Source organism: Mesoplodon mirus (genome assembly GCF_964341445.2).
Source record: "Mesoplodon mirus genome assembly, chromosome: 5".
NCBI lineage: Eukaryota > Metazoa > Chordata > Mammalia > Artiodactyla > Ziphiidae > Mesoplodon > Mesoplodon mirus.
In genome coordinates this window covers 184,608,058-184,745,943 of record NC_138980.1, presented here as the reverse complement: position 1 = coordinate 184,745,943, position 137,886 = coordinate 184,608,058, and the positions used below count along the sequence as shown (strand labels likewise).

Genomic DNA, 137,886 nt, shown 5'->3' with positions numbered 1-137,886 from the left:
TGTTTTGGGGTCCGTCTGCTTCTATCACACACACACACACCATCCCGCGGCCAAGAACAGCCTTGGCCCCCCCTTTCTCTGCTGCTCTGCACTCAGCTGGGCTGCCCTGAGCAGCACTCCTGGGTCACAGGCAAACCAGTCATCCTAACCTCAGTCTGGGGAGCCTGACTTCTACACAGAGCCTCACTCTGCACTTGGGGCTCAGAGGTCGGTCCCCCGGGCTCACCTGGAGTTTCAGGGAGCTCTCTGGGCCCATGGTCCTGAGGGGGGTCACACTTGAGCGCCTGGACCGTGGCAGCAGGAACCCCTTCCACTTCACTCTGCTGGAGCTGTGGGAAACAGAAGCAGCAGGGAGGCGGGGGTTGGCATGTGGGGGACACGGAAGGAGACCACGTGCAGTGTCTGAGGGCTGGAGAGGTGTGCGAGCATGTGCGTGCATGTGTGTGTGTGTGTGTGGTGTGAGATTCAAGTAAATGACTTGTTCCTTTTAATTTTTATTTTAAATTGTATTAAATGACACCAGATGAAAGTGATTGAGCTTGGAGGGTAAGGGTGCAATCTCCAAATGCTTACAACATAGGAAATGTTTTGTAAAAGTAGCTTTTTATTTAACACTCTCCCTGTTGCTGAGTAAGTGAATAAAGAGTAATTTACTTACTGTCAAGTTGTGAGTGTGTCCATTGTTACACGCTATTCTAAGATATCAGGCTCTCGTGGCCACACACAGTTTTGCCAGGGGACAGAGCATACGCTTTAACACGTGTGCTTGAAACTGGGTCGGGGCCTTTGTAAAGGGCCACTTCCTGCCCTTGAGGCAGGGAGGTGGGCAGTGGGCTGGCCCGTGTTCCTGGAAGGCGAACAGACTCAGCGCCCACTGGACTCAGGCCTGCGTCAGGAGGACACTATTGGAAACCATCGGAAGGGCGTCCTACATGTTCACAGAGAAATCAAACAAGCATGACTCGTATGTGTCCATTAGCTCAGGTGTAAGTTGTAAAGAAGGTGACAGGGAGAACTCAGGACTTTCCAGGCTGGGGGACAGCCGTGGGTGACAGTGTCAGAGAGTTACCTGAATAATTGTATTTTCTATTATGTCTTCCTTCAAATACCCCATCACAGATAAACCACCCTCCTCAGGAATCTGCGTTAAGAGGAGTATACAGCCCATTGTCAGGGAGAAAAGCTCACAGACTTACCCCACTGTGGATGAACTCAGGTTGGCATCCAGTTCCTGTGGGGGGAAAGGAGTAAATGATGATTCATCAAGTTAAAAAAGAAGCCCTCGACATGGAGCTTATCTTACACAAAATCAAGTCCATCATCAGTGGACTTTGAGTAAGGGTACCTCAGGGGCTCCCAGGTCCAGGGAAGGATCTCTGGTGGGTGGTACCCTACCCCCAGTCCTCGGGTTCTGGCCTGAATTGCATCCCCTCCATTTCTATGTTGAAGTCCTAGCCCCTCGTGACTTTGTGACTGCATTTGGAAATAGGGCCTTTAGAGCAGCAATTAATGTGGAATGAGGTCATTAGGGTGCATCCTAGTCCACTGTGCCTGGTCTCCTCACATGAGGAGGAGATTAGGATGAAGGCCGTGTGATGGCCAAGGAGAGATGCTCCAACCTTGACCACGCCCTGACTGCAGACTTCTAGCCTCCGGAATTGTAAGAAAATAAACGTGTAGTTTGGGCTGCCTGGCCTCTGCAGCCCAAGCAGAGAAATACACTGCCACACGTGCACGTGTTTTCACTCCTGTTTGGTGAGGACGGGAGTGGGGCGGCTGGGTCACATGCAAGCATGTATTTGGCTCCAGGTGCTGCTGGCCTGGCCTGTCATCCACATCTCACCCGCAGGGCACAGGCCTCCACCTCCTGCCTCTTCACTACTCTTGGTATCAGTGAACTTTTCGCTTACAGCCACGCTGGCGGGTGTGTGGTGATACCTTATTGCAGTTCTGATTTGTATTTCCTCGGTGTCTAGTGACACTGAGCCTCTTCTCAGGTGCTTATTCGCTGTCCATTGATCCCTTTTGGTAAAGAGTTTGTTCGAATCTAACCCTAACCCTAACCCTAACCCTAAGCTTTGATGATGTCCAATGTATCACTTTTTTTTCTTCCTTTTTTAACCTAAAAAATGAAATATTTCATGTATTTTTACTCAAAAATCATGCAACCGCAGATAACACTTTGGAAAATAGAAAAAGAAAACTAAAAGTTACCCAGAGTTCAATCATCCTAATGCATTTTCATGCATTTTCTGTCAATCTTTTTTTCCCTATTTATAGGATTTGGTTTTTGTTTTATACAGTTGCAAACATGCCATATATGTAATTTTATATACTGCTTTTCCCCACCTATTACATCAGAAGCATTCAACTTTATTATTTCATCTTCAAAGCCAGAATTTTCAATTGGCCCATCATCTGTCAGGACTGGATATTCATCCCATTTTACTTAATCATTCACCTGAATTTGGATTTTTAGATTATTTCAGATTTTTCATTATTGTAAACAATGTTATGGTGAACATCTTTGCAATAGAGCTTTGTCCACATTTACGATTGGATCTTCAAGTTAATGGTAAGAAACAGTTGCGTGCTCCCAAGTGTTGGGTACTGTGCTAGTGAAACATCTCTGCAGTCATCATCAATAAACTTAGAGGTCTGCACAGGAGTAGACATGCACAGGGCTCCCCGCCCAGGTAACCGGCAGAACTGGGTTGAACCCGGGAAGGCTTAGAGTCTATTTTCATTCTCAGGAGTGCAATTCCTGGGACCAAAAGTTTATTAATAGGTTTACCCAAAGGAAGACCTTCTAAAATAAACCTTATGATCTAACGTGCATCCTGGTGACTGTCCTTGGAATTTGCTGAGACTAGATCTCAAGGTTCTGTCTCTCACACACAAGGTGACGACGTGAGATGCGATCATCTCGCCAGGTACACGCATGCCACTGTTCTCTTTCATAGACAGTGCTTTTGGCATCGTATAAAAGAAAACTTTGCCTAACACAAGATCTAGATGCCCGTCTGGATGTAAGAATGGACGTAGGAACATTCCGTTAGAGTAGCAGCCCCAGAAACACTATAAATGTTTAAAACAAGCGAGTCAAACAGGCAACTCCTGCGCTGTGCGGTCCTCCCCCGGGTCCCTGAGCCTGGCCCCTGGCCCCGCGCCGTGCTTACCTGCAGCCCCGAGGAGCTCTCGCCTAGGTTGCTGATGGTGGAGTCCAGCTCTGTGAGCTTCATGCTGGTGGGACATACAGAAGGAAGAAAGGACACATATCAGCAAATGTGGACTTTTGGGGGCTCAGAATGGGCTGTGAGAGGCTGCGCGACCATACAAGGCTCAGAGAGAGAGCAGCTCTGCTGAGCCCTGGGGTCGGGCCTCTGACGCTGAGAGAGAACAAATGCCTCCTCTTTCAAGCCCCTTAGTTTGTGAGGATTCGTTGCACTAGACCTAAAACGAACACAAAAGCATCGTGTTGAATTAGCCACGTGGGCCCAGTGTAATCATCTGAGCCTCTAAAAACGGAGAACCCAGGAAGCATAATTCAGAGAGATTTGAACGTAAGAAGGACTTAAACTGCCATTGCTAACTTGCGATTCAGGGGGACGAGAAAAGGTGAGAAGTGAATTCTGTCACTGTCCCCAGTGGGCTTGGAAGTGGATTCTCCCCCAGAACCTCCAGGGATGAACGAAACCTGGGGGCACACGGTTGCTGTCTGTGGGGTGCAGAGAAGAGACCCAGTTTCACTCGACCAGGTTTCTGCCCCAAGGAAACCATGAGACAGCAAGTGTTGATGTGCGTCTTCACATGTAAGATCTTATTCCTTGTTCACATCCTCATCCCATCCATGTAACATTCCGTAACAGATAAACAGTCCAGAAGAAATACTCTTTAGAAGTTGGTACGACAACCGCTGCTAGAGTAAGAGACACTGTGTAAAGTCCTCCGTGAGGTTCTCCGTGGCAACTTGCCCACAGAACACCGTCACATCCACGGGCACGTATGGGGCGCATTTCTTCCCCTGGCAGGTGTCACGTGACTTACGTATTTCCCCTGGTCTCTGTGAACCGAGATCCGACCTGCTCTAACAGGGTCAGCCGTAGGGGTGAGGCTGGGAATGGCCATCAAAAGTGCAGATTTCCTCAACTGGATCCAAACGACTATGTTACCCTAGCAACATTTTCTGCCACACAAAAGACTACTGGTAATTTATTTCCCATCTCATCTCAACTTATTGTACATAAGTTACAATGTAACTTATATTGTACTTGTATCACATGTTACCCATCATTAACCCTTTCATTAAACAATGCTAGCTCCTTTTCCAGTTGGAGGAGGAGAGGCTGGATTGGAAAAGAAAAAGAATCAAGATGGTAAAGATGAATATGACACATGCCCAAGGTAGGAGAAAAAGTCTTGATTTTTTTCTTTTAACAGAATGAACTTCACAATACATGAGGCTCCTAAGGAATTGTATATGATCATTAGTTTATAAAATAAAACATTATGTATACAATGCACAGAAAAATTATTAGAAGGGAAGACTTAAAAGATACAAATCAAAATTCCAGCAGTAGTTATTGGCAGGTGGGGGACGCTGAGTGTCTTTTGTTTTTATACTGGGAATTTTGTATTTCCAAATTTCCTATAATAAATATGCATTGATTTGGAAATCTGAAAACAATTGTTCTGAGGTGAAAGTTTACCATCCTGGTTCCAGTTAAGTTTCTATCATTCTTACCAGAAAAGGATAAAAGAGAAACGTTCTCAGATTTTACTTAAAGGGTCATGGTTAGATGATGCTGTAAAGTGAAATTCATAATGACTTGGATTTACATGATAGTCTTGCCAGTCAGATTTCTCAGGAAGTCAATTTAGAAGAAAATTTCTTGGGTTGTTTGAAAGAGAATGATCTTTTTACACTAAATTGTATTTACTGGCTGACTGTTAGACTGAGCAAAAATCTAAGTAACTCTCAGCATCTGAGAAACTGCCTAGTGGTGCATTTCTTCTAAGCTCCCCTTTCCTGGTCCAGGGAACCTCTCAGCTCTGCTGGATGCAGGATGGAGGGAGAGTGACCCACAGGGGCACAGCCCCAGCACTCCCCATCCCCAGCTCCCAGCACGTCCCTCCAGAAGGGTGGGGGCTGCACTTCTGGCCCCTTTTCCACTGAGGAGAGATGAATCGAGGCTTCCCTGTGCTTCCACATGGAGCAGTGGTGCTGGGAAGAAGCATCCAATACCCGTGGTGGCCTTGTAAAAAGGGGAAATTTGTGCACAGAGACAGGCATAGAGGGAAGATGATGTGAAGAGACACAGGGAGAAGATCACCGTCTACAAGCCAAGGAGCCAGGCCTGGAACAGATCCCCCCACCCTCAGATCCCAACCCACCCTGCCAACACTTGATTTCAGACTTCCAGCCTCCAGAACAGTGAGACCTGTTTCTAATGTTTAAGCTGCTTGTTTTGTGGTATTTTGCTGTGGCAGCCCTAGTAAATGAAAACACCCACCATAACATTGCAAGTAAATTCCCTGTTTCTCCACCTTCTGTGAGAAGATGACTTTTCATGACTGCATACAATTTCATCACGGAGACAGCGTGTACTCTTAAAATGTGTTCTTACCCTGGATGATGACCTTTATAATGGGCCATGGTCTGCTTTTGTGATTCTGAAGGTGAAGAGGTCATGTGCGTGTGTGCAGTGCTCCTGGGGCAGAGTGTCACTTACCTTAGCATCTAACTGACTCAACAGCGACTCAACATGAGTCAGCCTGACTGTTGGGGGCTTAATTGAACCCTAACGTTAGTAGAGGCCGTCAAAGGGACATTCGGACTCAGCGGAGCCCATGTTCTCCCACTGGCACGGAAAGTAAAGAGCCTTGTCTTGTTTTTGTGTATTAGTTCAGAGAGTAGTTGTAAAGAAGGGCGAGAAGAATTACTGTAGTTTTTGCAAGTAAGATAAGTAAAAATGAGAGACATGAATGGCTATAATTGTTAGTAATCTTAGGTGAAACAATGTTAGCTTCCATTGTGTTACACATTATTTAAAAATATTCCATCACAGATGAATTATTTTTCGAAGTAATTTGAATTAAGAAGAGAATATAGCTATTTTTCAGATAGATACAACAACTCTACTAAGCATCTAACCTACCTCTGTACAGGTGAACTCAGGCTGGCAACTGGTTGCTGTGAGAATAAATAAAAATCAGTAAAATTGTAAAGGAAGAAATTGTCGATGTTGAGGTTATTTGTTCAGAAAATTCAAGTTTGTTATAGTTGATTTCAAGCAATGGTGTCTCAGGGGCTTCTGAGGCCTGGGAAAGGATCTCACTGGTGGGATAGTATCTTTCCTCCCGACCCATGTTACATGTACAGAGGTGGCTTCATTTCTCCTAGTCAGGAATGGGATTGCTGGGTCAAATGATAAGAATATATTTAAGTTTTAAAGAAACTGCCAAACTACTTTCCAAAGTGGTGTCACTTTAAATTCTCATTTTCCTTTCCACGTATTAAGACATCCAACTCCTCTACAGGTTCACCAACACTTGGTATTGTTAGCCTTTTTAATTTTAGCCATTCTGATTCATGTGTAGTGGGGTCTTATTTTAGTTTTAATTTTCATTCCCCTAATGCCTAATGATGTTGACCATCTTTTCGTGTGCATATTTGCCACCCATATATCCTTTTTGGGGCAGTTTGTTCAAGTCTTTTGCCCATTTAAAAAACTGGGTCACTTTTCTTATAATTGAGTTTTGAAAATTCTTTATATTCTGGATACAAGTATATGGTTTGGAAGTATTTATTCCAGTCTGTGACTTATATCTTTATTTTTGTAGCGGTGACTTTTGAAGGGCAAATATTTTAAATTTGGATGAAGTCCAATTTTTCATATTTTTCTTTAATAGTGCTTTGGTGTCATATTAAAGAAAACTTTGCCTAACTCAAGATCACAAAGATTTTATTCTGTTTTCTTCCTAAAGTGTTGTAGTTTAGCCCTGAAATTTAGGTCCAAGATTGATTTTGAGTTATTTTTTTGTATGCTGTGAAGTAGGACATTAAGTTCATTTTTTTTTTCCTTGTGGGTATCCAATTGTTCCAGTATCATTTACTGAAAATACATTTCTCCCCATTGAATTGCCTTGGCACATTTGTTTAAAATTCCATTTACCATAAATGTAAAGGTTTTATTTCTGGAGTTTCTATTCTGTTTCATTGATCTCTATGTCTATCCTTATGCTGGCAACCATACAGTAGCTTTGTGGTGAAATTTGAAGTCAGATTGTCTAAATCCTCCAATTTGGTTCTTCTTTTTCTGAATGATTTTGGCCACTCTAAGTCCTCCGAATTTCCACATACAGCTTGCTATTTCCTTAAAGAAAAAATCTTGCTGGGAATTCAATGGGGATCATGTAAGTTTGTAGATCAATTTGGGGGAAATTTTCTATCGTGACAATATTGAGTGTTCCAATCCATAAATATTGTAAATCTTTCCATTTATTTGGATTGTGTCTAATTTCTCTCAGCAATAGTTTGTAGCTTCACATATAAAGATTTTGGGGCTTGTTTCGTGATTTTATTATTTTTTGATTCTACTGTGAATGGAATAGTTTTCTTAATACCATTTTCAGACTTTTCACTGCCAGTATACGGAAATGTAATTCAGTTTTTAACATTGATTTTATATCCTACCACCTTGCTAAGCTATCTTATTATTTCTACTAGCTTTTCTGCAGATTTGTTAGATCATGTTTCCTACAAATAAACACCGTTTCATTTTCAAATCTATATGCCTTTAACTTATATTTCTTGCTTTACTGCACTGGCTGGAACTTTAGTAAAATGTCAAATAGAAGTTTGGAATGGACATTCTTGTCTTGCTCCCAATCTTAAGGGGAAAGCCTTCAGTATGAATTAAGTATGAATTAGTTGTAAGTTTCACCAGTGTTCTTTATCAGATTTAGGGTGTTTTCCCCCCTAGGTTGTGAAATTGTTTTATCATAACTAGATGTGTTACTAGCAAATGTTTTTTCTGATTGATTGATGTGCTTGTATGTTTACTGTATTTTATTTTATTAATATGTTTACTACATTAATACGTTTTCAGATGTTAAAGCCAACCTTGCATTTCTGGAATAAAGCTCACTTAGTCACAGTGTATAGTTCTGTATATATGTGACTGCATTTGGTTGGCTAAATTTTGTTAATGATATTTGCCTCTGTATTCATGAGTGATATTGGCTTATGATACTCTTTTTTTTTAATGATACTCTTTTTTGATGACATTATCTGGCTTTAGTATTATGTACTAGCCTCACAGAAATGAGTTGGGAAGTATTTCTTCCTCCTCTATTTTCTGGAAGTTTGTGCATAATTGATTTGGGTTTTTTTCCCCTTAAAATAACAGTTAGAATTCACCAATGAGGCCATTAGGGCCTAGGATTTTCTTTGTGGAGAATTTAAAATTACTAGTTCAGTGTCTTTACTTGTTATATGACCATTTGAATGTTCCATTTCTTCTTGAATTGGTTTTGGTAATTTGTACCAACTAAGTAGAATGGTAAATCCCTTTCTTAAGTAATAAAGCAATATTTCAACCTTAGAACACTTACAATTAAGTATAGAAAAGTTTAAGAGACCCAAACCCATAATGTTATATTTTTGCATTAGAAAGTCACCTGTGCATTGGTAATTTGGAATTTCATGTTCTTAAATGCCAAAGATAATGTGTTCTCCAGTGCAGGAGAGAGAAAGGTTTCAAATCTCAGAGTCTTAGAAGATCTGCCTGCTCTTAGGAGTTGAGCTTGGCCTCCTTCTCTCCTGTTGGCCACCAAATGGATATAATAATGTGTCCAGGAGAGTCTTAGTGAGATTTAACATAATGATCAATGACAAGTGTCCATCAGAGTGGTGACCACGTGGTCAGGACTGGCAGCAGGTGTCAAATGGGACTGTCTCAGGCAAACTGGAACATAGGGTCACCCTGGCTTTAACGACAGCAAAGGAAAACCCATGGACGCCTGCTCCTGGCTTGCAGTGAAGGTCACCTTTGGTGGTTGGGTCTGGGGTGGGTGGGCAGGATGACAGTTTCCACGAAGTTGCTTCCGAGCTTCTAGTAGAAGTTGCTAGCGCGAGCGCAAGCAAGGAAAAAGACTGCTGACAACTTCACTGCTGCTAAAGGTGGGTGCTGACCCTCTTGCTATTTCTAAATTATTACAAGGATCCACCTTCTCTGATGCCCTCCAGGCTTCGTGGTGAGATGAAGCTCCTCCACAGAGAAAATAAAGTCACCAGCAACCTTCAGAAATTGGCATAGTAGCAACGCCTGCTCACAAGTAGCCTACCAGAAACCCCTGGAGCATCTGACCTCTGGGAGGGCCTACAATGAGTCAGCCCTGCAGGCTTGATCCTGTGAAGTTATGGAAATGATATGGCACACTCACATCTCACACACACATCACACATGCATCACACTCACACACACACATCACAAACACATCACACACATCACACACACTTCACACACAGAACACACATGCATCACACACACACTCACACACACACACACAACACAAGCCTCACAGTTAAGAGTACCTCTGCCCCTCACTTTCTCTTCTGTTCCCCACCTACCTTTGTTCCCACGTAAGGGGCATCCCTGGGAACCACATAAATGCTTCAATTCATCAAACAAGCGATTCCAAATACTGCTCTGCCCTCATTCTTGGAGGGCCTGAGACCCACCTTCGGCTCTGACCCCCGTGGTGAGTCTCACGCTGGTGGCCGTGGGCTTACCTTTGATGACGAGGTGTCCTCTGGCTTTACGGTGGTGGAGCACAGACCCAGGTGCATGGAAGTTGGCAGGAAAGCCTTGGGCTTCTTTCTGCTAGGATGGGGCAGGCGGAGGGAACACTGAGGTCAGCGAGGAGGGAGCTGGCTGGGGGCAGGAGCGCACGCGGGGCGGGTAAGGCTGCAAAGCCTCACGCCAGCGTCAATGCTGCCGTTTCCTCCTTAGAGCAGCAGCCCTGGGAGGCCGTGTGAACGCTCGATGTAAAACAGCCTGCAGGGGCTGTGCATGTAAAGGACCATGGCTGCTTGCCAGTGGGATGCCAGGAAGACGGGCTTCGCCCCACTGAGCCCCCCCAGGACAACTGCACTTGCCAGTTTGTGAGCAGCAGCGGTGCAGGGGCTCTTTACAAGTGCACAGTGACGTGCCTCGGGGCCACAACATTGCCACTTTGTGGCACTTTCCCGCAGGGGCTCCAGGAAATGAATACGGGAGGCTTGTCTTTGATGCCCAGGTAGGTCAGTGTCATCACACGGACCTCCACAAACCGAGGAACATGGAAGGGGGAAGTTGGGGAGGTTTGAAGCATGAGGAGGACTCGGCCCCCCGCTACCGACTTAGAGATGGAGCGTGAGGACGGGACTGGCTCTGTCAACATTCCAGACCCACCTTCTGCAGAGGCCACTGCCCCAGGAGCCCTGGCGGCTCTGTGTGAAGTGCCAAGCAGAGACTGATGCGCCCGCAGGCGTGTGACTGCGGGAACCGAGAGTTCACACGTCGTCTTTGCCACTAAGCCTGTGGGGATTTGCTGTGTAGCAATGGGAACTGGCACAGGCCACGCCTCTAAAATCAGACAGGAAGTGTCTGCCTGTGTGTGGTCCTCTCCCCACTTTATTTTCATCCTAGCTGGTCAATTTCTATCAATATAATCTATTCTATTTACTGTTCCACGGCAGGCAAACAGTCCAGAACAGAAGAAACACTCCCAGTAAACTGGTCTGATAACTGCTACTAGAGACACACTTTACGAAGTCCCACAGTGTTTTCCACCAAAACACGCCTGTGAGACACTTCAGTGTCTTGTGATTTAAACATATTCCCAGGTTTCTAGGACCTACTCCAGCAAACTTTCCCCCAAATCGGGCTGTGTCTACTCGTCAACTGTTAGGTTGACTCCCAGGTCACCCCAGGAACATTTCTGCAGCAAAAAAAAGGTCATTGGTGTTTTATTGCCCATTGGGTCTGGAGGGCTTGTAAACTTGTATTTCGTTGCATCACACTTCTCCCACAATCAACCCTTTCAATAAAGGGATGCAAAAGTGAAGACTAGATTGAAAATAAAGAATAGTATTCCAAAAATGAGGAATACGGTACATTCCAAAGTTGGCATGATTTATATTCATAAAAATCATTATTTTTTCTGTTAACAATGTTCACAATATATGGAGTTTTTAAAAAAGACTTCTAAAGAGTTCTACAGTATGATTATAATTTTAGAAAAAAACCCATCATGTATACAATGCACACAAAAAGTATTTAAAAGGAAGACCTAAAAGATACTAATCAAAATGCCAGCAGTGGCACTTGGTGGAGGGGGGCAAGAAGGGATGTTCGTATTTACACTGGGAAGTTGTGCAGTTTCCAAATTTTCTATAATGCATATGCATTGATTAGGCAACCTGAAAAAAACCTAGGTTTTTGTCTTGTTTCGGTTTGGTTTTCGAGCTCAGCTCACCACGCTGATTCCAGGTACGCTTCAATCCTTCTTGCCAGAAAGAAATAAAAGAAAAAATATTCTTAGATTTTATTTAAAGGACCATAGACACTTGAAAGTGAAATTCAAAATGACTTAGGTTGTCACAATACTAGTACCAATCAGGTTTCTAATAAATTTAGAAACAAAAATAGTGGGCTATTTGAAAAGGAATGTTCTTTCACACTAAACTATATGCCCTGATTATTAAACTAAGCAAAAACCTGCAGCAATTCTCAGCTTTTGGGGAATTGACTAACGGTGCACTTCTCCTTTTCTGAGTCTCTCTGCCAGGTGAGCTGTGGCAAGGGAGACGTGAAGTCCCCCAGGACCCCTGGGCCAATCTTCCCTGCCAGGAACGCTGGAGCTTCCCCTGCAGGTTTCCGGGAAGAAGGAGCCCTACTACGGTGTGCCCGGCACTTCCAGCCCCTCGATTCCCCACCTCCCCACCCGCAGACTGGCTTCCTGGTCTGCTCCCCACACAGACGCTGAGCTGTGAAGGTGGGGAGGCAGGCTTTGTGCCTCCCACGTAAAGTGCACACCTAACGTAACTCCAGTTCAAACTCCAGGTTTCTTGGAACTGCACAAAATGATCTTCAAGTTTATATGGAAAAATAAATACAGGAAAGAATTGTCAAAAGTAATGAAAAGCAAAAATCTTAAGAGGGGCATTCACCTACTAGATGTTAAAAGGTAGCTAAATGAAGTCCTATCGTGAAAAGAGCACAGTGTCCTTAGTAGCCTCAGCAGAGGGACAGACTGGTGTCCAGAAGCAGACAAGCCCAGCGTCTGCGGACGCTCGGGGTATCAGGAAAACGGCCTTTCGATTGGATGAGGAAAAGTGGACCATTTAATTAATGAGGTGGCAACCAACAGTTATGCTGTAATAAAATAACCTCAGTAAATACAAAAATAAATAGAAGATGGTTTAGAAGCCAAATGTAAAGAAAGCAAGTAAAAATTACAAAAATATTAGGAAAGAATATGGAGGATGTTCCTTGGGCTAAGAAAGACTTTTTTTTTTTTTTTGCAGTACGCAGGCCTCTCCCGTTGCGGAGCACAGGCTCCGGACGCACAGGCTCAGCGGCCATGGCTCATGGGCCCAGCCGCTCCGTGGCATGTGGGATCCCCCCGGACCGGGGCACGAACCCGTGTCCCCTGCATCGGCAGGCGAACTCTCAACCACTGCGCCACCAGGGAAGCCCGTAAGAAAGACTTTTTAAAGCAAGCCAGTTAAGAGGAGAATATAGCTGCTCTAGGCAGATGACGACTTACCCCTGCACAGACGATCTCAGGTCGTTATCCAGCTCCTGTGGGAGATAAAGGAAAGTCATAAAATGAAAGCACGTTGTTGACACTTTCAGTTGATTTGCAGCAGTGGTACCTAAGAGTCCCCTGGGTCCTGGGAAGGGACCTCACGGGAGGGGAGGGGGGCACCCTCTCCCGCACCCTTACACATGTGTGCGCGTTTCCATTTCTCTTTGGCAAGAGACAGGGAGTGGGGTGACTGGGTCACTGAGACGTATATATTTCACTTTTTAAGAAAATGCCGAACCTCCTTGCAAAGTGATGTAGTTCCGCATCCCCACCGCCATCTACAGCCTCACCGACACTCGGGGCTGGTCTCTTTGATTATGGCCACTCTGATGGGCATGTGTGATGTCTCACTGTGGTTTTCATTTGTGTTTCCTTAACGATGAATTATGTTGACCATCTTTTCATGTGCTTATCTGCCACCCATAGATCCCCTTTGGTGCAGTGTGTTCAAATCTTTTGCCCATTTAAAAAGCTGGGTCGATTTTCTTATAATTGAGTTTTGAAATTTCTACACATTTTCTGGGTACAAGTCTATGATCTGCAAATAATCATTTGTGTCTGTGGCTTTTATTTTCATTTTCTTCATGCTGGCCTTTGAAGAGTGGATGTTAATTTTGCTGAGCAGCTGAAGAAATGGGCGGCCTGAACGGAGTCGGCCCTGCTGACTCAACCTTGGGGAGAGTGAGCTCGGAAATGACACAACACACACGTGCACACTACATGCCAAACTCACGCACAGGCACATACAGCCACACACACACACACCAACACAGAAGCGAAGGACTGTGCCTAAGTGGTCCTAGCTGCAAGGTGACCTTGGGTCTTGCCCCGGCCCTGCATGAACCTGGATGGTGAAGCAGAGAGACGTCCAGTACCTGTGACAACTCGTTTCCTTGTGGGGTCACATCTCTCTGCACTGCCGGGGGATTCGAGCTCTGTTCTTCTTCGTCCTGCTTTAGGTAATCATATGTGCTCAGCTTCTTGGCCCCTAGAAAGGAGGACGGAGGCAAGGGGCAGAGTCACCCTCCATGAGCTGCGCAGCGGCCCCGCCCTCTGTGTCCGGGGCGGTGGCGGCTGGTTCCCAGGCCACCCCAAGCCCGGCTGGCCTTGGGCCGCGGCCAGCAGCGGCCCACCAGCCCCGTCCCGGGCAGGGGAGCCATGGCCCTGCGTCCCTCACAGGCCCGTAAAGCCAAGGTGGACGGGGGAGTGCTGAGCCCAGCTCCGTGTTAATCAAGGTGAGATACCAGCTCCCACACGTGGCGGAAGGACCCCAGGTTGTTAGCAGAAACTCTCAAACACGTTTGCCAGTAGAAAAGCACTATTAACGAAAGCATGCTCTGTGCCCGTTTCACTCGTGTGCCTTCGCGGAGGGGCCAAGCTTTCCCTGAAAACTAACAAACGTGAGAGCAGAGGGTTGACCATCATTTCTGAAAAGCGAAAAGGGCCACCCACAGAAGCCTATTTGCCGCTTGAGGAGCAGACGGAGGGCCGCCTGCCCTCACAAGTCCTCACAAGGCCTCACAAGACCCGCTCGGCTGCTACCCCGCGGGGGCCCGAGGCTCAGAACCCCTTCCCCGTCCGCTTCCCTGAGGGTTCCTCCAAGGGCTTTTGCTTCGTTTGCCTTATCTTTCTTGATTAACTGCACACATTCCCTCAGAACCTGTGTCACACTTTGAGGATGTAAACTTGACCCTGTTTGTATTCTCGTGAAAATATTCATTCTTCCGTGTGGGTTTGCACAAACACCACCAAATCCAGACTGAGACACCCCTGCGTGCCTCCGGAGCTCACCCTCTTCTCAGCGCACTTCGCGTGAGGTGTGGCGATCGGACTGCAGTGATCAAGCAGAGGAGGGGACACGGACGCAGAGCCTCACACACCGCGTGGCCTGGGAGCTGTGGCCGGAGCCCGGCCTCACTGAGGAAGGGCCACCTGTGTCCACTCGCCTTGCAGGGCCCACCCGGCAGCTCGGGCCGCTGGAGGACCCTCTTCTTCCTCAGCATCTTCCATGGCGCTTTCTCTCCCACTTGCGGTGCCCGGCTCTCCCTTGGGCCTCCGGCCCGAGGGTTTCACTCCGATTGCACGCTGAGCACTCGCCACTGCGCTGAGCCTGGACTGAATTCCGACTCGCCACTGCGCTGAGTCTGACCCCGCAGAGACTGAGGGGTCGCGAGGATGTTAAGTAGATACGTTCCAGGGTACTCTTACTGTAACTACCAATAGCTAAATCCCAACGTTTTCCTGGAAATCCATTCTTGGAGGTTCAAAGACCCTAAAATAAACCCACTCGGTCCTGAGTCCCGCACGTCTCCCCCTGTACAGGCCTCCTGTGTGTCCTCATGCTCGGTGACGGTGGCACCACTAGCCCCTGGACACTCCTGTCCTTACATGTCCAGCCGGCCACCGAGTCCTGTGGGCTTGACTTCTCCAGGCCCCTCCTCACTCCTGCGGACTCACCGCGTCCCATCAGCTGCAGAAGTGCAGAGAGCAGCGCTTGGGCATGCTCCGCCTGGACAGACGCAGCGGCCCCCGACACGCACCCCGGCCCCGAGCCCAGGGCCCTGCTGGCCCCGCCGTGCACGCAGGAGCTGGGGGAGCCGTCCGGGGCTTCCAGGGCGGGTTCTGCCCTCGTCTCTGGCTCAGCAGGGCATGGCGGGCGCCGGAGCACCCGGCACGGCCACCACAGGCGCCTTGCCTTCCCTTTGGGGCCGCAGAGGTTGGTGACGGTCGTGACTTCCAAACAAAGGCTTCACAGGGTGCGGGACAGGCCTCCTCCCCTCATTTTAAAGGCAGATGGAGCCTGCCCCGGGCAGCTGCCGTGCGGACACGAGAAAACCACCGGTTCTCCCTCAAGCGAGTCTGGTTAGTGGAGACGCCATCGCTGAGTTCAGTGCTCTTCGTTGTTAGGGTTTCTGGTTGTTGCTCTTCTAAACCTCCCTGCTCTTTTCCACAGTGTCCTGTTCCTGCCTCATGGATTCTGTTCCTTTTTCCGTCTCTGAACACCGTCCTGACCACTTCCTGAACCTCCTTTATGTTTCCCGCAGGACTTGGAACAGAACTCAGCCCTCCTGCCCCTCGCGGGGTGTTTCTTCTCTTCCTGTGACTTGTCCTTTGTGCTCTGAGCTTGTTTCTGGCGGAGGCTGCCTGCCCGGGGACCCATGTGAACACAGGGGCGAAGGCTGGCCAACACGGGGCAGCCCAGGGGGCACGTACTCAAGTAGAGGTGGAACACGAGCAGCTGACCGACCAGCAGGAGGCTGGCGAGCTCAAGCAGCAGCATCAGCACCACGATGCCCAGGAAGACCGGGGCGCCCGTCCTCACAGGGAAAAGCGGAAGGAGCAGTAGCCACGTGTTCTGGTCGGAGACACCTGTGCCGGGGGGAGAGAGACGCGCATCCAGCTCCTGCTGACAAGGTCGCACCTCTCGTCAGGTGAGTACCTGGAGGCAGAGCTTGGCAGTGGGGGAGGGAACACCAGCCCGAGGGAGTGACTCCCCGCCCAGGTGAGCCCCTCCCTGCCCAGGTGAGCCCTTCCTCCTCGCCCAGGTGTGCTCTGCCTGGCCTAAGTACCCTTGCAGCCCCTCCTGACTGCGGTGGGTATATCACGATCCACTTTCTGGATCTGGAAGGTAAGGCTGGGAGAGGGTAACTAGGTGCCCAGGTCACAGAGCCTGACCCCGGCGTCCACTGCGCTGCCCCGCTGGGCCCTCCCCACTCTAACTAGAGCTGGAAGGTCAGAGCCCCCACCTGGGGCATTTCCAGGATACAGTCCTCTGTGACCCAAGGGGACCTGACACCACAGCCATGCGGCTTCCAACAATTAAGTGAAGAAAAACAGAGAAGGGTCATGTGCTGGCCAGTGAAGACCGAATTCCAGCTCAAGCGTCTTCACCCCACAACTCAGCCTGGACAGGTGCTCGACCCCGGGCTGCCCTACGTGGCCCCCCAGAAGGAAGGTGGCGGGAGGGGAGGCCCGGGCCCGGGCCCGGGCCCGGGGCAGTGCATACTCCCGTAGTGTGGGTCGGTGCGCAGCCTGGCGGGGTTGATGAAGTACTGGGTGAAGATGTACAGCAGCATGGCGACCACACACAGCAGTCCGGCCGACGCTGAGGCCACTGAGGCGAAGAAGTACCTGTGGGACGAGAGCCTGCTCGGGCGGCTGCACAGCCCGGGCCCTGGGAGCCAGCGGCACGCGCGCCGGGGCCCAGGGCAGTGTGCGCGACCCGGGGTCGCCCCTGCTGAGGGTGTGCCCCGGCCGCCGTCCCGCAGCCTGTCCCCCTCTGGCTCCCGACCTTTGGGCTTCTCTCTCCTGCTCTCGGGGTGACCGCACAGACCCACGGCCCCGGGGCCTCCCCTGCGGTTTCTGTTGCTCCACAACACGCACCTGAGATCTCACTCGGTCCTACAGGAGGGCCCTAACCCTAACACTAAGCACCCCAGCTCACAAGAGGGAGACGGAGGCTCAGACACGGGGCACGACTGGTCCAAGCCGGCCCCTCCCGGGTCCCCTTCTCCTGCTGGTTCAGACCCGGCTCCCTCCCAGCCACCACCAAGGGCACGGCCGGCCGGGGTGCTGATGCCAGCGCCAAGGAGCGGGGCCACACTGCCTTCGAAAAGCACACCCGTCAGGGCTGCGTGCTTCGGTTTTAGACCCAAATCACTGCTGCACTCTGCGCACAAAAGACCCCGAGAATGGTCTCCCCGTCCGAGCAAATAAACCCTGGGTGGCAATTCCTGGAATACGGTTCCACTAAAACGCCTTCCTTTAGTCTTTCTGCTGTAATACCTTTAACATTTTCAGTGTTAAACAGTGTCTGTGGTTCACCTGAAGTCGCCGTGAGGTCCTGCCCTGAGGTCCTCCCCCAATGCCCCAGATAACCCCGCACAGGCCAACCCTGTTGCGTGCCAGGCCCCCCCACCCCGCCGTCCTGCCGACCCTGCCCAGTGGACATGGGGAGGCGCCCGCCAGGAGAGCCCTCTCAGCCAGCTCTGTGCTTGGAGCCGCCGTCGGGACCTCCTGGCCCCCTCGGTGCTCTTCACGGCAGGGCCACACCCCTCACCCGTCCCCACGGCAGGTGGACCTTGAGGTGCTCGGCCAGTTAGGAGGCCCCTTAAGGAGGCTCGTCCCGGAGGAGGGGGAGCAAGCCGCGTGAGGGGTGAGTGCCACCCCAGGCCCCACGTCCCAGGCGGGGAGACCCCTCACCAGTAATTCCTGCTCCCCACGCAGTTGTTAAGCCATTTGCAGTGATGGTCGAAGCCTGAGACACACTTGTTGCAGGTGATACAATGTTTGGACTTCACATTCCTGGAAGGAAGGTCGGGAGGGGCCGCCCGTCAGAGCCCCTGTCTGCCTGCAGGGCCAACCTCACGCTGGGCGCCGTCACAAGGTACCAGGGCCTGAGGCCCGGAGGCTGAGTCAGATCCCTCCCGGCCCCTACTGACACCCTTGGGGCCCTGAGCAGCCCCGGGCTGGGATCCGGTCGGCGGCAGAGGCTTGTGTGAGACCCAAGGCCACAGCGCTCCTGCCCCGGCCTGGCGGGGGGCTGTGTGTCGGGGCCCCTGCTTCTCTGCAAAAGGGGCGGCGCCCGTCGGCTGCTGGGGACCAGGTGCTCCCGAGCCCAGCCCACCCCCGCGGGACGGCGCGGGGGTCCCCTCGCACGGCTGGGTACTCACACAGTGACCCTGCACAGGTGACAGTACTGCCTCTCGATGACATGTGCGTGTTTGGACCGGTCGAAGGTCGGCACAGACCGTGAGTAGTTCTTGAGGCGGACACTGGCTTCGGCCGGGTCGATGGAAACCACCACCAGGTGGGCCAAGATGTAGAAGAGCCAAATCCCGCCGGTCACCTGGGGGTTGTCAAGGACAGCTCGGCCTGGGCGGCACGCGCGAGGGGCCCACTCCGGGTGGCCGGGTGGCCAGGCCCCAGGCAGCCACGGGAGCCTGTGCCTGGCCGGGAATGGGAGCGGCCCCTCTGGCTCCTGCGCGCCCAGCAGAACCCGCCCGAGTCCTTTGCCCCTGAGGGACAGAGCAGGGCCCGCCGGAGGCCGTGGCCCTGCGACCCAAGCGGAGCTTCGCTGGGACAGCGGGAGAGGCCCGTGTGTGTCCGCGGGCACCGAGCCTGGCGCCGAAGCCAGGCTGTGGAGGTCCTTGGGGCAGGGAGGCCACACTGAGCGCACATGCCATCAGGAGAAGGAGGGAGGGAGGGAGGGAGGGTTCCAGTACCCCCAGTGAGCCTCTGTGGTGAGTGGGCCGGGGCTGTCTGTCTGTCTGTCTCTGTCTCTCGCTGTCTCCCCCAAGCCCAGGACCCCCCCAGGCCCACTCCAGCTCCCACGCCCTCCAGGGCTCCCAGGGTAAAATCAATTCCTCAGATCCCACCCTCTCCACCTCCTCTTCAGGAACTGACACACGGTCCCCATGGAAACCAAACAGAAGGGGAGGAAGTGTCGGCCTGGCCTCCCCATCAGCCCTGCCCTGCTTCCCAGGATGGGTCTGAGCTGGGAGGGTTCGGGTTCACAGGTCCAGCTCCTGCGAGGGCGGCCTGGGCGTGGTGCGGAGACGCCTCTCTCCGCCCGCCCACAGGGTCTCGTGGCAAAGCCGCATGTGCACAGGGTCTACGGTGCCTGTACAGAGGCCCACCGGCAGTGCAGACTCTGAGCAAAGAGGCCCCTCTTCTGGGGTCCTTCTCAGGCTGCACCGCGTTGGGGGTCCAGGGCCTGCTGGCCCTGCCTGTAATGCTCAGCCGCAGTGGAGCCGCCCTGGGGCTCTGGGGCTTGTGCTCACAGGCGCGGTCCTGCCTGGACCAAGCATCCCTGCTGCACGGTGAGCCTCAGTGGGGAGCTGGTCTGGCCAAAGCTGCTTGGCCTCCCTTGTCCTCCAGCCTCCAGTGCAGACCCAGGGCCCTGGGTGCCAGGCGTGGGGCACCAGAGGCCCGGCCCAGCCAGGGGGCACAGAGACCACGGTGAGGGCGAGAGAGCCGAGGACCAGCCAGGCCAGGGGACCGACACAGGGAACGGGACTGACCAGATCCCGCAGTGACACCCTTCCTGTGGCCTGGACCTCCCTGCCCCTGCTGTCCAGCAGACGGAGCCACGCTCCTGGGCAGGGTGTGGGGCAGTGGGCAGGTGGTCAGCGGCCAGCCTGCACTGTCCCATCTGGAGATGCCAGCAAGGTCCGGGCACGCTGGTGCCCCTACGCCCGCGTCCCGAGGCCTGAGGCACAGCTGACACAGCACTGTTTGTGTGGTTGCTGTGGCAACGGGAGCGTGTCCTGAGCGCAGGACACAGGCGGGGGCACAGCCCGGGACAGGAGATGTGGCAGGAAGTCGCGCTGCGGCCCAGGTGCGGCCCTGCTCTGCGGAGCTAGAGTAGGCCGGTCCCCATCAGACGGCGGGGGGCGGGGCCGGGAGGGTGGACAGGAGGGCAGCTGGGAGGCTGGAGCCCAGTGTGGCCCAAGGGCTCTGTCCACACGTCCACACTCGGCTCCACACGAGACCGCCGCCAGGGAGGGCGGGGGGACAGCAGCCCACGCTCAGACCCTCAGCCTCACGGGGGAGGTGCCCGGGGGCCCAACCCAAGCCTGACAGGCAGCCCTGCAGAGCCCCTAAACCTGCAGGTGCCCGGGGGTTCCCGAGACCCCGATGCGGTGGGCCAAGCTGCCACGGCCCCTCAGACGTCACACGTCTGCCACAGGTACGCGCGTGGGCCCACCTGCCTGCCCGCGTCTGCGTTTGCCAGAGACGACCCGGCCACTCCCGCTGTCGGTCACACACTCAGTGGCCGTCACCGAGCCCCCAGAATAGAAGGTGCCACAGGCGGGGTGTCGCGCCCTCAAGCTGCCAGCTTTCACTTTCGATGTAATTTTATCTCAGGAGCGTCTTAGGTTCAAGTAAATAATAAAAAGAACCCGGTCTGCCTTCTCACTTCCCCTGCAAAGCAGGGCCCCGAGCTGTTCTGAGGACGCGGCGGTCCCCTAGCAACTATCTTTGTTCAGTAAACAAACAGCACCGGGCGCCAGCCCAGGATGCCCGCCCTGTCACACGGCCGCCTCGCCGGTCCTGCAGCGGGAGGGCGCGGCCCCCGCGGAGCTGCCCTACCGCTGCCTGGGTCCCAGAGGAGCCCCACCCCGCCCAGTGCTTTCCGCAGGCCAAGGGCGGCCAGGCTTCCGCACGGTGACCCCCACGCTGCACGTGCAGCCTTGCTGACGCTTCCCTGTCTCCACCGGGCCCACGGAATGCCACCCGGCTTCCTGAAATCCCGCGGCCCTGACCCGGGACACTGCTCTCCCTGCTCCTGGGTCGCTGCAGGCGCCGAGTGACGCTGGCGCGCCCTAGTGGCCAGAGCATGGCGCCCAAGTGCAGCTGCCTGGGCCTGAGGAACATCGCTGGGGCAGTGGCGGGTCTGGGGGGCAGGAAACTGGACCAGAAAACATGTCCTGAAGGCCGTCTGAGCTCTGAACAGCCAGGGACGCCATCCTGCATCCACCGCTTGGGACAGGCAGGAGGGGGCCACACAGACTGGGTGCTGAGCCACCCAGAGGCAAGAGGCCCACCAGGGGGCCAGGACTCTGGGAAGAAATGGCCGTCCACGTGGGACGGGGTGCACTTGACCCCGGGGCTCCTTGCTGTGCACAAAGCAGGTAAGCACTCACAGTGGCTACTGGACAAAGCACACAGGACACTCAAAAAGGCTCCAAGGGCCAAAACTCAGCTAAGTTTTGGGCCGAAAGAGAATGAAGATACAGCATCATAGCCAGCACATAAGCAAAGACCCACAGGTGAGGCTGAACTGTGTCCCCAAAAGATGTTGAAGTCCTAACCCCAGGAACTGTGAATGATTTTACTTGAAAATGGGGTCTTTGCAGATGATCAAGTTGAGATGAGGTCCTCATGGTGGGTCCTGATCTCATAGGACTGGGGTCCTTATAAGAGGAGAAGATCAGGACTCAGACACGCACAGCGGGACAACCCTGTGAGGACGCAGAGGTGGTGGCATCTAAAGCCAAGGGATGCCTGAGGCCACCGGAGCTGGGACAGGTCCTGGGAACTTCAGAGGGAGCACGGCCCTGCCAAACCAGTTGGACCTCTGGCCTCCATCTTTGTGCCTCCGTGCCTCTGTGCGTGTGGCAGAGTGGGTGCCCATATGTGTGGCTGGTTTGTGACTTGTGCATTGTATGTATATTTGTGTGTTTGTAGGTCTGTGTGTGCTTGCACCTAGGGGGGAAATTATAGCTTCAGATACGACAAAAAGAAAAAAGGTCTAAAATCAATGGCCTAAGTTTCCACCTTAAGAAGGTAGAAAAAACAGAACTTCCCTGGTGGTCCAGTGGGTAAGACTCTGCGTTTGATCCCTGGTCGGAGAGCTAGATCCCGCATGCCGCAACTAAGAGTTCACTTGTTGCAACTAAAAGCTCCCACGTGCCACAGTGAAGATCCCACGTGCCACAGCAAAGACCTGGCACAGCCAAAATAAATAAATAAATGGATAAAGATAAATCTTAAAAGAAAAAAAGAAGGTAGAAAAAGAGGAAATTAAAGCCACAATACATTGAAAATAAATAGTAAAAATAAAAGCAGAAATTCAAAAAAATAAAACAGGGAAAATCAGTAAGTCCAAAAGCTGACTCTCTGAATAATTGATAAAAGCAATAAACCCTAGGAAGACTGATCAGCAGTGGCATCACGGCAGATCTTACAGATAACAGGAAATAGTGCAAATAATTTTATTCCAAGAAATTTGACAATTTAGACAAAATACTAAAATGTCTTGAAAAACATGACTTGCCAAAACAGACAGAAGATGAAACAGAAAAGCTGAAGAGCTCTTTTCCTATTCAGGAAACTGATCACTGCAAACCTTACCACAAAGAAATCTATCTCTATGACCTCGAGGGGAAAAAATGGGCCTCATCTGAGTGAGAGGCACTCCAGGCAGATGCCCTGCTTTTTCTGACTGATTGGGGCTCAGGGGGCCCCACATCTGCAAAACAACAAGTGTCAATCTTGGTAACGTCCCATGGGATTTTTTAGATGAGATAAGAAGAATGGTGGTGTGGAGACAAAAGTCTCTGTCAGATGCAAACTGGGGCATTCCAGTGAAATTTCATGATGTCTGGGGTTTTTAAAGATACTCAGTGTATGTGTGTGAGATATGAAACAACACTGGCAAAATCTTAACTGGTGAAGCTGAGTACCTGGTAGCTGGGGTCCATCACACTGCTCTCTCCACTTCTTCAAAGCTGAAAGGCGCCACGATAAGGGGCTGGGAGGCCCCGGGAGACAGAGGGCCCTTCTTGGTCCTGACACCTCCCTCGCGCCCGATCCCCACCACTGACACACACCTGGCCAGGGGCACGGGGCAGCCTAGGAGACGAGGCAGGCAGTGTAGCCACAGGCGCAAACACCCCACTCTTAGAAGCTGGTTCCAATGCCCACATCGCAGCAGCCCAGCCTGTCCACTGGCTGTAACGTGTGGCGACCCTCAGTGTGAGGGCCGGGGTTCCTGGTGGAGTCCCGCGCCACCCCGACGCCCACCCCAGCATTCAGAGCAGACGTCTCTCGCCCAGAACACAGCCACCACACATTATCACAGACGTCAGCGCCTCGGCTCCACATAGGTGACCCTCGCGGGGGCACGCGAGCTCTTCAAGTCCTTATTAAAACCCACCAATCCTCTTGGACAGCACAGAGCAACCGCTCAGCCATGGTTGGGAAAGTGCGTGGCCCGTCTGCGGCTCCCCCGCTCCTGGGGTCTCTGTCCACCCGGGACCCTCCCACCCCTGCTGCCAGCTGGGCACCCTCTCCCGGCCCCAGCGCTGGTGGGCACTTGTAGCCCAGACCCTGAGGCGGCGGCGGCCTGGAGGACAGCTGTGGGGTTTCCAGCACTGTGACAGTGGGAGCCGGGGCGGAGGGCAGGTCTGACCACCTCTGCGGGTGGCCTGGAGCCAGGCCTACTGGAGGCCCCTCCGGGACCCCCTCGCCCCCTTAGATGACAGCAATGCCCCCAGTAAAAGGATACACTGTAGGCAATGTATCTCCACTCGGGTGGCAGGAAGGGAATGAAGATGCCAAAGGTGGTGAAGGTCAGGATCAGGAACACGATCCAGATCACGACCTGAAAGCAGTGGATGGGCTGCGACCAGCCATTCACCCTGGACCGCCTGGGTGGCACAGTCTCCGTGCTCTTCCTGGACATGGTTCCTCGGAGGGTGAGCCTCGAGATCCTGGCACAGAACGCCATCTGCAAGGCAGGACGGGGCATGGCAGGCCATGTTCTCCTGCCCTCGTGGCCCGGGGACTCGGGGTGGGACCCACGGCCCAGCATTGCCCGGGGCCCCGGTGACATCACAGCTGCGGAAAACAGCTCTTGGGGGGGGGTGTGTGGCCCCCTGGATGAGGAACAAAGGGCACCCCCTGCCCCCCACCATGACCGCTGGGCGGGCAGCTCCCAGCCCCTCATGGCCTGGGGGCCACTTGCAGCAATGAGTCTGGGGGCTGGTTTATAGATGCACACGCCTCATCAGAAGACTCATGGGATATGGTGGACCCAGTGAGGAAAAGGTCCTCATCCCCGGGGAAACCGAGGGCGGGGCAGGAAAAGCCAACTTTAGCTGGTGTGATCATGTGACACTTTCATCCACCAGAAATCCTACAAGTTTCCCCTGTGGCAGGAGAGGCCACATTTCCAGAGTCCTGTGTTTTTCCTTCCACAGGAACAGGCCCTCCAGGGGTGGGAGGGAACCAGCCAGTCAGGTGGGCAGGGCCACTGGGAAAGGGAGGGACATGGCCAGGGAGGCTGTCGGGTGTTTGGGGGTGCTGGAGGGGGCAAGGATGTTAACGGCTGTTACAGGTGGAATGTTGAGGTTAGAAGGCCCCGTGCACAGCCTTCATTGTCTCTTCAGGAAGAAATGCACAGAAAATACAGCTGATATTAATGTGTTACTCTGGGAAGAGACAGAAATGTTGAAAAATATCCTAAGACTCTTTTTTTCTGTGAGCTGTGACTTCCCCTTGGGGATTGTCCTAAGAGCAGGTTTCAGCTGCTGGCCACAGCTTTTGGTCATCTGCTCTGGCCCTCTGGATGTGACGCCATGTGGACATCGGGACACAGCAGCCCTGAGTTTGCGTGGGTTTCATGAGCATCTAATAGCACATCTGTACAACACAACCAAGGCACCAGGGGTTCAGAACCCAGAAAAGCAGGCTTGGTATTGAAACATGATTCCCAGATGAAAGCATTCAGATGGAAGGGCCAACTAACAGAAAAGATGTTGCCAAAAATCAAACTCCAGTCACGTGCAAGGTCACATCAAGGGATTACTGCAGATCTTGAAACAGAGACGTGTGGAAGGGATAATTGTGAGAGCAAATTTAAGTGACACAGACACAATGTGTGTCTGTCAGGGTTTCCAGAAGAGGAAAAGGAAGAGGGCGTGAGAGAAACAAGAGAAGTGAAGCAATGTCCGCACTGCAAGGAGATTGAAGACTAAATTATCCTCCAAGAACCAGACAGTGGAAAGAAGACATCTACGGTGGTGAAAATGCGAGCTTCCAGGACACAGAGTCCTACAGGTGTCCCGGAAGAAGGAACAATGACATCACCTATGACATGATGTAACTGGCATTTATCAAGTTCAAGTGCTGAGTCTTCTGTCCTGAGATGGACCAGCCAGCCTGTCACTGAAGGTGAGATAGAGCAAGCCCCCAGGAGGCTTGGAGACTCAAGCGCACCCACTCACCTTTTCCCAGAGGTCTTCTGAAAAGATTTACTCCATCAGACCTGAGAGTCACCCTGACACCCCGGGCACTTCAAGTTCAGAATGCAGGGCCGAGCGGGTGGGTCTTCAGTGAAAGCCGGAGCCCACGGCGCTGGCCGTGCGGACACCCGCCAGCCCGTCAGCAGGCCCGCCATGTGGTGGCGCGAGGTGGCGCCCGGGCCCCCCCGACCCTGACCCAGGGCCCCCTGCACACACACCTGGCAACCGTGGCCTAAGTCCTTCCTCTCCAGGACCTGCGCTGGGACGTCGGGATCAGCTGGGTTGTTCCGACCAAGAGGACCTGGGGGAGGAGAGAGCTGATGGGGTGGAGGGGCCGCGGCCCACGCTCGTCCCGCGTCTCTCCTCGTGAGCCGCGCCCTGCGGCCTGAGCCCCGCCTCCCCGCGCGGCCGAGGGGACACGCGGGGTGACGAGGGCCACGCAGGGCTGCGAGCGCGCGTCATCCGTGGGACGTTCACGCGGGGCCGGGCCCTCTGCCCCGAGACGGGACTGTCCCCACCTTCTTGTCAGGCTCCACCTCCCACTGCAGCCTTGGCTTGTCCTGCCAGCTCCTCTGCGTTCAGCCCTCTGCCAGGAGCCTGGTCCCCCGTCGCCACGGCCACCGGAACCCTGCCGGTCGCTAGGCGACAGGCTCTCCTGCCCCAACCGTCCTGAGACACAGCTCCACACTGCTGCTGCACGCGGACACACAGCACACGCCACACACGCAGGCACGCACACACACCACACACACACACACACCACACACACACATACACCACACACATACACACACACAAAACACACAATCCGCACATGCCACAGACACATGCCACACACGTCGCCACAAATACACACACCACACACACACACACAATCACACACGCCACACAGACACACAGCACATAGCACACACCACTCGCCACAGCTGCACACACTCTCAGGTTTCTGGGCTCATTTCTCACTGCTCAGTGTTTTCCAGGCTATTTCCTGGGCCGGGGCCCTGGGGCCATCTTGTGCCCCTGCCCACCCTGGGAACAGCCGCCTTCTCCCTCCGTGCCCTGTCCTGGTGCCACCTCCTCTGGGACATCCTGATTTCACTATAGGGCAGACCGCTGGTGTCGGGCTCAGGAAATTAGCCGTTTGGGGCATGATGGTGCCTGGGTCCACTTTTTGCCCCATTTTGGTTCCTGCATCTTGTTTTCCAGCCTCCCTGGGGCTCCAGAGTCTGTGTTTGGTGCTGGGATGACCCGTAAGGTCATCGTCACCTCCAGGCCCCCGACACGACCATGGCCAAGATTCACAGGCCGTGGTCGCCATGGAAGCAGGGGGGGTCCCAGATCTCCTAACCTGTCCGCAGTGCGGACAGAGCCCCTCCCCAACCCCGTCCCCCATCTGTTCCCACCCCATCCACACTGCCCCCACCCCAAGAAAAGTGAAGCAATGTCCGCACTGCAAGGAGATTGAAGACTAAATTATCCTCCAAGAACCAGACAGTGGAAAGAAGACATCTACGGTGGTGAAAATGCGAGCTTCCAGGACACAGAGTCCTACAGGTGTCCCGGAAGAAGGAACAATGACATCACCTATGACATGATGTAACTGGCATTTATCAAGTTCAAGTGCTGAGTCTTCTGTCCTGAGATGGACCAGCCAGCCTGTCACTGAAGGTGAGACAGAGCAAGCCCCCAGGAGGCTTGGAGACTCAAGCGCACCCACTCACCTTTTCCCAGAGGTCTTCTGAAAAGATTTACTCCATCAGACCTGAGAGTCACCCTGACACCCCGGGCACTTCAAGTTCAGAATGCAGGGCCGAGCGGGTGGGTCTTCAGTGAAAGCCGGAGCCCACGGCGCTGGCCGTGCGGACACCCGCCAGCCCGTCAGCAGGCCCGCCATGTGGTGGCGCGAGGTGGCGCCCGGGCCCCCCCGACCCTGACCCAGGGCCCCCTGCACACACACCTGGCAACCGTGGCCTAAGTCCTTCCTCTCCAGGACCTGCGCTGGGACGTCGGGATCAGCTGGGTTGTTCCGACCAAGAGGACCTGGGGGAGGAGAGAGCTGATGGGGTGGAGGGGCCGCGGCCCACGCTCGTCCCGCGTCTCTCCTCGTGAGCCGCGCCCTGCGGCCTGAGCCCCGCCTCCCCGCGCGGCCGAGGGGACACGCGGGGTGACGAGGGCCACGCAGGGCTGCGAGCGCGCGTCATCCGTGGGACGTTCACGCGGGGCCGGGCCCTCTGCCCCGAGACGGGACTGTCCCCACCTTCTTGTCAGGCTCCACCTCCCACTGCAGCCTTGGCTTGTCCTGCCAGCTCCTCTGCGTTCAGCCCTCTGCCAGGAGCCTGGTCCCCCGTCGCCACGGCCACCGGAACCCTGCCGGTCGCTAGGCGACAGGCTCTCCTGCCCCAACCGTCCTGAGACACAGCTCCACACTGCTGCTGCACGCGGACACACAGCACACGCCACACACGCAGGCACGCACACACACCACACACACACACACACCACACACACACATACACCACACACATACACACACACAAAACACACAATCCGCACATGCCACAGACACATGCCACACACGTCGCCACAAATACACACACCACACACACACACACAATCACACACGCCACACAGACACACAGCACATAGCACACACCACTCGCCACAGCTGCACACACTCTCAGGTTTCTGGGCTCATTTCTCACTGCTCAGTGTTTTCCAGGCTATTTCCTGGGCCGGGGCCCTGGGGCCATCTTGTGCCCCTGCCCACCCTGGGAACAGCCGCCTTCTCCCTCCGTGCCCTGTCCTGGTGCCACCTCCTCTGGGACATCCTGATTTCACTATAGGGCAGACCGCTGGTGTCGGGCTCAGGAAATTAGCCGTTTGGGGCATGATGGTGCCTGGGTCCACTTTTTGCCCCATTTTGGTTCCTGCATCTTGTTTTCCAGCCTCCCTGGGGCTCCAGAGTCTGTGTTTGGTGCTGGGATGACCCGTAAGGTCATCGTCACCTCCAGGCCCCCGACACGACCATGGCCAAGATTCACAGGCCGTGGTCGCCATGGAAGCAGGGGGGGTCCCAGATCTCCTAACCTGTCCGCAGTGCGGACAGAGCCCCTCCCCAACCCCGTCCCCCATCTGTTCCCACCCCATCCACACTGCCCCCACCCCAAGAAAAGTGAAGCAATGTCCGCACTGCAAGGAGATTGAAGACTAAATTATCCTCCAAGAACCAGACAGTGGAAAGAAGACATCTACGGTGGTGAAAATGCGAGCTTCCAGGACACAGAGTCCTACAGGTGTCCCGGAAGAAGGAACAATGACATCACCTATGACATGATGTAACTGGCATTTATCAAGTTCAAGTGCTGAGTCTTCTGTCCTGAGATGGACCAGCCAGCCTGTCACTGAAGGTGAGACAGAGCAAGCCCCCAGGAGGCTTGGAGACTCAAGCGCACCCACTCACCTTTTCCCAGAGGTCTTCTGAAAAGATTTACTCCATCAGACCTGAGAGTCACCCTGACACCCCGGGCACTTCAAGTTCAGAATGCAGGGCCGAGCGGGTGGGTCTTCAGTGAAAGCCGGAGCCCACGGCGCTGGCCGTGCGGACACCCGCCAGCCCGTCAGCAGGCCCGCCATGTGGTGGCGCGAGGTGGCGCCCGGGCCCCCCCGACCCTGACCCAGGGCCCCCTGCACACACACCTGGCAACCGTGGCCTAAGTCCTTCCTCTCCAGGACCTGCGCTGGGACGTCGGGATCAGCTGGGTTGTTCCGACCAAGAGGACCTGGGGGAGGAGAGAGCTGATGGGGTGGAGGGGCCGCGGCCCACGCTCGTCCCGCGTCTCTCCTCGTGAGCCGCGCCCTGCGGCCTGAGCCCCGCCTCCCCGCGCGGCCGAGGGGACACGCGGGGTGACGAGGGCCACGCAGGGCTGCGAGCGCGCGTCATCCGTGGGACGTTCACGCGGGGCCGGGCCCTCTGCCCCGAGACGGGACTGTCCCCACCTTCTTGTCAGGCTCCACCTGTGAGCCCCGCCTCCCACACCTCCGTGCGGCTCGCCAGGCCCCGCGGCGCCCTGTCCGGGGCTCCCTCCGCTTTACTGGGGCTGCTGGTTGGTGCCTTGGCGCTTGTGGGTCAACACTGCCCCGTGAGGGTCTGCCCACCAGCTCCTTTAAAACGCCCCCTTTGCTGCAAACCAGTGGCCGGTGTGGTCTGGACCCGGGAGACACTTTGGAAAGGGCCATCTGCCCACTTCCTGGCGGGCACGAGGCAGGTGTGTTAGGAAAGGTGAGTCGGGGCCAAAGCTGGGGTGGCGGGGGTGCGGGCCCGGGTGGGAGGGAGGCGGGCCTGGAGCCTCCGCGGCCGCCCCGCCCCGCCCCGGGTCCGAGTTCTGCCTGCAAGCACAGGAATGTAACGAAGTGTGAGGCGGTGGGGGACTGGGCGACGGGAGGAGGCCCCGCCGGCTACTTGCCCCCCTGCACCTTCTGGTCGTAGGTGCCCGCATGCTTGTAGCCCGGCACGTAGCCCGACTCGTCCACCAGGTCCACGCGGCCCGCCCTGCCCTTGCCCCTGCCCGACGGGTCGAAGCGCTCCTTGTGGGAGCCCGTGAACTTGGTGGTATCCGTGAGCCGCGACACGGTGGGCGAGGAGATGGCTTTCTGCAAGAGAGCGGGGAACGAGGTCAGGGAAGCCGCCAGGGCGAGTCCAGCCCAGGGGCCCAGACCGTGGACGGGGGCCGCCGGTGCCCGGGAGCCACGCTTCTGCCTCCTTCCCGAGACCCGCGCACCGAACTCACCGTCACCCCCGAGATGATGGGGGCCTTGCCCTCGATGAGCCTGTGCACCTCCCGGACGGCCTCTTCTCCGCTCTTGTCTTTGAATCTCTTCTTGGCCAGCTCCTCCAGTGCTTCCTTGAACTGCTCGAATGAGATGGTCCTGCAGGACTTGCCCCTGCAGGGAGAGGGGGCTCAGGGGGCGCCCACCGGGCCCAGGCACCCCCACGGGGAGGAGGCGCTGAGCAGTCACTGGGCTGGGACCCGCACCCCACCCAGGGCCTCGGTGACATCAGGGGACCCCTCACCCCACCTCTTTCCCACAGCCCAGAGCGAGTCTTCCATTAAAACACAGAACGTGCCCTGCCCCGCCCTGGTCTGCGGCGTTACACCCAATAGTCGGCTGCCGTCGGCAATGGCAGCAAATACAAATCGTCCTGGAGCGAAGTTGACAGGAAGCACGTCCTTCATGAACGACTGGACACCAACACATCCTGGTCTGGTGCTAAAGTGGGCGAGCATGTCGCCTTCATCAGAGGGAAAGGGTGAAAAGCACGTCAGATCCCACGGCACAAGGCAGCTGCAGTCCTGGCTGGGGCCACCGGCCTGCGCGGGGTCGCCAGGGGGTGGGGGGCACGGTCCCCACTCGGGGACAGGATTGGGGGCCGCCTCCCCATGGCCAGGGCCTGACCAGCACTGGGCGCGCTGGGGCACAGCCGGGACCCGGGAGCAGCTCCTCATCCGGAGGCATCCCACGGCCGCCCGGGATCTGGTAGGTCATTCTCGCAATTTCTTTCTCCTCCCTCCCTCCCTTTTTGGCTGCGTTGCTTCGCGCGGGCTTTCTCTAGTTGCGGTGGCGAGCGGGGACTACTCTTGGTTGAGGTGCGTGGGCTTCTCACTGCAGTGGCCTCCCCCATTGTGGAGCACGGGCTCCAGGCGCGCAGGCTCAGTAGTTGTGGCGCACAGGCCCAGCTGCTCCGCGGCATGTGGGATCTTCCCAGACCAGGGCTCGAACCCATGTCCCCCGCATCGGCAGGCGGATTCCCAACCACTGCGCCACCAGGGAAGTCCATTCTCGCAATTTCAAAATGGCTCTAGACTGGCTCTTGGTCTCTATGAGTTTTAACTGAAAAGCACTTATGCCACCTTGGATCTTCCCCAGCGAATCCATCCGGTGAGGTTCTCAATGTTCTACAGTAAGAGGAGTGGGGGGAGGTGCCCCGGGGACCAACAGAAAGGCTGCCTGCAGAAGCCAAGGGCTCGAGACAGCGCAGCTGACGGCACCCAGGGGACCGGCTGGAGAGGGGAGGGCAGAGTGGGAGGGGGCTGCCCCCACGTCAGCACCGGCCGCAAAGCCACAGGCACGGCCGCAGAGCGGCCGCAGGACAGTCAGAAACAGGCCACATGTAAGGGTTTTTGACAAGGTTGCAAAAGCCAGGGAATGGAGGTGGAACTGTCCTTTCAGCGGCTGGAGGCTGCGCACAGAGGAGAGGGCCTGGCCTGTGCCCCACGCCGTCTACAAGTTTAACTCAACTGGACCACAGTCCTGCATTTATCACAGACCCCGAACCATCCAGCTTCTGGATAAGCATCCAAATGAAACTCTTCGTGACCTTGGCTTAGGCAAAGATTTTCTCAGGAATGACCCCCCAAAAACAGTCCATAAAAGAAAAACAATGAATTGGACTTGACCAAAAATTTTAAAACCATGCTCTTCAAGAGATACTGTTAAGAGAAGTAAAAGACAAGCCACAGATGGAGAAAATCTGATAAAGGACTTGTATCTGAAACACACAAAGAACTCTTATACCTCAACAACAAGAAAAAACCCAATGTAAAAAGTTGGGCAGGGTTTCCCTGGTGGCGCAGTGGTTGAGAGTCCGCCTGCCGATGCAGGGGACACGGGTTCGTGCCCCGGTCCAGGAAGATCCCACATGCTGCGGAGCGGCTGGGCCCGTGAGCCATGGTCGCTGGGCCTGCGCGTCCGGAGCCTGTGCTCCGCAACGGGAGAGGCCACAACAGTGAGAGGCCCGTGTACCGCAAGAAAGAAAAAAAAAAAAAGTTGGGCAAATATTTGAACCGGACACTTTGTCAAAGACCTACAAGTGCAAACCAGCCCGTGAAGGACGCTCCACGTCACTGGGCACCAGGGAAATCAGGTTAAACCGGGATGCGGCCCTGCCACACACCCACTGGGACAGCGGAAGTAAGTAAACCAGATAAAAGGACACCACGGTGTGGAAGGGTGCAGGCGGCAGCAACCCCCAGAAGGTGGGCCGGCAGCCCATGCACAGCCCCTGACCCCTCCTGGGTCTCACTCGCACGTAAACCTGTGTGTATCACTCTCCTATTCGTGGTTCTGTTCAGTCACCAGAACTCCAACAGCCCAGCGGTAAGCGATAAACATGCCTCAGGACGTCCCCTGCGCATGCCGGGACTCACAGGCACTTGACACGTGAGTCTGAGGACACGGGACGTGCTGACCGGCCACCCCGGGGTCGGGGAGACAGTGGAGGGAGGACACAGCCGCAGGGGCCACGGGGAGGACGACCAAGTCGTGCCGCCAGCGAGGCCATGTGGGCGGGTGGGGAGCGGAGCCCGAGAGGCCTGGACGGCTGTCGGGAGGGGCACCTGGACCGCAGGCCTCATCAGAGCCCCCGTGTCCGGCGGTGGGTTCCACCCCTCAAAGCCTGGCTGCGACACCACAGCGGCTCTGAGGTCCGTGGGCCGGGCTGGGGGGATCCCTTGGCCCAGCTGTCCCGGGCAGCGTGGTCCTGGCCTTGTTGGGGCGGGGAACCTGCCATCCCTGCTGGTCGCTGACCCACGACGGTCGTGGGGCCCCACTTGTTTGTCCTGGGTTGTCCAAGGCGCTCCTGTCTCTATTCACGGACGCCAGGCCTGCCTGCCAGCCTGGTGACCGGCCGCTGGGGCACCAGGCACCACCAGTGTGAGTCACTCGGGCTGGGGGCGGGGCATGGCCGACGGGGCCTCCGTCAGAGGCCGCATTCAGATCGAGTGGACGTGCGGGCCCAGGGCGCTGACCTGCCTGCTCCACCTGGCGGGGCCGGGTGTCCCCACATGTCCCCACCGTGACCGCCAGACAGGGTCTCAGAGCCTGGTCTGGGCTGGCAGGGAGCTTTCCCCAGGGGGCCCCGCGGCCCCCGCTGGGAACAGTCCCTGGGGAGTTCTCGAATGACACTGCCAGCCTCTTCCCTGGAGACACGTGATCACTTTACACGGCTCCGCACACACAGGGAGCCTGTTCTCCCGAGTGCACAGAACCGGAGAGGGTCCCCCCACCAAACCCCCTCCTCCCGGCTCAGCACTGGGGCCAACCAGTGCCCTGCTCAGAAGGCCGTTGTTCTGCTGGAAAGCTGGTCCAGCAGTAATGGGGTCACTGGTCACACACGAGGCCCCATGGGTTGTGCTTCCCAGGCCCTGTGTCCCCAGACCTCCAGGCCAAACGCAGGGCAGGCAGAGGGCTGAGCCCGGCCACTCCCGAAGGTCACCAGGGACACTCGGTGGCCAGGGATCTGGGCGGGGGGGGGGGCAGCACAGCCCTCCGAGGACAGAGGTCTGTGTCTCCAGGGCCAGCGTCATGAAGGCCGCTGGACTTTGGCTAACATGTCCTAGGACGGAGCAAGGGGCCCCCTCTGGACCACAGATAACATGCCACTTGGGGGCTGGAGAAAGCCGACTCCCAGGCTCCCCTGAGCAGCAGAAGCTGGGACCTGGGTGACCCGTCCAGAGAGCAGGAAGTGGGGTCTGGAGGGGGAGGCTAAGGCACCAACGAGGGCCAGAGGAGGGAGCCCCCGGGATATTCCCATCAGACCCTGGGCCAGCGGGGCTGTGCGGGTGGCCACGGGAGCGCTGTCTGGAGGACCTGGATGCAGGGTGAGGATGCAGTGTGATGTGGCAGCTGCCCACACGTCTGGTACCAGGCCTTGGGAGCGGGCAGATGCCAGCCCCCTGCTCCTGGGCCCCAGGGACCACGCTGCTGGCAACCTGGAAGGAGGCTGCTCACACCCAGGTCTGGCGGCCTCCAGGCCGGCCGCCTGAAGGGCACCTGTGACCCCGACAGTCAGCTGCCCCCCAAGCAGGGAAGAGCATCCTAAGTTCCTCCCGACCTCGCGAGGGCCTAACGCAGGCTGGAGGCTCAGGGACGGGTTCTGGGGACAGATGCACCTGAGGTCGTTGAAACCACTTCTGGATGTTTGGGGAAGGTCATCAAAAGGCCTGTGTGCACTGGCGTCCAACACCAATATCAGCGGTTTGAGGAGCCAGCATGGACGGACTTGCCCGATTCCTGCCCCCACAAGCCTTGGCCCTCTGTAGACACGCCAGGCAGGCCCCAAGGAGGCCAGGGCAGAAGCTGCTGGATGCCCTGCACAGCCTCGGGCGGCCAGGAGAGGCCCCCGCGGAGGACACTGTGAGACCCCCAACACCACAGCTGGAAGCACGTGCTGGGGTCAGGGCCCCGAATGCCACAGCCTCACCCACCAGCCTGCAGGGAGGGGCAGGGCAGGGCAGGGCAGGCCCGGGCGCCAGGCACCGAGCAGGCGCTGGGCCCCGCTGGCGTGTCTGGGACTGCACAGCGCACCCGGCTCTGCCCTGCCCACCGCTCCCGCAGGCATCCCGCGTGGCCTGGGTCTCTGCACCGATGCGCCAAGCTCTGCGCTTCAGACGGTTCCCTCCGCAGCCCGTGCAGCAAGAATGGGCCGCGTCCCCCGCCCCGGCGTGCGTCCTCCTAACCTGCAGCCCAGACAGGGCTCCAGAGTCACGGGCAACGCCACCGTTGGCCAGAAAGCCGGCGAGTGGGGGCCAGGAAGGGCCAGCAGAGCCGCCATCCGCCTCCCCGGCCTTCCCACCTGGGCACACACGCAGGGGACCCTGCGGCCCACGGGCCCCCGGCGGGACTGTTGGGGTGACACTCGTGCTTATGGGAACGGGGTCCTGAGTTAATTCCTTCCGCCCTGGGGCTGGGGGGTCGGGGGGGCGGGCACGGGGCCGGGGGAAGCCCTGGTCCCGGAGACGGCAGTCTTCAGTCGAGGCCTGGGGAAGAGCTGCAAGAACCGTGTTTAAAACTTAACACATAGCAACATCCAAACAAACAAGCGCTGCCATGACGACCGGCCTAAACAGAGGCTGCAGATACCGGGCTGGCGGCAGGGCTGCAGAGTCATGGCAACCGCCCCAAACAGAAACAGCCATCGGCAGTCAGCGACCCGTGTGGTTCCGCGCCCACGGCTCCCGCGAGCTGCGGCGCTTCTGCCACGGCTGCCACCTGGAGCGGCCGCGGTCCCACGACCCGCACGCCGGGACGCGCGCGTCCCCACCGCGCCCCACACTCCTCAGACCTGGTCCCCCAGGTGTGGCTCCCAGCCTGTCCTGCAGGACCCCACGACCCGACTCAGGGCACCACCCCCCCAGGACCCCCCAGGGAGCACTGTCTCCCTCTCCGTTCCCAAGGGCAAGGTCCCCCGCTGCACAGCTGGGAGGTCTGGGGGACCCTCCCCCAGAACAGGCTCTCCCAAGTGGGACACAGGTCACAGGGACCCCACAGGGAGTTCAGGTCCAGGAGGGCAGAGGGGGAGTAGCCACAGACTGGTCTTGACCGTGTCTTGACCACGACCCCTCGCCGGACCGGGGCTGCAGCCGCCCACTTCCCGCGACGAGCCGAGGCAGAGACCCTGGGGCCCAGAGCAGCCAGGCTCTGAGGTGGGGCCCCCGCAGTGCCTGGGCGCCAGGGGCCAAGCCTCCTCCCTGAGTGTCTGAGCAGTGTCCTGCCCTCCAGAGCGGGACGGGGACCAGATGGGGCTCCCTTTCCCAGGGGGCACAAGGGCCCGTGTGCCTCCACTGCCCGTGCCTCCTGCACACGCGGTCTCCAAGGCCTGTCCAGGGCATCTGTCCTCCGGGTGAGCCGTGACCAGCAGAGTGGAGACCTGAGTTCTACACGTGTGGGCATGCACGTGCGCGTGTGTGCGTGTCTGTGTGATGCCTCGGAGATGCTGTTGCTGTCCTCAAGGTGTGGTCCCGGGGTGTGAAGGGCGGGAGAAGGGGGAGGGGGCCTATCGACGCCCGGACCACACGCCCGAGCCCGTGTGCACACGCGTGCAGACACACACACGGACAAGCACACGGCGCCCACCGTTCGTCATCCCCGCTCTTCTTCACACGCGAACGTCCCCCAGAGCTGAGGGGAGCGGCGCCACAGACGCCCACCTCCCGGACTCGTGCCCCCGGCCCCCAGCAGCCCCCCACGGGCCGGGCTCTGCCACTTGAGACCCCTCAGGCTGCGGCAGGCGGCTGCGGCACGTCCCTGACCTGGGCTCCCGGCCCCACTGGGGCCTGTTCTGGTTCAAACTCCCGGGCATCTTCTTCCGGGCAGGGAGAGTGTCCTGAGGCGTCGCCCTCCTGGCCGCCCGAGAGAACGCAGAGCCCCGCTCCCACCCCCCTGGTCCCAGGCGCACACGTACTTGATCTTGCTGAAGACGATGTCCACATCGGTGACGGTCACGTTCCTGCCGTCGATCACCTGGCAGTCCCTGCACAGCTTGGACCAGTTCTTGCCATGCATCTCCTTCCCGGTGGCCCTGGTGTCCCCGTGCACCGCAAACCTCCGGAAGGCCTCCTCCAGGTCGCTGAGCTCCGGGCCCGCGGCGGCCGCGCCCTCGCTGGCGCCCTCCGACTCCAGTGACAGCCTCTTGGCTGTCCTGTCCTTCGCGGGGTCCCCTGGGGACTTGGGGGGCGTCTTGTTGGCGGGCTTGGGGGGCTTGGGCCTGCTGTCAGCCATGCTACTGGGAGGAAGCAACAAGAGGTCACCTGCTTTTGCGGGCAGATGCCCAAGGCCCCCGCTGCCCGCGGACAGGGGCTGTGGCCCGCCAGCAACTGTGCGACCCCGGGACAAAGTGTCCATCTGCTGCAGAACACGGCGAGGCCCCTCCAGCCCTGGCGCCCTGGCCGCCAAGTCCCCGACAGTCAAAGCCTCCAGCACGGTGGGGCACGAGCCAGCCTCCTGGGGGACTCAGGACCCTCCTGCTCTGGGGGCTCCCTGAGTGACACCTTCCCGGGCATCAGTGGGGTGACACCATCCTCGGGGAAGGGATCCAGAACCGGTCACGCTGCTGCGCCCACCTCAGGGCCCAGTCTGCTGACTAGGGTCCAGCGGGCCGAACAGACCGCTAGTAGAAGAGGGAAGCCCCAGGCGAGAGCAGGGGTCTGTGGAGACTCCGAGGGCCGAGCGGGGCTGCGGCCTGCGCCCAGGGTAGGGGGGGCTCACGTTGGGGGGTGGCTGATGGCGTCAGGAGCCCAGTGAATGCCCAAAGCTGGGCCCGGGTCCCCATGGGGCTGAGAAGACACCTCCACCTCCAGCAGCTCTGGGGAGCCGGGAGCTCAGCACCAATGCCCACCCCCAGAGTCACGGCTAGTGGTCAGCGGGGGGCAGTAGGCAACCTGGCATTGTGGGGGTCCCGAGCAGGGCCCTGCTGAACTCAGGACCTACAAGTTCCCCAAACAGAAAAGGCAGTGCAGCTCAAGAAGGCACAGTGGCTGGTGAGGATGGTCCAGGACACCAGGGGCTCAGGGCAGGGTGGACATGACTGGGGATGTGGTGATGAGCCCCAGGACCCAGCTCTCCGTCCTGGGCTCCACGTTTGTAGCTTAATAAAGTAACTTGAAAATTACTTTAACAAAACTAACAGGAGTGAGACCCTACATGCAGATGGGAAGCTCTCCAAGGTGACTTCCTGCTGTGGGGAGAAGCAGGACGGTGCGGGGAGCAGAAACGACACAGCCGGTGTTGGAGCCATCGAGGACAAACGGCATCCACGTGTGGGCTGCGCCCCGTGGCCAGGCGTCGCTGTGGCCGGCCATGGACGTGGCAAACAGGAGGCCCGGCTCCCTCCACGTGAGGCTTGTCAGCCGCTGGTCCACGGGGTGGGGCCCGGGCCAGGGGTAGGAGGAACGGGGGTGGGCAGGTGAGGTGGAGAGAACACTGTGTGAGTGTCCCCTGGCCAGGCCCTGCTGAGGCACGGCTGACCCCGCGGGCTCCGGAGCTGGGAGCTGATGAGGGTTCACGGTGGGTGTGGGGATGGACGGCATGACCGGATTTGCATTTTCAAATGAGGGTGTGGAGAGGGCAAGGCAGCTGCCAGGTGGACTCACAGACCAGAGTGGAAGGAGATGCAGGACGAGCGGACCTGGGGAAGCCGGCCCCAGAGTGTCCACCAGGCTCCAGGGACCACCCACCATGGGGGCCCAGCTGTCTTCAGACACCACGTGACCCCCTGGCCCACCAGCCCCTCACAGGCTGTCCGCGCCCCAAAAAGGTGCCACGAGGCCTGTGTCTCCAGAATGATTCTCCCGGGCAACGCCCTTAAGACGTGACTATCTGAAGCAAAACCTGTAGAAAAGGTGACCCAGGACAGACCCTTATCTGCCACAGTCACAGCTTCTGCGTGACATCAGCACACAGTGCCCCCAGCCAGGAGGGCTGGGAATCCATGTTAGCAATGTGCCTGCAACAGGACCAGGTGTGCCTGTGAGATGGGCCAGGTGTGCATGTGAGCTGAGCCAGGTGTGCCTGTGAGATGGGGCAGGTGTGCCTGTGAGATGGGCCAGGTGTGCCAGTGAGCTGGGCCAGGTGTGCCTGTGAGCTGGGCCAGGTGTGCCTGTGAGCTGAGCCAGGTGTGCCTGTGAGATGGGGCAGGTGTGCCTGTGAGCTGTGCCAGGTGTGCCTGTGAGCTGAGCCAGGTGTGCCTGTGAGCTGTGCCAGGTGTGCCTGTGAGCTGAGCCAGGTGTGCCTGTCAGATGGGGCAGGTGTGCCTGTGAGATGGGCCAGGTGTGCCTGTGAGCTGAGCCAGGTGTGCCTGTGAGATGGAGCAGGTGTGTACGTGAGCTGAGCCAGGTTGACTGTGAGCTGGGCCAGGTGTGCCTGTGAGCTGGGCCAGGTGTGCCTTTGAGATGGGCCAGGTGTGCATGTGAGATGGGCCAGGTGTGCCTGTGAGCTGGGCCAGGTGTGCCGGTGGGCTAGGCCAGGTATGCCTTTGAGATGGGCCAGGTGTGCATGTGAGATGGGCCAGGTGTGTCTGTGAGCTGGGCCAGGTGTGCCTGTGAGATGGGCCAGGTGTGTACGTGAGCTGAGCCAGGTGTGCCTGTGAGCTGGGCCAGGTGTGCCTGTGAGCTGGGCCAGGTGTGCCTTTGAGATGGGCCAGGTGTGCATGTGAGATGGGCCAGGTGTGCCTGTGAGCAGGGCCAGGTGTGCCGGTGGGCTGGGCCAGGTATGCCTTTGAGATGGGCCAGGTGTGCATGTGAGATGGGCCAGGTGTGTCTGTGAGCTGGGCCAGGTGTGCCTGTGAGATGGGCCAGGTGTGTCTGTGAGCTGAGCCAGGTGTGCCTGTGAGATGGGCCAGGTGTGTCTGTGAGCTGAGCCAGGTGTGCATGTGAGCTGAGCCAGGTGTGCCTGTGAGCAGGGCCAGGTGTGCATGTGAGCTGGGCCAGGTGTGCCTGTGAGATGGGCCAGGTGTGTCTGTGAGCTGAGCCAGGTGTGCATGTGAGCTGAGCCAGGTGTGCATGTGAGCAGGGCCAGGTGTGCATGTGAGCTGAGCCACGTGTAAATGTGAGCTGGGCCAGGTGTGCATGTGAGCAGGGCCAGGTGTGCATGTGAGCTGAGCCAGGTGTGCATGTGAGCTGAGCCACGTGTAAATGTGAGCTGGGCCAGGTGTGCATGTGAGCAGGGCCAAGGGTGCATGTGAGCTGGGCCAGGTGTGCCTGTGAGATGGGCCAGGTGTGCATGTGAGCTGAGCCAGGTGTAAATGTGAGCTGGGCCAGGTGTGCCTGTGAGCTGGGCCAGGTGTGCATGTGAGCAGGGCCACGTGTAAATGTGAGCTGGGCCACGTGTGCATGTGAGCTGGGCCAGGTGTGCATGTGAGCTGAGCCACGTGTAAATGTGAGCTGGGGCAGGTGTGCCTGTGAGCTGGGCCAGGTGTGCATGTGAGCTGGGCCAGGTGTGCATGTGAGCAGGGCCACGTGTAAATGTGAGCTGGGCCACGTGTGCATGTGAGCTGGGCCACGTGTGCATGTGAGCTGAGCCACGTGTAAATGTGAGCTGGGGCAGGTGTGCCTGTGAGCTGGGCCACGTGTGCATGTGAGCAGGGCCAAGTGTGCATGTGAGCTGAGCCAGGTGTGCATGTGAGCTGGGCCACGTGTAAATGTGAGCTGGGCCAGGTGTGCATGTGAGCTGGGCCACGTGTGCATGTGAGCTGGGCCACGTGTGCATGTGAGCAGGGCCAAGTGTGCATGTGAGCTGGGCCAGGTGTGCATGTGAGCTGGGCCACGTGTGCATGTGAGCTGGGCCACGTGTGCATGTGAGCTGGGCCACGTGTTGTTTTAAAGGCAACAGCAGCTCCGCCTCCCCTGGCTCCCCCTCCTCGAGCAGAACACAGGTGTGCACTGAGACCACAGGTGGAGTGTGTGTTCCTGCTCCCGCAGGTGTGAACGCACCTCCACCCCCGGGCCCCCCAGACCAACTCTCAGCCTCTCGTTCCCAATGCCCCTCCTCACGCTGCCCATATGTACACCCTACCTGCAGGCACTTCCTGCATCGGACCAGGCCTCAAGCATCTTGCCCCTTGGGATCCAGGTGCCTTCCAGCCCCCGGGGCCCATTCCACCTCCCTGGTCCTCTGGGCCCGAAGCCCCAGGCGGGTGTTGAGTGCACCAGGATGGCCAAGGCTCGCTGGAGGGCGGCCTGGGAAAGCTGCCGGCCCTCGGGTGGGGGGTCTGGGGGGGCGTGCTTCTGGGGGCAGGATGCGGGCCAGGGGATGCGCATGTCTGGGGGCTGGGACCCGCACAGGGGACTCCCCGCCTCCCAGGCCCTGCGGGGGCGCTGCTCAGGCCTCAGGCCCCGTCCCGCCGGCCTCCTTGACGCCAAACCTCCCGGAACTCGGAACCCGGCTCCACCTCACGCCGAGCGAGCTGGGCCGGCGGGAAACTGACCCGGGGGAAACTCGGGTCACGGCGCCCGAACCCCACCACGGGCTCTGCCGGGTCACCGGGCATCGCACCCCAAGTCCGGAACCTCCCCGCAACACATCAGCCCCACTGGCGAGCCCCCTACTTGAAGGGTCGGAGAGCCGGGGGATCCAGAGGCCTCAGCGCTCTGTGGCCACCGGGATGCCCTGGGGGTGTCGCTGACGACGCGCTAGAGCTCGACTGGGGTTCTTGTCCCCGACCTCGTCCTAGAGGCTGCTCGGGACCGGGAGACCGGCCCGCAGGTGGGAAAGGGCTCCCGGGACAGCGGACGCCAGAAGGAACCTTCTGGAGGCACGAGCCGCGGTGGGAGCCCTGGGCTCTCGAGCTCCTGGTCCTCGGCCCCGTCGGCCCACCCCACGTGCCACCCTCCTGCGTTCTCAGGGCCGGCGTGGTGCCAGCACCCTCCAGATGTCTACAGCAAGCCGGGCCCAGGGGCGGCACCCTCCACCAGGGCCGAGAGCCCAAGTCCCTGGGCCGTGGCTGCGCCCGCTGATGTGCCCCCGAGGCCCGGGGTCCAGCTGAGACCCTGCTTCTGCGCAAGAACCGCACGGGCCCTGGAAATGCCAGGTTCCCGAGCATCTGACAAACTAGCCCTCCTTGGACCTCGACGGAGCTCCTGACGCCCACCGGGCTGACAGTCTGCTGAGCGCACCTGACCTCGGCCGTGCAGGGGCCTGGGCACAGAACGCCCCTCGCCGGATGCCGCTGGACGCGCAGAGGCAACCCAGAGGCTCTGTGCCAAGTGCGGGAAGGAGAGGAGGAGAGAGTGCAGGGCAAGCAGGCGCCTCCCAGGGCAGCCCAGCCCCTTTGGACGGCTCAGCCCACCGGGCCCAGTCCCAGGACTGATGGCGCACGGAGGGGGCGAGGGAGTAACAGCAGCAGCCCCCAGATAAGTCCCAAGTTGCTCCGGGGCCGCACAGGAGGCCAGGGCGCCTGGTCAGCTGGTCCCGGGGAGAACCTCCTTGACCCCTGCCGGGTGGGCGCGCTGTACCCGTGCAGCCAAGATGAGGTGGGCGGGTGAGGGTTAGGACAGAAAATGCAAAAGACCAAGCGGCCAGAAGCCGGGGGATGGATGCCGTCGCCTCCCCCTGCTCCCCTCTGTCCACCAGGGCTTAGGCCCCCAGGGTCGGGGTCCAGCTTCGCCCTCGGTGCAGCCCCTGGAAGAGGCACAGCCTCCGAGGGAACAGCCCGAGGGGAACAGAGGCGTCGGGGCTGCGCACCGTCTGGGCCGCCGGCCCGCAGCTCTGGCTCTTTCTTTCAGAGTCCACTGGAACACGACACAGCCCTTTGGCAACTGTCCACATTTTAGTCATAATACGGCCACCACAGCTCGGCTGCCCGACACTCGATGTGAATGACCACTCGTCCCAGGCAGCGGGGCCTCCCAGGCGGGCACAAAGCGGCCTCTGAGTGCCTGCCCCGCAGAGCAGACGGTCCCGGAGCCTCAGGCGTGGACGCAGCCCTGCCGGCTCGGCGCTGCCTTCCACGGTCCCTGCAGGGGCCCCGACAGCACGGGGCGAGCGGCCGCACCGTCCGAGCAGGATGCCACTCAGGTCCCGGGTCACATGCTTCAGGCCGTAGGCCCGGAAAGGCCCGTGGGGTTGGGACCTCCTGCACTGAGGCTAGGCCATCCCTCGGGGCAGCCTGGGAACCACAGTCACAGCCACACTGTCCCCTGCGCCCAAGTCAAACGCGGTTTCTCTGGGACGAGAGGGAAGAAGGTGGGTGGCTGAGCGGGCGCCTTCCTGGGGGCCGTGGCCATCTTGCGGGAGCCGCACCCGCGGGCCTGGGGGCTCCTGCTGGTCGGGCTGGCGGGGGAGGGGACGGGGGCGGGGGGGAGGAAGGGGCCAGGACAGGTTTGCCACCCCTGCCCCTCAGAAGAACTGATGCGGACAGCAGGAGCTTCTCTGGGTCACCACGAAGCTGGGGCTTTTTGGGGGACTCACTCCGTTGGGACCCCTTGGCCTCCCAGGAACCATGTCCTGGGCCTCAGTCCCCCGGTCCCAGAGCCGGTCTCTACTGTTTGTCAGCAAGTTTCTTACAAAATCCAAGAACACGGCATCTGCAGCCAACCTGCGGTCGGGCGGACCCTGTGCAGGGCACGTGTAGTGGGTGAATGGTGTTCCCGAGCCAGGTGTGTCCACGTCCTCGCAAGGTGGAGGAGCCTCGTTTGGAAGAAGGGTCTCTGCAGACGTCATCAAGCTAAGGATCTCGAGATGGGTCCACTCTGGACCAGGGTGGCCCTAAGTCCATTGACAGGTGTCCTTACAAGGGACGGAAGAGGAGACACACAGACAGAGAAGCCACGTGAAGACGGAGGCCAAGACGGGAGGGACGTCGCCATAAGCCCAGGGATGCCCGGAGCCCCGGGAGCTGGAAGAGGCAGGAGGGACCCTCCCTGGTGCCTCTGGAGGGAGCACGGCCCTGCGACACCTCAATCTCGGACTGGGAGTCTGGCCTCAGAACTGGGAGAGGACATATTTCTGTAGTTTTCAGTCAAAAGTCTGTGGTCCTTTGTCACAGCGGCCGCAGGACCCGCACACAGCAGGGACACCAGAAGGGGGTCCCTGCCCCGGAGAAAAGCGCCTGCAAAGGCCCAGAGGAGTGAAGCCTGGGCGGCGGCACAGAACCCAGGGGCAATAGCGGGCAGAGGCCCCTCCCCGCAGACGGGGTCCGGCCTCGAGTTGGCGTGCACGTGAGACCCTCAACAGGAAGTCTGTTAGCTCCAGGAACGTGGAGCTGCCCGCGGATGGCCTGGCCTCTCCCCGACGGCAGGCGCCCTGCGGTCACCACGTGCCCGCACGGCAGGTCCTGGGGCCAGGCCTCTCAGGCCGCCCGAGACCCCACGGAGCCCACAGCGTGGGGGGCAGGCCGGGGCCCGGGGAAGCCAACCGCAGGGCCAGGAAGAGCAGAGGGGCCTGCGGGGAAGGGCCGCTGCCTGGGTCTGACGGCTGGCAGGTGGGCGGCAGTGTCGCCTGCAGGCCGCAAAGCCTCTCCTGGCCCCAAGCAGCCGAAGAGGAGATCAGCCGGCGCAGGTGTGAAGCGCAAAGCTGGAGGCAGCCCGAGGGTCTCCGCAGTGGTCTGCAGCCCAGCCCTCACTCCCCACCCACCCCGTGCCAGACAGCTGGGAGGCTTCCCACCAACCACGGGGACTGAAAAGCCCCAGGCCCCCCACCCGGGAGGGCAGGGCACCCTGAACAGACCAGCCCTGCCCTGGGGGTGGGCGGACGGGCGCCTGGGAGTCAGGGGCGGTCAGGCCGGCTCCCCTCTACCCCCAGCGTGGATGCGGGGATCTGGAGCGCTGGTGCCCCAAACAGCGGCAGGACACACACAAGCACTCCTGAGGAGGAGACGACCGTTGGAGACGGAAAAACACAATATCCACATATGATGATAAAAAAAATAACCAGGCCCAAGAGGGGGAACAAGTGCCAAGAACTTGCAGAAACAACAGGAAGCAGAAACGACGAGAGGCTCCAGTTACTGGAGCTGGATCAGACATTGAGTTTAAAGTAACTACGTGCACCGTGTGCAGAGAAGAAAAAGAACAAGGTGAGGAATTCCAGCCAAGAATGGGGCCTGTAAGAATGCAGGTAGCAGATCTGAAAAAAGAACACCTTGGAAATTCTAACCGTAAAACAAACACACAATAACTAAAATTCAGAACTCAGTGGATGGGATTCACAGCAGAGCAGGTTAAAGAACTCGTGGATCAGAAATACCCAAAAGAAAACAGCTAGACATGGCGGAAACGTGTGTGTGTGCACACATGTACATACACATGTGCATGTGTATGGTGTACACACATAGGAAAATGGTATGTGGGTACACCATCATATGTGAGGTAAGCTGCCATCCAGGAAGTTAGGAAAAAAACCTCAGCAAATTAAGGACAAAGGTGTTAGAAACAATGAAGATAAAAGTACAAATTAATAAAGTAGAAAACAAATCTATAATACAGAGGACCAACGACATCAAAACTTAATGCCTTGAAAACACTGATAAAATTGATAAATACTGGGGACGCTAATCAAGTAAAAAAAAGAGAAGGTCAAAATATCCCATATCAGATGGAAAATGAGGACATCCCTACAAGCTCGACAGATATTAAGGGATTAAAATATAATAAGAGAATATTATAAACAATTTTGGACCAACATGTTTGATAATTTAAATGAAACAGACAAATTCCTAAAAACAAAACAAAAGCCATTTTACCAAACAGTAACAAGAAGAAATATATTCTTATCATTGCTCTTGTATCTATTATTAATTCTTATAATTATTGAGGATTTGAATTCTTATTTAAAACCTTCTCACAAAGAAAACCCCAGGCCTGGATGACTTTACCAGCAGATTCTTCCTTATACTGAAAGAAGAAATACTGTCAGTCTTACACAAATTCTTCCAGAGAAGAGTAAAAGATGAAACACCCCACCCGACTCATTCTGGCTAAAATAATCCTGGTACCAAAACCTGATAAGGGCGTTACAAGAAAAGAAAAATGGATGCCAATCTCACTTACAAACACAGATACAAAAACCCTAAACAAAATATTAACAAACTGAATCCAGTAATAGATAAAAAGGATCAATACCTTACAATCAAGTTTGGTTTATGCCAGGAGTGCAAGGTTCATTTAACATTAACTTAATATAATTCACCACATAACACAACACAGAACCAAAATCATATTATCATCTTAATAAATGCAGCCAAAGCACTTGATGGATTTCAGCATTTATTCACCGTAAAAATTCTGAGCAAATTAGAAAAGGAAATAAATTCCTTAATTTGATAATGGGTACCTACAAAAAGCTACAAAATCATCACACTTTGAATATTGAAAAATTTTCCTTTCAAACTGGAGTAAGAGAAAGACGCTTGCCTATCACCACTTCTACTCACTGTGTCAGTGTGGTAAGATACGGAAAGGAAATAAATATATAAACGTAGAAAGGAAGAAATAAAACTGGCATTATTTGCAGTTTCTATGACTGTGTACACACAAAATCCAAAGGGATCCCAGGAAAACTGTTAGAATCAACGTGAGTTTAGCAAGGTTTCTGGATACATGGTCAACATACAAAAATCTATTTCCATGTAGCAGCAAAACCAGACAATAAAAGGTATTTAGAAATATACCATTTAAAAAAAAGTGAGGAAATATGAATTACCTAGGAATACATTTAACAAAAGATGTGTAAGACCGTCCACACAGAGACTATGAAGCATTATTGAAAGAACAGTGATATTATGAACATGGGTTAAGTCTGAAATACAAAGAGGTCAATTGTCCCTAAATTCATCCACAGTTTTAATTTAATCCAAATAAAAATTCTAACACTTTTTATGTCTGGGTAGTGAGACAAGCTGACTGTAAAATATACACAAAAAGGCAAAAAACCATGAATTAACCAGCGATCTTGAAGGAAGAACAGGTGGAGGGTTTGCCCAGCGGTTTCGAGACTTGATGGAAAGTTCTGGAAATGAAGCCAGTGTGGTGTGTGGTCTTGGTACAAGGACAGAAAATAAACCACTGGGCAGAAGAGAGCCTCCAATCCACCCGCACAGGTGCAGAGACAGTGTGGACAACAAAGGAAAAGCGGGGAAGAAAACTTTTTCAACAAAAGGAGATGGGCTGACTGAACAGACACATGGAGAAAAATGGAAATTAATTCAGGTACAGATTGAAGCAGGAAAGGCAAAATCATTAAGCCTCAGGAAGGGGATGTTTGAGAGTATCTGATGTCCTGGGTGGGAAAGACTCTACACAGGACACAAAAACCACTAACCCTAAAGGAAAAGATTCTTAAATGGCACCAGATTAAAACTCAGAACTTCCATTCATCAGAAGATATCACTAAGGATTGAAAAGACAGCTGTGGGCAGAGAAGGTGTCTCTTACATGCAACACACATTGCTGTCTCCAGAATCTAGAAAGAACCCTGTGGATCAACCAGAAAAAGACAGCTCTAGAGAAACGGGCAAGGGACTCGAGGAGGCCCAGCACATCCAGACACCCAGTCACTGGCGGGGACGCCTGGCTTCGTTACCTTAGCCTGAAACGCAGGCTCTGGCACGCACCCTCCAGAAGGCCACCCGCCAAGAGGCCACTGCGCCCTGCCCACTGCCGGCGGCTGTGGAGCGCGGCCGTCAAGGGGCTTCAACTCCGGGGAGCCGCCGGTACCATCGGCTAAGACGGGGCGCCGAGGGCCCAGCAGAAACATTCGCACGTGTTCTCCGAGGAACACGCAGGGGGGCTCCAGGCAGCCACGCCAGAGAATGGAAATAACCCCAAGGCCCGTGGCCCACACAAGGGATCAGCGGACGGTGAGGGGCTCACGGAACGCAGCAGGCACCGGCTCCACGCGGTACTGCCCGAAACGCGCCAGCATCGCAGAGCACGTGCTGTGAGGCAGGAAGGTTAAACACTAAACCGGAGGGGGGGCGGGAAACAGGCGCAGGGAGTAAAACCACAGCAAAAGCAGAGTCCCTCCCCAGGAACGGGCTGGGGGGCAGCCACAACCCCTGGCAGGAGGAAGAAGGAGCGGCCCGGGACCTCTGGAGGCCTGGGGGCCGAGCAGCCAGCAGGGCCAGGGCCGGGCAGACGAGGCCCAGATGAGCTGCGGGAACCGCCTTCCCAGGAAGGCAGCTTGGTGCTGGGGGCTCCTCCCAGGCTCCGAGGCCCGTGGCCCCCCGCGCCCAGAGGCAGTGGGAGCGTGAGGCCTGAACGAGGCCCCCGGAGGATGCTGGCTTTTGTGACATTCCCGCTGGAGCGAGAGCTTCCCGGGGCTGACCTGGCCGGGCTCACCTGGCACCTGATGTCTGTTGAACAAATGGGTGCAACAGGGTTACAGGATGAGACCTTGGGACTGTGGCCCAAAGAGGGGAGATTGTGCTGGGACAACTGGACATGGGACATGCTGGGGACACAGGGGGACACACGGGGACACTGTTCTGTGGGACACAAGGCGATGGGCAGGAAAGGGCTCCAGGTGTTCTTAACTTTTAGGCTTGAAAAAAGGTAAGGGCCAGTCCTTCCTTTTCACAAATCTAATTAAGAAAAGGAAAAGTGGCCATGAATGTGCTCTCCCGAGGGTAAGCTCACACACACCCCCAGCTAATGGGGGGTCGCAGAAGACACTTGGGTTTGGTACCAAAGTCAGAACACCATCATTTCCTCACCCCCTGTGAAAGACTTGTTACATTTCTTCACCAAGGAAGGTCCTACATTTGGACATTTAGACATTAAATTACAATTGAGCTTCACTGCACGTCACTGCACATCCCGTACAGTTAAAGGGGAAATCTGCAAGCGCAAAACAGTCTTGCTTCCCTGTCAGCAAACGAGATTTGGAGACAGCATGCCACGTCCCTGTGGGGAGCGGCCCTTCCCCCATATGCCCTTCTTGGGGGCTGCAGATCACAGAACCCGCACCCTCCCCTGTCACCCCAGCAGGGCCAATCAAAGCCATTTCCAGGAACTGCCATGTGGATGCCACTGAGGACGTTCCCCCTCTGAAGAGACTCTGCTGAGCTGGGACTTGTGGCGGGGATGCTGTGGACTGGGGGTGCCAAGCTTGGGGGTTCCATGGGTTGTGACACCATGGTTACCTCCCCACCCCAAGAGGGGGCTGGTCTCCCGAGGAGGGGCTGAAGAGCGGGGCGCCGGAGACCACGTCTGAGCCCCAGATGCCGCTGGGCACCCCCCAGGCAGCTCCCCACCTTCCTTCCCAGGAAACACCTGCTGCTCAAGCAGCAGGAGTTGGGCGTGTGTCGATTCTCCTGCCTAATCCCAGCATCCGCCTGGTCCAGGGTTTGGGGCTCAGGTGGCCTCTGCACAGTGCCCGGCACCCTCGGTCTGGGGTGGTTTCCAGATGGTGCCAGGCTGGGCCCAGGGCACAGACCTCCCGACCCAGGGAGGCCCTGATACTTCAAGGTGCAGTGGGGGCTGTGCCTCGTGGCCCCAGTGGCCCCGGATGGCGGCTCCTGTACGTGCTCCTCTGGCCTCACAGCAACATCACCAGCTATAAATAGCCCTGGCGCTAAGCCAGCAAGCCTCTCCCTGAGGAAGCTTCTAATTCTCAGCCTCTTCTGCAGGGAGCGGCTCCACTGCCCACCAGGGAGGGAAGCCACGAGGACGCAGCCCCAGAGGACAGTTTGGCTGCTCAAAGATTTCTCTTAATCCTCAATCAGTGACGAGTGATTTTAATTTTCTTCACGAAACTCTCCTGTGATTTGCACATTTCCCACAATGAGCATCTATAACCTTGTATACAGTTAAAACAGCTTATTTATTGCAACTTCAAAGGGTTCACGAAGATCAGCCAAACAACACCGAGGAGATAAGAATTCGGCCAACACAGCTCCCACTAATCTCCATCACTTCGTCATTCCAAAAAGATGGAGAAGAATTTTTTAATGTAGTACATAAATTAGGGTACCTTTCTGAGTCACAGATCCTTCTGGAAATCACGAAGGCCCCTTCCCCAGGAAAACACACATACCCTTGTGTGGCACGCATTCTGCAGATGCCCCCAGGCAATTCACCAGCACCCCCTTCCCCCATCACTCATCACTGAGCCCTGGGATTCCAACCACGTGGTGGGAACAGGGGCTGGTACCAGAGAAGGGGTCATGGAGTCCAGTTTAGGGCACTCGCAAGGCGCCTGTCCCATGGCCCCCGCCCCTCTCCCCATTTTCTGCCGGCTCCAAGCTCTCCCTCCCCAGGCCCATTGCTCCATCCCCGGATGTGGTCCTAGGGCACTTGGAGTTCAGGTCAGGGTTTACTGATCACCTCCTAGGCGGCAGGGGCTGGCCCAGGCCCTGGGGAGCACCCCCCCAGCGCACCCTCCCTGAGAGATTGGCCACGGGGAGTCCTGGGAGGTGGTGGCGGGGGGGGCCGTGGGAGCTAGGTCTTTTATCGTTTATAAACGTCAGATGAATTAGCCAGTAAACACACAGACGGATGACAGCATAGCCAGCTTAGCCTAAAAGGTGTCCCATCATCAGAGCACAAAGCGCCTATCAAAACAGCAGTCACAGGGAGGGTTTTCTTCCCACCTCATTTCAAGGCTTCATTTACATAACTGAAACCGCAGAATAAAGGGTTTCTCTGGATCCTCCTTCAAGGGCGGGGCACTGGTCCCCAGGGGCGTGTGGAAAAAATACACTGGCAGCCAACCTCTTTATCTTGATTGCCGGGTTATGTGCCCACATGCGATAAGAAAACAGAACACCCCTCCGGGGATGCTTCTGGATTTGCAAAGTGTAGGCCTGACCCTCTCACCTGCACCGATATGGCGACGTTAATGCCGGACCGAGGGACGGCCGAGTTCTCGCCAAAGGATCACGTACATTCTCGGCCCCTGGACACAAACGGCCCTTTCTGTGGCCCTGGGGCTCCTTAAATTCGTGCTGTATGACAGTGGCTTCATTTCAAACCCTCTAAGCCCTAATGTCCCGCAGTCTCGCTGGCAGCCGCCACCCCAGGCCTGGGCATGTGAACGGTGTTTATGTAGCAGGACACGGAGAGGGAAGGGGCTGCGAGGGGAGTCCTCTATCGCGTTACGCACCGACACGAAGAAAGGCCGAGGAGCCTCATTTAGGGCCCAATTATAAACCTGCCCTTTGCATCGCCGGTCGCTCCAGCCCGCGCCCCCGCGTCCCCAAACCCGCGCCCGGACGCAGCCACGGGGGCCCGAGCGCCGCGCGGATAGCCGGCAGCTCCGGGGCGCGGGGCGCACGGACGCACTGGGCCTCGGGGAAGGGGCGCGGGCGGGCGCCGGGAATGGGTGGCGCGCCCCGGCCCGCAGGCGCAGGTGGCCCTGCGCGCCGCGCCCCGGGACGGAGCCCCGCTGCCCCTTACCTCGGAGATGCGGCGACTGCAGCGGCGGCGCCTCCGCGACTCGCGCGCGAGCAACCCGGTACCCGGCCTGCGCTCGCGCCGCAGCTCCCAGCCCGCCGGCTCCGCCCCCGGCCTCAGGCCCGCCCCCAGACCCGCCGGCGCGCCCCCTGGCCCCCAGTTTCCGCGCCCGGTCCGCCCCACGCCCTGCCCTCCCCGCGCTCCTATTGGAGGACCCGTCCCAGGACCCGCCCCCAGCCCCCACTGGCCCCCTCTCGGACCCGCCCCCCAGGCCCGCCCCGCACTCTCTTGGCGGCTCCGCCCCGCCCCCTCCCTCCCGGGCTGCCAGGCGCACTGAGGCCGTCCGAGCGCGGACCCTGCCTTACAAGGCGGGTCGGCGCTGGCCCCAGGGCCACACGGCTCCGCGGGGCGGGGTGTCGCCCGTGCGGTCCCACCTGGCCCTCCGGGACCCCGGACGCGGGTCGACGGATGGGCGCGAGGACGGGCCTCCCGGCTGGGTCGGCTGGACGCTGGCCTCTCTGCGGAGACGCTCGGGCCAACGCTGGGGTCCGGGGTGACCGGGCTCGGGCCTCAAGGAGGGGAGCAGGGTGGGGCGGGGAGTGGGGCCGCCCCGCGAGAGTTTGGGGGACAGTGGGAGGGTGAGGCGAGCGCCTGGCTGGGGTGGGCCAGAGGCGGGGAGGCGGCTCCGTGCCGGGCCCTGGGCGCGGTGCGCAGCTGGGACGCCTTCCCGGGGGCGAGCGGCGGCGCCCCAACCCGGGCTCCGACTCCAGCTGGAGGCGGGCCATCTTCCTGCGTCCGACCGGGGCCTCCGCGGGTTACCTGGGTGAAAGCTGCAGACCTCAGAGCCTCTTCCAGGGTCTCTTCGTCTCTCTTCTCGGGACACCTGCTGCTTCCTCTCCACCAGGCCGGCTCTGCGCCAGGAGGGGTGGGTTCGGAGACAGGGCGCGTCCCCGCCTTCACCAGGAGTTTGCTCAGCCGAAGGTTCTGGGGCCGGGGTGACAGGGAGGTTCTAGTCCTGAGACTTGGGGTGCAGGGGTCTCCCTCTCTATCCTCCAGGCCCCCCTCCAGTGGAGCAAGCCGCCCCAAACTGTCCAGATGCCCGGGCTCCAGGGGGAAGCGTGGCCTTTAGTTTCACTGCCGTGGTACCTGGCGCTGGCCAAGGAGCCCACCGCAGGCCCTGTCCTCCCCTCTTGGCTGCAAAGCCCCCACCCTGAGCCTTACACATACACACCTCCATGGCCCATCTGGCCACAGACTTCCCTCCCCCCCCACCCAGTCTCTGTGCTCGTCCTGGCTGCAGAGACCCCACACCTGACCCCAGGCTCTGCCCAGCTCTCAGGTCTCGTCTGAGTCGGAATTGCGGGCAGCAGCTTCCGACTTCACCTGGGATTCCGGCCGGGCCAGGCAGCAGGGGAAGCCGGGGTGCTGAGCCAGAGAAGGGGTCACAGGTGCTGCTGTCCAACAGACCGCCCGCCCCCGGGAGAGAGGATGCGGTTTTCTCGACCCTTTGGGAACCAGGGACAGGCAGGCTGAGCCCGCCCATCCCCACCGTGGTCCTGGGGTGACGTGCCTTTCTCTCAGCCCCTCTGGTTTCTGCTCCTGCTCAAAACTGGCCGAAGATGGGCTTCTATTTCTCATTTCCCTGAAAAGTTTCACGCTCTGGACACCAGGCAAGTCCAGGATCTTAGAGTCGCAAGGACAGGGAAAGCAGGAGGTCCCCCTGAGGCCCGCTCCTCGTGACCTGCGGTCCTGACTCTTTAGGTTGAAGCTGGGCTGCACCTTCTCTGTCCCACACAGCCCCGAGCACCGCTGAAGTTACTATTAACGATGCAAACGAAAGAACGAAAAACACTACTCGTTATTATGTTCCCAGTATCGTATTAGCCAAAAGGCGAGCATTCGGTCCACTTTCAAAACCTGTGCAAGCGCTGTGGCATAAATGTGCGGGTTTGCCGATGGCAGAACTGCTCTGGGAGGTGAGTGCCAGACTCCGGGGGCAGAAGTGTGTGAGGGACAGAGTCATCCCAGAGGCAGGGCCTGGGGGACGGGGCGGGCTCCCAGCACTCCCACCCCCACGATGGGGTGGCTAGAGCTACAGCCCACGGAGCCACGCCCCACGGCGCAGGCGCCAGAAGCCAGCCAGCGGGGTTGCCGGCTGTACCATTCCTGGAGGCTACCACTGGTCGTCTGTGAATGAGATTGTGCTTTGAGTTCACAGCATAGGGTCAGTCCTGGCCACACTCAAAAAATCGCCTGGAATAGTGACATGGGCTCTTACCAAGCTGGGAGAGTCCCCTTCAGGATAGGATGGGATGGCAGGTTCCATCCTGGTGTGGGAGTCGGAGGACCCTTCTTCTGGCTCTGGCTGCTGCACCAGCGCACCCTTTGTGGGGGATGACACTGCCCCCTGGCCCTTGGTCCACTGACAAGACTGGGACGGCCTCCGTCTACACCCCAGTTATCAAAACCCAACTCGAGCTGGCACACGCACGTCTGCACGGTGGCCACACGGAGGCCGCCCGTGAGCGGAATCATCTGTACTTGTAAGACACTGTGCTGGTTTTTCAGGGCCACGGGGCAAAGGACTGCATGCTGGCGGCTTAAACAACAGAAGCCCTCACAGTCCAAAGTCAAGGCGTCGGCAGCCGTGCTCCCTGCAGGGGTCTGGGGACCCTTCCTGCCTCTCCGGCTTTGGGGGCCTCCAGGCATCCCTGGGCTTGTGGCCCCATCACCCTGACCTCGGGCTGTGACTTCACGTGGCCTCCTCCCCCGTGTCTGTTTCCTCCCTTTGTCTCCTAAGGACACTCTCGTGGATTTAGGGCCCACGAGGGTAATCCGAGGTGCCCTCCTGTAGAGGCCCCTACTTACATCTACAGAGACCACCTCTGTGCTCCCCCCAGGACGGTGCTCAGCTCATTGGCCTGGCTTCCTGGCACGTTCTGTTTCCCATGCCTTGTCCACCCTAGCTCCCACTGGCTACCTCAGGCTCTGGACCCTGGGCGCCCCCCACCGAGGGCCACCCAGACGGGAGGCAGAGGGCGTCTGTGGGCGGGAAATGGCTGGAGCCTCAGGCTATATACCTAACTCCACATACTAGGCATGAGAGTGTTCCTTATTTTAAAACCTGAAGTCCGTCCTCTTGGTTGAAATGCATTCCTGACCACATGCTCGGAGGCCCAGGCAGCTTCCATCCTCGGCCACGCGGTGTTCCCCCACGTGGGAAGCTGCTCGTGGACCGCGGGCACGTGCAGGCTCTCACCCAGGCGGCAGGGGGACACTGGTGGGCACAAGGCGGCCCATCCATCTCGCCAGGGGGACAGAGCTTTGGCGACTCCCGCTTGGTGCTGCTCAACCAGGGAAGAGTTGCCCTTCATCGAAGCCTAGACCCAATGGAGCCAAAATAACCCCGGGCAGCCAAGGAAGGAGGGACGACCTCCAGCCAGCTCTGAGCCCCTTGGGGAGCTGCTGCCCAGGGTGGGGTGCCTTAGCCAGCTGGGGACCGCTCTGTCTGCTCGCTGCTGGTCGGTGCCCAGCAGGGCCCCCTCCTCGGGGTGAGGTGCACGGGATGGACAGACAGATGGCTCCTGGGGAGGAATGTCCTCACCACAGCCCAGCACGGTGACCGTGGACGCCCAGTGCCCGCTCTGTGGCCCACGCTGTCCCTGCCCTGCTGCACATCCCACCTGGAGTGGATGTCCGATCGGGGCCGCCGACGTCAGGTGCGGGATCCAGTCAAAATGAAACCTTGGGGCCCTCGTTCCAGATTGTGAAGAATCTCATGATGGTGGCGGCCGAGCCCTGGGCCAGCACGGGATCCTCCTGGGGGTCCTAGGCGTGCGCAGCGCTGATCGCTGTCCCGATTTTCAGGCGGTGCCCCTGGGACTCAGAGAAGCTGAATAGCTGACCCAGGACACACAGCAGGCTTGGGGCAGGGCTGGCGCCCACCACCAGCACGTGCTTGGTACTCACCTTGGAAACCTGCTTTTGTGGCTCGTAGACTTATCCTTGCAGTCATAAACCTGGGCATAAAGTCTTATTTAAGAAAGCCATATACATTTCTGATGGTTTAAGATGATTCCCTAATTTTTATTCTAATAAGACTTTCAGGACCTGGGGTCTGTTGTTAACTTTGCTTCTAAGACAGTCTCAAGGGGCATCAGCTCACCAACTCGGGGTGGAGGCCTGGTGTGTCCCCTTGGCTTTGGGGACCCCTCCTGCCCACGCATCCTTCTGCACCTCTGGTCATGCCAAACCTGCGGTGCTAACCCTGGCAACATGGTGCGTGGGCTCTGAGCACAGTGACAGACTCTGAGTTCTTCCCCGGGGCTGTTGGTCATCGTTGCTGTGATCATAGTGGCCGAGGTGGTGCCCCTGTGTCCACCCGAGGCAGCCTACCTTGGCTTTTCCTTTTTCCCAACGTTGCATGAGGCTGAGAGCGTATGGTGCCAGCACAGGCATGCACACGGTTTCCTGAATGTGCCATCAAGTTCGTTTAACGCCTGCGCACTCCGGGCGTGAGGGCCAGAGGACAGTAGGACAGTCGGACACCCCGAAGTCACGGCGGACGGCGTTCTAAACTGCAGGGCTTGAGGTGGGTGTGTGAACAGGGCGGCTTTCTGTGGTCCCTTCAAGAGGACGTGGATGTGCATCCACGTCATAGAGGTTATAAAAATCGAAACAGTTTAACAGAAATCAAAGCCATTTTGATAAGCTTGTTCTTCCAGCATCTGTGAAAATCCATCAGAAGACGTCCACTGCAGGGGAGTCACTGGCTCTGCCTGACACCGTGTCTCGTCGTCTGGAAGGGATCCCGGGACAGGGGCACCATGTGTCCCCGGAAACCACGCCGGGGTCAGCTGCCCCGTGGGAGCAGAGTCCGCCCCTCAGCCCAGTCCGAGCCTTTCCCACTTCATTAAACTGAGAACCTCTTCTTCTGTGCTGCCTTCTTAGCACACGGAGATCTCAGCACGATTCCTAGTCTGTTAAGGCAGTAGCTACTGGGTCAGCCACCCTCCCCCTGCGTTCTGTGAACACACGCCCTTGAGAAGCGCCGCCCCCATTTCCTGCTGTTCGGGGGCGCGTCCCTGCTGGGGGTTGGGGTCTGCGACCCCTCGGCCCTGGCACGTCTTCACCGGTGACAACAGCAGCTGCCTGAGCCTGTGTGGGTTCAGTTGGCTCCGCTCCCGTCATTGCATTTCCTGAGTTTGCAAAGGAAAATGGGTGTGTGCGCAGCAGTAGCCAATATGCCTCAAATTATCACTGAACAGACTCTTCCACTTCCAGGCAAGATGGAGTAACCACAGGAACTAGATGTGAAACAGCCCCAAACTGGATGAAATCTATGAAGCAATGGTGTGCAAGGCACTGGACAGCAGGTGACAAAGGACAGTGACCCGAGTGACGGGAGCCCCAGCTGGCGTCCTAGATAGCGTCCAGGTGCAGGGAGAGGACCCGGGCGGAGCCGGCAGCCTCCCCAGGTGAGGGGACAAAGCGGAGAGACTGGGAGGTCCAAAGTGGACAGAGTAGCACAGAGAGAGCTGCACAGCCCCCTAGAGTGTGCAGCCGAGTGCTGATCCCCTCACCTAGGTGAGGACACCCGCAAGGCTGGGAGTGGACCACTGCAAATGTCAGAGGGGGCAGAGCCTGACACACACAAGGTCATGAGTGACGCGTGTACCAGCCAACAAGAAGACTTCACAATTCTTGGGCGTTGGGGTGCCTGGAAAGAAAGGGATTGCTCTGGAGAGGGGATGGGAGACCGCAGTCCGAGCTCTGCCCTGGTCTTGCCTACAAATCTTAGCAGCAAGGCAGAGGGACCAAACTGCATCTCAGACCAAACTTCAAGAAAATTTACTGTATAAGAATACAGAAATATCTAGCACCCAAAAGGTACCCTTAACAGTCACTGGCATTCAATGGGAACTATGAGGTGTGCAAAGAAGCAAAAAAAAAAATAAGACCCATAGTGAGAAGATAGATGAATCCATTGAAATGGACCTAGAACCGACACAGGGCAATAAAACAGTATTATAACGTATTCCACGTGTTCTAAGACTATACCAACACTACCGGTTAAATTCACGGAGGTAAAAACTACGATGCATGGGATAAAGTACACAAGGGGTTACTGGCAGGTTAGACCATGGAGAAGTGTAGCAATGCCGACTCTCCAAGATGAAACAGAGATGAAAGAGAATTAAAAAAAATCATCACAGGGACTTCCCTGGCGGTCTGCTAGTTAGGACTCTGTGCTTCCATTGCAGGGGGCACGGGTTTGATCCCTGGTTGGGGAGTTAAGATCCCACATGCTGTGTGGCACCACCAAAAAAAAAAAAAAATCATCAGTGACCTGTGGGACAGCTTGAAGCAGCCTAATGTATGTTTAGTTGAAGCTCTTGAAGAAGGGGAGAAAATATTGGGGTTGGAGTGCAGAAAAGATGTTAGAAAAAAAATGAATGCCAAAATGTTTCCAAATGTGATGTAAACTAAACCCAGAGGTGCAAAAAGCTCGATGAAGCCCAAACATGAAGACCCAGGGGAGGCTCAGCGTGTACATCAGTCCCACTGCTCAACTCCGTGGTCACGGGGAGCCCGTAAGGCAGCAGGAGACGGCACCCCACAGGGCGGAGGTGGGGACAGAGGTGAGGTCCCTCACCCACCCGCCCCGTGACCAGAGGGTTGCTCGGGCTTTGTTTTGGGAAATAATCCCTGTGTGCCTGAGCAGAACCCACATGTTCCAGAAAACGAGTCCAGGGTCCTGATGATGCCCCCTAAATCGGGCTTGTTCGTCGTGTTGTCCCATCTGTATTTTTACTTCCTTTCCAATGTGGTGGCCTGACACAGCCGAGAGGGGTGTGTTGGAAGCACGTCTCCATTTTTCCCGTGGCTTCTGCCAATGTTTGCGTTACACGTTTTCCTTTGATGGTGGTGAACTCAGCTTTTATTTATCTAAGAATGTGTTTCGGCTCTTTGTCCTAAGTGTGCACTGTTGGGTACACGCCGCTGGGTTGACACCCATTTCTGTCACACTTGGTGGACATCACTTCCCTCCTTTCGTTGTTACTGTCCAGAAGTCTGCTGTTCTCTGTAGGTGATCCGTTCTCTTTCTGGTTGTTTTCAAGGTCAGATGGTCTGGTGCCCTGCCTTTCTCTCCAAGGTGTCTAGGTGTGGGTTACTTTTTTATTTATGCAGCTTGTTATACGTTATGCCTCCTGTACCTGTACTTTCATGTCCTTTGTTAGTTCAGGGGAGCCCTTATAACACTTCCCTCCCTGCGTTCTTGTCTTCCTGTCCTCTAGCATCTGAGACCCCATCTTTCCTCTGTCTCTGCCAACCTTCCCTTCTTTCTGTCCATCTCTCATCCTCTCTGCTGTGTCTGCATTCTGAGTAATTTCTTCAGATGATTTTCCTGTTTAATAACTCTTTCTTCAACTATGTTTAATCTGATGTTTCGTTTACCTGTTACGTTTATTTTAACAAGTATATTTATTTCTAAAAAGTCTATTTGCAGGGCTTCCCTGGTGGCACAGTGGTTGAGAGTCTGCCTGCCGATGCAGGGGAAGCGGGTTCGTGCCCCAGTCTGGGCGGATCCCACATGCCGTGGAGTGGCTGGGCCCGAGAGCCATGGCTGCTGAGCCTGTGCGTCCGGGGCCTGTGCTCTGCAACGGGAGAGGCCACAACAGTGAGAGGCCCGCGAACCGCAAAAAAAAAAAAAAAAAAAAAAAAAAGTCTATTTGCATCTTTGACATATCTTCCTGATCATGAAGAAAATCTTCTTTTTGCTTATTTCTGTGATTTTCGTATATTTAAATATTTCATGCACCCTATTGAATATTCCATCTTTCTAATTCCAAATCTCAAGTTTCTGGGGCCTAAATCCACTTCTACTGTTTCTGTTGACTTCCACTCACAATGGTGTGTTTTCTCTGATCTTTCATTGTGAGCTTATTTTGATTGATCTTAAACCCTGAAATCTAGAAATCTAAGAAATCTAGGGTCTCAACTTCGGCCGCCTTATTTCAGTTTATTTCTGCTGGAGTCCCTGATTTAGTCCTGGAATCTTGCACCCAGCCCTGCTCTTGGTTCAAGGCCTAGTTTCAAAGAAGCCCCCCCTTCTGTGTGCTCACTACTTGTCTCCCAGCTCACTTTCTCTAGTTTCTTGAGAGTCTCCTCACTTTCTTCAATGCAGGACGCAATAAAAATGCGTTTTTAAGCAAGTGCTTATTGTTCTGCAGTAAAAACGTCACCATACAGCCTGGGAGCCCTTTCTTCATATCTCGTGTCCTAGGTCCTCAGTCCATATTCATGACTCAGAGGGCCATAGCCCTAACGCCTATCATGTAGTCCCTGCATGCTTTTTGTCAGTACGTTCTAGCCACCCAGCTTCTGAACCTGTTCTCTATTTGGGGGATCTTCTGGATCTTCTTTGTGAGCTTGGGTGGGAGGCAGAGACCACCTCCCCTCTGGAAGCCAGAGGCTCCTCTTTTCTTAAGGTTGAGGTCAGATGAGCGGCTGGGTTCCCTCAGTCCCAAGAGCCCACGTGGACTTGGAGGTCCCCATGCCATGGGGCCAGGGGAGCTGCCACCTGGTGCCATAATCCGATTTCAAGTAACTGGGGTGACAGAAGTTCCACTAGCAGGTCCTGTGGGGACCAGGTCTCTGCAGACTTGGGGGCCTGGGGGCAGGAGCCAGAGTGCTGCTGGCAGCCCAGAGGGACACCCAAACCCTGTGGGGAGGGCAGAGAGGGCTGGAGGTGGCAGGAAAACAGGGGCAGGGAGGGGCCGCTCCAGGTTTCCCGCAGGTGAGAGGGCGCAGCTGTCTTCGGCTTGGAGGCAGGGCCCCCCGACTGTGTTGATGGGAATGAGAAGTGTGTGCGGTGGGGGAGGTGGGCTGTAGGAGGGCACCCCCACCCTGGAGAGGCCCAAGGGCGTGTGGGGGTCTTCTAGGTGGTCCCCAAGGGAGAACACGTTCCATCAGGAGGAGGGCGCTGGAAACGGACTCTGTGACTGAAGAACATGGTCATGAGCAGGTGAGGCCAAGGGGCTCCTTGCATCACGCACGACACATGCGTGTGATCTCCCGATGAGGGGCCACACAGGCGGCCTGGAGGCTGACCCTCTAGGAGGGGACGTCATCAGCGTGCGGCTCAGTGGAGGAAATGGGAGCTCAGTAGCCTGCCCAGGGCCTCGGACCGTGCTGGTGGGGATGACCACGGCCGTGCGGGTGAGGCAGGCTGTGCCCTGGATGGTCACCGCCTGCAGGGGGCCCGATTCAGGGGAGTGACCGGGACAAGGCTGGGGTGGCTGCCCCCGGGAATGGGCTTGGGAGCCAGTTCTGGAGGCCCAAACCAGGCCTGGTTCACACTGGACTTCAGAGCCCAGCACTAGTGTGGTGGGCAGGCCAGGGAGCGGCGGCCAGGCCTTCACAGAAGCAGCCACTTGAAACCCGGGGACTTAAAATTTACCAAGACTGATTTCAAGGTTATTGCCATTAAAATTAATTTTTATTTTTTCTTATAAAACTTACTAAGGAATTCTGAAGAATTTTCTTAAAAGCTACTTAAATTCATACAGTTAAAAACATTAATAGTCAACAGAGTAAAAACATGGCACCCACTCCATCTTGAATCCTCTTTCTTTCTGGAATAACACTTAGACGTGTTTAGAAAAATATGAAAGTCTTTAAAATATGGCTTCTAGAGTGAGTGAAATGCAGAGATCATAAAACTCTTCCCACGTAGCCAGAAGCAGAGGGGCTCATGCTCCCTCTTCCCTCCTGACTCTCACAGAGGGTGTGGGGTCTGAAGGTGGACCGCGGGGTCTGGCCGTGGACGGCAGGGCCCACCCAGGTCTCCTCCTAGAATTGGAAATGAGGCCAGGCTGTGTGAGCAGCTCTGGAGGAAGGGGCGTCCTGGGGCCCTGGGGGACACGCTTGCTCTATTGAGGCTGGGCAGCCCGGTCCTCGGGCTCTGGGACCTCATTCACTATGATCACGGTGACCTTGGTGGGGATGCCGGGCTCAGTGGCCTCCTTGGGGCTGCAATCCTTCTGCACACTGATGACAGGGGTCACCTTCATCCCATACTCTTCTTCCTCGATGACGGGCAGGCTCTTGACCATTGCCCACTCATGAGGCTCCTCCTGGCAGCTCCCGGGGAGGTAGAAGACCGTGGCCTCCAAGCTCCAGGGCTTCTGGCTGCTGGGGAGGACGTCACAGTGCCTCTGGGACGACGTGTCTTTCCTGTGGCCACGCAGAGGGAACAGGAGAGTGCGCGTTTCCGGGACCGACTTCACAGGCAGCACACTGGCGGAGAAGGAGCCCTGGAAGGGGCTCTCAGTCGGCGCAGGTCCCTGGGCTCCTGCAGAAAAAGGAGACATTCCTGTGAGCACCTCGGAGGGGTGTGTGCAGGGGTGGGGGGCTCCGAGCCCAGGCACACGGCCCCGCACACGGCACACGGCGCCCCACCCGGCACAGAGCGGCCGTTGCAGCAAAGACCAGGCTCAGCTCTATGCACCTCTTGTCCTGCCCTTTTGCATTTCTGTAAGTTTTAGTTCATCCTTCCTCAAATGTGTTTGGTAATTAAGGAATAGTTTTCTGTTCTCTTCAGATATTTTGAACTTTGCCTTTTAGTTCTCTAAACAAAATAAATCCTCATAGTTATTTGGTGTTTTCGTCTGATGAGTCCCGAGGCCTCTGTGTCTGTTTCTGCTACAGTTTCTGTGGATTCTCACGCCAGTGCTCTGTCCCCATGTGAAGTCGGTCATTTTACTGAGAGCTGCTCACCTTCTGTGCAGTTCTCTTTGTGATGTCGTTGATGAAGGAGCAGCAAGCAATGAAGGGCGAGTCTCAGAGGGTCTCCGCCTGGCACCCAGGATGACCCTAACCCTCTATGTCACTTCTCAGCTTGAGGGCTCAGGGGATCAGCCCCCTTTCACAAAGTTAGGGACAGCCTGGTGTTCCGAATAGTCAGCAATGAGTTTTCTCTTTTCCTCACATCCCCAAGGTTTGAGGCTGATTATTCCTATGTCCTTTGGGGCTAGAGAATTGGGGTCCTCTGGCTCACCTCCACATTTTGGGGTTCCAGTTTTATGGGACAACTTAACCCATAAAGTTAAGTTGGCTCTGAACTTGGCCTTCTGTTTCTACCTCCTGTACGTCGGTGAAGATCAAGGTCACCAGGGTTGGCAGGTGCCCTGGGCTTCTCTCTAGGGGTCTCCCTGCCTCAGTCCCAGCCTGAGAACCCCTCAGCGCCTGGCTGGTTCATCATCACCTTTAGGAGGACCTCCACACGTGGGCGCACCCTCACACACCTATGGTGCTCACTTGTCGGGAGCACCCTCTGTCCTCAGAATCAACCTGCACACTCGGGCTCATGGAACAGCCTCTCTCTTCTCCCCTCCCTGCTTCATTGATGCCATGTTTGTGTTTGTGAGCCTTCAAATCCAGCTTACGTGGAATAACGTAACATCAGTTAACCCTTCCAGCCTCCATCTCCCTTCCAGGAGTCAGAGTCTCCGAGTCCTACATCGAGCGTGCTGAAGAGTTAACAGCTCAAGGAGGTGCCCTGTGGGCTCTACCGGGATGCACACTCATGAGACGATATCGTCATGAACGTTAGTTGGTGAAAGGCTGAGTGGTGAATATTTTTTTAAACTCTGGGAGGATGAAGACTCACAAACAATGAAGACACTGCGTGAAATCACTCGAGACCCCGGCAGGTGGGATGTGGTGGAGCCAAGTTGGAGTGTCCATGGAGCACACTGGACCTTCTGTTCCAGTCGCCATCCAGACTCTCTGGTGGGACCTTGCCCCCTGTGGCCACCATGAGCTTGGCCACCATCACTGGTTGGGGTCCACAGCTCGGATTGGTGGCCACAGAAGGACGCCCAGAGCCAGCCCTCAGGCAGGGGCAGACGTTCGCTGCTGGTGCTTCGGCCAGGGTCCAGCTCCACCCCTTGGACTGCTTTTTGGCACAGAGTGGGGAAGGCAAACACATGGGATGTCAGGAGCTGTCTGCGGACACATCACAGAGACAACTGTCCCAGCCCTGAGTTTCCATGCTGATTTCTCTCTCCTTTTTTTTTTTTCCTTAGAAAATATTTAACTCTGTAGAAAATCACACTTGGGTAGATCTCAACATGACCCAAATTGCCAAATAGCTAACCTGAAGCTGAGCCTTGGTTTTCAGCCATGTCTCCTTCCATTTGCAGCTTTATTTCTTGTTGATCCTTTGCATTCTACAGAAAGAGAAGTAATATGGAATCCATGATGCAGTATTTGTTAAACTGCCAAAGGGGACAAAATGTAGTGACAAGAGGATGTTTTAGAGACAGACAAGCCTGCCTCTCCCCTGGATGAGCTCTGAGATGTGGGCAGTCGGTCACCTCTAGAGCCTCAGAGCATTCATCTCTGTGTGTGGCTAGAACCACCACTGCTTCTGGTGGAGAATGTTGGCTTTTTCTCCAGCATGTACATCAGGATAAAGACAAGTGTGCTTTGCCTAATGCGTGTGAGGGTCTCATGGAAGCCAAGGAGACCTGTGTGGGTTCCCAGCACGAGAAATGGGGGGTGCCTGGGGCACACACAAGTCATCGCAAACCTGGCAACTTCTCCATATAACTCGCTGCTCTGTGGTGCTGGGGTCTGGCTACCAGGGAGCCCCTAGTGTTTTACACCCACATCTGAATACAGGCATTTTTTTCCTTGCCCTGGTGCTAACCTGGCCCAGCAGACTGAAGACTTTATTGTCCCATGTCTGCCAGCTAGCCAACAGGAAGGGTGACCACAGCTCTTGCCAGATTTGCCAAAGGGTCAGGGATGGTGATCATTTCAACTTCCAGTGCTGAATGTGGCAGGAACCAGAGACTGCGACTATGCAAAATTGTTCTTTGAAACTTTGGAAAGACTTACAAGTAAACATGTCACTAGGAGACTTCTAAATCAAAACAGCATGTCTAAAATACGCTATAGTCTCCCTTCCCTGATCCAATACTTTAAAATTATAGTCAATAGATAAATAGATACACAAAGGGGTAAAGATATAACCTCAGGGGAAAGCAAGAAGGGAAACCCTTGCTGGGCCAGAAAAGACAGCTCCCAAAGAGGAGGAAGCAAATGGGCACAGAAGGACATGGTCAGAGGAGTGTGCTGTGGAAGGTGGGAGAGACCCTCATGGAATCCACCGTGAGGGGGGCAGGGTGCTGCTGTGGTTGTGGGGGGGTACCCCCAATGGATAACTTGCTGGGACCACTGCAGGCCGAGCAGCCAGGCAAACGATCGCTGCTACAAACCTTCCTGAGTCCACAGGCAACAATGGGGTGTCTGCCCCCAGATGAAAGCACTGGAGCAGTAATCTTGGTAGAGACAGGGCAGTGTGAGAAACAATACACAGAGGAAGTGATGCCCAGGAAGCAAAGGCGAGGTGAGGTGTTGCCAAACCATCTAAAAATTACTGGAACTAAGGGGAAACAAAATATTACTTTGGAATGAAAATAAAAACCAGACAAAGCAGGTAGGTGAAACAGTGGAGGACTGGGGAATGGAGATTTGTGGGGAAGGATGTGGCTGATGACTGTGTTGAAGGTTGTGTATCAAAAGTGCAGCAATGGTTTGCTAGGGAAAAGGGGTGCAGTCGCAAGCTTTAGACGTTTGTCCTCCACTGAGGTAACCCTCATGCTGTAAGGAGCTGTCAGTCACCCATCTCACACTTGGAGACTGATCAGATACTGTAACATCTTGGGGGGGAGGGAGAGGCCGCCACCCTCTGTTCTTTAGTCCTGCTGCAGCTTTGGGCAGAAGAACCTTCATTCCCAGAGCAGCTGGCTGATGCACTCCACAAGTTTGGGGTTGTGTGTTTTGCTTGGTCTGGCCTTGCCCTGAGGGGCAGGCACAGGTGCCTGCCTTGGTTTTGGCCCCCTTGGCAGCAAGAGCTTCCGTCAGTGCCACCTTCTGGAAGATTTAAAGGGACAGAACCTTTCCCCTCTATTTGCAGCCAGACATTTAAGAAAGTCTTTGTCAGGTCACTAGCTGACCACAGAGATAACGGAAGAGAAATTTCAGTGACGAGAAATACACACTTGGCAAAAATAGTTTGGAAAAGTCACAAGCACATAGTTCCAACCTTCAACAGGCAAAAATCTATAATCCCTGAGGAGCGAATCTGACTTCCAGAGTTACCACATTATAATACTCGGAATATCCAGTTCTCAACAAAAAATTATAAAACATACAAAGAAACAGGAAGCCCAGACTTTCAAATTAATAGTCAAGGATATTGAATCGGCTGTCTCAAAAATGCTCAGTGCGGCAGAGGACATCATGGACAAAGAAGTAAAGGACATCAGGAAAATGGTGTACGGACAGATAAGAATATCAGTAAAGAGGTAGAAATTAGAAAAAGACACTAAACGAATTCTGGAGCTGAAAAACACGAAAACCGAAATAAAAAATTCACTGGAGGAGATCAGCATATTTGAGCAGGCAGGAAAAAGGATCAGAAAACTTGATGAAACTGAAATTATCCAGTCTGAAGACCGTAAAGAAAAAAGAATGAAGGAAAGTGGACAGAGGCTGATGGACCTGTGGGACACCATCGAAGGTATCAACATACACATTTGGGAGTCCCAGGAGGAGGGGAGAGGGGAAGAGAACAGAAAAATACCTGAAGAAATAATGACTGAAAGCTTCCCAAAGATGAAAAACATGCATCTACAAATCCAAGAAGCTTAACAAACTTCAAGCAAGGTAAACTAAAACAATCCACACTGAGATATTACAGCCAAATTCTCAGAACCTAAAGAGAGAATTTTGAAAGCAGCAAGAGAGAAGCAACTGATCACAAACAAGGGATCCTCATTGTGATAAACAGTGATTTCTCATCAGATTCCATGGAGGCCAGGAGTCATTGGGGTGACATAATGTCACGAAGGAAAAAAAAAACCCCTGCCAACCAAGAATTCTATACACAACAAAAGTATCTTTTAAGAATGATGGAGAAATCAAGACATCTTCAGGTAAATAAATGCCGAGGGAATCTATCACCAATAGACTTAACACAGTTTACACAGCCCCTCCAAATTCTTCAGGCTAAAATGAAAAGGTACTAGACAGTCTTTCAAAGCTGCTTGTGGACATCAGGACTCCCACAAGGGCCGCTGGTGGTGCCTCTGTTTTGGGGTCCGTCTGCTTCTATCACACACACACACACCATCCCGCGGCCAAGAACAGCCTTGGCCCCCCCTTTCTCTGCTGCCCTGCACTCAGCTGGGCTGCCCTGAGCAGCACTCCTGGGTCACAGGCAAACCAGTCATCCTAACCTCAGTCTGGGGAGCCTGACTTCTACACAGAGCCTCACTCTGCACTTGGGGCTCAGAGGTCGGTCCCCCGGGCTCACCTGGAGTTTCAGGGAGCTCTCTGGGCCCATGGTCCTGAGGGGGGTCACACTTGAGCGCCTGGACCGTGGCAGCAGGAACCCCTTCCACTTCACTCTGCTGGAGCTGTGGGAAACAGAAGCAGCAGGGAGGCGGGGGTTGGCATGTGGGGGACACGGAAGGAGACCACGTGCAGTGTCTGAGGGCTGGAGAGGTGTGCGAGCATGTGCGTGCATGTGTGTGTGTGTGTGTGGTGTGAGATTCAAGTAAATGACTTGTTCCTTTTAATTTTTATTTTAAATTGTATTAAATGACACCAGATGAAAGTGATTGAGCTTGGAGGGTAAGGGTGCAATCTCCAAATGCTTACAACATAGGAAATGTTTTGTAAAAGTAGCTTTTTATTTAACACTCTCCCTGTTGCTGAGTAAGTGAATAAAGAGTAATTTACTTACTGTCAAGTTGTGAGTGTGTCCATTGTTACACGCTATTCTAAGATATCAGGCTCTCGTGGCCACACACAGTTTTGCCAGGGGACAGAGCATACGCTTTAACACGTGTGCTTGAAACTGGGTCGGGGCCTTTGTAAAGGGCCACTTCCTGCCCTTGAGGCAGGGAGGTGGGCAGTGGGCTGGCCCGTGTTCCTGGAAGGCGAACAGACTCAGCGCCCACTGGACTCAGGCCTGCGTCAGGAGGACACTATTGGAAACCATCGGAAGGGCGTCCTACATGTTCACAGAGAAATCAAACAAGCATGACTCGTATGTGTCCATTAGCTCAGGTGTAAGTTGTAAAGAAGGTGACAGGGAGAACTCAGGACTTTCCAGGCTGGGGGACAGCCGTGGGTGACAGTGTCAGAGAGTTACCTGAATAATTGTATTTTCTATTATGTCTTCCTTCAAATACCCCATCACAGATAAACCACCCTCCTCAGGAATCTGCGTTAAGAGGAGTATACAGCCCATTGTCAGGGAGAAAAGCTCACAGACTTACCCCACTGTGGATGAACTCAGGTTGGCATCCAGTTCCTGTGGGGGGAAAGGAGTAAATGATGATTCATCAAGTTAAAAAAGAAGCCCTCGACATGGAGCTTATCTTACACAAAATCAAGTCCATCATCAGTGGACTTTGAGTAAGGGTACCTCAGGGGCTCCCAGGTCCAGGGAAGGATCTCTGGTGGGTGGTACCCTACCCCCAGTCCTCGGGTTCTGGCCTGAATTGCATCCCCTCCATTTCTATGTTGAAGTCCTAGCCCCTCGTGACTTTGTGACTGCATTTGGAAATAGGGCCTTTAGAGCAGCAATTAATGTGGAATGAGGTCATTAGGGTGCATCCTAGTCCACTGTGCCTGGTCTCCTCACATGAGGAGGAGATTAGGATGAAGGCCGTGTGATGGCCAAGGAGAGATGCTCCAACCTTGACCACGCCCTGACTGCAGACTTCTAGCCTCCGGAATTGTAAGAAAATAAACGTGTAGTTTGGGCTGCCTGGCCTCTGCAGCCCAAGCAGAGAAATACACTGCCACACGTGCACGTGTTTTCACTCCTGTTTGGTGAGGACGGGAGTGGGGCGGCTGGGTCACATGCAAGCATGTATTTGGCTCCAGGTGCTGCTGGCCTGGCCTGTCATCCACATCTCACCCGCAGGGCACAGGCCTCCACCTCCTGCCTCTTCACTACTCTTGGTATCAGTGAACTTTTCGCTTACAGCCACGCTGGCGGGTGTGTGGTGATACCTTATTGCAGTTCTGATTTGTATTTCCTCGGTGTCTAGTGACACTGAGCCTCTTCTCAGGTGCTTATTCGCTGTCCATTGATCCCTTTTGGTAAAGAGTTTGTTCGAATCTAACCCTAACCCTAAGCTTTGATGATGTCCAATGTATCACTTTTTTTTCTTCCTTTTTTAACCTAAAAAATGAAATATTTCATGTATTTTTACTCAAAAATCATGCAACCGCAGATAACACTTTGGAAAATAGAAAAAGAAAACTAAAAGTTACCCAGAGTTCAATCATCCTAATGCATTTTCATGCATTTTCTGTCAATCTTTTTTTCCCTATTTATAGGATTTGGTTTTTGTTTTATACAGTTGCAAACATGCCATATATGTAATTTTATATACTGCTTTTCCCCACCTATTACATCAGAAGCATTCAACTTTATTATTTCATCTTCAAAGCCAGAATTTTCAATTGGCCCATCATCTGTCAGGACTGGATATTCATCCCATTTTACTTAATCATTCACCTGAATTTGGATTTTTAGATTATTTCAGATTTTTCATTATTGTAAACAATGTTATGGTGAACATCTTTGCAATAGAGCTTTGTCCACATTTACGATTGGATCTTCAAGTTAATGGTAAGAAACAGTTGCGTGCTCCCAAGTGTTGGGTACTGTGCTAGTGAAACATCTCTGCAGTCATCATCAATAAACTTAGAGGTCTGCACAGGAGTAGACATGCACAGGGCTCCCCGCCCAGGTAACCGGCAGAACTGGGTTGAACCCGGGAAGGCTTAGAGTCTATTTTCATTCTCAGGAGTGCAATTCCTGGGACCAAAAGTTTATTAATAGGTTTACCCAAAGGAAGACCTTCTAAAATAAACCTTATGATCTAACGTGCATCCTGGTGACTGTCCTTGGAATTTGCTGAGACTAGATCTCAAGGTTCTGTCTCTCACACACAAGGTGACGACGTGAGATGCGATCATCTCGCCAGGTACACGCATGCCACTGTTCTCTTTCATAGACAGTGCTTTTGGCATCGTATAAAAGAAAACTTTGCCTAACACAAGATCTAGATGCCCGTCTGGATGTAAGAATGGACGTAGGAACATTCCGTTAGAGTAGCAGCCCCAGAAACACTATAAATGTTTAAAACAAGCGAGTCAAACAGGCAACTCCTGCGCTGTGCGGTCCTCCCCCGGGTCCCTGAGCCTGGCCCCTGGCCCCGCGCCGTGCTTACCTGCAGCCCCGAGGAGCTCTCGCCTAGGTTGCTGATGGTGGAGTCCAGCTCTGTGAGCTTCATGCTGGTGGGACATACAGAAGGAAGAAAGGACACATATCAGCAAATGTGGACTTTTGGGGGCTCAGAATGGGCTGTGAGAGGCTGCGCGACCATACAAGGCTCAGAGAGAGAGCAGCTCTGCTGAGCCCTGGGGTCGGGCCTCTGACGCTGAGAGAGAACAAATGCCTCCTCTTTCAAGCCCCTTAGTTTGTGAGGATTCGTTGCACTAGACCTAAAACGAACACAAAAGCATCGTGTTGAATTAGCCACGTGGGCCCAGTGTAATCATCTGAGCCTCTAAAAACGGAGAACCCAGGAAGAATAATTCAGAGAGATTTGAACGTAAGAAGGACTTAAACTGCCATTGCTAACTTGCGATTCAGGGGGACGAGAAAAGGTGAGAAGTGAATTCTGTCACTGTCCCCAGTGGGCTTGGAAGTGGATTCTCCCCCAGAACCTCCAGGGATGAACGAAACCTGGGGGCACACGGTTGCTGTCTGTGGGGTGCAGAGAAGAGACCCAGTTTCACTCGACCAGGTTTCTGCCCCAAGGAAACCATGAGACAGCAAGTGTTGATGTGCGTCTTCACATGTAAGATCTTATTCCTTGTTCACATCCTCATCCCATCCATGTAACATTCCGTAACAGATAAACAGTCCAGAAGAAATACTCTTTAGAAGTTGGTACGACAACCGCTGCTAGAGTAAGAGACACTGTGTAAAGTCCTCCGTGAGGTTCTCCGTGGCAACTTGCCCACAGAACACCGTCACATCCACGGGCACGTATGGGGCGCATTTCTTCCCCTGGCAGGTGTCACGTGACTTACGTATTTCCCCTGGTCTCTGTGAACCGAGATCCGACCTGCTCTAACAGGGTCAGCCGTAGGGGTGAGGCTGGGAATGGCCATCAAAAGTGCAGATTTCCTCAACTGGATCCAAACGACTATGTTACCCTAGCAACATTTTCTGCCACACAAAAGACTACTGGTAATTTATTTCCCATCTCATCTCAACTTATTGTACATAAGTTACAATGTAACTTATATTGTACTTGTATCACATGTTACCCATCATTAACCCTTTCATTAAACAATGCTAGCTCCTTTTCCAGTTGGAGGAGGAGAGGCTGGATTGGAAAAGAAAAAGAATCAAGATGGTAAAGATGAATATGACACATGCCCAAGGTAGGAGAAAAAGTCTTGATTTTTTTCTTTTAACAGAATGAACTTCACAATACATGAGGCTCCTAAGGAATTGTATATGATCATTATTTTATAAAATAAAACATTATGTATACAATGCACAGAAAAATTATTAGAAGGGAAGACTTAAAAGATACAAATCAAAATTCCAGCAGTAGTTATTGGCGGGTGGGGGACGCTGAGTGTCTTTTGTTTTTATACTGGGAATTTTGTATTTCCAAATTTCCTATAATAAATATGCATTGATTTGGAAATCTGAAAACAATTGTTCTGAGGTGAAAGTTTACCATCCTGGTTCCAGTTAAGTTTCTATCATTCTTACCAGAAAGGGATAAAAGAGAAACGTTCTCAGATTTTACTTAAAGGGTCATGGTTAGATGATGCTGTAAAGTGAAATTCATAATGACTTGGATTTACATGATAGTCTTGCCAGTCAGATTTCTCAGGAAGTCAATTTAGAAGAAAATTTCTTGGGTTGTTTGAAAGAGAATGATCTTTTTACACTAAATTGTATTTACTGGCTGACTGTTAGACTGAGCAAAAATCTAAGTAACTCTCAGCATCTGAGAAACTGCCTAGTGGTGCATTTCTTCTAAGCTCCCCTTTCCTGGTCCAGGGAACCTCTCAGCTCTGCTGGATGCAGGATGGAGAGAGAGTGACCCACAGGGGCACAGCCCCAGCACTCCCCATCCCCAGCTCCCAGCACGTCCCTCCAGAAGGGTGGGGGCTGCACTTCTGGCCCCTTTTCCACTGAGGAGAGATGAATCGAGGCTTCCCTGTGCTTCCACATGGAGCAGTGGTGCTGGGAAGAAGCATCCAATACCCGTGGTGGCCTTGTAAAAAGGGGAAATTTGTGCACAGAGACAGGCATAGAGGGAAGATGATGTGAAGAGACACAGGGAGAAGATCACCGTCTACAAGCCAAGGAGCCAGGCCTGGAACAGATCCCCCCACCCTCAGATCCCAACCCACCCTGCCAACACTTGATTTCAGACTTCCAGCCTCCAGAACAGTGAGACCTGTTTCTAATGTTTAAGCTGCTTGTTTTGTGGTATTTTGCTGTGGCAGCCCTAGTAAATGAAAACACCCACCATAACATTGCAAGTAAATTCCCTGTTTCTCCACCTTCTGTGAGAAGATGACTTTTCATGACTGCATACAATTTCATCACGGAGACAGCGTGTACTCTTAAAATGTGTTCTTACCCTGGATGATGACCTTTATAATGGGCCATGGTCTGCTTTTGTGATTCTGAAGGTGAAGAGGTCATGTGCGTGTGTGCAGTGCTCCTGGGGCAGAGTGTCACTTACCTTAGCATCTAACTGACTCAACAGCGACTCAACATGAGTCAGCCTGACTGTTGGGGGCTTAATTGAACCCTAACGTTAGTAGAGGCCGTCAAAGGGACATTCGGACTCAGCGGAGCCCACGTTCTCCCACTGGCACGGAAAGTAAAGAGCCTTGTCTTGTTTTTGTGTATTAGTTCGGAGAGTAGTTGTAAAGAAGGGCGAGAAGAATTACTGTAGTTTTTGCAAGTAAGATAAGTAAAAATGAGAGACATGAATGGCTATAATTGTTAGTAATCTTAGGTGAAACAATTTTAGCTTCCATTGTGTTACACATTATTTAAAAATATTCCATCACAGATGAATTATTTTTCAAAGTAATTTGAGTTAAGAAGAGAATATAGCTATTTTTCAGATAGATACAACAACTCCAGTAAGCATCTAACCTACCTCTGTACAGGTGAACTCAGGCTGGCAACTGGTTGCTGTGAGAATAAATAAAAATCAGTAAAATTGTAAAGGAAGAAATTGTCGATGTTGAGGTTATTTGTTCAGAAAATTCAAGTTTGTTATAGTTGATTTCAAGCAATGGTGTCTCAGGGGCTTCTGAGGCCTGGGAAAGGATCTCACTGGTGGGATAGTATCTTTCCTCCCAACCCAGGTTACATGTACAGAGGTGGCTTCATTTCTCCTAGTCAGGAATGGGATTGCTGGGTCAAATGATAAGAATATATTTAAGTTTTAAAGAAACTGCCAAACTACTTTCCAAAGTGGTGTCACTTTAAATTCTCATTTTCCTTTCCATGTATTAAGACATCTACAGGTTCACCAACACTTGGTATTGTTAGCCTTTTTAATTTTAGCCATTCTGATTCATGTGTAGTGGGGTCTTATTTTAGTTTTAATTTTCATTCCCCTAATGCCTAATGATGTTGACCATCTTTTCGTGTGCATATTTGCCACCCATATATCCTTTTTGGGGCAGTTTGTTCAAGTCTTTTGCCCATTTAAAAAACTGGGTCACTTTTCTTATAATTGAGTTTTGAAAATTCTTTATATTCTGGATACAAGTATATGGTTTGGAAGTATTTATTCCAGTCTGTGACTTATATCTTTATTTTTGTAGTGGTGACTTTTGAAGGGCAAATATTTTAAATTTGGATGAAGTCCAATTTTTCATATTTTTCTTTAATAGTGCTTTGGTGTCATATTAAAGAAAACTTTGCCTAACTCAAGATCACAAAGATTTTATTCTGTTTTCTTCCTAAAGTGTTGTAGTTTAGCCCTGAAATTTAGGTCCAAGATTGATTTTGAGTTATTTTTTTGTATGCTGTGAAGTAGGACATTAAGTTCATTTTTTTCTTCCTTGTGGGTATCCAATTGTTCCAGTATCATTTACTGAAAATACATTTCTCCCCATTGAATTGCCTTGGCACATTTGTTTAAAATTCCATTTACCATAAATGTAAAGGTTTTATTTCTGGAGTTTCTATTCTGTTTCATTGATCTCTATGTCTATCCTTATGCTGGCAACCATACAGTAGCTTTGTGGTGAAATTTGAAGTCAGATTGTCTAAACCCTCCAATTTGGTTCTTCTTTTTCTGAATGATTTTGGCCACTCTAAGTCCTCCGAATTTCCACATACAGCTTGCTATTTCCTTAAAGAAAAAATCTTGCTGGGAATTCAATGGGGATCATGTAAGTTTGTAGATCAATTTGGGGGAAATTTTCTATCGTGACAATATTGAGTGTTCCAATCCATAAATATTGTAAATCTTTCCATTTATTTGGATTGTGTCTAATTTCTCTCAGCAATAGTTTGTAGCTTCACATATAAAGATTTTGGGGCTTGTTTCGTTATTTTATTATTTTTTGATTCTACTGTGAATGGAATAGTTTTCTTAATACCATTTTCAGAATTTTTACTGCCAGTATACGGAAATGTAATTCAGTTTTTAACATTGATTTTATATCCTACCACCTTGCTAAGCTATCTTATTATTTCTACTAGCTTTTCTGCAGATTTGTTAGATCATGTTTCCTACAAATAAACACCGTTTCATTTTCAAATCTATATGCCTTTAACTTATATTTCTTGCTTTACTGCACTGGCTGGAACTTTAGTAAAATGTCAAACAGAAGTTTGGAATGGACATTCTTGTCTTGGTCCCAATCTTAAGGGGAAAGCCTTCAGTATGAATTAAGTATGAATTAGTTGTAAGTTTCACCAGTGTTCTTTATCAGATTTAGGGTGTTTTCCCCCCTAGGTTGTGAAATTGTTTTATCATAACTAGAAGTGTTACTAGCAAATGTTTTTTCTGATTGATTGATGTGCTTGTATGTTTACTGTATTTTATTTTATTAATATGTTTACTACATGAATACGTTCTCAGATGTTAAACCAACCTTGCATTTCTGGAATAAAGCTCACTTAGTCACAGTGTATAGTTCTGTATATATGTGACTGCATTTGGTTTGCTAAATTTTGTTAATGATATTTGCCTCTGAATTCATGAGTGATATTGGCTTATGATACTCTTTTTTTTAATGATACTCTTTTTTGATGACATTATCTGGCTTTAGTATTATGTACTAGCCTCACAGAAATGAGTTGGGAAGTATTTCTTCCTCCTCTATTTTCTGGAAGTTTGTGCATAATTGATTTGGGTTTTTTTCCCCTTAAAATAACAGTTAGAATTCACCAATGAGGCCATTAGGGCCTAGGATTTTCTTTGTGGAGAATTTAAAATTACTAGTTCAGTGTCTTTACTTGTTATATGACCATTTGAATGTTCCATTTCTTCTTGAATTGGTTTTGGGAATTTGTACCAACTAAGTAGAATGGTAAATCCCTTTCTTAAGTAATAAAGCAATATTTCAACCTTAGAACACTTACAATTAAGTATAGAAAAGTTTAAGAGACCCAAACCCATAATGTTATATTTTTGCATTAGAAAGTCACCTGTGCATTGGTAATTTGGAATTTCATGTTCTTAAATGCCAAAGATAATGTGTTCTCCAGTGCAGGAGAGAGAAAGGTTTCAAATCTCAGAGTCTTAGAAGATCTGCCTTCTCTTAGGAGTTGAGCTTGGCCTCCTTCTCTCCTGTTGGCCACCAAATGGATATAATAATGTGTCCAGGAGAGTCTTAGTGAGATTTAACATAATGATCAATGACAAGTGTCCATCAGAGTGGTGACCACGTGGTCAGGACTGGCAGCAGGTGTCAAATGGGACTGTCTCAGGCAAACTGGAACATAGGGTCACCCTGGCTTTAACGACAGCAAAGGAAAACCCATGGACGCCTGCTCCTGGCTTGCAGTGAAGGTCACCTTTGGTGGTTGGGTCTGGGGTGGGTGGGCAGGATGACAGTTTCCACGAAGTTGCTTCCGAGCTTCTAGTAGAAGTTGCTAGCGCGAGCGCAAGCAAGGAAAAAGACTGCTGACAACTTCACTGCTGCTAAAGGTGGGTGCTGACCCTCTTGCTATTTCTAAATTATTACAAGGATCCACCTTCTCTGATGCCCTCCAGGCTTCGTGGTGAGATGAAGCTCCTCCACAGAGAAAATAAAGTCACCAGCAACCTTCAGAAATTGGCATAGTAGCAACGCCTGCTCACAAGTAGCCTACCAGAAACCCCTGGAGCATCTGACCTCTGGGAGGGCCTACAATGAGTCAGCCCTGCAGGCTTGATCCTGTGAAGTTATGGAAATGATATGGCACACTCACATCTCACACACACATCACACATGCATCACACTCACACACACACATCACAAACACATCACACACACTTCACACACAGAACACACATGCATCACACACACACTCACACACACACACACAACACAAGCCTCACAGTTAAGAGTACCTCTGCCCCTCACTTTCTCTTCTGTTCCCCACCTACCTTTGTTCCCACGTAAGGGGCATCCCTGGGAACCACATAAATGCTTCAATTCATCAAACAAGCGATTCCAAATACTGCTCTGCCCTCATTCTTGGAGGGCCTGAGACCCACCTTCGGCTCTGACCCCCGTGGTGAGTCTCACGCTGGTGGCCGTGGGCTTACCTTTGATGACGAGGTGTCCTCTGGCTTTACGGTGGTGGAGCACAGACCCAGGTGCATGGAAGTTGGCAGGAAAGCCTTGGGCTTCTTTCTGCTAGGATGGGGCAGGCGGAGGGAACACTGAGGTCAGCGAGGAGCGAGCTGGCTGGGGGCAGGAGCGCACGCGGGGCGGGTAAGGCTGCAAAGCCTCACGCCAGCGTCAATGCTGCCGTTTCCTCCTTAGAGCAGCAGCCCTGGGAGGCCGTGTGAACGCTCGATGTAAAACAGCCTGCAGGGGCTGTGCATGTAAAGGACCATGGCTGCTTGCCAGTGGGATGCCAGGAAGACGGGCTTCGCCCCACTGAGCCCCCCCAGGACAACTGCACTTGCCAGTTTGTGAGCAGCAGCGGTGCAGGGGCTCTTTACAAGTGCACAGTGACGTGCCTCGGGGCCACAACATTGCCACTTTGTGGCACTTTCCCGCAGGGGCTCCAGGAAATGAATACGGGAGGCTTGTCTTTGATGCCCAGGTAGGTCAGTGTCATCACACGGACCTCCACAAACCGAGGAACATGGAAGGGGGAAGTTGGGGAGGTTTGAAGCATGAGGAGGACTCGGCCCCCCGCTACCGACTTAGAGATGGAGCGTGAGGACGGGACTGGCTCTGTCAACATTCCAGACCCACCTTCTGCAGAGGCCACTGCCCCAGGAGCCCTGGCGGCTCTGTGTGAAGTGCCAAGCAGAGACTGATGCGCCCGCAGGCGTGTGACTGCGGGAACCGAGAGTTCACACGTCGTCTTTGCCACTAAGCCTGTGGGGATTTGCTGTGTAGCAATGGGAACTGGCACAGGCCACGCCTCTAAAATCAGACAGGAAGTGTCTGCCTGTGTGTGGTCCTCTCCCCACTTTATTTTCATCCTAGCTGGTCAATTTCTATCAATATAATCTATTCTATTTACTGTTCCACGGCAGGCAAACAGTCCAGAACAGAAGAAACACTCCCAGTAAACTGGTCTGATAACTGCTACTAGAGACACACTTTACGAAGTCCCACAGTGTTTTCCACCAAAACACGCCTGTGAGACACTTCAGTGTCTTGTGATTTAAACATATTCCCAGGTTTCTAGGACCTACTCCAGCAAACTTTCCCCCAAATCAGGCTGTGTCTACTCGTCAACTGTTAGGTTGACTCCCAGGTCACCCCAGGAACATTTCTGCAGCAAAAAAAGGTCATTGGTGTTTTATTGCCCATTGGGTCTGGAGGGCTTGTAAACTTGTATTTCGTTGCATCACACTTCTCCCACAATCAACCCTTTCAATAAAGGGATGCAAAAGTGAAGACTAGATTGAAAATAAAGAATAGTATTCCAAAAATGAGGAATACGGTACATTCCAAAGTTGGCATGATTTATATTCATAAAAATCATTATTTTTTCTGTTAACAATGTTCACAATATATGGAGTTTTTAAAAAAGACTTCTAAAGAGTTCTACAGTATGATTATAATTTTAGAAAAAAACCCATCATGTATACAATGCACACAAAAAGTATTTAAAAGGAAGACCTAAAAGATACTAATCAAAATGCCAGCAGTGGCAGTTGGTGGAGGGGGGCAAGAAGGGATGTTCGTATTTACACTGGGAAGTTGTGCAGTTTCCAAATTTTCTATAATGTATATGCATTGATTAGGCAACCTGAAAAAAACCTAGGTTTTTGTCTTGTTTCGGTTTGGTTTTCGAGCTCAGCTCACCACGCTGATTCCAGGTACGCTTCAATCCTTCTTGCCAGAAAGAAATAAAAGAAAAAATATTCTTAGATTTTATTTAAAGGACCATAGACACTTGAAAGTGAAATTCAAAATGACTTAGGTTGTCACAATACTAGTACCAATCAGGTTTCTAATAAATTTAGAAACAAAAATAGTGGGCTATTTGAAAAGGAATGTTCTTTCACACTAAACTATATGCCCTGATTATTAAACTAAGCAAAAACCTGCAGCAATTCTCAGCTTTTGGGGAATTGACTAACGGTGCACTTCTCCTTTTCTGAGTCTCTCTGCCAGGTGAGCTGTGGCAAGGGAGACGTGAAGTCCCCCAGGACCCCTGGGCCAATCTTCCCTGCCAGGAACGCTGGAGCTTCCCCTGCAGGTTTCCGGGAAGAAGGAGCCCTACTACGGTGTGCCCGGCACTTCCAGCCCCTCGATTCCCCACCTCCCCACCCGCAGACTGGCTTCCTGGTCTGCTCCCCACACAGACGCTGAGCTGTGAAGGTGGGGAGGCAGGCTTTGTGCCTCCCACGTAAAGTGCACACCTAACGTAACTCCAGTTCAAACTCCAGGTTTCTTGGAACTGCACAAAATGATCTTCAAGTTTATATGGAAAAATAAATACAGGAAAGAATTGTCAAAAGTAATGAAAAGCAAAAATCTTAAGAGGGGCATTCACCTACTAGATGTTAAAAGGTAGCTAAATGAAGTCCTATCGTGAAAAGAGCACAGTGTCCTTAGTAGCCTCAGCAGAGGGACAGACTGGTGTCCAGAAGCAGACAAGCCCAGCGTCTGCGGACGCTCGGGGTATCAGGAAAACGGCCTTTCGATTGGATGAGGAAAAGTGGACCATTTAATTAATGAGGTGGCAACCAACAGTTATGCTGTAATAAAATAACCTCAGTAAATACAAAAATAAATAGAAGATGGTTTAAAAGCCAAATGTAAAGAAAGCACGTAAAAATTACAAAAATATTAGGAAAGAATATGGAGGATGTTCCTTGGGCTAAGGAAGACTTTTTTTTTTTTTTTTTTTTTTGCAGTACGCAGGCCTCTCCCGTTGCGGAGCACAGGCTCCGGACGCACAGGCTCAGCGGCCATGGCTCACGGGCCCAGCCGCTCCGTGGCATGTGGGATCCCCCCGGACCGGGGCACGAACCCGTGTCCCCTGCATCGGCAGGCGAACTCTCAACCACTGCGCCACCAGGGAAGCCCGTAAGAAAGACTTTTTAAAGCAAGCCAGTTAAGAGGAGAATATAGCTGCTCTAGGCAGATGACGACTTACCCCTGCACAGACGATCTCAGGTCGTTATCCAGCTCCTGTGGGAGATAAAGGAAAGTCATAAAATGAAAGCACGTTGTTGACACTTTCAGTTGATTTGCAGCAGTGGTACCTAAGAGTCCCCTGGGTCCTGGGAAGGGACCTCACAGGAGGGGAGGGGGGCACCCTCCCCCGCACCCTTACACATGTGTGCGCGTTTCCATTTCTCTTTGGCAAGAGACAGGGAGTGGGGTGACTGGGTCACTGAGACGTATATATTTCACTTTTTAAGAAAATGCCGAACCTCCTTGCAAAGTGATGTAGTTCCGCATCCCCACCGCCATCTACAGCCTCACCGACACTCGGGGCTGGTCTCTTTGATTATGGCCACTCTGATGGGCATGTGTGATGTCTCACTGTGGTTTTCATTTGTGTTTCCTTAACGATGAATTATGTTGACCATCTTTTCATGTGCTTATCTGCCACCCATAGATCCCCTTTGGTGCAGTGTGTTCAAATCTTTTGCCCATTTAAAAAGCTGGGTCGATTTTCTTATAATTGAGTTTTGAAATTTCTACACATTTTCTGGGTACAAGTCTATGATCTGCAAATAATCATTTGTGTCTGTGGCTTTTATTTTCATTTTCTTCATGCTGGCCTTTGAAGAGTGGATGTTAATTTTGCTGAGCAGCTGAAGAAATGGGCGGCCTGAACGGAGTCGGCCCTGCTGACTCAACCTTGGGGAGAGTGAGCTCGGAAATGACACAACACACACGTGCACACTACATGCCAAACTCACGCACAGGCACATACAGCCACACACACACACACCAACACAGAAGCGAAGGACTGTGCCTAAGTGGTCCTAGCTGCAAGGTGACCTTGGGTCTTGCCCCGGCCCTGCATGAACCTGGATGGTGAAGCAGAGAGACGTCCAGTACCTGTGACAACTCGTTTCCTTGTGGGGTCACACCTCTCTGCACTGCCGGGGGATTCGAGCTCTGTTCTTCTTCGTCCTGATTTAGGTAATCATATGTGCTCAGCTTCTTGGCCCCTAGAAAGGAGGACGGAGGCAAGGGGCAGAGTCATCCTCCATGAGCTGCGCAGCGGCCCCGCCCTCTGTGTCCGGGGCGGTGGCGGCTGGTTCCCAGGCCACCCCAAGCCCGGCTGGCCTTGGGCCGCGGCCAGCAGCGGCCCACCAGCCCCGTCCCGGGCAGGGGAGCCATGGCCCTGCGTCCCTCACAGGCCCGTAAAGCCAAGGTGGACGGGGGAGTGCTGAGCCCAGCTCCGTGTTAATCAAGGTGAGATACCAGCTCCCACACGTGGCGGAAGGACCCCAGGTTGTTAGCAGAAACTCTCAAACACGTTTGCCAGTAGAAAAGCACTACTAACGAAAGCATGCTCTGTGCCCGTTTCACTCGTGTGCCTTCGCGGAGGGGCCAACCTTTCCGTGGAAACTAACAAACGTGAGAACAGAGGCTTGACCATCATTTCTGAAAAGCGAAAAGGGCCACCCACAGAAGCCTATTTGCCGCTTGAGGAGCAGACGGAGGGCCGCCTGCCCTCACAAGTCCTCACAAGGCCTCACAAGACCCGCTCGGCTGCTACCCCGCGGGGGCCCGAGGCTCAGAACCCCTTCCCCGTCCGCTTCCCTGAGGGTTCCTCCAAGGGCTTTTGCTTCGTTTGCCTTATCTTTCTTGATTAACTGCACACATTCCCTCAGAACCTGTGTCACACTTTGAGGATGTAAACTTGACCCTGTTTGTATTCTCGTGAAAATATTCATTCTTCCGTGTGGGTTTGCACAAACACCACCAAATCCAGACTGAGACACCCCTGCGTGCCTCCGGAGCTCACCCTCTTCTGAGCGCACTTCGCGTGTGGTGTGGCGATCGGACTGCAGTGATCAAGCAGAGGAGGGGACACGGACGCAGAGCCTCACACACCGCGTGGCCTGGGAGCTGTGGCCGGAGCCCGGCCTCACTGAGGAAGGGCCACCTGTGTCCACTCGCCTTGCAGGGCCCACCCGGCAGCTCGGGCCGCTGGAGGACCCTCTTCTTCCTCAGCATCTTCCGTGGCGCTTTCTCTCCCACTTGCGGTGCCCGGCTCTCCCTTGGGCCTCCGGCCCGAGGGTTTCACTCCGATTGCACGCTGAGCACTCGCCACTGCGCTGAGCCTGGACTGAATTCCGACTCGCCACTGCGCTGAGTCTGACCCCGCAGAGACTGAGGGGTCGCGAGGATGTTAAGTAGATACGTTCCAGGGTACTCTTACTGTAACTACCAATAGCTAAATCCCAACGTTTTCCTGGAAATCCATTCTTGGAGGTTCAAAGACCCTAAAATAAACCCACTCGGTCCTGAGTCCCGCACGTCTCCCCCTGTACAGGCCTCCTGTGTGTCCTCATGCTCGGTGACGGTGGCACCACTAGCCCCTGGACACTCCTGTCCTTACATGTCCAGCCGGCCACCGAGTCCTGTGGGCTTGACTTCTCCAGGCCCCTCCTCACTCCTGCGGACTCACCGCGTCCCATCAGCTGCAGAAGTGCAGAGAGCAGCGCTTGGGCATGCTCCGCCTGGACAGACGCAGCGGCCCCCGACACGCACCCCGGCCCCGAGCCCAGGGCCCTGCTGGCCCCGCCGTGCACGCAGGAGCTGGGGGAGCCGTCCGGGGCTTCCAGGGCGGGTTCTGCCCTCGTCTCTGGCTCAGCAGGGCATGGCGGGCGCCGGAGCACCCGGCACGGCCACCACAGGCGCCTTGCCTTCCCTTTGGGGCCGCAGAGGTTGGTGACGGTCGTGACTTCCAAACAAAGGCTTCACAGGGTGCGGGACAGGCCTCCTCCCCTCATTTTAAAGGCAGATGGAGCCTGCCCCGGGCAGCTGCCGTGCGGACACGAGAAAACCACCGGTTCTCCGTCAAGCGAGTTTGGTTAGTGGAGACGCCATCGCTGAGTTCAGTGCTCTTCGTTGTTAGGGTTTCTGGTTGTTGCTCTTCTAAACCTCCCTGCTCTTTTCCACAGTGTCCTGTTCCTGCCTCATGGATTCTGTTCCTTTTTCCGTCTCTGAACACCGTCCTGACCACTTCCTGAACCTCCTTTATGTTTCCCGCAGGACTTGGAACAGAACTCAGCCCTCCTGCCCCTCGCGGGGTGTTTCTTCTCTTCCTGTGACTTGTCCTTTGTGCTCTGAGCTTGTTTCTGGCGGAGGCTGCCTGCCCGGGGACCCATGTGAACACAGGGGCGAAGGCTGGCCAACACGGGGCAGCCCAGGGGGCACGTACTCAAGTAGAGGTGGAACACGAGCAGCTGACCGACCAGCAGGAGGCTGGCGAGCTCAAGCAGCAGCATCAGCACCACGATGCCCAGGAAGACCGGGGCGCCCGTCCTCACAGGGAAAAGCGGAAGGAGCAGTAGCCACGTGTTCTGGTCGGAGACACCTGTGCCGGGGGGAGAGAGACGCGCATCCAGCTCCTGCTGACAAGGTCGCACCTCTCGTCAGGTGAGTACCTGGAGGCAGAGCTTGGCAGTGGGGGAGGGAACACCAGCCCGAGGGAGTGACTCCCTGCCCAGGTGAGCCCCTCCCTGCCCAGGTGAGCCCTTCCTCCTCGCCCAGGTGTGCTCTGCCTGGCCTAAGTACCCTTGCAGCCCCTCCTGACTGCGGTGGGTATATCACGATCCACTTTCTGGATCTGGAAGGTAAGGCTGGGAGAGGGTAACTAGGTGCCCAGGTCACAGAGCCTGACCCCGGCGTCCACTGCGCTGCCCCGCTGGGCCCTCCCCACTCTAACTAGAGCTGGAAGGTCAGAGCCCCCACCTGGGGCATTTCCAGGATACAGTCCTCTGTGACCCAAGGGGACCTGACACCACAGCCATGCGGCTTCCAACAATTAAGTGAAGAAAAACAGAGAAGGGTCATGTGCTGGCCAGTGAAGACCGAATTCCAGCTCAAGCGTCTTCACCCCACAACTCAGCCTGGACAGGTGCTCGACCCCGGGCTGCCCTACGTGGCCCCCCAGAAGGAAGGTGGCGGGAGGGGAGGCCCGGGCCCGGGCCCGGGCCCGGGGCAGTGCATACTCCCGTAGTGTGGGTCGGTGCGCAGCCTGGCGGGGTTGATGAAGTACTGGGTGAAGATGTACAGCAGCATGGCGACCACACACAGCAGTCCGGCCGACGCTGAGGCCACTGAGGCGAAGAAGTACCTGTGGGACGAGAGCCTGCTCGGGCGGCTGCACAGCCCGGGCCCTGGGAGCCAGCGGCACGCGCGCCGGGGCCCAGGGCAGTGTGCGCGACCCGGGGTCGCCCCTGCTGAGGGTGTGCCCCGGCCGCCGTCCCGCAGCCCGTCCCCCTCTGGCTCCCGACCTTTGGGCTTCTCTCTCCTGCTCTCGGGGTGACCGCACAGACCCACGGCCCCGGGGCCTCCCCTGCGGTTTCTGTTGCTCCACAACACGCACCTGAGATCTCACTCGGTCCTACAGGAGGGCCCTAACCCTAACACTAAGCACCCCAGCTCACAAGAGGGAGACGGAGGCTCAGACACGGGGCACGACTGGTCCAAGCCGGCCCCTCCCGGGTCCCCTTCTCCTGCTGGTTCAGACCCGGCTCCCTCCCAGCCACCACCAAGGGCACGGCCGGCCGGGGTGCTGATGCCAGCGCCAAGGAGCGGGGCCACACTGCCTTCGAAAAGCACACCCGTCAGGGCTGCGTGCTTCGGTTTTAGACCCAAATCACTGCTGCACTCTGCGCACAAAAGACCCCGAGAATGGTCTCCCCGTCCGAACAAATAAACCCTGGGTGGCAATTCCTGGAATACGGTTCCACTAAAACGCCTTCCTTTAGTCTTTCTGCTGTAATACCTTTAACATTTTCAGTGTTAAACAGTGTCTGTGGTTCACCTGAAGTCGCCGTGAGGTCCTGCCCTGAGGTCCTCCCCCAATGCCCCAGATAACCCCGCACAGGCCAACCCTGTTGCGTGCCAGGCCCCCCCACCCCGCCGTCCTGCCGACCCTGCCCAGTGGACATGGGGAGGCGCCCGCCAGGAGAGCCCTCTCAGCCAGCTCTGTGCTTGGAGCCGCCGTCGGGACCTCCTGGCCCCCTCGGTGCTCTTCACGGCAGGGCCACACCCCTCACCCGTCCCCACGGCAGGTGGACCTTGAGGTGCTCGGCCAGTTAGGAGGCCCCTTAAGGAGGCTCGTCCCGGAGGAGGGGGAGCAAGCCGCGTGAGGGGTGAGTGCCACCCCAGGCCCCACGTCCCAGGCGGGGAGACCCCTCACCAGTAATTCCTGCTCCCCACGCAGTTGTTAAGCCATTTGCAGTGATGGTCGAAGCCTGAGACACACTTGTTGCAGGTGATACAATGTTTGGACTTCACATTCCTGGAAGGAAGGTCGGGAGGGGCCGCCCGTCAGAGCCCCTGTCTGCCTGCAGGGCCAACCTCACGCTGGGCGCCGTCACAAGGTACCAGGGCCTGAGGCCCGGAGGCCGAGTCAGATCCCTCCCGGCCCCTACTGACACCCTTGGGGCCCTGAGCAGCCCCGGGCTGGGATCCGGTCGGCGGCAGAGGCTTGTGTGAGACCCAAGGCCACAGCGCTCCTGCCCCGGCCTGGCGGGGGGCTGTGTGTCGGGGCCCCTGCTTCTCTGCAAAAGGGGCGGCGCCCGTCGGCTGCTGGGGACCAGGTGCTCCCGAGCCCAGCCCACCCCCGCGGGACGGCGCGGGGGTCCCCTCGCACGGCTGGGTACTCACACAGTGACCCTGCACAGGTGACAGTACTGCCTCTCGATGACATGTGCGTGTTTGGACCGGTCGAAGGTCGGCACAGACCGTGAGTAGTTCTTGAGGCGGACACTGGCTTCGGCCGGGTCGATGGAAACCACCACCAGGTGGGCCAAGATGTAGAAGAGCCAAATCCCGCCGGTCACCTGGGGGTTGTCAAGGACAGCTCGGCCTGGGCGGCACGCGCGAGGGGCCCACTCCGGGTGGCCGGGTGGCCAGGCCCCAGGCAGCCACGGGAGCCTGTGCCTGGCCGGGAATGGGAGCGGCCCCTCTGGCTCCTGCGCGCCCAGCAGAACCCGCCCGAGTCCTTTGCCCCTGAGGGACAGAGCAGGGCCCGCCGGAGGCCGTGGCCCTGCGACCCAAGCGGAGCTTCGCTGGGACAGCGGGAGAGGCCCGTGTGTGTCCGCGGGCACCGAGCCTGGCGCCGAAGCCAGGCTGTGGAGGTCCTTGGGGCAGGGAGGCCACACTGAGCGCACATGCCATCAGGAGAAGGAGGGAGGGAGGGAGGGAGGGTTCCAGTACCCCCAGTGAGCCTCTGTGGTGAGTGGGCCGGGGCTGTCTGTCTGTCTGTCTCTGTCTCTCGCTGTCTCCCCCAAGCCCAGGACCCCCCAGGCCCACTCCAGCTCCCACGCCCTCCAGGGCTCCCAGGGTAAAATCAATTCCTCAGATCCCACCCTCTCCACCTCCTCTTCAGGAACTGACACACGGTCCCCATGGAAACCAAACAGAAGGGGAGGAAGTGTCGGCCTGGCCTCCCCATCAGCCCTGCCCTGCTTCCCAGGATGGGTCTGAGCTGGGAGGGTTCGGGTTCACAGGTCCAGCTCCTGCGAGGGCGGCCTGGGCGTGGTGCGGAGACGCCTCTCTCCGCCCGCCCACAGGGTCTCGTGGCAAAGCCGCATGTGCACAGGGTCTACGGTGCCTGTACAGAGGCCCACCGGCAGTGCAGACTCTGAGCAAAGAGGCCCCTCTTCTGGGGTCCTTCTCAGGCTGCACCGCGTTGGGGGTCCAGGGCCTGCTGGCCCTGCCTGTAATGCTCAGCCGCAGTGGAGCCGCCCTGGGGCTCTGGGGCTTGTGCTCACAGGCGCGGTCCTGCCTGGACCAAGCATCCCTGCTGCACGGTGAGCCTCAGTGGGGAGCTGGTCTGGCCAAAGCTGCTTGGCCTCCCTTGTCCTCCAGCCTCCAGTGCAGACCCAGGGCCCTGGGTGCCAGGCGTGGGGCACCAGAGGCCCGGCCCAGCCAGGGGGCACAGAGACCACGGTGAGGGCGAGAGAGCCGAGGACCAGCCAGGCCAGGGGACCGACACAGGGAACGGGACTGACCAGATCCCGCAGTGACACCCTTCCTGTGGCCTGGACCTCCCTGCCCCTGCTGTCCAGCAGACGGAGCCACGCTCCTGGGCAGGGTGTGGGGCAGTGGGCAGGTGGTCAGCGGCCAGCCTGCACTGTCCCATCTGGAGATGCCAGCAAGGTCCGGGCACGCTGGTGCCCCTACGCCCGCGTCCCGAGGCCTGAGGCACAGCTGACACAGCACTGTTTGTGTGGTTGCTGTGGCAACGGGAGCGTGTCCTGAGCGCAGGACACAGGCGGGGGCACAGCCCGGGACAGGAGATGTGGCAGGAAGTCGCGCTGCGGCCCAGGTGCGGCCCTGCTCTGCGGAGCTAGAGTAGGCCGGTCCCCATCAGACGGCGGGGGGCGGGGCCGGGAGGGTGGACAGGAGGGCAGCTGGGAGGCTGGAGCCCAGTGTGGCCCAAGGGCTCTGTCCACACGTCCACACTCGGCTCCACACGAGACCGCCGCCAGGGAGGGCGGGGGGACAGCAGCCCACGCTCAGACCCTCAGCCTCACGGGGGAGGTGCCCGGGGGCCCAACCCAAGCCTGACAGGCAGCCCTGCAGAGCCCCTAAACCTGCAGGTGCCCGGGGGTTCCCGAGACCCCGATGCGGTGGGCCAAGCTGCCACGGCCCCTCAGACGTCACACGTCTGCCACAGGTACGCGCGTGGGCCCACCTGCCTGCCCGCGTCTGCGTTTGCCAGAGACGACCCGGCCACTCCCGCTGTCGGTCACACACTCAGTGGCCGTCACCGAGCCCCCAGAATAGAAGGTGCCACAGGCGGGGTGTCGCGCCCTCAAGCTGCCAGCTTTCACTTTCGATGTAATTTTATCTCAGGAGCGTCTTAGGTTCAAGTAAATAATAAGAAGAACCCGGTCTGCCTTCTCACTTCCCCTGCAAAGCAGGGCCCCGAGCTGTTCTGAGGACGCGGCGGTCCCCTAGCAACTATCTTTGTTCAGTAAACAAACAGCACCGGGCGCCAGCCCAGGATGCCCGCCCTGTCACACGGCCGCCTCGCCGGTCCTGCAGCGGGAGGGCGCGGCCCCCGCGGAGCTGCCCTACCGCTGCCTGGGTCCCAGAGGAGCCCCACCCCGCCCAGTGCTTTCCGCAGGCCAAGGGCGGCCAGGCTTCCGCACGGTGACCCCCACGCTGCACGTGCAGCCTTGCTGACGCTTCCCTGTCTCCACCGGGCCCACGGAATGCCACCCGGCTTCCTGAAATCCCGCGGCCCTGACCCGGGACACTGCTCTCCCTGCTCCTGGGTCGCTGCAGGCGCCGAGTGACGCTGGCGCGCCCTAGTGGCCAGAGCATGGCGCCCAAGTGCAGCTGCCTGGGCCTGAGGAACATCGCTGGGGCAGTGGCGGGTCTGGGGGGCAGGAAACTGGACCAGAAAACATGTCCTGAAGGCCGTCTGAGCTCTGAACAGCCAGGGACGCCATCCTGCATCCACCGCTTGGGACAGGCAGGAGGGGGCCACACAGACTGGGTGCTGAGCCACCCAGAGGCAAGAGGCCCACCAGGGGGCCAGGACTCTGGGAAGAAATGGCCGTCCACGTGGGACGGGGTGCACTTGACCCCGGGGCTCCTTGCTGTGCACAAAGCAGGTAAGCACTCACAGTGGCTACTGGACAAAGCACACAGGACACTCAAAAAGGCTCCAAGGGCCAAAACTCAGCTAAGTTTTGGGCCGAAAGAGAATGAAGATACAGCATCATAGCCAGCACATAAGCAAAGACCCACAGGTGAGGCTGAACTGTGTCCCCAAAAGATGTTGAAGTCCTAACCCCAGGAACTGTGAATGATTTTACTTGAAAATGGGGTCTTTGCAGATGATCAAGTTGAGATGAGGTCCTCATGGTGGGTCCTGATCTCATAGGACTGGGGTCCTTATAAGAGGAGAAGATCAGGACTCAGACACGCACAGCGGGACAACCCTGTGAGGACGCAGAGGTGGTGGCATCTAAAGCCAAGGGATGCCTGAGGCCACCGGAGCTGGGACAGGTCCTGGGAACTTCAGAGGGAGCACGGCCCTGCCAAACCAGTTGGACCTCTGGCCTCCATCTTTGTGCCTCCGTGCCTCTGTGCGTGTGGCAGAGTGGGTGCCCATATGTGTGGCTGGTTTGTGACTTGTGCATTGTATGTATATTTGTGTGTTTGTAGGTCTGTGTGTGCTTGCACCTAGGGGGGAAATTATAGCTTCAGATACGACAAAAAGAAAAAAGGTCTAAAATCAATGGCCTAAGTTTCCACCTTAAGAAGGTAGAAAAAACAGAACTTCCCTGGTGGTCCAGTGGGTAAGACTCTGCGTTTGATCCCTGGTCGGAGAGCTAGATCCCGCATGCCGCAACTAAGAGTTCACTTGTTGCAACTAAAAGCTCCCACGTGCCACAGTGAAGATCCCACGTGCCACAGCAAAGACCTGGCACAGCCAAAATAAATAAATAAATGGATAAAGATAAATCTTAAAAGAAAAAAAGAAGGTAGAAAAAGAGGAAATTAAAGCCACAATACATTGAAAATAAATAGTAAAAATAAAAGCAGAAATTCAAAAAAATAAAACAGGGAAAATCAGTAAGTCCAAAAGCTGACTCTCTGAATAATTGATAAAAGCAATAAACCCTAGGAAGACTGATCAGCAGTGGCATCACGGCAGATCTTACAGATAACAGGAAATAGTGCAAATAATTTTATTCCAAGAAATTTGACAATTTAGACAAAATACTAAAATGTCTTGAAAAACATGACTTGCCAAAACAGACAGAAGATGAAACAGAAAAGCTGAAGAGCTCTTTTCCTATTCAGGAAACTGATCACTGCAAACCTTACCACAAAGAAATCTATCTCTATGACCTCGAGGGGAAAAAATGGGCCTCATCTGAGTGAGAGGCACTCCAGGCAGATGCCCTGCTTTTTCTGACTGATTGGGGCTCAGGGGGCCCCACATCTGCAAAACAACAAGTGTCAATCTTGGTAACGTCCCATGGGATTTTTTAGATGAGATAAGAAGAATGGTGGTGTGGAGACAAAAGTCTCTGTCAGATGCAAACTGGGGCATTCCAGTGAAATTTCATGATGTCTGGGGTTTTTAAAGATACTCAGTGTATGTGTGTGAGATATGAAACAACACTGGCAAAATCTTAACTGGTGAAGCTGAGTACCTGGTAGCTGGGGTCCATCACACTGCTCTCTCCACTTCTTCAAAGCTGAAAGGCGCCACGATAAGGGGCTGGGAGGCCCCGGGAGACAGAGGGCCCTTCTTGGTCCTGACACCTCCCTCGCGCCCGATCCCCACCACTGACACACACCTGGCCAGGGGCACGGGGCAGCCTAGGAGACGAGGCAGGCAGTGTAGCCACAGGCGCAAACACCCCACTCTTAGAAGCTGGTTCCAATGCCCACATCGCAGCAGCCCAGCCTGTCCACTGGCTGTAACGTGTGGCGACCCTCAGTGTGAGGGCCGGGGTTCCTGGTGGAGTCCCGCGCCACCCCGACGCCCACCCCAGCATTCAGAGCAGACGTCTCTCGCCCAGAACACAGCCACCACACATTATCACAGACGTCAGCGCCTCGGCTCCACATAGGTGACCCTCGCGGGGGCACGCGAGCTCTTCAAGTCCTTATTAAAACCCACCAATCCTCTTGGACAGCACAGAGCAACCGCTCAGCCATGGTTGGGAAAGTGCGTGGCCCGTCTGCGGCTCCCCCGCTCCTGGGGTCTCTGTCCACCCGGGACCCTCCCACCCCTGCTGCCAGCTGGGCACCCTCTCCCGGCCCCAGCGCTGGTGGGCACTTGTAGCCCAGACCCTGAGGCGGCGGCGGCCTGGAGGACAGCTGTGGGGTTTCCAGCACTGTGACAGTGGGAGCCGGGGCGGAGGGCAGGTCTGACCACCTCTGCGGGTGGCCTGGAGCCAGGCCTACTGGAGGCCCCTCCGGGACCCCCTCGCCCCCTTAGATGACAGCAATGCCCCCAGTAAAAGGATACACTGTAGGCAATGTATCTCCACTCGGGTGGCAGGAAGGGAATGAAGATGCCAAAGGTGGTGAAGGTCAGGATCAGGAACACGATCCAGATCACGACCTGAAAGCAGTGGATGGGCTGCGACCAGCCATTCACCCTGGACCGCCTGGGTGGCACAGTCTCCGTGCTCTTCCTGGACATGGTTCCTCGGAGGGTGAGCCTCGAGATCCTGGCACAGAACGCCATCTGCAAGGCAGGACGGGGCATGGCAGGCCATGTTCTCCTGCCCTCGTGGCCCGGGGACTCGGGGTGGGACCCACGGCCCAGCATTGCCCGGGGCCCCGGTGACATCACAGCTGCGGAAAACAGCTCTTGGGGGGGGGTGTGTGGCCCCCTGGATGAGGAACAAAGGGCACCCCCTGCCCCCCACCATGACCGCTGGGCGGGCAGCTCCCAGCCCCTCATGGCCTGGGGGCCACTTGCAGCAATGAGTCTGGGGGCTGGTTTATAGATGCACACGCCTCATCAGAAGACTCATGGGATATGGTGGACCCAGTGAGGAAAAGGTCCTCATCCCCGGGGAAACCGAGGGCGGGGCAGGAAAAGCCAACTTTAGCTGGTGTGATCATGTGACACTTTCATCCACCAGAAATCCTACAAGTTTCCCCTGTGGCAGGAGAGGCCACATTTCCAGAGTCCTGTGTTTTTCCTTCCACAGGAACAGGCCCTCCAGGGGTGGGAGGGAACCAGCCAGTCAGGTGGGCAGGGCCACTGGGAAAGGGAGGGACATGGCCAGGGAGGCTGTCGGGTGTTTGGGGGTGCTGGAGGGGGCAAGGATGTTAACGGCTGTTACAGGTGGAATGTTGAGGTTAGAAGGCCCCGTGCACGGCCTTCATTGTCTCTTCAGGAAGAAATGCACAGAAAATACAGCTGATATTAATGTGTTACTCTGGGAAGAGACAGAAATGTTGAAAAATATCCTAAGACTCTTTTTTTCTGTGAGCTGTGACTTCCCCTTGGGGATTGTCCTAAGAGCAGGTTTCAGCTGCTGGCCACAGCTTTTGGTCATCTGCTCTGGCCCTCTGGATGTGACGCCATGTGGACATCGGGACACAGCAGCCCTGAGTTTGCGTGGGTTTCATGAGCATCTAATAGCACATCTGTACAACACAACCAAGGCACCAGGGGTTCAGAACCCAGAAAGGCAGGCTTGGTATTGAAACATGATTCCCAGATGAAAGCATTCAGATGGAAGGGCCAACTAACAGAAAAGATGTTGCCAAAAATCAAACTCCAGTCACGTGCAAGGTCACATCAAGGGATTACTGCAGATCTTGAAACAGAGACGTGTGGAAGGGATAATTGTGAGAGCAAATTTAAGTGACACAGACACAATGTGTGTCTGTCAGGGTTTCCAGAAGAGGAAAAGGAAGAGGGCGTGAGAGAAACAAGAGAAGTGAAGCAATGTCCGCACTGCAAGGAGATTGAAGACTAAATTATCCTCCAAGAACCAGACAGTGGAAAGAAGACATCTACGGTGGTGAAAATGCGAGCTTCCAGGACACAGAGTCCTACAGGTGTCCCGGAAGAAGGAACAATGACATCACCTATGACATGATGTAACTGGCATTTATCAAGTTCAAGTGCTGAGTCTTCTGTCCTGAGATGGACCAGCCAGCCTGTCACTGAAGGTGAGATAGAGCAAGCCCCCAGGAGGCTTGGAGACTCAAGCGCACCCACTCACCTTTTCCCAGAGGTCTTCTGAAAAGATTTACTCCATCAGACCTGAGAGTCACCCTGACACCCCGGGCACTTCAAGTTCAGAATGCAGGGCCGAGCGGGTGGGTCTTCAGTGAAAGCCGGAGCCCACGGCGCTGGCCGTGCGGACACCCGCCAGCCCGTCAGCAGGCCCGCCATGTGGTGGCGCGAGGTGGCGCCCGGGCCCCCCCGACCCTGACCCAGGGCCCCCTGCACACACACCTGGCAACCGTGGCCTAAGTCCTTCCTCTCCAGGACCTGCGCTGGGACGTCGGGATCAGCTGGGTTGTTCCGACCAAGAGGACCTGGGGGAGGAGAGAGCTGATGGGGTGGAGGGGCCGCGGCCCACGCTCGTCCCGCGTCTCTCCTCGTGAGCCGCGCCCTGCGGCCTGAGCCCCGCCTCCCCGCGCGGCCGAGGGGACACGCGGGGTGACGAGGGCCACGCAGGGCTGCGAGCGCGCGTCATCCGTGGGACGTTCACGCGGGGCCGGGCCCTCTGCCCCGAGACGGGACTGTCCCCACCTTCTTGTCAGGCTCCACCTCCCACTGCAGCCTTGGCTTGTCCTGCCAGCTCCTCTGCGTTCAGCCCTCTGCCAGGAGCCTGGTCCCCCGTCGCCACGGCCACCGGAACCCTGCCGGTCGCTAGGCGACAGGCTCTCCTGCCCCAACCGTCCTGAGACACAGCTCCACACTGCTGCTGCACGCGGACACACAGCACACGCCACACACGCAGGCACGCACACACACCACACACACACACACACCACACACACACATACACCACACACATACACACACACAAAACACACAATCCGCACATGCCACAGACACATGCCACACACGTCGCCACAAATACACACACCACACACACACACACAATCACACACGCCACACAGACACACAGCACACAGCACACACCACTCGCCACAGCTGCACACACTCTCAGGTTTCTGGGCTCATTTCTCACTGCTCAGTGTTTTCCAGGCTATTTCCTGGGCCGGGGCCCTGGGGCCATCTTGTGCCCCTGCCCACCCTGGGAACAGCCGCCTTCTCCCTCCGTGCCCTGTCCTGGTGCCACCTCCTCTGGGACATCCTGATTTCACTATAGGGCAGACCGCTGGTGTCGGGCTCAGGAAATTAGCCGTTTGGGGCATGATGGTGCCTGGGTCCACTTTTTGCCCCATTTTGGTTCCTGCATCTTGTTTTCCAGCCTCCCTGGGGCTCCAGAGTCTGTGTTTGGTGCTGGGATGACCCGTAAGGTCATCGTCACCTCCAGGCCCCCGACACGACCATGGCCAAGATTCACAGGCCGTGGTCGCCATGGAAGCAGGGGGGGTCCCAGATCTCCTAACCTGTCCGCAGTGCGGACAGAGCCCCTCCCCAACCCCGTCCCCCATCTGTTCCCACCCCATCCACACTGCCCCCACCCCAAGAAAAGTGAAGCAATGTCCGCACTGCAAGGAGATTGAAGACTAAATTATCCTCCAAGAACCAGACAGTGGAAAGAAGACATCTACGGTGGTGAAAATGCGAGCTTCCAGGACACAGAGTCCTACAGGTGTCCCGGAAGAAGGAACAATGACATCACCTATGACATGATGTAACTGGCATTTATCAAGTTCAAGTGCTGAGTCTTCTGTCCTGAGATGGACCAGCCAGCCTGTCACTGAAGGTGAGATAGAGCAAGCCCCCAGGAGGCTTGGAGACTCAAGCGCACCCACTCACCTTTTCCCAGAGGTCTTCTGAAAAGATTTACTCCATCAGACCTGAGAGTCACCCTGACACCCCGGGCACTTCAAGTTCAGAATGCAGGGCCGAGCGGGTGGGTCTTCAGTGAAAGCCGGAGCCCACGGCGCTGGCCGTGCGGACACCCGCCAGCCCGTCAGCAGGCCCGCCATGTGGTGGCGCGAGGTGGCGCCCGGGCCCCCCCGACCCTGACCCAGGGCCCCCTGCACACACACCTGGCAACCGTGGCCTAAGTCCTTCCTCTCCAGGACCTGCGCTGGGACGTCGGGATCAGCTGGGTTGTTCCGACCAAGAGGACCTGGGGGAGGAGAGAGCTGATGGGGTGGAGGGGCCGCGGCCCACGCTCGTCCCGCGTCTCTCCTCGTGAGCCGCGCCCTGCGGCCTGAGCCCCGCCTCCCCGCGCGGCCGAGGGGACACGCGGGGTGACGAGGGCCACGCAGGGCTGCGAGCGCGCGTCATCCGTGGGACGTTCACGCGGGGCCGGGCCCTCTGCCCCGAGACGGGACTGTCCCCACCTTCTTGTCAGGCTCCACCTGTGAGCCCCGCCTCCCACACCTCCGTGCGGCTCGCCAGGCCCCGCGGCGCCCTGTCCGGGGCTCCCTCCGCTTTACTGGGGCTGCTGGTTGGTGCCTTGGCGCTTGTGGGTCAACACTGCCCCGTGAGGGTCTGCCCACCAGCTCCTTTAAAACGCCCCCTTTGCTGCAAACCAGTGGCCGGTGTGGTCTGGACCCGGGAGACACTTTGGAAAGGGCCATCTGCCCACTTCCTGGCGGGCACGAGGCAGGTGTGTTAGGAAAGGTGAGTCGGGGCCAAAGCTGGGGTGGCGGGGGTGCGGGCCCGGGTGGGAGGGAGGCGGGCCTGGAGCCTCCGCGGCCGCCCCGCCCCGCCCCGGGTCCGAGTTCTGCCTGCAAGCACAGGAATGTAACGAAGTGTGAGGCGGCGGGGGACCGGGCGACGGGAGGAGGCCCCGCCGGCTACTTGCCCCCCTGCACCTTCTGGTCGTAGGTGCCCGCATGCTTGTAGCCCGGCACGTAGCCCGACTCGTCCACCAGGTCCACGCGGCCCGCCCTGCCCTTGCCCCTGCCCGACGGGTCGAAGCGCTCCTTGTGGGAGCCCGTGAACTTGGTGGTATCCGTGAGCCGCGACACGGTGGGCGAGGAGATGGCTTTCTGCAAGAGAGCGGGGAACGAGGTCAGGGAAGCCGCCAGGGCGAGTCCAGCCCAGGGGCCCAGACCGTGGACGGGGGCCGCCGGTGCCCGGGAGCCACGCTTCTGCCTCCTTCCCGAGACCCGCGCACCGAACTCACCGTCACCCCCGAGATGATGGGGGCCTTGCCCTCGATGAGCCTGTGCACCTCCCGGACGGCCTCTTCTCCGCTCTTGTCTTTGAATCTCTTCTTGGCCAGCTCCTCCAGTGCTTCCTTGAACTGCTCGAATGAGATGGTCCTGCAGGACTTGCCCCTGCAGGGAGAGGGGGCTCAGGGGGCGCCCACCGGGCCCAGGCACCCCCACGGGGAGGAGGCGCTGAGCAGTCACTGGGCTGGGACCCGCACCCCACCCAGGGCCTCGGTGACATCAGGGGACCCCTCACCCCACCTCTTTCCCACAGCCCAGAGCGAGTCATCCATTAAAACACAGAACGTGCCCTGCCCCGCCCTGGTCTGCGGCGTTACACCCAATAGTCGGCTGCCGTCGGCAATGGCAGCAAATACAAATCGTCCTGGAGCGAAGTTGACAGGAAGCACGTCCTTCATGAACGACTGGACACCAACACATCCTGGTCTGGTGCTAAAGTGGGCGAGCATGTCGCCTTCATCAGAGGGAAAGGGTGAAAAGCACGTCAGATCCCACGGCACAAGGCAGCTGCAGTCCTGGCTGGGGCCACCGGCCTGCGCGGGGTCGCCAGGGGGTGGGGGGCACGGTCCCCACTCGGGGACAGGATTGGGGGCCGCCTCCCCATGGCCAGGGCCTGACCAGCACTGGGCGCGCTGGGGCACAGCCGGGACCCGGGAGCAGCTCCTCATCCGGAGGCATCCCACGGCCGCCCGGGATCTGGTAGGTCATTCTCGCAATTTCTTTCTCCTCCCTCCCTCCCTTTTTGGCTGCGTTGCTTCGCGCGGGCTTTCTCTAGTTGCGGTGGCGAGCGGGGACTACTCTTGGTTGAGGTGCGTGGGCTTCTCACTGCAGTGGCCTCCCCCATTGTGGAGCACGGGCTCCAGGCGCGCAGGCTCAGTAGTTGTGGCGCACAGGCCCAGCTGCTCCGCGGCATGTGGGATCTTCCCAGACCAGGGCTCGAACCCATGTCCCCCGCATCGGCAGGCGGATTCCCAACCACTGCGCCACCAGGGAAGTCCATTCTCGCAATTTCAAAATGGCTCTAGACTGGCTCTTGGTCTCTATGAGTTTTAACTGAAAAGCACTTATGCCACCTTGGATCTTCCCCAGCGAATCCATCCGGTGAGGTTCTCAATGTTCTACAGTAAGAGGAGTGGGGGGAGGTGCCCCGGGGACCAACAGAAAGGCTGCCTGCAGAAGCCAAGGGCTCGAGACAGCGCAGCTGACGGCACCCAGGGGACCGGCTGGAGAGGGGAGGGCAGAGTGGGAGGGGGCTGCCCCCACGTCAGCACCGGCCGCAAAGCCACAGGCACGGCCGCAGAGCGGCCGCAGGACAGTCAGAAACAGGCCACATGTAAGGGTTTTTGACAAGGTTGCAAAAGCCAGGGAATGGAGGTGGAACTGTCCTTTCAGCGGCTGGAGGCTGCGCACAGAGGAGAGGGCCTGGCCTGTGCCCCACGCCGTCTACAAGTTTAACTCAACTGGACCACAGTCCTGCATTTATCACAGACCCCGAACCATCCAGCTTCTGGATAAGCATCCAAATGAAACTCTTCGTGACCTTGGCTTAGGCAAAGATTTTCTCAGGAATGACCCCCCAAAAACAGTCCATAAAAGAAAAACAATGAATTGGACTTGACCAAAAATTTTAAAACCATGCTCTTCAAGAGATACTGTTAAGAGAAGTAAAAGACAAGCCACAGATGGAGAAAATCTGATAAAGGACTTGTATCTGAAACACACAAAGAACTCTTATACCTCAACAACAAGAAAAAACCCAATGTAAAAAGTTGGGCAGGGTTTCCCTGGTGGCGCAGTGGTTGAGAGTCCGCCTGCCGATGCAGGGGACACGGGTTCGTGCCCCGGTCCAGGAAGATCCCACATGCCGCGGAGCGGCTGGGCCCGTGAGCCATGGTCGCTGGGCCTGCGCGTCCGGAGCCTGTGCTCCGCAACGGGAGAGGCCACAGCAGTGAGAGGCCCGTGTACCGCAAGAAAGAGAAAAAAAAAAAAAAAGTTGGGCAAATATTTGAACCGGACACTTTGTCAAAGACCTACAAGTGCAAACCAGCCGTGAAGGACGCTCCACGTCACTGGGCACCAGGGAAATCAGGTTAAACCGGGATGCGGCCCTGCCACACACCCACTGGGACAGCGGAAGTAAGTAAACCAGATAAAAGGACACCACGGTGTGGAAGGGTGCAGGCGGCAGCAACCCCCAGAAGGTGGGCCGGCAGCCCATGCACAGCCCCTGACCCCTCCTGGGTCTCACTCGCACGTAAACCTGTGTGTATCACTCTCCTATTCGTGGTTCTGTTCAGTCACCAGAACTCCAACAGCCCAGCGGTAAGCGATAAACATGCCTCAGGACGTCCCCTGCGCATGCCGGGACTCACAGGCACTTGACACGTGAGTCTGAGGACACGGGACGTGCTGACCGGCCACCCCGGGGTCGGGGAGACAGTGGAGGGAGGACACAGCCGCAGGGGCCACGGGGAGGACGACCAAGTCGTGCCGCCAGCGAGGCCATGTGGGCGGGTGGGGAGCGGAGCCCGAGAGGCCTGGACGGCTGTCGGGAGGGGCACCTGGACCGCAGGCCTCATCAGAGCCCCCGTGTCCGGCGGTGGGTTCCACCCCTCAAAGCCTGGCTGCGACACCACAGCGGCTCTGAGGTCCGTGGGCCGGGCTGGGGGGATCCCTTGGCCCAGCTGTCCCGGGCAGCGTGGTCCTGGCCTTGTTGGGGCGGGGAACCTGCCATCCCTGCTGGTCGCTGACCCACGACGGTCGTGGGGCCCCACTTGTTTGTCCTGGGTTGTCCAAGGCGCTCCTGTCTCTATTCACGGACGCCAGGCCTGCCTGCCAGCCTGGTGACCGGCCGCTGGGGCACCAGGCACCACCAGTGTGAGTCACTCGGGCTGGGGGCGGGGCATGGCCGACGGGGCCTCCGTCAGAGGCCGCATTCAGATCGAGTGGACGTGCGGGCCCAGGGCGCTGACCTGCCTGCTCCACCTGGCGGGGCCGGGTGTCCCCACGTGTCCCCACCGTGACCGCCAGACAGGGTCTCAGAGCCTGGTCTGGGCTGGCAGGGAGCTTCCCCCAGGGGGCCCCGCGGCCCCCGCTGGGAGCAGTCCCTGGGGAGTTCTCGAATGACACTGCCAGCCTCTTCCCTGGAGACACGTGATCACTTTACACGGCTCCGCACACACAGGGAGCCTGTTCTCCCGAGTGCACAGAACCGGAGAGGGTCCCCCCACCAAACCCCCTCCTCCCGGCTCAGCACTGGGGCCAACCAGTGCCCTGCTCAGAAGGCCGTTGTTCTGCTGGAAAGCTGGTCCAGCAGTAATGGGGTCACTGGTCACACACGAGGCCCCATGGGTTGTGCTTCCCAGGCCCTGTGTCCCCAGACCTCCAGGCCCAACGCAGGGCAGGCAGAGGGCTGAGCCCGGCCACTCCCGAAGGTCACCAGGGACACTCGGTGACCAGGGATCTGGGCGGGGGGGGGGGCAGCACAGCCCTCCGAGGACAGAGGTCTGTGTCTCCAGGGCCAGCGTCATGAAGGCCGCTGGACTTTGGCTAACATGTCCTAGGACGGAGCAAGGGGCCCCCTCTGGACCACAGATAACATGCCACTTGGGGGCTGGAGAAAGCCGACTCCCAGGCTCCCCTGAGCAGCAGAAGCTGGGACCTGGGTGACCCGTCCAGAGAGCAGGAAGTGGGGTCTGGAGGGGGAGGCTAAGGCACCAACGAGGGCCAGAGGAGGGAGCCCCCGGGATATTCCCATCAGACCCTGGGCCAGCGGGGCTGTGCGGGTGGCCACGGGAGCGCTGTCTGGAGGACCTGGATGCAGGGTGAGGATGCAGTGTGATGTGGCAGCTGCCCACACGTCTGGTACCAGGCCTTGGGAGCGGGGAGACGCCAGCCCCCTGCTCCTGGGCCCCAGGGACCATGCTGCTGGCAACCTGGAAGGAGGCTGCTCACACCCAGGTCTGGCGGCCTCCAGGCCGGCCGCCTGAAGGGCACCTGTGACCCCGACAGTCAGCTGCCCCCCAAGCAGGGAAGAGCGTCCTAAGTTCCTCCCGACCTCGCGAGGGCCTAACGCAGGCTGGAGGCTCAGGGACAGGTTCTGGGGACAGATGCACCTCAGGTCGTTGAAACCACTTCTGGATGTTTGGGGAAGGTCATCAAAAGGCCTGTGTGCACTGGCGTCCAACACCAATATCAGCGGTTTGAGGAGCCAGCATGGACGGACTTGCCCGATTCCTGCCCCCCCCAAGCCTTGGCCCTCTGTAGACACGCCAGGCAGGCCCCAAGGAGACCAGGGCAGAAGCTGCTGGATGCCCTGCACAGCCTCGGGCGGCCAGGAGAGGCCCCCGCGGAGGACACTGTGAGACCCCCAACACCACAGCTGGAAGCACGTGCTGGGATCAGGGCCCCGAATGCCGCAGCCTCACCCACCAGCCTGCAGGGAGGGGCAGGGCAGGGCAGGGCAGGCCCGGGCGCCAGGCACCGAGCAGGCGCTGGGCCCCGCTGGCGTGTCTGGGACTGCACAGCGCACCCGGCTCTGCCCTGCCCACCGCTCCCGCAGGCATCCCGCGTGGCCTGGGTCTCTGCACCGATGCGCCAAGCTCTGCGCTTCAGATGGTTCCCTCCGCAGCCCGTGCAGCAAGAATGGGCCGCGTCCCCCGCCCCGGCGTGCGTCCTCCTAACCTGCAGCCCAGACAGGGCTCCAGAGTCACGGGAAACGCCACCGTTGGCCAGAAAGCCGGCGAGTCGGGGCCAGGAAGGGCCAGCAGAGCCGCCATCCGCCTCCCCGGCCTTCCCACCTGGGCACACACGCAGGGGACCCTGCGGCCCACGGGCCCCCGGCGGGACTGTTGGGGTGACACTCGTGCTTATGGGAACGGGGTCCTGAGTTAATTCCTTCCGCCCTGGGGCTGGGGGGTGGGGGGGGCGGGCACGGGGCCGGGGGAAGCCCTGGTCCCGGAGACGGCAGTCTTCAGTCGAGGCCTGGGGAAGAGCTGCAAGAACCGTGTTTAAAACTTAACACATAGCAACATCCAAACAAACAAGCGCTGCCATGACGACCGGCCTAAACAGAGGCTGCAGATACCGGGCTGGCGGCAGGGCTGCAGAGTCATGGCAACCGCCCCAAACAGAAACAGCCATCGGCAGTCAGCGACCCGTGTGGTTCCGCGCCCACGGCTCCCGCGAGCTGCGGCGCTTCTGCCACGGCTGCCACCTGGAGCGGCCGTGGTCCCACGACCCGCACGCCGGGACGCGCACGTCCCCACCGCGCCCCACACTCCTCAGACCTGGTCCCCCAGGTGTGGCTCCCAGCCTGTCCTGCAGGACCCCACGACCCGACTCAGGGCACCACCCCCCCAGGACCCCCCAGGGAGCACTGTCTCCCTCTCCGTTCCCAAGGGCAAGGTCCCCCGCTGCACAGCTGGGAGGTCTGGGGGACCCTCCCCCAGAACAGGCTCTCCCAAGTGGGACACAGGTCACAGGGACCCCACAGGGAGTTCAGGTCCAGGAGGGCAGAGGGGGAGTAGCCACAGACTGGTCTTGACCGTGTCTTGACCACGACCCCTCGCCGGACCGGGGCTGCAGCCGCCCACTTCCCGCGACGAGCCGAGGCAGAGACCCTGGGGCCCAGAGCAGCCAGGCTCTGAGGTGGGGCCCCCGCAGTGCCTGGGCGCCAGGGGCCAAGCCTCCTCCCTGAGTGTCTGAGCAGTGTCCTGCCCTCCAGAGCGGGACGGGGACCAGATGGGGCTCCCTTTCCCAGGGGGCACAAGGGCCCGTGTGCCTCCACTGCCCGTGCCTCCTGCACACGCGGTCTCCAAGGCCTGTCCAGGGCATCTGTCCTCCGGGTGAGCCGTGACCAGCAGAGTGGAGACCTGAGTTCTACACGTGTGGGCATGCACGTGCGCGTGTGTGCGTGTCTGTGTGATGCCTCGGAGATGCTGTTGCTGTCCTCAAGGTGTGGTCCCGGGGTGTGAAGGGCAGGAGAAGGGGGAGGCGGCCTATCGACGCCCGGACCACACGCCCGAGCCCGTGTGCACACGCGTGCAGACACACACACGGACAAGCACACGGCGCCCACCGTTCGTCATCCCCGCTCTTCTTCACACGCGAACGTCCCCCAGAGCTGAGGGGAGCGGCGCCACAGACGCCCACCTCCCGGACTCGTGCCCCCTGCCCCCAGCAGCCCCCCACGGGCCGGGCTCTGCCACTTGAGACCCCTCAGGCTGCGGCAGGCGGCTGCGGCACGTCCCTGACCTGGGCTCCCGGCCCCACTGGGGCCTGTTCTGGTTCAAACTCCCGGGCATCTTCTTCCGGGCAGGGAGAGTGTCCTGAGGCGTCGCCCTCCTGGCCGCCCGAGAGAACGCAGAGCCCCGCTCCCACCCCCCTGGTCCCAGGCGCACACGTACTTGATCTTGCTGAAGACGATGTCCACATCGGTGACGGTCACGTTCCTGCCGTCGATCACCTGGCAGTCCCTGCACAGCTTGGACCAGTTCTTGCCATGCATCTCCTTCCCGGTGGCCCTGGTGTCCCCGTGCACCGCAAACCTCCGGAAGGCCTCCTCCAGGGCGCTGAGCTCCGGGCCCGCGGCGGCCGCGCCCTCGCTGGCGCCCTCCGACTCCAGTGACAGCCTCTTGGCTGTCCTGTCCTTCGCGGGGTCCCCTGGGGACTTGGGGGGCGTCTTGTTGGCGGGCTTGGGGGGCTTGGGCCTGCTGTCAGCCATGCTACTGGGAGGAAGCAACAAGAGGTCACCTGCTTTTGCGGGCAGATGCCCAAGGCCCCCGCTGCCCGCGGACAGGGGCTGTGGCCCGCCAGCAACTGTGCGACCCCGGGACAAAGTGTCCATCTGCTGCAGAACACGGCGAGGCCCCTCCAGCCCTGGCGCCCTGGCCGCCAAGTCCCCGACAGTCAAAGCCTCCAGCACGGTGGGGCACGAGCCAGCCTCCTGGGGGACTCAGGACCCTCCTGCTCTGGGGGCTCCCTGAGTGACACCTTCCCGGGCATCAGTGGGGTGACACCATCCTCGGGGAAGGGATCCAGAACCGGTCACGCTGCTGCGCCCACCTCAGGGCCCAGTCTGCTGACTAGGGTCCAGCGGGCCGAACAGACCGCTAGTAGAAGAGGGAAGCCCCAGGCGAGAGCAGGGGTCTGTGGAGACTCCGAGGGCCAAGCGGGGCTGCGGCCTGCGCCCAGGGTAGGGGGGGCTCACGTTGGGGGGTGGCTGATGGCGTCAGGAGCCCAGTGAATGCCCAAAGCTGGGCCCGGGTCCCCACGGGGCTGAGAAGACACCTCCACCTCCAGCAGCTCTGGGGAGCCGGGAGCTCAGCACCAATGCCCACCCCCAGAGTCACGGCTAGTGGTCAGCGGGGGGCAGTAGGCAACCTGGCATTGTGGGGGTCCCGAGCAGGGCCCTGCTGAACTCAGGACCTACAAGTTCCCCAAACAGAAAAGGCAGTGCAGCTCAAGAAGGCACAGTGGCTGGTGAGGATGGTCCAGGACACCAGGGGCTCAGGGCAGGGTGGACATGACTGGGGATGTGGTGATGAGCCCCAGGACCCAGCTCTCCGTCCTGGGCTCCACGTTTGTAGCTTAATAAAGTAACTTGAAAATTACTTTAACAAAACTAACAGGAGTGAGACCCTACATGCAGATGGGAAGCTCTCCAAGGTGACTTCCTGCTGTGGGGAGAAGCAGGACGGTGCGGGGAGCAGAAACGACACAGCCGGTGTTGGAGCCATCGAGGACAAACGGCATCCACGTGTGGGCTGCGCCCCGTGGCCAGGCGTCGCTGTGGCCGGCCGTGGACGTGGCAAACAGGAGGCCCGGCTCCCTCCACGTGAGGCTTGTCAGCCGCTGGTCCACGGGGTGGGGCCCGGGCCAGGGGTAGGAGGAACGGGGGTGGGCAGGTGAGGTGGAGAGAACACTGTGTGAGTGTCCCCTGGCCAGGCCCTGCTGAGGCACGGCTGACCCCGCGGGCTCCGGAGCTGGGAGCTGATGAGGGTTCACGGTGGGTGTGGGGATGGACGGCATGACCGGATTTGCATTTTCAAATGAGGGTGTGGAGAGGGCAAGGCAGCTGCCAGGTGGACTCACAGACCAGAGTGGAAGGAGATGCAGGACGAGCGGACCTGGGGAAGCCGGCCCCAGAGTGTCCACCAGGCTCCAGGGACCACCCACCATGGGGGCCCAGCTGTCTTCAGACACCACGTGACCCCCTGGCCCACCAGCCCCTCACAGGCTGTCCGCGCCCCAAAAAGGTGCCACGAGGCCTGTGTCTCCAGAATGATTCTCCCGGGCAACGCCCTTAAGACGTGACTATCTGAAGCAAAACCTGTAGAAAAGGTGACCCAGGACAGACCCTTATCTGCCACAGTCACAGCTTCTGCGTGACATCAGCACACAGTGCCCCCAGCCAGGAGGGCTGGGAATCCATGTTAGCCATGTGCCTGCAACAGGACCAGGTGTGCCTGTGAGATGGGCCAGGTGTGCATGTGAGCTGAGCCAGGTGTGCCTGTGAGATGGGGCAGGTGTGCCTGTGAGATGGGCCAGGTGTGCCAGTGAGCTGGGCCAGGTGTGCCTGTGAGCTGGGCCAGGTGTGCCTGTGAGCTGAGCCAGGTGTGCCTGTGAGATGGGGCAGGTGTGCCTGTGAGCTGTGCCAGGTGTGCCTGTGAGCTGAGCCAGGTGTGCCTGTGAGCTGTGCCAGGTGTGCCTGTGAGCTGAGCCAGGTGTGCCTGTGAGATGGGGCAGGTGTGCCTGTGAGATGGGCCAGGTGTGCCTGTGAGCTGAGCCAGGTGTGCCTGTGAGATGGAGCAGGTGTGTACGTGAGCTGAGCCAGGTTGACTGTGAGCTGGGCCAGGTGTGCCTGTGAGCTGGGCCAGGTGTGCCTTTGAGATGGGCCAGGTGTGCATGTGAGATGGGCCAGGTGTGCCTGTGAGCTGGGCCAGGTGTGCCGGTGGGCTGGGCCAGGTATGCCTTTGAGATGGGCCAGGTGTGCATGTGAGATGGGCCAGGTGTGTCTGTGAGCTGGGCCAGGTGTGCCTGTGAGATGGGCCAGGTGTGTACGTGAGCTGAGCCAGGTGTGCCTGTGAGCTGGGCCAGGTGTGCCTGTGAGCTGGGCCAGGTGTGCCTTTGAGATGGGCCAGGTGTGTATGTGAGATGGGCCAGGTGTGCCTGTGAGCAGGGCCAGGTGTGCCGGTGGGCTGGGCCAGGTATGCCTTTGAGATGGGCCAGGTGTGCATGTGAGATGGGCCAGGTGTGTCTGTGAGCTGGGCCAGGTGTGCCTGTGAGATGGGCCAGGTGTGTCTGTGAGCTGAGCCAGGTGTGCCTGTGAGATGGGCCAGGTGTGTCTGTGAGCTGAGCCAGGTGTGCATGTGAGCTGAGCCAGGTGTGCCTGTGAGCAGGGCCAGGTGTGCATGTGAGCTGGGCCAGGTGTGCCTGTGAGATGGGCCAGGTGTGTCTGTGAGCTGAGCCAGGTGTGCATGTGAGCTGAGCCAGGTGTGCATGTGAGCAGGGCCAGGTGTGCATGTGAGCTGAGCCACGTGTAAATGTGAGCTGGGCCAGGTGTGCATGTGAGCAGGGCCAGGTGTGCATGTGAGCTGAGCCAGGTGTGCATGTGAGCTGAGCCACGTGTAAATGTGAGCTGGGCCAGGTGTGCATGTGAGCAGGGCCAAGGGTGCATGTGAGTTGAGCCAGGTGTGCATGTGAGCTGAGCCAGGTGTGCATGTGAGCTGAGCCAGGTGTAAATGTGAGCTGGGCCAGGTGTGCATGTGAGCTGGGCCAGGTGTGCATGTGAGCAGGGCCACGTGTAAATGTGAGCTGGGCCACGTGTGCATGTGAGCTGGGCCAGGTGTGCATGTGAGCTGAGCCACGTGTAAATGTGAGCTGGGGCAGGTGTGCCTGTGAGCTGGGCCAAGTGTGCATGTGAGCTGGGCCAGGTGTGCATGTGAGCTGGGCCAGGTGTGCATGTGAGCAGGGCCACGTGTAAATGTGAGCTGGGCCACGTGTGCATATGAGCTGGGCCAGGTGTGCATGTGAGCTGAGCCACGTGTAAATGTGAGCTGGGGCAGGTGTGCCTGTGAGCTGGGCCACATGTGCATGTGAGCAGGGCCAAGTGTGCATGTGAGCTGAGCCAGGTGTGCATGTGAGCTGGGCCACGTGTAAATGTGAGCTGGGCCAGGTGTGCATGTGAGCTGAGCCACGTGTGCATGTGAGCTGGGCCAGGTGTGCATGTGAGCTGGGCCACGTGTAAATGTGAGCTGGGCCAGGTGTGCCTGTGAGCTGGGCCACGTGTGCATGTGAGCAGGGCCAAGTGTGCATGTGAGCTGAGCCAGGTGTGCATGTGAGCTGGGCCACATGTGCATGTGAGCTGGGCCACGTGTAAATGTGAGCAGGGCCAAGTGTGCATGTGAGCTGGGCCAGGTGTGCATGTGAGCTGGGCCACGTGTACATGTGAGCTGGGCCACGTGTGCCTGTGAGCTGGGCCACGTGTGCATGTGAGCAGGGCCACGTGTAAATGTGAGCTGGGCCAGGTGTGCATGTGAGCTGGGCCACATGTGCATGTGAGCTGGGCCACGTGTAAATGTGAGCAGGGCCAAGTGTGCATGTGAGCTGGGCCAAGTGTGCATGTGAGCTGGGCCAGGTGTACATGTGAGCTGGGCCAAGTGTGCATGTGAGCTGAGCCAGGTGTGCATGTGAGCTGGGCCAGGTGTGCATGTGAGCTGGGCCAGGTGTACATGTGAGCTGGGCCAAGTGTGCATGTGAGCTGAGCCAGGTGTGCATGTGAGCTGGGCCAGGTGTGCATGTGAGCTGGGCCACGTGTGCATGTGAGCTGGGCCACGTGTAAATGTGAGCAGGGCCAAGTGTGCATGTGAGCTGAGCCAGGTGTGCATGTGAGCTGGGCCAGGTGTGCATGTGAGCTGGGCCACGTGTGCATGTGAGCTGGGCCACGTGTTGTTTTAAAGGGAACAGCAGCTCCGCCTCCCCTGGCTCCCCCTCCTCGAGCAGAACACAGGTGTGCACTGAGACCACAGGTGGAGTGTGTGTTCCTGCTCCCGCAGGTGTGAACGCACCTCCACCCCCGGGCCCCCCAGACCAACTCTCAGCCCCTCGTTCCCAATGCCCCTCCTCACGCTGCCCATATGTACACCCTACCTGCAGGCACTTCCTGCATCGGACCAGGCCTCAAGCATCTTGCCCCTTGGGATCCAGGTGCCTTCCAGCCCCCGGGGCCCATTCCACCTCCCTGGTCCTCTGGGCCCGAAGCCCCAGGCGGGTGTTGAGTGCACCAGGATGGCCAAGGCTCGCTGGAGGGCGGCCTGGGAAAGCTGCCGGCCCTCGGGTGGGGGGTCTGGGGGGGCGTGCTTCTGGGGGCAGGATGCGGGCCAGGGGATGCGCATGTCTGGGGGCTGGGACCCGCACAGGGGACTCCCCGCCTCCCAGGCCCTGCGGGGGCGCTGCTCAGGCCTCAGGCCCCGTCCCGCCGGCCTCCTTGACGCCAAACCTCCCGGAACTCGGAACCCGGCTCCACCTCACGCCGAGCGAGCTGGGCCGGCGGGAAACTGACCCGGGGGAAACTCGGGTCACGGCGCCCGAACCCCACCACGGGCTCTGCCGGGTCACCGGGCATCGCACCCCAAGTCCGGAACCTCCCCGCAACACATCAGCCCCACTGGCGAGCCCCCTACTTGAAGGGTCGGAGAGCCGGGGGATCCAGAGGCCTCAGCGCTCTGTGGCCGCCGGGATGCCCTGGGGGTGTCGCTGACGACGCGCTAGAGCTCGACTGGGGTTCTTGTCCCCGACCTCGTCCTAGAGGCTGCTCGGGACCGGGAGACCGGCCCGCAGGTGGGAAAGGGCTCCCGGGACAGCGGACGCCAGAAGGAACCTTCTGGAGGCACGAGCCGCGGTGGGAGCCCTGGGCTCTCGAGCTCCTGGTCCTCGGCCCCGTCGGCCCACCCCACGTGCCACCCTCCTGCGTTCTCAGGGCCGGCGTGGTGCCAGCACCCTCCAGATGTCTACAGCAAGCCGGGCCCAGGGGCGGCACCCTCCACCAGGGCCGAGAGCCCAAGTCCCTGGGCCGTGGCTGCGCCCGCTGATGTGCCCCCGAGGCCCGGGGTCCAGCTGAGACCCTGCTTCTGCGCAAGAACCGCACGGGCCCTGGAAATGCCAGGTTCCCGAGCATCTGACAAACTAGCCCTCCTTGGACCTCGACGGAGCTCCTGACGCCCACCGGGCTGACAGTCTGCTGAGCGCACCTGACCTCGGCCGTGCAGGGGCCTGGGCACAGAACGCCCCTCGCCGGATGCCGCTGGACGCGCAGAGGCAACCCAGAGGCTCTGTGCCAAGTGCGGGAAGGAGAGGAGGAGAGAGTGCAGGGCAAGCAGGCGCCTCCCAGGGCAGCCCAGCCCCTTTGGACGGCTCAGCCCACCGGGCCCAGTCCCAGGACTGATGGCGCACGGAGGGGGCGAGGGAATAACAGCAGCAGCCCCCAGATAAGTCCCAAGTTGCTCCGGGGCCGCACAGGAGGCCAGGGCGCCTGGTCAGCTGGTCCCGGGGAGAACCTCCTTGACCCCTGCCGGGTGGGCGCGCTGTACCCGTGCAGCCAAGATGAGGTGGGCGGGTGAGGGTTAGGACAGAAAATGCAAAAGACCAAGCGGCCAGAAGCCAGGGGATGGATGCCGTCGCCTCCCCCTGCTCCCCTCTGTCCACCAGGGCTTAGGCCCCCAGGGTCGGGGTCCAGCTTCGCCCTCGGTGCAGCCCCTGGAAGAGGCACAGCCTCCGAGGGAACAGCCCGAGGGGAACAGAGGCGTCGGGGCTGCGCACCGTCTGGGCCGCCGGCCCGCAGCTCTGGCTCTTTCTTTCAGAGTCCACTGGAACACGACACAGCCCTTTGGCAACTGTCCACATTTTAGTCATAATACGGCCACCACAGCTCGGCTGCCCGACACTCGATGTGAATGACCACTCGTCCCAGGCAGCGGGGCCTCCCAGGCGGGCACAAAGCGGCCTCTGAGTGCCTGCCCCGCAGAGCAGACGGTCCCGGAGCCTCAGGCGTGGACGCAGCCCTGCCGGCTCGGCGCTGCCTTCCACGGTCCCTGCAGGGGCCCCGACAGCACGGGGCGAGCGGCCGCACCGTCCGAGCAGGATGCCACTCAGGTCCCGGGTCACATGCTTCAGGCCGTAGGCCCGGAAAGGCCCGTGGGGTTGGGACCTCCTGCACTGAGGCTAGGCCATCCCTCGGGGCAGCCTGGGAACCACAGTCACAGCCACACTGTCCCCTGCGCCCAAGTCAAACGCGGTTTCTCTGGGACGAGAGGGAAGAAGGTGGGTGGCTGAGCGGGCGCCTTCCTGGGGGCCGTGGCCATCTTGCGGGAGCCGCACCCGCGGGCCTGGGGGCTCCTGCTGGTCGGGCTGGCGGGGGAGGGGACGGGGGCGGGGGGGAGGAAGGGGCCAGGACAGGTTTGCCACCCCTGCCCCTCAGAAGAACTGATGCGGACAGCAGGAGCTTCTCTGGGTCACCACGAAGCTGGGGCTTTTTGGGGGACTCACTCCGTTGGGACCCCTTGGCCTCCCAGGAACCATGTCCTGGGCCTCAGTCCCCCGGTCCCAGAGCCGGTCTCTACTGTTTGTCAGCAAGTTTCTTACAAAATCCAAGAACACGGCATCTGCAGCCAACCTGCGGTCGGGCGGACCCTGTGCAGGGCACGTGTAGTGGGTGAATGGTGTTCCCGAGCCAGGTGTGTCCACGTCCTCGCAAGGTGGAGGAGCCTCGTTTGGAAGAAGGGTCTCTGCAGACGTCATCAAGCTAAGGATCTCGAGATGGGTCCACTCTGGACCAGGGTGGCCCTAAGTCCATTGACAGGTGTCCTTACAAGGGACGGAAGAGGAGACACACAGACAGAGAAGCCACGTGAAGACGGAGGCCAAGACGGGAGGGACGTCGCCATAAGCCCAGGGATGCCCGGAGCCCCGGGAGCTGGAAGAGGCAGGAGGGACCCTCCCTGGTGCCTCTGGAGGGAGCACGGCCCTGCGACACCTCAATCTCGGACTGGGAGTCTGGCCTCAGAACTGGGAGAGGACATATTTCTGTAGTTTTCAGTCAAAAGTCTGTGGTCCTTTGTCACAGCGGCCGCAGGACCCGCACACAGCAGGGACACCAGAAGGGGGTCCCTGCCCCGGAGAAAAGCGCCTGCAAAGGCCCAGAGGAGTGAAGCCTGGGAGGCGGCACAGAACCCAGGGGCAATAGCGGGCAGAGGCCCCTCCCCGCAGACGGGGTCCGGCCTCGAGTTGGCGTGCACGTGAGACCCTCAACAGGAAGTCTGTTAGCTCCAGGAACGTGGAGCTGCCCGCGGATGGCCTGGCCTCTCCCCGACGACAGGCGCCCTGCGGTCACCACGTGCCCGCACGGCAGGTCCTGGGGCCAGGCCTCTCAGGCCGCCCGAGACCCCACGGAGCCCACAGCGTGGGGGGCAGGCCGGGGCCCGGGGAAGCCAACCGCAGGGCCAGGAAGAGCAGAGGGGCCTGCGGGGAAGGGCCGCTGCCTGGGTCTGACGGCTGGCAGGTGGGCGGCAGTGTCGCCTGCAGGCCGCAAAGCCTCTCCTGGCCCCAAGCAGCCGAAGAGGAGATCAGCCGGCGCAGGTGTGAAGCGCAAAGCCGGAGGCAGCCCGAGGGTCTCCGCAGTGGTCTGCAGCCCAGCCCTCACTCCCCACCCACCCCGTGCCAGACAGCTGGGAGGCTTCCCACCAACCACGGGGACTGAAAAGCCCCAGGCCCCCCACCCGGGAGGGCAGGGCACCCTGAACAGACCAGCCCTGCCCTGGGGGTGGGCGGACGGGCGCCTGGGAGTCAGGGGCGGTCAGGCCGGCTCCCCTCTACCCCCAGCGTGGATGCGGGGATCTGGAGCGCTGGTGCCCCAAACAGCGGCAGGACACACACAAGCACTCCTGAGGAGGAGACGACCGTTGGAGACGGAAAAACACAATATCCACGTATGATGATAAAAAAAATAACCAGGCCCAAGAGGGGGAACAAGTGCCAAGAACTTGCAGAAACAACAGGAAGCAGAAACGACGAGAGGCTCCAGTTACTGGAGCTGGATCAGACATTGAGTTTAAAGTAACTACGTGCACCGTGTGCAGAGAAGAAATGGGCAGTGCGCGCCGTGTGCAAAGAAGAAAAAGAACAAGGTGAGGAATTCCAGCCAAGAATGGGGCCTGTAAGAATGCAGGTAGCAGATCTGAAAAAAGAACACCTTGGAAATTCTAACCGTAAAACAAACACACAATAACTAAAATTCAGAACTCAGTGGATGGGATTCACAGCAGAGCAGGTTAAAGAACTCGTGGATCAGAAATACCCAAAAGAAAACAGCTAGACATGGCGGAAACGTGTGTGTGTGCACACATGTACATACACATGTGCATGTGTATGGTGTACACACATAGGAAAATGGTATGTGGGTACACCATCATATGTGAGGTAAGCTGCCATCCAGGAAGTTAGGAAAAAAACCTCAGCAAATTAAGGACAAAGGTGTTAGAAACAATGAAGATAAAAGTACAAATTAATAAAGTAGAAAACAAATCTATAATACAGAGGACCAACGACATCAAAACTTAATGCCTTGAAAACACTGATAAAATTGATAAATACTGGGGACGCTAATCAAGTAAAAAAAAGAGAAGGTCAAAATATCCCATATCAGATGGAAAATGAGGACATCCCTACAAGCTCGACAGATATTAAGGGATTAAAATATAATAAGAGAATATTATAAACAATTTTGGACCAACATGTTTGATAATTTAAATGAAACAGACAAATTCCTAAAAACAAAACAAAAGCCATTTTACCAAACAGTAACAAGAAGAAATATATTCTTATCATTGCTCTTGTATCTATTATTAATTCTTATAATTATTGAGGATTTGAATTCTTATTTAAAACCTTCTCACAAAGAAAACCCCAGGCCTGGATGACTTTACCAGCAGATTCTTCCTTATACTGAAAGAAGAAATACTGTCAGTCTTACACAAATTCTTCCAGAGAAGAGTAAAAGATGAAACACCCCACCCGACTCATTCTGGCTAAAATAATCCTGGTACCAAAACCTGATAAGGGCGTTACAAGAAAAGAAAAATGGATGCCAATCTCACTTACAAACACAGATACAAAAACCCTAAACAAAATATTAACAAACTGAATCCAGTAATAGATAAAAAGGATCAATACCTTACAATCAAGTTTGGTTTATGCCAGGAGTGCAAGGTTCATTTAACATTAACTTAATATAATTCACCACATAACACAACACAGAACCAAAATCATATTATCATCTTAATAAATGCAGCCAAAGCACTTGATGGATTTCAGCATTTATTCACCGTAAAAATTCTGAGCAAATTAGAAAAGGAAATAAATTCCTTAATTTGATAATGGGTACCTACAAAAAGCTACAAAATCATCACACTTTGAATATTGAAAAATTTTCCTTTCAAACTGGAGTAAGAGAAAGACGCTTGCCTATCACCACTTCTACTCACTGTGTCAGTGTGGTAAGATACGGAAAGGAAATAAATATATAAACGTAGAAAGGAAGAAATAAAACTGGCATTATTTGCAGTTTCTATGACTGTGTACACACAAAATCCAAAGGGATCCCAGGAAAACTATTAGAATCAACGTGAGTTTAGCAAGGTTTCTGGATACATGGTCAACATACAAAAATCTATTTCCATGTAGCAGCAAAACCAGACAATAAAAGGTATTTAGAAATATACCATTTAAAAAAAAGTGAGGAAATATGAATTACCTAGGAATACATTTAACAAAAGATGTGTAAGACCGTCCACACAGAGACTATGAAGCATCATTGAAAGAACAGTGATATTATGAACATGGGTTAAGTCTGAAATACAAAGAGGTCAATTGTCCCTAAATTCATCCACAGTTTTAATTTAATCCAAATAAAAATTCTAACACTTTTTATGTCTGGGTAGTGAGACAAGCTGACTGTAAAATATACACAAAAAGGCAAAAAACCATGAATTAACCAGCGATCTTGAAGGGAGAACAGGTGGAGGGTTTGCCCAGCGGTTTCGAGACTTGATGGAAAGTTCTGGAAATGAAGCCAGTGTGGTGTGTGGTCTTGGTACAAGGACAGAAAATAAACCACTGGGCAGAAGAGAGCCTCCAATCCACCCGCACAGGTGCAGAGACAGTGTGGACAACAAAGGAAAAGCGGGGAAGAAAACTTTTTCAACAAAAGGAGATGGGCTGACTGAACAGACACATGGAGAAAAATGGAAATTAATTCAGGTACAGATTGAAGCAGGAAAGGCAAAATCATTAAGCCTCAGGAAGGGGATGTTTGAGAGTATCTGATGTCCTGGGTGGGAAAGACTCTACACAGGACACAAAAACCACTAACCCTAAAGGAAAAGATTCTTAAATGGCACCAGATTAAAACTCAGAACTTCCATTCATCAGAAGATATCACTAAGGATTGAAAAGACAGCTGTGGGCAGAGAAGGTGTCTCTTACATGCAACACACATTGCCGTCTCCAGAATCTAGAAAGAACCCTGTGGATCAACCAGAAAAAGACAGCTCTAGAGAAACGGGCAAGGGACTCGAGGAGGCCCAGCACATCCAGACACCCAGTCACTGGCGGGGACGCCTGGCTTCGTTACCTTAGCCTGAAACGCAGGCTCTGGCACGCACCCTCCAGAAGGCCACCCGCCAAGAGGCCACTGCGCCCTGCCCACTGCCGGCGGCTGTGGAGCGCGGCCGTCAAGGGGCTTCAACTCCGGGGAGCCGCCGGTACCATCGGCTAAGACGGGGCGCCGAGGGCCCAGCAGAAACATTCGCACGTGTTCTCCGAGGAACACGCAGGGGGGCTCCAGGCAGCCACGCCAGAGAATGGAAATAACCCCAAGGCCCGTGGCCCACACAAGGGATCAGCGGACGGTGAGGGGCTCACGGAACGCAGCAGGCACCGGCTCCACGCGGTACTGCCCGAAACGCGCCAGCATCGCAGAGCACGTGCTGTGAGGCAGGAAGGTTAAACACTAAACCGGAGGGGGGGCGGGAAACAGGCGCAGGGAGTAAAACCACAGCAAAAGCAGAGTCCCTCCCCAGGAACGGGCTGGGGGGCAGCCACAACCCCTGGCAGGAGGAAGAAGGAGCGGCCCGGGACCTCTGGAGGCCTGGGGGCCGAGCAGCCAGCAGGGCCAGGGCCGGGCAGACGAGGCCCAGATGAGCTGCGGGAACCGCCTTCCCAGGAAGGCAGCTTGGTGCTGGGGGCTCCTCCCAGGCTCCGAGGCCCGTGGCCCCCCGCGCCCAGAGGCAGTGGGAGCGTGAGGCCTGAACGAGGCCCCCGGAGGATGCTGGCTTTTGTGACATTCCCGCTGGAGCGAGAGCTTCCCGGGGCTGACCTGGCCGGGCTCACCTGGCACCTGATGTCTGTTGAACAAATGGGTGCAACAGGGTTACAGGATGAGACCTTGGGACTGTGGCCCAAAGAGGGGAGATTGTGCTGGGACAACTGGACATGGGACATGCTGGGGACACAGGGGGACACACGGGGACACTGTTCTGTGGGACACAAGGCGATGGGCAGGAAAGGGCTCCAGGTGTTCTTAACTTTTAGGCTTGAAAAAAGGTAAGGGCCAGTCCTTCCTTTTCACAAATCTAATTAAGAAAAGGAAAAGTGGCCATGAATGTGCTCTCCCGAGGGTAAGCTCACACACACCCCCAGCTAATGGGGGGTCGCAGAAGACACTTGGGTTTGGTACCAAAGTCAGAACACCATCATTTCCTCACACCCTGTGAAAGACTTGTTACATTTCTTCACCAAGGAAGGTCCTACATTTGGACATTTAGACATTAAATTACAATTGAGCTTCACTGCACGTCACTGCACATCCCGTACAGTTAAAGGGGAAATCTGCAAGCGCAAAACAGTCTTGCTTCCCTGTCAGCAAACGAGATTTGGAGACAGCATGCCACGTCCCTGTGGGGAGCGGCCCTTCCCCCATATGCCCTTCTTGGGGGCTGCAGATCACAGAACCCGCACCCTCCCCTGTCACCCCAGCAGGGCCAATCAAAGCCATTTCCAGGAACTGCCATGTGGATGCCACTGAGGACGTTCCCCCTCTGAAGAGACTCTGCTGAGCTGGGACTTGTGGCGGGGATGCTGTGGACTGGGGGTGCCAAGCTTGGGGGTTCCATGGGTTGTGACACCATGGTTACCTCCCCACCCCAAGAGGGGGCTGGTCTCCCGAGGAGGGGCTGAAGAGCGGGGCGCCGGAGACCACGTCTGAGCCCCAGATGCCGCTGGGCACCCCCCAGGCAGCTCCCCACCTTCCTTCCCAGGAAACACCTGCTGCTCAAGCAGCAGGAGTTGGGCGTGTGTCGATTCTCCTGCCTAATCCCAGCATCCGCCTGGTCCAGGGTTTGGGGCTCAGGTGGCCTCTGCACAGTGCCCGGCACCCTCGGTCTGGGGTGGTTTCCAGATGGTGCCAGGCTGGGCCCAGGGCACAGACCTCCCGACCCAGGGAGGCCCTGATACTTCAAGGTGCAGTGGGGGCTGTGCCTCGTGGCCCCAGTGGCCCCGGATGGCGGCTCCTGTACGTGCTCCTCTGGCCTCACAGCAACATCACCAGCTATAAATAGCCCTGGCGCTAAGCCAGCAAGCCTCTCCCTGAGGAAGCTTCTAATTCTCAGCCTCTTCTGCAGGGAGCGGCTCCACTGCCCACCAGGGAGGGAAGCCACGAGGACGCAGCCCCAGAGGACAGTTTGGCTGCTCAAAGATTTCTCTTAATCCTCAATCAGTGACGAGTGATTTTAATTTTCTTCACGAAACTCTCCTGTGATTTGCACATTTCCCACAATGAGCATCTATAACCTTGTATACAGTTAAAACAGCTTATTTATTGCAACTTCAAAGGGTTCACGAAGATCAGCCAAACAACACCGAGGAGATAAGAATTCGGCCAACACAGCTCCCACTAATCTCCATCACTTCGTCATTCCAAAAAGATGGAGAAGAATTTTTTAATGTAGTACATAAATTAGGGTACCTTTCTGAGTCACAGATCCTTCTGGAAATCACGAAGGCCCCTTCCCCAGGAAAACACACATACCCTTGTGTGGCACGCATTCTGCAGATGCCCCCAGGCAATTCACCAGCACCCCCTTCCCCCATCACTCATCACTGAGCCCTGGGATTCCAACCACGTGGTGGGAACAGGGGCTGGTACCAGAGAAGGGGTCATGGAGTCCAGTTTAGGGCACTCGCAAGGCGCCTGTCCCATGGCCCCCGCCCCTCCCCCCATTTCCTGCCAGCTCCAAGCTCTCCCTCCCCAGGCCCATTGCTCCATCCCCGGATGTGGTCCTAGGGCACTTGGAGTTCAGGTCAGGGTTTACTGATCACCTCCTAGGCGGCAGGGGCTGGCCCAGGCCCTGGGGAGCACCCCCCCAGCGCACCCTCCCTGAGAGATTGGCCACGGGGAGTCCTGGGAGGTGGTGGCGGGGGGGGCCGTGGGAGCTAGGTCTTTTATCGTTTATAAACGTCAGATGAATTAGCCAGTAAACACACAGACGGATGACAGCATAGCCAGCTTAGCCTAAAAGGTGTCCCATCATCAGAGCACAAAGCGCCTATCAAAACAGCAGTCACAGGGAGGGTTTTCTTCCCACCTCATTTCAAGGCTTCATTTACATAACTGAAACCGCAGAATAAAGGGTTTCTCTGGATCCTCCTTCAAGGGCGGGGCACTGGTCCCCAGGGGCGTGTGGAAAAAATACACTGGCAGCCAACCTCTTTATCTTGATTGCCGGGTTATGTGCCCACATGCGATAAGAAAACAGAACACCCCTCCGGGGATGCTTCTGGATTTGCAAAGTGTAGGCCTGACCCTCTCACCTGCACCGATATGGCGACGTTAATGCCGGACCGAGGGACGGCCGAGTTCTCGCCAAAGGATCACGTACATTCTCGGCCCCTGGACACAAACGGCCCTTTCTGTGGCCCTGGGGCTCCTTAAATTCGTGCTGTATGACAGTGGCTTCATTTCAAACCCTCTAAGCCCTAATGTCCCGCAGTCTCGCTGGCAGCCGCCACCCCAGGCCTGGGCATGTGAACGGTGTTTATGTAGCAGGACACGGAGAGGGAAGGGGCTGCGAGGGGAGTCCTCTATCGCGTTACGCACCGACACGAAGAAAGGCCGAGGAGCCTCATTTAGGGCCCAATTATAAACCTGCCCTTCGCATCGCCGGTCGCTCCAGCCCGCGCCCCCGCGTCCCCAAACCCGCGCCCGGACGCAGCCACGGGGGCCCGAGCGCCGCGCGGATAGCCGGCAGCTCCGGGGCGCGGGGCGCACGGACGCACTGGGCCTCGGGGAAGGGGCGCGGGCGGGCGCCGGGAATGGGTGGCGCGCCCCGGCCCGCAGGCGCAGGTGGCCCTGCGCGCCGCGCCCCGGGACGGAGCCCCGCTGCCCCTTACCTCGGAGATGCGGCGACTGCAGCGGCGGCGCCTCCGCGACTCGCGCGCGAGCAACCCGGTACCCGGCCTGCGCTCGCGCCGCAGCTCCCAGCCCGCCGGCTCCGCCCCCGGCCTCAGGCCCGCCCCCAGACCCGCCGGCGCGCCCCCTGGCCCCCAGTTTCCGCGCCCGGTCCGCCCCACGCCCTGCCCTCCCCGCGCTCCTATTGGAGGACCCGTCCCAGGACCCGCCCCCAGCCCCCACTGGCCCCCTCTCGGACCCGCCCCCCAGGCCCGCCCCGCACTCTCTTGGCGGCTCCGCCCCGCCCCCTCCCTCCCGGGCTGCCAGGCGCACTGAGGCCGTCCGAGCGCGGACCCTGCCTTACAAGGCGGGTCGGCGCTGGCCCCAGGGCCACACGGCTCCGCGGGGCGGGGTGTCGCCCGTGCGGTCCCACCTGGCCCTCCGGGACCCCGGACGCGGGTCGACGGATGGGCGCGAGGACGGGCCTCCCGGCTGGGTCGGCTGGACGCTGGCCTCTCTGCGGAGACGCTCGGGCCAACGCTGGGGTCCGGGGTGACCGGGCTCGGGCCTCAAGGAGGGGAGCAGGGTGGGGCGGGGAGTGGGGCCGCCCCGCGAGAGTTTGGGGGACAGTGGGAGGGTGAGGCGAGCGCCTGGCTGGGGTGGGCCAGAGGCGGGGAGGCGGCTCCGTGCCGGGCCCTGGGCGCGGTGCGCAGCTGGGACGCCTTCCCGGGGGCGAGCGGCGGCGCCCCAACCCGGGCTCCGACTCCAGCTGGAGGCGGGCCATCTTCCTGCGTCCGACCGGGGCCTCCGCGGGTTACCTGGGTGAAAGCTGCAGACCTCAGAGCCTCTTCCAGGGTCTCTTCGTCTCTCTTCTCGGGACACCTGCTGCTTCCTCTCCACCAGGCCGGCTCTGCGCCAGGAGGGGTGGGTTCGGAGACAGGGCGCGTCCCCGCCTTCACCAGGAGTTTGCTCAGCCGAAGGTTCTGGGGCCGGGGTGACAGGGAGGTTCTAGTCCTGAGACTTGGGGTGCAGGGGTCTCCCTCTCTATCCTCCAGGCCCCCCTCCAGTGGAGCAAGCCGCCCCAAACTGTCCAGATGCCCGGGCTCCAGGGGGAAGCGTGGCCTTTAGTTTCACTGCCGTGGTACCTGGCGCTGGCCAAGGAGCCCACCGCAGGCCCTGTCCTCCCCTCTTGGCTGCAAAGCCCCCACCCTGAGCCTTACACATACACACCTCCATGGCCCATCTGGCCACAGACTTCCCTCCCCCCCCCACCCAGTCTCTGTGCTCGTCCTGGCTGCAGAGACCCCACACCTGACCCCAGGCTCTGCCCAGCTCTCAGGTCTCGTCTGAGTCGGAATTGCGGGCAGCAGCTTCCGACTTCACCTGGGATTCCGGCCGGGCCAGGCAGCAGGGGAAGCCGGGGTGCTGAGCCAGAGAAGGGGTCACAGGTGCTGCTGTCCAACAGACCGCCCGCCCCCGGGAGAGAGGATGCGGTTTTCTCGACCCTTTGGGAACCAGGGACAGGCAGGCTGAGCCCGCCCATCCCCACCGTGGTCCTGGGGTGACGTGCCTTTCTCTCAGCCCCTCTGGTTTCTGCTCCTGCTCAAAACTGGCCGAAGATGGGCTTCTATTTCTCATTTCCCTGAAAAGTTTCACGCTCTGGACACCAGGCAAGTCCAGGATCTTAGAGTCGCAAGGACAGGGAAAGCAGGAGGTCCCCCCGAGGCCCGCTCCTCGTGACCTGCGGTCCTGACTCTTTAGGTTGAAGCTGGGCTGCACCTTCTCTGTCCCACACAGCCCCGAGCACCGCTGAAGTTACTATTAACGATGCAAACGAAAGAACGAAAAACACTACTCGTTATTATGTTCCCAGTATCGTATTAGCCAAAAGGCGAGCATTCGGTCCACTTTCAAAACCTGTGCAAGCGCTGTGGCATAAATGTGCGGGTTTGCCGATGGCAGAACTGCTCTGGGAGGTGAGTGCCAGACTCCGGGGGCAGAAGTGTGTGAGGGACAGAGTCATCCCAGAGGCAGGGCCTGGGGGACGGGGCGGGCTCCCAGCACTCCCACCCCCACGATGGGGTGGCTAGAGCTACAGCCCACGGAGCCACGCCCCACGGCGCAGGCGCCAGAAGCCAGCCAGCGGGGTTGCCGGCTGTACCATTCCTGGAGGCTACCACTGGTCGTCTGTGAATGAGATTGTGCTTTGAGTTCACAGCATAGGGTCAGTCCTGGCCACACTCAAAAAATCGCCTGGAATAGTGACATGGGCTCTTACCAAGCTGGGAGAGTCCCCTTCAGGATAGGATGGGATGGCAGGTTCCATCCTGGTGTGGGAGTCGGAGGACCCTTCTTCTGGCTCTGGCTGCTGCACCAGCGCACCCTTTGTGGGGGATGACACTGCCCCCTGGCCCTTGGTCCACTGACAAGACTGGGACGGCCTCCGTCTACACCCCAGTTATCAAAACCCAACTCGAGCTGGCACACGCACGTCTGCACGGTGGCCACACGGAGGCCGCCCGTGAGCGGAATCATCTGTACTTGTAAGACACTGTGCTGGTTTTTCAGGGCCACGGGGCAAAGGACTGCATGCTGGCGGCTTAAACAACAGAAGCCCTCACAGTCCAAAGTCAAGGCGTCGGCAGCCGTGCTCCCTGCAGGGGTCTGGGGACCCTTCCTGCCTCTCCGGCTTTGGGGGCCTCCAGGCATCCCTGGGCTTGTGGCCCCATCACCCTGACCTCGGGCTGTGACTTCACGTGGCCTCCTCCCCCGTGTCTGTTTCCTCCCTTTGTCTCCTAAGGACACTCTCGTGGATTTAGGGCCCACGAGGGTAATCCGAGGTGCCCTCCTGTAGAGGCCCCTACTTACATCTACAGAGACCACCTCTGTGCTCCCCCCAGGACGGTGCTCAGCTCATTGGCCTGGCTTCCTGGCACGTTCTGTTTCCCATGCCTTGTCCACCCTAGCTCCCACTGGCTACCTCAGGCTCTGGACCCTGGGCGCCCCCCACCGAGGGCCACCCAGACGGGAGGCAGAGGGCGTCTGTGGGCGGGAAATGGCTGGAGCCTCAGGCTATATACCTAACTCCACATACTAGGCATGAGAGTGTTCCTTATTTTAAAACCTGAAGTCCGTCCTCTTGGTTGAAATGCATTCCTGACCACATGCTCGGAGGCCCAGGCAGCTTCCATCCTCGGCCACGCGGTGTTCCCCCACGTGGGAAGCTGCTCGTGGACCGCGGGCACGTGCAGGCTCTCACCCAGGCGGCAGGGGGACACTGGTGGGCACAAGGCGGCCCATCCATCTCGCCAGGGGGACAGAGCTTTGGCGACTCCCGCTTGGTGCTGCTCAACCAGGGAAGAGTTGCCCTTCATCGAAGCCTAGACCCAATGGAGCCAAAATAACCCCGGGCAGCCAAGGAAGGAGGGACGACCTCCAGCCAGCTCTGAGCCCCTTGGGGAGCTGCTGCCCAGGGTGGGGTGCCTTAGCCAGCTGGGGACCGCTCTGTCTGCTCGCTGCTGGTCGGTGCCCAGCAGGGCCCCCTCCTCGGGGTGAGGTGCACGGGATGGACAGACAGATGGCTCCTGGGGAGGAATGTCCTCACCACAGCCCAGCACGGTGACCGTGGACGCCCAGTGCCCGCTCTGTGGCCCACGCTGTCCCTGCCCTGCTGCACATCCCGCCTGGAGTGGATGTCCGATCGGGGCCGCCGACGTCAGGTGCGGGATCCAGTCAAAATGAAACCTTGGGGCCCTCGTTCCAGATTGTGAAGAATCTCATGATGGTGGCGGCCGAGCCCTGGGCCAGCACGGGATCCTCCTGGGGGTCCTAGGCGTGCGCAGCGCTGATCGCTGTCCCGATTTTCAGGCGGTGCCCCTGGGACTCAGAGAAGCTGAATAGCTGACCCAGGACACACAGCAGGCTTGGGGCAGGGCTGGCGCCCACCACCAGCACGTGCTTGGTACTCACCTTGGAAACCTGCTTTTGTGGCTCGTAGACTTATCCTTGCAGTCATAAACCTGGGCATAAAGTCTTATTTAAGAAAGCCATATACATTTCTGATGGTTTAAGATGATTCCCTAATTTTTATTCTAATAAGACTTTCAGGACCTGGGGTCTGTTGTTAACTTTGCTTCTAAGACAGTCTCAAGGGGCATCAGCTCACCAACTCGGGGTGGAGGCCTGGTGTGTCCCCTTGGCTTTGGGGACCCCTCCTGCCCACGCATCCTTCTGCACCTCTGGTCATGCCAAACCTGCGGTGCTAACCCTGGCAACATGGTGCGTGGGCTCTGAGCACAGTGACAGACTCTGAGTTCTTCCCCGGGGCTGTTGGTCATCGTTGCTGTGATCATAGTGGCCGAGGTGGTGCCCCTGTGTCCACCCGAGGCAGCCTACCTTGGCTTTTCCTTTTTCCCAACGTTGCATGAGGCTGAGAGCGTATGGTGCCAGCACAGGCATGCACACGGTTTCCTGAATGTGCCATCAAGTTCGTTTAACGCCTGCGCACTCCGGGCGTGAGGGCCAGAGGACAGTAGGACAGTCGGACACCCCGAAGTCACGGCGGACGGCGTTCTAAACTGCAGGGCTTGAGGTGGGTGTGTGAACAGGGCGGCTTTCTGTGGTCCCTTCAAGAGGACGTGGATGTGCATCCACGTCATAGAGGTTATAAAAATCGAAACAGTTTAACAGAAATCAAAGCCATTTTGATAAGCTTGTTCTTCCAGCATCTGTGAAAATCCATCAGAAGACGTCCACTGCAGGGGAGTCACTGGCTCTGCCTGACACCGTGTCTCGTCGTCTGGAAGGGATCCCGGGACAGGGGCACCATGTGTCCCCGGAAACCACGCCGGGGTCAGCTGCCCCGTGGGAGCAGAGTCCGCCCCTCAGCCCAGTCCGAGCCTTTCCCACTTCATTAAACTGAGAACCTCTTCTTCTGTGCTGCCTTCTTAGCACACGGAGATCTCAGCACGATTCCTAGTCTGTTAAGGCAGTAGCTACTGGGTCAGCTACCCTCCCCCTGCGTTCTGTGAACACACGCCCTTGAGAAGCGCCGCCCCCATTTCCTGCTGTTCGGGGGCGCGTCCCTGCTGGGGGTTGGGGTCTGCGACCCCTCGGCCCTGGCACGTCTTCACCGGTGACAACAGCAGCTGCCTGAGCCTGTGTGGGTTCAGTTGGCTCCGCTCCCGTCATTGCATTTCCTGAGTTTGCAAAGGAAAATGGGTGTGTGCGCAGCAGTAGCCAATATGCCTCAAATTATCACTGAACAGACTCTTCCACTTCCAGGCAAGATGGAGTAACCACAGGAACTAGATGTGAAACAGCCCCAAACTGGATGAAATCTATGAAGCAATGGTGTGCAAGGCACTGGACAGCAGGTGACAAAGGACAGTGACCCGAGTGACGGGAGCCCCAGCTGGCATCCTAGATAGCGTCCAGGTGCAGGGAGAGGACCCGGGCGGAGCCGGCAGCCTCCCCAGGTGAGGGGACAAAGCGGAGAGACTGGGAGGTCCAAAGTGGACAGAGTAGCACAGAGAGAGCTGCACAGCCCCCTAGAGTGTGCAGCCGAGTGCTGATCCCCTCACCTAGGTGAGGACACCCGCAAGGCTGGGAGTGGACCACTGCAAATGTCAGAGGGGGCAGAGCCTGACACACACAAGGTCATGAGTGACGCGTGTACCAGCCAACAAGAAGACTTCACAATTCTTGGGCGTTGGGGTGCCTGGAAAGAAAGGGATTGCTCTGGAGAGGGGATGGGAGACCGCAGTCCGAGCTCTGCCCTGGTCTTGCCTACAAATCTTAGCAGCAAGGCAGAGGGACCAAACTGCATCTCAGACCAAACTTCAAGAAAATTTACTGTATAAGAATACAGAAATATCTAGCACCCAAAAGGTACCCTTAACAGTCACTGGCATTCAATGGGAACTATGAGGTGTGCAAAGAAGCAAAAAAAAAAATAAGACCCATAGTGAGAAGATAGATGAATCCATTGAAATGGACCTAGAACCGACACAGGGCAATAAAACAGTATTATAACGTATTCCACGTGTTCTAAGACTATACCAACACTACCGGTTAAATTCACGGAGGTAAAAACTACGATGCATGGGATAAAGTACACAAGGGGTTACTGGCAGGTTAGACCATGGAGAAGTGTAGCAATGCCGACTCTCCAAGATGAAACAGAGATGAAAGAGAATTAAAAAAAATCATCACAGGGACTTCCCTGGCGGTCTGCTAGTTAGGACTCTGTGCTTCCATTGCAGGGGGCACGGGTTTGATCCCTGGTTGGGGAGTTAAGATCCCACATGCTGTGTGGCACCACCAAAAAAAAAAAAAAATCATCAGTGACCTGTGGGACAGCTTGAAGCAGCCTAATGTATGTTTAGTTGAAGCTCTTGAAGAAGGGGAGAAAATATTGGGGTTGGAGTGCAGAAAAGATGTTAGAAAAAAAATGAATGCCAAAATGTTTCCAAATGTGATGTAAACTAAACCCAGAGGTGCAAAAAGCTCGATGAAGCCCAAACATGAAGACCCAGGGGAGGCTCAGCGTGTACATCAGTCCCACTGCTCAACTCCGTGGTCACGGGGAGCCCGTAAGGCAGCAGGAGACGGCACCCCACAGGGCGGAGGTGGGGACAGAGGTGAGGTCCCTCACCCACCCGCCCCGTGACCAGAGGGTTGCTCGGGCTTTGTTCTGGGAAATAATCCCTGTGTGCCTGAGCAGAACCCACATGTTCCAGAAAACGAGTCCAGGGTCCTGATGATGCCCCCTAAATCGGGCTTGTTCGTCGTGTTGTCCCATCTGTATTTTTACTTCCTTTCCAATGTGGTGGCCTGACACAGCCGAGAGGGGTGTGTTGGAAGCACGTCTCCATTTTTCCCGTGGCTTCTGCCAATGTTTGCGTTACACGTTTTCCTTTGATGGTGGTGAACTCAGCTTTTATTTATCTAAGAATGTGTTTCGGCTCTTTGTCCTAAGTGTGCACTGTTGGGTACACGCCGCTGGGTTGACACCCATTTCTGTCACACTTGGTGGACATCACTTCCCTCCTTTCGTTGTTACTGTCCAGAAGTCTGCTGTTCTCTGTAGGTGATCCGTTCTCTTTCTGGTTGTTTTCAAGGTCAGATGGTCTGGTGCCCTGCCTTTCTCTCCAAGGTGTCTAGGTGTGGGTTACTTTTTTATTTATGCAGCTTGTTATACGTTATGCCTCCTGTACCTGTACTTTCATGTCCTTTGTTAGTTCAGGGGAGCCCTTATAACACTTCCCTCCCTGCGTTCTTGCCTTCCTGTCCTCTAGCATCTGAGACCCCATCTTTCCTCTGTCTCTGCCAACCTTCCCTTCTTTCTGTCCATCTCTCATCCTCTCTGCTGTGTCTGCATTCTGAGTAATTTCTTCAGATGATTTTCCTGTTTAATAACTCTTTCTTCAACTATGTTTAATCTGATGTTTCGTTTACCTGTTACGTTTATTTTAACAAGTATATTTATTTCTAAAAAGTCTATTTGCAGGGCTTCCCTGGTGGCACAGTGGTTGAGAGTCTGCCTGCCGATGCAGGGGAAGCGGGTTCGTGCCCCAGTCTGGGCGGATCCCACATGCCGTGGAGTGGCTGGGCCCGAGAGCCATGGCTGCTGAGCCTGTGCGTCCGGGGCCTGTGCTCTGCAACGGGAGAGGCCACAACAGTGAGAGGCCCGCGAACCGCAAAAAAAAAAAAAAAAAAAAAAAAAAAGTCTATTTGCATCTTTTACATATCTTCCTGATCATGAAGAAAATCTTCTTTTTGCTTATTTCTGTGATTTTCGTATATTTAAATATTTCATGCACCCTATTGAATATTCCATCTTTCTAATTCCAAATCTCAAGTTTCTGGGGCCTAAATCCACTTCTACTGTTTCTGTTGACTTCCACTCACAATGGTGTGTTTTCTCTGATCTTTCATTGTGAGCTTATTTTGATTGATCTTAAACCCTGAAATCTAGAAATCTAAGAAATCTAGGGTCTCAACTTCGGCCGCCTTATTTCAGTTTATTTCTGCTGGAGTCCCTGATTTAGTCCTGGAATCTTGCACCCAGCCCTGCTCTTGGTTCAAGGCCTAGTTTCAAAGAAGCCCCCCCTTCTGTGTGCTCACTACTTGTCTCCCAGCTCACTTTCTCTAGTTTCTTGAGAGTCTCCTCACTTTCTTCAATGCAGGACGCAATAAAAATGCGTTTTTAAGCAAGTGCTTATTGTTCTGCAGTAAAAACGTCACCATACAGCCTGGGAGCCCTTTCTTCATATCTCATGTCCTAGGTCCTCAGTCCATATTCATGACTCAGAGGGCCATAGCCCTAACGCCTATCATGTAGTCCCTGCATGCTTTTTGTCAGTACGTTCTAGCCACCCAGCTTCTGAACCTGTTCTCTATTTGGGGGATCTTCTGGATCTTCTTTGTGAGCTTGGGTGGGAGGCAGAGACCACCTCCCCTCTGGAAGCCAGAGGCTCCTCTTTTCTTAAGGTTGAGGTCAGATGAGCGGCTGGGTTCCCTCAGTCCCAAGAGCCCACGTGGACTTGGAGGTCCCCATGCCATGGGGCCAGGGGAGCTGCCACCTGGTGCCATAATCCGATTTCAAGTAACTGGGGTGACAGAAGTTCCACTAGCAGGTCCTGTGGGGACCAGGTCTCTGCAGACTTGGGGGCCTGGGGGCAGGAGCCAGAGTGCTGCTGGCAGCCCAGAGGGACACCCAAACCCTGTGGGGAGGGCAGAGAGGGCTGGAGGTGGCAGGAAAACAGGGACAGGGAGGGGCCGCTCCAGGTTTCCCGCAGGTGAGAGGGCGCAGCTGTCTTCGGCTTGGAGGCAGGGCCCCCCGACTGTGTTGATGGGAATGAGAAGTGTGTGCGGTGGGGGAGGTGGGCTGTAGGAGGGCACCCCCACCCTGGAGAGGCCCAAGGGCGTGTGGGGGTCTTCTAGGTGGTCCCCAAGGGAGAACACGTTCCATCAGGAGGAGGGCGCTGGAAACGGACTCTGTGACTGAAGAACATGGTCATGAGCAGGTGAGGCCAAGGGGCTCCTTGCATCACGCACGACACATGCGTGTGCTCTCCCGATGAGGGGCCACACAGGCGGCCTGGAGGCTGACCCTCTAGGAGGGGACGTCATCAGCGTGCGGCTCAGTGGAGGAAATGGGAGCTCAGTAGCCTGCCCAGGGCCTCGGACCGTGCTGGTGGGGATGACCACGGCCGTGCGGGTGAGGCAGGCTGTGCCCTGGATGGTCACCGCCTGCAGGGGGCCCGATTCAGGGGAGTGACCGGGACAAGGCTGGGGTGGCTGCCCCCGGGAATGGGCTTGGGAGCCAGTTCTGGAGGCCCAAACCAGGCCTGGTTCACACTGGACTTCAGAGCCCAGCACTAGTGTGGTGGGCAGGCCAGGGAGCGGCGGCCAGGCCTTCACAGAAGCAGCCACTTGAAACCCGGGGACTTAAAATTTACCAAGACTGATTTCAAGGTTATTGCCATTAAAATTAATTTTTATTTTTTCTTATAAAACTTACTAAGGAATTCTGAAGAATTTTCTTAAAAGCTACTTAAATTCATACAGTTAAAAACATTAATAGTCAACAGAGTAAAAACATGGCACCCACTCCATCTTGAATCCTCTTTCTTTCTGGAATAACACTTAGACGTGTTTAGAAAAATATGAAAGTCTTTAAAATATGGCTTCTAGAGTGAGTGAAATGCAGAGATCATAAAACTCTTCCCACGTAGCCAGAAGCAGAGGGGCTCATGCTCCCTCTTCCCTCCTGACTCTCACAGAGGGTGTGGGGTCTGAAGGTGGACCGCGGGGTCTGGCCGTGGACGGCAGGGCCCACCCAGGTCTCCTCCTAGAATTGGAAATGAGGCCAGGCTGTGTGAGCAGCTCTGGAGGAAGGGGCGTCCTGGGGCCCTGGGGGACACGCTTGCTCTATTGAGGCTGGGCAGCCCGGTCCTCGGGCTCTGGGACCTCATTCACTATGATCACGGTGACCTTGGTGGGGATGCCGGGCTCAGTGGCCTCCTTGGGGCTGCAATCCTTCTGCACACTGATGACAGGGGTCACCTTCATCCCATACTCTTCTTCCTCGATGACGGGCAGGCTCTTGACCATTGCCCACTCATGAGGCTCCTCCTGGCAGCTCCCGGGGAGGTAGAAGACCGTGGCCTCCAAGCTCCAGGGCTTCTGGCTGCTGGGGAGGACGTCACAGTGCCTCTGGGACGACGTGTCTTTCCTGTGGCCACGCAGAGGGAACAGGAGAGTGCGCGTTTCCGGGACCGACTTCACAGGCAGCACACTGGCGGAGAAGGAGCCCTGGAAGGGGCTCTCAGTCGGCGCAGGTCCCTGGGCTCCTGCAGAAAAAGGAGACATTCCCGTGAGCACCTCGGAGGGGTGTGTGCAGGGGTGGGGGGCTCCGAGCCCAGGCACACGGCCCCGCACACGGCACACGGCGCCCCACCCGGCACAGAGCGGCCGTTGCAGCAAAGACCAGGCTCAGCTCTATGCACCTCTTGTCCTGCCCTTTTGCATTTCTGTAAGTTTTAGTTCATCCTTCCTCAAATGTGTTTGGTAATTAAGGAATAGTTTTCTGTTCTCTTCAGATATTTTGAACTTTGCCTTTTAGTTCTCTAAACAAAATAAATCCTCATAGTTATTTGGTGTTTTCGTCTGATGAGTCCCGAGGCCTCTGTGTCTGTTTCTGCTACAGTTTCTGTGGATTCTCACGCCAGTGCTCTGTCCCCATGTGAAGTCGGTCATTTTACTGAGAGCTGCTCACCTTCTGTGCAGTTCTCTTTGTGATGTCGTTGATGAAGGAGCAGCAAGCAATGAAGGGCGAGTCTCAGAGGGTCTCCGCCTGGCACCCAGGATGACCCTAACCCTCTATGTCACTTCTCAGCTTGAGGGCTCAGGGGATCAGCCCCCTTTCACAAAGTTAGGGACAGCCTGGTGTTCCGAATAGTCAGCAATGAGTTTTCTCTTTTCCTCACATCCCCAAGGTTTGAGGCTGATTATTCCTATGTCCTTTGGGGCTAGAGAATTGGGGTCCTCTGGCTCACCTCCACATTTTGGGGTTCCAGTTTTATGGGACAACTTAACCCATAAAGTTAAGTTGGCTCTGAACTTGGCCTTCTGTTTCTACCTCCTGTACGTCGGTGAAGATCAAGGTCACCAGGGTTGGCAGGTGCCCTGGGCTTCTCTCTAGGGGTCTCCCTGCCTCAGTCCCAGCCTGAGAACCCCTCAGCGCCTGGCTGGTTCATCATCACCTTTAGGAGGACCTCCACACGTGGGCGCACCCTCACACACCTATGGTGCTCACTTGTCGGGAGCACCCTCTGTCCTCAGAATCAACCTGCACACTCGGGCTCATGGAACAGCCTCTCTCTTCTCCCCTCCCTGCTTCATTGATGCCATGTTTGTGTTTGTGAGCCTTCAAATCCAGCTTACGTGGAATAACGTAACATCAGTTAACCCTTCCAGCCTCCATCTCCCTTCCAGGAGTCAGAGTCTCCGAGTCCTACATCGAGCGTGCTGAAGAGTTAACAGCTCAAGGAGGTGCCCTGTGGGCTCTACCGGGATGCACACTCATGAGACGATATCGTCATGAACGTTAGTTGGTGAAAGGCTGAGTGGTGAATATTTTTTTAAACTCTGGAAGGATGAAGACTCACAAACAATGAAGACACTGCGTGAAATCACTCGAGACCCCGGCAGGTGGGATGTGGTGGAGCCAAGTTGGAGTGTCCATGGAGCACACTGGACCTTCTGTTCCAGTCGCCATCCAGACTCTCTGGTGGGACCTTGCCCCCTGTGGCCACCATGAGCTTGGCCACCATCACTGGTTGGGGTCCACAGCTCGGATTGGTGGCCACAGAAGGACGCCCAGAGCCAGCCCTCAGGCAGGGGCAGACGTTCGCTGCTGGTGCTTCGGCCAGGGTCCAGCTCCACCCCTTGGACTGCTTTTTGGCACAGAGTGGGGAAGGCAAACACATGGGATGTCAGGAGCTGTCTGCGGACACATCACAGAGACAACTGTCCCAGCCCTGAGTTTCCATGCTGATTTCTCTCTCCTTTTTTTTTTTCCTTAGAAAATATTTAACTCTGTAGAAAATCACACTTGGGTAGATCTCAACATGACCCAAATTGCCAAATAGCTAACCTGAAGCTGAGCCTTGGTTTTCAGCCATGTCTCCTTCCATTTGCAGCTTTATTTCTTGTTGATCCTTTGCATTCTACAGAAAGAGAAGTAATATGGAATCCATGATGCAGTATTTGTTAAACTGCCAAAGGGGACAAAATGTAGTGACAAGAGGATGTTTTAGAGACAGACAAGCCTGCCTCTCCCCTGGATGAGCTCTGAGATGTGGGCAGTCGGTCACCTCTAGAGCCTCAGAGCATTCATCTCTGTGTGTGGCTAGAACCACCACTGCTTCTGGTGGAGAATGTTGGCTTTTTCTCCAGCATGTACATCAGGATAAAGACAAGTGTGCTTTGCCTAATGCGTGTGAGGGTCTCATGGAAGCCAAGGAGACCTGTGTGGGTTCCCAGCACGAGAAATGGGGGGTGCCTGGGGCACACACAAGTCATCGCAAACCTGGCAACTTCTCCATATAACTCGCTGCTCTGTGGTGCTGGGGTCTGGCTACCAGGGAGCCCCTAGTGTTTTACACCCACATCTGAATACAGGCATTTTTTTCCTTGCCCTGGTGCTAACCTGGCCCAGCAGACTGAAGACTTTATTGTCCCATGTCTGCCAGCTAGCCAACAGGAAGGGTGACCACAGCTCTTGCCAGATTTGCCAAAGGGTCAGGGATGGTGATCATTTCAACTTCCAGTGCTGAATGTGGCAGGAACCAGAGACTGCGACTATGCAAAATTGTTCTTTGAAACTTTGGAAAGACTTACAAGTAAACATGTCACTAGGAGACTTCTAAATCAAAACAGCATGTCTAAAATACGCTATAGTCTCCCTTCCCTGATCCAATACTTTAAAATTATAGTCAATAGATAAATAGATACACAAAGGGGTAAAGATATAACCTCAGGGGAAAGCAAGAAGGGAAACCCTTGCTGGGCCAGAAAAGACAGCTCCCAAAGAGGAGGAAGCAAATGGGCACAGAAGGACATGGTCAGAGGAGTGTGCTGTGGAAGGTGGGAGAGACCCTCATGGAATCCACCGTGAGGGGGGCAGGGTGCTGCTGTGGTTGTGGGGGGGGGTACCCCCAATGGATAACTTGCTGGGACCACTGCAGGCCGAGCAGCCAGGCAAACGATCGCTGCTACAAACCTTCCTGAGTCCACAGGCAACAATGGGGTGTCTGCCCCCAGATGAAAGCACTGGAGCAGTAATCTTGGTAGAGACAGGGCAGTGTGAGAAACAATACACAGAGGAAGTGATGCCCAGGAAGCAAAGGCGAGGTGAGGTGTTGCCAAACCATCTAAAAATTACTGGAACTAAGGGGAAACAAAATATTACTTTGGAATGAAAATAAAAACCAGACAAAGCAGGTAGGTGAAACAGTGGAGGACTGGGGAATGGAGATTTGTGGGGAAGGATGTGGCTGATGACTGTGTTGAAGAAGGTTGTGTATCAAAAGTGCAGCAATGGTTTGCTAGGGAAAAGGGGTGCAGTCGCAAGCTTTAGACGTTTGTCCTCCACTGAGGTAACCCTCATGCTGTAAGGAGCTGTCAGTCACCCATCTCACACTTGGAGACTGATCAGATACTGTAACATCTTGGGGGGGAGGGAGAGGCCGCCACCCTCTGTTCTTTAGTCCTGCTGCGGCTTTGGGCAGAAGAACCTTCATTCCCAGAGCAGCTGGCTGATGCACTCCACAAGTTTGGGGTTGTGTGTTTTGCTTGGTCTGGCCTTGCCCTGAGGGGCAGGCACAGGTGCCTGCCTTGGTTTTGGCCCCCTTGGCAGCAAGCGCTTCCGTCAGTGCCACCTTCTGGAAGATTTAAAGGGACAGAACCTTTCCCCTCTATTTGCAGCCAGACATTTAAGAAAGGCTTTGTCAGGTCACTAGCTGACCACAGAGATAACGGAAGAGAAATTTCAGTGACGAGAAATACACACTTGGCAAAAATAGTTTGGAAAAGTCACAAGCACATAGTTCCAACCTTCAACAGGCAAAAATCTATAATCCCTGAGGAGCGAATCTGACTTCCAGAGTTACCACATTATAATACTCGGAATATCCAGTTCTCAACAAAAAATTATAAAACATACAAAGAAACAGGAAGCCCAGACTTTCAAATTAATAGTCAAGGATATTGAATCGGCTGTCTCAAAAATGCTCAGTGCGGCAGAGGACATCATGGACAAAGAAGTAAAGGACATCAGGAAAATGGTGTACGGACAGATAAGAATATCAGTAAAGAGGTAGAAATTAGAAAAAGACACTAAACGAATTCTGGAGCTGAAAAACACGAAAACCGAAATAAAAAATTCACTGGAGGAGATCAGCATATTTGAGCAGGCAGGAAAAAGGATCAGAAAACTTGATGAAACTGAAATTATCCAGTCTGAAGACCGTAAAGAAAAAAGAATGAAGGAAAGTGGACAGAGGCTGATGGACCTGTGGGACACCATCGAAGGTATCAACATACACATTTGGGAGTCCCAGGAGGAGGGGAGAGGGGAAGAGAACAGAAAAATACCTGAAGAAATAATGACTGAAAGCTTCCCAAAGATGAAAAACATGCATCTACAAATCCAAGAAGCTTAACAAACTTCAAGCAAGGTAAACTAAAACAATCCACACTGAGATATTACAGCCAAATTCTCAGAACCTAAAGAGAGAATTTTGAAAGCAGCAAGAGAGAAGCAACTGATCACAAACAAGGGATCCTCATTGTGATAAACAGTGATTTCTCATCAGATTCCATGGAGGCCAGGAGTCATTGGGGTGACATAATGTCACGAAGGAAAAAAAAAACCCCTGCCAACCAAGAATTCTATACACAACAAAAGTATCTTTTAAGAATGATGGAGAAATCAAGACATCTTCAGGTAAATAAATGCCGAGGGAATCTATCACCAATAGACTTAACACAGTTTACACAGCCCCTCCAAATTCTTCAGGCTAAAATGAAAAGGTACTAGACAGTCTTTCAAAGCTGCTTGTGGACATCAGGACTCCCACAAGGGCCGCTGGTGGTGCCTCTGTTTTGGGGTCCGTCTGCTTCTATCACACACACACACACCATCCCGCGGCCAAGAACAGCCTTGGCCCCCCCTTTCTCGGCTGCTCTGCACTCAGCTGGGCTGCCCTGAGCAGCACTCCTGGGTCACAGGCAAACCAGTCATCCTAACCTCAGTCTGGGGAGCCTGACTTCTACACAGAGCCTCACTCTGCACTTGGGGCTCAGAGGTCGGTCCCCCGGGCTCACCTGGAGTTTCAGGGAGCTCTCTGGGCCCATGGTCCTGAGGGGGGTCACACTTGAGCGCCTGGACCGTGGCAGCAGGAACCCCTTCCACTTCACTCTGCTGGAGCTGTGGGAAACAGAAGCAGCAGGGAGGCGGGGGTTGGCATGTGGGGGACACGGAAGGAGACCACGTGCAGTGTCTGAGGGCTGGAGAGGTGTGCGAGCATGTGCGTGCATGTGTGTGTGTGTGTGTGGTGTGAGATTCAAGTAAATGACTTGTTCCTTTTAATTTTTATTTTAAATTGTATTAAATGACACCAGATGAAAGTGATTGAGCTTGGAGGGTAAGGGTGCAATCTCCAAATGCTTACAACATAGGAAATGTTTTGTAAAAGTAGCTTTTTATTTAACACTCTCCCTGTTGCTGAGTAAGTGAATAAAGAGTAATTTACTTACTGTCAAGTTGTGAGTGTGTCCATTGTTACACGCTATTCTAAGATATAAGGCTCTCGTGGCCACACACAGTTTTGCCAGGGGACAGAGCATACGCTTTAACACGTGTGCTTGAAACTGGGTCGGGGCCTTTGTAAAGGGCCACTTCCTGCCCTTGAGGCAGGGAGGTGGGCAGTGGGCTGGCCCGTGTTCCTGGAAGGCGAACAGACTCAGCGCCCACTGGACTCAGGCCTGCGTCAGGAGGACACTATTGGAAACCATCGGAAGGGCGTCCTACATGTTCACAGAGAAATCAAACAAGCATGACTCGTATGTGTCCATTAGCTCAGGTGTAAGTTGTAAAGAAGGTGACAGGGAGAACTCAGGACTTTCCAGGCTGGGGGACAGCCGTGGGTGACAGTGTCAGAGAGTTACCTGAATAATTGTATTTTCTATTATGTCTTCCTTCAAATACCCCATCACAGATAAACCACCCTCTTCAGGAATCTGCGTTAAGAGGAGTATACAGCCCATTGTCAGGGAGAAAAGCTCACAGACTTACCCCACTGTGGATGAACTCAGGTTGGCATCCAGTTCCTGTGGGGGGAAAGGAGTAAATGATGATTCATCAAGTTAAAAAAGAAGCCCTCGACATGGAGCTTATCTTACACAAAATCAAGTCCATCATCAGTGGACTTTGAGTAAGGGTACCTCAGGGGCTCCCAGGTCCAGGGAAGGATCTCTGGTGGGTGGTACCCTACCCCCAGTCCTCGGGTTCTGGCCTGAATTGCATCCCCTCCATTTCTATGTTGAAGTCCTAGCCCCTCGTGACTTTGTGACTGCATTTGGAAATAGGGCCTTTAGAGCAGCAATTAATGTGGAATGAGGTCATTAGGGTGCATCCTAGTCCACTGTGCCTGGTCTCCTCACATGAGGAGGAGATTAGGATGAAGGCCGTGTGATGGCCAAGGAGAGATGCTCCAACCTTGACCACGCCCTGACTGCAGACTTCTAGCCTCCGGAATTGTAAGAAAATAAACGTGTAGTTTGGGCTGCCTGGCCTCTGCAGCCCAAGCAGAGAAATACACTGCCACACGTGCACGTGTTTTCACTCCTGTTTGGTGAGGACGGGAGTGGGGCGGCTGGGTCACATGCAAGCATGTATTTGGCTCCAGGTGCTGCTGGCCTGGCCTGTCATCCACATCTCACCCGCAGGGCACAGGCCTCCACCTCCTGCCTCTTCACTACTCTTGGTATCAGTGAACTTTTCGCTTACAGCCACGCTGGCGGGTGTGTGGTGATACCTTATTGCAGTTCTGATTTGTATTTCCTCGGTGTCTAGTGACACTGAGCCTCTTCTCAGGTGCTTATTCGCTGTCCATTGATCCCTTTTGGTAAAGAGTTTGTTCGAATCTAACCCTAACCCTAACCCTAACCCTAAGCTTTGATGATGTCCAATGTATCACTTTTTTTTCTTCCTTTTTTTTTTTTTTTTTTTTTTTTTTTTTTTTCTTTTTGCGGTATGCGGGCCTCTCACTGTTGTGGCCTCTCCCGTTGCGGAGCACAGGCTCTGGACGCGCAGGCCCAGCGGCCATGGCTCACGGGCCCAGCCGCTCCGCGGCATGTGGGATCCTCCCAGACCGGGGCACGAACCCGTATCCCCTGCATCGGCAGGCGGACTCTCAACCACTGCGCCACCAGGGAGGCCCTTTTCTTCCTTTTTTAACCTAAAAAATGAAATATTTCATGTATTTTTACTCAAAAATCATGCAACCGCAGATAACACTTTGGAAAATAGAAAAAGAAAACTAAAAGTTACCCAGAGTTCAATCATCCTAATGCATTTTCATGCATTTTCTGTCAATCTTTTTTTCCCTATTTATAGGATTTGGTTTTTGTTTTATACAGTTGCAAACATGCCATATATGTAATTTTATATACTGCTTTTCCCCACCTATTACATCAGAAGCATTCAACTTTATTATTTCATCTTCAAAGCCAGAATTTTCAATTGGCCCATCATCTGTCAGGACTGGATATTCATCCCATTTTACTTAATCATTCACCTGAATTTGGATTTTTAGATTATTTCAGATTTTTCATTATTGTAAACAATGTTATGGTGAACATCTTTGCAATAGAGCTTTGTCCACATTTACGATTGGATCTTCAAGTTAATGGTAAGAAACAGTTGCGTGCTCCCAAGTGTTGGGTACTGTGCTAGTGAAACATCTCTGCAGTCATCATCAATAAACTTAGAGGTCTGCACAGGAGTAGACATGCACAGGGCTCCCCGCCCAGGTAACCGGCAGAACTGGGTTGAACCCGGGAAGGCTTAGAGTCTATTTTCATTCTCAGGAGTGCAATTCCTGGGACCAAAAGTTTATTAATAGGTTTACCCAAAGGAAGACCTTCTAAAATAAACCTTATGATCTAACGTGCATCCTGGTGACTGTCCTTGGAATTTGCTGAGACTAGATCTCAAGGTTCTGTCTCTCACACACAAGGTGACGACGTGAGATGCGATCATCTCGCCAGGTACACGCATGCCACTGTTCTCTTTCATAGACAGTGCTTTTGGCATCGTATAAAAGAAAACTTTGCCTAACACAAGATCTAGATGCCCGTCTGGATGTAAGAATGGACGTAGGAACATTCCGTTAGAGTAGCAGCCCCAGAAACACTATAAATGTTTAAAACAAGCGAGTCAAACAGGCAACTCCTGCGCTGTGCGGTCCTCCCCCGGGTCCCTGAGCCTGGCCCCTGGCCCCGCGCCGTGCTTACCTGCAGCCCCGAGGAGCTCTCGCCTAGGTTGCTGATGGTGGAGTCCAGCTCTGTGAGCTTCATGCTGGTGGGACATACAGAAGGAAGAAAGGACACATATCAGCAAATGTGGACTTTTGGGGGCTCAGAATGGGCTGTGAGAGGCTGCGCGACCATACAAGGCTCAGAGAGAGAGCAGCTCTGCTGAGCCCTGGGGTCGGGCCTCTGACGCTGAGAGAGAACAAATGCCTCCTCTTTCAAGCCCCTTAGTTTGTGAGGATTCGTTGCACTAGACCTAAAACGAACACAAAAGCATCGTGTTGAATTAGCCACGTGGGCCCAGTGTAATCATCTGAGCCTCTAAAAACGGAGAACCCAGGAAGCATAATTCAGAGAGATTTGAACGTAAGAAGGACTTAAACTGCCATTGCTGACTTGCGATTCAGGGGGACGAGAAAAGGTGAGAAGTGAATTCTGTCACTGTCCCCAGTGGGCTTGGAAGTGGATTCTCCCCCAGAACCTCCAGGGATGAACGAAACCTGGGGGCACACGGTTGCTGTCTGTGGGGTGCAGAGAAGAGACCCAGTTTCACTCGACCAGGTTTCTGCCCCAAGGAAACCATGAGACAGCAAGTGTTGATGTGCGTCTTCACATGTAAGATCTTATTCCTTGTTCACATCCTCATCCCATCCATGTAACATTCCGTAACAGATAAACAGTCCAGAAGAAATACTCTTTAGAAGTTGGTACGACAACCGCTGCTAGAGTAAGAGACACTGTGTAAAGTCCTCCGTGAGGTTCTCCGTGGCAACTTGCCCACAGAACACCGTCACATCCACGGGCACGTATGGGGCGCATTTCTTCCCCTGGCAGGTGTCACGTGACTTACGTATTTCCCCTGGTCTCTGTGAACCGAGATCCGACCTGCTCTAACAGGGTCAGCCGTAGGGGTGAGGCTGGGAATGGCCATCAAAAGTGCAGATTTCCTCAACTGGATCCAAACGACTATGTTACCCTAGCAACATTTTCTGCCACACAAAAGACTACTGGTAATTTATTTCCCATCTCATCTCAACTTATTGTACATAAGTTACAATGTAACTTATATTGTACTTGTATCACACGTTACCCATCATTAACCCTTTCATTAAACAATGCTAGCTCCTTTTCCAGTTGGAGGAGGAGAGGCTGGATTGGAAAAGAAAAAGAATCAAGATGGTAAAGATGAATATGACACATGCCCAAGGTAGGAGAAAAAGTCTTGATTTTTTTCTTTTAACAGAATGAACTTCACAATACATGAGGCTCCTAAGGAATTGTATATGATCATTATTTTATAAAATAAAACATTATGTATACAATGCACAGAAAAATTATTAGAAGGGAAGACTTAAAAGATACAAATCAAAATTCCAGCAGTAGTTATTGGCGGGTGGGGGACGCTGAGTGTCTTTTGTTTTTATACTGGGAATTTTGTATTTCCAAATTTCCTATAATAAATATGCATTGATTTGGAAATCTGAAAACAATTGTTCTGAGGTGAAAGTTTACCATCCTGGTTCCAGTTAAGTTTCTATCATTCTTACCAGAAAAGGATAAAAGAGAAACGTTCTCAGATTTTACTTAAAGGGTCATGGTTAGATGATGCTGTAAAGTGAAATTCATAATGACTTGGATTTACATGATAGTCTTGCCAGTCAGATTTCTCAGGAAGTCAATTTAGAAGAAAATTTCTTGGGTTGTTTGAAAGAGAATGATCTTTTTACACTAAATTGTATTTACTGGCTGACTGTTAGACTGAGCAAAAATCTAAGTAACTCTCAGCATCTGAGAAACTGCCTAGTGGTGCATTTCTTCTAAGCTCCCCTTTCCTGGTCCAGGGAACCTCTCAGCTCTGCTGGATGCAGGATGGAGGGAGAGTGACCCACAGGGGCACAGCCCCAGCACTCCCCATCCCCAGCTCCCAGCACGTCCCTCCAGAAGGGTGGGGGCTGCACTTCTGGCCCCTTTTCCACTGAGGAGAGATGAATCAAGGCTTCCCTGTGCTTCCACATGGAGCAGTGGTGCTGGGAAGAAGCATCCAATACCCGTGGTGGCCTTGTAAAAAGGGGAAATTTGTGCACAGAGACAGGCATAGAGGGAAGATGATGTGAAGAGACACAGGGAGAAGATCACCGTCTACAAGCCAAGGAGCCAGGCCTGGAACAGATCCCCCCACCCTCAGATCCCAACCCACCCTGCCAACACTTGATTTCAGACTTCCAGCCTCCAGAACAGTGAGACCTGTTTCTAATGTTTAAGCTGCTTGTTTTGTGGTATTTTGCTGTGGCAGCCCTAGTAAATGAAAACACCCACCATAACATTGCAAGTAAATTCCCTGTTTCTCCACCTTCTGTGAGAAGATGACTTTTCATGACTGCATACAATTTCATCACGGAGACAGCGTGTACTCTTAAAATGTGTTCTTACCCTGGATGATGACCTTTATAATGGGCCATGGTCTGCTTTTGTGATTCTGAAGGTGAAGAGGTCATGTGCGTGTGTGCAGTGCTCCTGGGGCAGAGTGTCACTTACCTTAGCATCTAACTGACTCAACAGCGACTCAACATGAGTCAGCCTGACTGTTGGGGGCTTAATTGAACCCTAACGTTAGTAGAGGCCGTCAAAGGGACATTCGGACTCAGCGGAGCCCATGTTCTCCCAC

General features: G+C 55.8%; 6 protein-coding genes across 17 annotated transcripts; all 6 read right to left on the bottom strand.

Annotated features, from left to right (window-relative positions):
• Positions 1 to 226: 226 nt before the first annotated feature.
• On the bottom strand, positions 227 to 25,461 carry LOC309805235 (putative palmitoyltransferase ZDHHC11B). Of its 5 annotated transcripts, XM_082623171.1 has the most exons (9): positions 23,873 to 25,459; positions 18,531 to 18,706; positions 18,061 to 18,162; positions 16,865 to 16,989; positions 16,072 to 16,227; positions 13,734 to 13,846; positions 9,797 to 12,851; positions 1,197 to 3,243; positions 227 to 329 (listed from the first exon to the last, which is right to left on the bottom strand). In XM_082623171.1, exons 1-7 carry the CDS (start codon positions 24,311 to 24,313, stop codon positions 12,813 to 12,815), a joined length of 1,152 nt encoding a protein of 383 aa, XP_082479297.1. In that variant the 5' UTR covers positions 24,314 to 25,459; the 3' UTR covers positions 227 to 329; positions 1,197 to 3,243; positions 9,797 to 12,812. The 5 variants fall into 5 exon arrangements, with proteins under 5 accessions (XP_082479297.1, XP_082479293.1, XP_082479294.1 ...); XM_082623167.1 differs by having other exon boundaries at positions 9,797 to 13,846; positions 23,873 to 25,461; XM_082623168.1 differs by lacking the exons at positions 227 to 329; positions 1,197 to 3,243 and adding an exon at positions 6,156 to 6,193 and having other exon boundaries at positions 9,797 to 13,846; positions 23,873 to 25,461.
• Positions 25,462 to 29,385: 3,924 nt separating this feature from the next.
• On the bottom strand, positions 29,386 to 51,345 carry LOC309804560 (tubulin polymerization-promoting protein-like). Of its 2 annotated transcripts, none has more exons than XM_082621976.1 (4): positions 40,956 to 43,998; positions 36,850 to 37,170; positions 30,398 to 30,551; positions 29,386 to 30,260 (listed from the first exon to the last, which is right to left on the bottom strand). In XM_082621976.1, exons 1-4 carry the CDS (start codon positions 41,198 to 41,200, stop codon positions 30,066 to 30,068), a joined length of 915 nt encoding a protein of 304 aa, XP_082478102.1. In that variant the 5' UTR covers positions 41,201 to 43,998; the 3' UTR covers positions 29,386 to 30,065. The 2 variants fall into 2 exon arrangements, with proteins under 2 accessions (XP_082478102.1, XP_082478103.1); XM_082621977.1 differs by lacking the exon at positions 40,956 to 43,998 and adding an exon at positions 51,275 to 51,345 and having other exon boundaries at positions 29,389 to 30,260.
• Positions 51,346 to 60,751: 9,406 nt separating this feature from the next.
• Positions 60,752 to 71,451, bottom strand: LOC309803718 (uncharacterized protein). Its single transcript, XM_082620338.1, has 5 exons — positions 69,604 to 71,451; positions 67,633 to 67,667; positions 66,663 to 66,765; positions 63,435 to 63,507; positions 60,752 to 61,628 (listed from the first exon to the last, which is right to left on the bottom strand). The coding sequence occupies exons 1-5, from the start codon at positions 69,664 to 69,666 to the stop codon at positions 61,207 to 61,209; spliced, it is 696 nt and encodes a 231-aa protein (XP_082476464.1). The 5' UTR covers positions 69,667 to 71,451; the 3' UTR covers positions 60,752 to 61,206.
• Positions 68,517 to 91,894, bottom strand: LOC309803717 (putative palmitoyltransferase ZDHHC11B). Of its 5 annotated transcripts, XM_082620337.1 has the most exons (8): positions 90,282 to 91,891; positions 84,941 to 85,116; positions 84,471 to 84,572; positions 83,275 to 83,399; positions 82,482 to 82,637; positions 80,144 to 80,256; positions 76,201 to 79,261; positions 72,583 to 72,617 (listed from the first exon to the last, which is right to left on the bottom strand). In XM_082620337.1, the coding sequence occupies exons 1-7, from the start codon at positions 90,720 to 90,722 to the stop codon at positions 79,223 to 79,225; spliced, it is 1,152 nt and encodes a 383-aa protein (XP_082476463.1). In that variant the 5' UTR covers positions 90,723 to 91,891; the 3' UTR covers positions 72,583 to 72,617; positions 76,201 to 79,222. The 5 variants fall into 5 exon arrangements, with proteins under 5 accessions (XP_082476461.1, XP_082476463.1, XP_082476459.1 ...); XM_082620335.1 differs by lacking the exon at positions 72,583 to 72,617 and adding an exon at positions 68,517 to 69,667 and having other exon boundaries at positions 76,201 to 80,256; positions 90,282 to 91,894; XM_082620333.1 differs by having other exon boundaries at positions 76,201 to 80,256; positions 90,282 to 91,894.
• Positions 91,895 to 94,055: 2,161 nt separating this feature from the next.
• On the bottom strand, positions 94,056 to 118,320 carry LOC309805605 (tubulin polymerization-promoting protein). Of its 3 annotated transcripts, none has more exons than XM_082623668.1 (4): positions 106,268 to 110,668; positions 101,524 to 101,844; positions 95,068 to 95,221; positions 94,056 to 94,930 (listed from the first exon to the last, which is right to left on the bottom strand). In XM_082623668.1, exons 1-4 carry the CDS (start codon positions 106,510 to 106,512, stop codon positions 94,736 to 94,738), a joined length of 915 nt encoding a protein of 304 aa, XP_082479794.1. In that variant the 5' UTR covers positions 106,513 to 110,668; the 3' UTR covers positions 94,056 to 94,735. The 3 variants fall into 3 exon arrangements, with proteins under 3 accessions (XP_082479794.1, XP_082479796.1, XP_082479795.1); XM_082623670.1 differs by lacking the exon at positions 106,268 to 110,668 and adding an exon at positions 117,434 to 118,320 and having other exon boundaries at positions 94,059 to 94,930; positions 101,524 to 101,841; XM_082623669.1 differs by lacking the exon at positions 106,268 to 110,668 and adding an exon at positions 116,618 to 116,695 and having other exon boundaries at positions 94,059 to 94,930.
• A 7,776-nt stretch (positions 118,321 to 126,096) lies between these two features.
• Positions 126,097 to 136,296, bottom strand: LOC309804800 (uncharacterized protein). The gene is made up of 5 exons (XM_082622402.1): positions 135,204 to 136,296; positions 132,982 to 133,016; positions 132,012 to 132,114; positions 128,779 to 128,851; positions 126,097 to 126,973 (listed from the first exon to the last, which is right to left on the bottom strand). The coding sequence occupies exons 1-5, from the start codon at positions 135,264 to 135,266 to the stop codon at positions 126,552 to 126,554; spliced, it is 696 nt and encodes a 231-aa protein (XP_082478528.1). The 5' UTR covers positions 135,267 to 136,296; the 3' UTR covers positions 126,097 to 126,551.
• Between the last annotated feature and the right edge of the window lie 1,590 nt (positions 136,297 to 137,886).

Excerpts from the sequence above, each read along its gene's own strand:
- LOC309805235 (XM_082623167.1), bottom strand. The coding sequence starts at position 24,313 with ATGAGGGGCTGGGAGCTGCCCGCCCAGCGGTCATGGTGGGGGGCAGGG. Across the intron at positions 18,707-23,872 it reads GGAGATACATTGCCTACAGT|GTGACCGGCGGGATTTGGCT; the intron begins GTATCCTTTTAC and ends GACAACCCCCAG. Across the intron at positions 13,847-16,071 it reads CGTGTTCCACCTCTACTTGA|GGGCCAAGAAGCTGAGCACA; the intron begins GTACGTGCCCCC and ends CCTCCTTTCTAG.
- LOC309804560 (XM_082621976.1), bottom strand. The coding sequence starts at position 41,200 with ATGCGCATCCCCTGGCCCGCATCCTGCCCCCAGAAGCACGCCCCCCCA. Across the intron at positions 37,171-40,955 it reads GATGCAGGAAGTGCCTGCAG|TAGCATGGCTGACAGCAGGC; the intron begins GTAGGGTGTACA and ends GCTTCCTCCCAG. Across the intron at positions 30,261-30,397 it reads CCATCATCTCGGGGGTGACG|AAAGCCATCTCCTCGCCCAC; the intron begins GTGAGTTCGGTG and ends GCTCTCTTGCAG.
- LOC309803718 (XM_082620338.1), bottom strand. The coding sequence starts at position 69,666 with ATGAAGCTCACAGAGCTGGACTCCACCATCAGCAACCTAGGCGAGAGC. Across the intron at positions 67,668-69,603 it reads AGAGCTCCTCGGGGCTGCAG|GAACTGGATGCCAACCTGAG; the intron begins GTAAGCACGGCG and ends TTCCCCCCACAG. Across the intron at positions 63,508-66,662 it reads AGAGCTCCCTGAAACTCCAG|AATGCAAAGGATCAACAAGA; the intron begins GTGAGCCCGGGG and ends CTCTTTCTGTAG.
- LOC309803717 (XM_082620335.1), bottom strand. The coding sequence starts at position 90,722 with ATGAGGGGCTGGGAGCTGCCCGCCCAGCGGTCATGGTGGGGGGCAGGG. Across the intron at positions 85,117-90,281 it reads GGAGATACATTGCCTACAGT|GTGACCGGCGGGATTTGGCT; the intron begins GTATCCTTTTAC and ends GACAACCCCCAG. Across the intron at positions 80,257-82,481 it reads CGTGTTCCACCTCTACTTGA|GGGCCAAGAAGCTGAGCACA; the intron begins GTACGTGCCCCC and ends CCTCCTTTCTAG.
- LOC309805605 (XM_082623668.1), bottom strand. The coding sequence starts at position 106,512 with ATGCGCATCCCCTGGCCCGCATCCTGCCCCCAGAAGCACGCCCCCCCA. Across the intron at positions 95,222-101,523 it reads ATCGTCTTCAGCAAGATCAA|GGGCAAGTCCTGCAGGACCA; the intron begins GTACGTGTGCGC and ends CTCTCCCTGCAG. Across the intron at positions 94,931-95,067 it reads CCATCATCTCGGGGGTGACG|AAAGCCATCTCCTCGCCCAC; the intron begins GTGAGTTCGGTG and ends GCTCTCTTGCAG.
- LOC309804800 (XM_082622402.1), bottom strand. The coding sequence starts at position 135,266 with ATGAAGCTCACAGAGCTGGACTCCACCATCAGCAACCTAGGCGAGAGC. Across the intron at positions 128,852-132,011 it reads AGAGCTCCCTGAAACTCCAG|AATGCAAAGGATCAACAAGA; the intron begins GTGAGCCCGGGG and ends CTCTTTCTGTAG. Across the intron at positions 126,974-128,778 it reads AAACCAAGGCTCAGCTTCAG|GAGCCCAGGGACCTGCGCCG; the intron begins GTTAGCTATTTG and ends CTTTTTCTGCAG.